At 46.7% G+C, this 143284-nt stretch overlaps 2 protein-coding genes across 3 annotated transcripts; one reads left to right on the forward strand and one right to left on the reverse strand.

Moving 5' to 3' along the window:
• Positions 1-28713: 28713 nt before the first annotated feature.
• Positions 28714-112706, forward strand: SPEN (spen family transcriptional repressor; the record flags this gene model as incomplete). 2 transcript variants are annotated; one of them, XM_080692274.1, is made up of 15 exons in its annotated part: positions 28714-28796; positions 47198-47518; positions 50814-51290; positions 75843-76039; positions 80292-80492; positions 85700-85851; positions 89865-89990; positions 90749-90862; positions 93119-93232; positions 94111-94211; positions 101123-109256; positions 109720-110187; positions 110766-110960; positions 112057-112215; positions 112575-112706. In XM_080692274.1, 15 exons carry the CDS (start codon positions 28714-28716, stop codon positions 112704-112706), a joined length of 10974 nt encoding a protein of 3657 aa, XP_080548400.1. The 2 variants fall into 2 exon arrangements, with proteins under 2 accessions (XP_080548400.1, XP_080548401.1); XM_080692275.1 differs by having other exon boundaries at positions 75879-76039.
• Positions 112707-114995: 2289 nt separating this feature from the next.
• Positions 114996-119961, reverse strand: ZBTB17 (zinc finger and BTB domain containing 17; the record flags this gene model as incomplete). Its single annotated transcript, XM_080691324.1, has 15 exons — positions 114996-115279; positions 115356-115445; positions 115534-115743; positions 116005-116135; positions 116287-116407; positions 116480-116596; positions 116672-116759; positions 116891-117191; positions 117274-117416; positions 117494-117732; positions 118130-118255; positions 118531-118668; positions 118764-118820; positions 119017-119205; positions 119757-119961. 15 exons carry the CDS (start codon positions 119959-119961, stop codon positions 114996-114998), a joined length of 2439 nt encoding a protein of 812 aa, XP_080547450.1.
• Positions 119962-143284: the final 23323 nt, after the last annotated feature.

Consider the following 143284-nt stretch of genomic DNA (forward strand, 5'->3'; position numbering starts at 1 on the left):
TTGATGAGCACCTCACTAAGTAGCTGAGGTTTTCTACGAACCACAATCTTCTGGTCTCAGCCTCCCGAATGCTGGGATTACAAGTGTGCACCACCGCGCCCAGCTTTATTGGTGCATTTTAATCTCACATAATTTTCTTTTCTTTTTGTGGTGCTGGGAATTGAGCCCATGGCTGTGTGTGTGTGTGTGTGTGTGTGTGTGTGTGTGTGTGTGACTTACTAGGGATGGAACCTTGGGGCCTTCTACCTCTAGGTACACCCCAGACCTATTTTGTTTTTTGTTTTGTTTTGTTTTGGTAGTACTGGAGGTGGAACCCAGAGGCTTTCTACCTCCGGGCTATAGTCCCAGACCTATTTTATATTTTATTTGGAAACAGGGTCTCACTTAAGTTGCTGAGAGCCTCACTAAGTAGCTGAGGCTGGCTTTGAACCTACGCGATCCTCCTGTCTCAGCCTCCCAAGCGCGGGGATTACAAGCGTGCGCCACCACGCCCGGCTTGTTTTTTATTTGGAAACAGTGTCTCACTAAGTTGCTGAGAGCCTCACTAAGTTGCTGAGGCTGGCTTCGAACCTGCGATCCTCCTGTCTCAGCCTCTGAAGCACCGGGGTTACAGGTGTGCGCCACCCCGCCCAGATGAACCCGTGCCTTTGTACATGCTAAGCAAACATTCTGCCGCTGACCTACTTACTCAGCTATATCCTCAGCTCACAACTTCCTTATTTGTTTTTTTTTTTTAGAAAAAAAATTTTCAAAGGTGGATTCAAACACACACCAAAAAATGCAGACTTTTAGCCGGTCACCATATAAGTGGCTAGAGCAGGCAAGCCAGGCGTTCCCAGGACACCCACACAGCTACTTTCATGTATTTTCTGAGTACTGGGGTTTGAAATCACTTCTCACTGAGCCCAGGGGACAGCGGTAAGGAGGTGGGCGGAGTTGTCCTCATGACCCAGACTTGTCCCTGTTCTGAGTAGGCTGGAGAGGTTCCATCTCTTTTATTTTGGGATGTCCAATCATAAAATGGGGCTAGTAGGGCTTGCAGCCTAGTATCAGTGAGGTATTTACAAAGTATAATTAGTGTTTGCAGAGGGATTTGACATCCTTGAGATGAAACAGTGCCCTGTGCATGATGGGAGAGGGACTGGGATCACCTGCAGGGCAGATGCATCTTGTGGGTGTCACCGCTGTTGACTGAGGACTGGGGGAAAGTAGGTTAAGATTATATGGCACAGTCTTTCAGTGTGACCCAGAACTGGGCCGCGGGAAACCTGCGCTGGCTGACTACCCTGTCAGATGGCAAAGAGAAAATTCACCAAGCATGCATAAATCCCCAGAGGCAAAAGAGTTAGCTTCCTGATGCACAAGCATGCCTAAGACAATCTGGTAGGGCTAATTAGAAAAAAAAAAAAAAAAAACCACACATCTGGTACTTCCGGCTGTACAAGGAAGGGGACTGAGTTGCATTACTCAGCAAATATCCTTCCCCGGCCTCATGTTGGCTTCTGAGATTTTCTGAGAACTGAGAGCTTTTTTTTTTTTTTTCCCTAATTAATCCTGAAAGACCTGGTGCTGGGTAACAGCCGGCATGAGGCTGTTAGCCTGATCAGGCATTCCCGTGCCGCAGTGCTTAAAGCACACATGGGTATCCCAGTGCGTTCCTAATGTCTAATTCCTAAATTTAATCCTACACTGCTCCACTGAATCCTCTTCTGCGACTTTAGCTAATTATGTAATATCTTAATCTCTAGTGATAATGCTAAAAACTGTGAAAAGGGTGCCCCGAGTTGATTCTCTTCTCCTCGGAGATATTCCTTCAGGACCAAAGGAAAGGGCTTCTCTGAGGGATACAGCCTCTGCGGGGAGGAGACTCCGAGCTGCGGGGAACCAAGCTATGGCTGGAGCTCCTGGGGTACGGAAGGAAATAGAAAGGTGCTCAATTTTTTTTCCTGCCTCTGAGCTACACCCCCAGCCGTGTGTGTGTGTGTGTGTGTGTGTGTGTGTGTGTGTGCGTGTGTTACTGGGGATGGAACCCAGGGGCGTTCTAGCTCTGAATTCACCCTCAGCCCTGTTTTTTGTTCGTTATTTTGTTTTGTTTTGCAGTACTAGGGATGGAACCCAGGGATATTGTACCTCCAATCTACACCCCCAAACCTATTTTTTAGTCTTTTTCTTCTTTTATTTTATTTTTTCTTTTTTTCTTTCTTTCTTTCTTTCTTTCTTTCTTTCTTTCTTTCTTTCTTTCTTTTTTTTGTGGGTCTGGGATGGAACCCGGGGGCATTCTACCTCCAAGCTACACCCCCAGGCGTATTTTTTTGTGGGTCTGGAGATGGAACCCAGGGGCATTTGACCTCCGAGCTACACCCCCTGCTCTATTTTAGTATTTTTTATTTTGAAACCGGGTCTCACTGAGTTTCAGAGGGCCTCACTAAGTAGCTGAGGCTCTCTGTGAACTGTGATATTCCTGTCTCAGCCTTCCAAAATGCTGGGATTACAAGCATGCGCCACCATGCCAGGTTATTTTTTTCATTTCTGAAACAGGGTCTCACTGAGTTGCAAAAGGCCTAAGTAGCTGAGGCTGTCCGGGAACCGTGATCCTCCTATCTCAGCCTCTCCTCCCAAATGCTGGGATTATAACAAGTGTATGCCACTGAGGAGATAGAAAGGAAATAGGCAGATAGGGAAAAGGCCTCAGTAGAAAAAGTTAATTTCCTGAGTTTCCTGAGGGGCGACAAATACCTGAAATTCCAAAGGCTCAGTGATAAGAAGGACCAGAGTTCACAAAGCCATCTTTTACTAATCAACAAACCCAGGAGCCCCTCACCAGCAAGTCTGAAAGGAGATTCTTCAAGGACTTGCAAATACCCTATGCAAATCCTGAGAGCTGCTTCCCAGAATTCCCAAAGTCACCCTAACCAAAAGAGGTCACAAACGGTCAGGCCTTCGCCTTAATCGGATGGCAAATTGGGGCTTTTCCCTCTTGGGACCTCCTCCCCTTTTGGGAAGCTGTTCTCTCTCTCGTAGATCATGTTAGCCCTGAGAGAAAGCAGAGTGCAACTGAGGCCACGTGGCTCAGGGGACTCTTGGGTAGTGACCTGAAGGCCTCTGTTGGACATCAAGGCTGACCAGGGCCCCTAGGGATGACCTGCTCCTCTTTTCTGGCAGATCACATGAACTCTGGGAGAAAGTAGTTTGCAACTGAGGGCACTTGGTTCGGGCAACACTCAGGTAGTGACCTAAAGGCAGCTACTGGACATCAGAGACCCGACAGCCCGAGTGGTGGTCTGCCTCTTTTCCTATTCCCTTCTGGCAGATCGCGTGGACTCTGGAAGAAAGCAGCCTGCACCTGAAGGCAATTCGGCTTGGACTACTCTCAAGTATTGTCCTGAAGGCAGCTGCTGGACCCAGAGTTCCAGCCCCTTTGGGGTGTTCAGCCACCTTTCCCCATTCCCTGCTGCTTCCAATAAGCCTTTTCCTCCCCTTCCTGAGGTCTGCAGGTGTCATTCTTCACTCACCGTGGACAAGAACCCTGTACGGAGATGCTGAATTTCTTCTCAAGAAACTCTGTTTCATCTATGATGAAACTCCAGGTTTCTTCTCAGAAACCCCTTTTCATCTTGGGGGGGGGCTCAGAAGAAACCCCCATTTCAGGACAGTACAGTACATCCAGAGTCCCCTAAAAATGAAAATGAATGGGTTATTTTTTATTTTGAAACCAGGTCTCACTGAGTTGCAGAGGGCCTCACTAAGTAGCTGAGGCTGTCCTCGAACCATGATCCTCTGGTCTCAGCCTCCCGAATGCTGGGATTACAAGCATGGGCCACCAGGCCGAGCTTTTTATTCTTCATTTTGTTTTGTTTTTGTTTTTGTTTTTTTGTTTTGTTTTTGGTGGTACTGGGGGTGGAACCCAGAGGCTTTCTACCTCCGGGCTATACTCCCAGACCTTTTGTATATTTTATTTGGAAACAGGGTCTTGCTAAGTTGCTGAGAGCCTCACTAAGTAGCTGAGGCTGGCTTCGAACCCGTGCGATCCACCTGTCTCAGCCTCCCAAGCACGGGGATTACAAGCGTGCGCCACCATGCCCGGCATATTCTTTATTTTGAAACAGGGTCTCAGTGAGTTGCAAAGAGCCTCACTAAGTAGCTGAGGCTGTTGGCAAACCAGATCCTCCTATCTCAGCCTCCCAAATGCCGGGATTGGGAGCATGCGCCACCATACCCAGTTGGGCTTTTCCAAAATTTAATGAGACCCTTTCAAAATAAAATAATAAAACCAGGCTGTGGGTGTAGCTCAGAGGTAGAATGTCCCTGGGTTTAATCCCCAGTGCAATAACAATAAAAACAAAGGCAGAGCCGGGCATGGTGGCGCACGCTTGTAATCCCAGTAATCCCAGCATTCGGGAGGCTGAGACCTGGAGGATCGCGGTTCGCAGACAGCCTCAGCTACTTAGTGAGGCCCTCTGCAACTCAGTGAGACCCGGTTTCAAAATAAAGAATAAAAAATAGGGCAGGGGGTGTAGCTCAGAGGTCAAATGCCCCTGGGTTCCATCCCCAGACCCGCAAAAAAATAAAATAAAATAAAATAAAATAAAATAAAATAAAATATAAAATAGGTCTGGGAGTATAGCCCGGAGGTAGAAAGCCTCTGAGTTCTACCCCCAGTACCACCAAAAAAAAAAAAAAAAAAAAAAAAATTTAAGCCAGGCATGGTGGCGCAGGCTTGTAATCCCCGCACTTGGGAGGTGGAGACAGGATGATTGCGCAGGTTCGAAGCCAGCCGTGCTGGTTTAGGAGAGACCCTGTTTCAAAAAAAAAAAAAAATTATATATATATATGTCTGGGAGTGTAGCCCAGAGGTAGAAGGGTTTCCAGGAACCCCAGTACCACCAAAAAATAAAAAAATAAAAATAAAAAATTAGCTGGGTGTGGTGGCTTGTAATCCCAGCATTTGGGAGGCTGAGACCTGAGAATCGCGGTTCACGGATAGCCTCAGCTACTTAGTGAGGTCCTCCGCAACTTAGTGAGACCATGTTTCAAAATAAAGACTAAAAACCAGGAGCCAGGCGTGGTGGCGCATACTTGTAATCCCAGCATTCAGGAGGCTGAGACCAGAGGATCAAGGTTTGGGGACAGCCTCAACTACTTAGTGAGGCCCTCTGCAACTCAGTGAGATCTGGTTTCAAAATAAAGAATAAAAAATAGGGCAGGGGTGTAGCTCGGAGGTTAAATGCCCCTGGGTTCCATCCCCTGACCCTCAAAATAATAATAATAATTAATAATAATAATAATAATAATAATAATAATATAAAATTGAGCCGGGCGTGGTGGCACACGCTTGTAATCCCAGTGCTTGGGAGGCTGAGACAGGAGGATCGCACAGGTTCGAAGCCAACCTCAGCTACTTAGTGAGGCTCTTGGCAACTTAGTGAGACCCTGTTTCCAAATAAAATATAAAAAAGGTCTGGGAGTATAGTCCGGAGGTAGAAAGCCTCTGGGTTCCATCCCCAGTACCACAAAAAAATTAAAAAATAGTAATAAAAAATAAAAAATTGGATGCCAGGAGTGGTGGTTCATGCTTGTAATCCCAGCATTTGGGAGGCTGAGACGGGAGGACTGCACTGTTCAGCCAGCCTCAGCTACTTAGTGAGGCCCTTTGTAACTCATTGCTACCTGGTTTCAGAATAAAGAATAAAAAATAGGTCTGGGGGTGTAGCTCAGAGGTAGAATGCCCCTGGGTACCATCCCCAGTACAAAAAAAAAAAAAAATTGGGCAAGGGCTTGGAGGTAGAATGTACCTGGGGGAAAATAAAAGAGACACAGAAAGAAAAGAGGGCCGGGCGTGGTGGCGCACGCTTGTAATCCCCGCGCTTGGGAGGCTGAGACAGGAGGATCGCACAGGTTTACAGGTTTGAAGCCAGCCTCAGCTACTTAGTGAGGCTCTCAGCAACTTAGTGAGACCCTGTTTCCAAATAAAATATAAAATGGGTCTGGGAGTATAGCCCGGAGGTAGAAAGCCCCTGGGTTCCACCCCCACTACCACCAAAAAAAAAGAAAAGAAAAGAAAAGAAAAGAGGGGTTGGGGATACAGTTCAATGTCCTGGGTTCAATCCCCAGTACTGGAAGAAAAACAAAAAGAAAGAAAAGAGCCAGGTGTGGTGACTCATCCTGAATCTATGTAGGAGGGCGTGGTGGTGTACCCCTGTAGCCCCGGTACCTGGGAGGCTGAGACAGGAGGACGGAGCGTTCTTGGAGGGTGCAGCAATGTAGTGATGCTCTCACTAATCTAGCAAGACCTTGTATGAAAGTAAAAATAAAATAGGGCTGGGGGTATAGTTCAGAGGTGGAATACACCTGGGTTCAATCCCCAGTCCCCCCCCACAGAGAGAGAGAGAGAGAGAGAGAGAGAGAGAGAGAGAGAGAGAGAGAGAGAGAGAAGAAAATAAAGTAGCTTTACAAGACAATTTTGCTTTTCACAAAAATGGTCTTGCTAGCAGGAAGGCAGGTATGCAAGCACAGCGAGCTGGAAGGCCACCCAGTTTTTCTCCCTAAGGCACATTTCTGCACCCTACCTATAGGTGGGGGCACGGTTTCACAGTTGGCTCATTATTGGAGAATGGAATGCCGGGGGAGGGGTTGGCATTTGCATTTCTCAGGTATGGACACTCACAAACAGGGCCTTCTACAAGGTTACCAAAAGATGCTTTTATATCATGGATTTACTTTAAATTAAGCTAATCCTTTGAGAGAAAAGATTAATATTCTCACAAACTGAAGGTGCTTCCCAGGATCACGGTCTCTGGCATCCTCCCCTCCAAGCTCACCGTTGGACTTTCCCAAAGATCAGATTCCGGAGGTAGAAAAGTCCCTGGGTTCCGCCCCAAGTACTATACAAAAAATAAATAAAACAAAATAAAGAAGCCAGGCATGGTGGCGCATGCTTGTAATCCCAGCATTCGGGAGGCTGAGATGGGAGGATGGGAGTTTGTGGACAGCCTCAGTTACTTATTGAGGCTCTTTGCAACTCAATGAGACCCGGTTTCAAAATAAAGAATTAAAAAAAAAAATAGGGCAGGGGGGTGTAGCCTGGGTTCCATCCCCAGACCCTCCCTAAATAAATAAATAAATAAATAAATAAAATAAAGAATAAAAAAACGCCCGGCGTGGTGGCAAACGCTTGCAATCCTCGTGCTTGGGAGGCGGAGATAGGAGGCTCTAGCAGGTTCGAAGCCAGCCTTGCTAGCTTGAGACCCTGTTCCCCCCCCAAAAAAAAAAATAGGTCTGGGAGTATAGCCCGGAGGTTTCCAGGAACCCCAATACCACCAAAAAGAATAAAAAAATAGGACTGGGTTGTAGCTTGGAGGTACAATGCCCCTGGGTTCCATCCCCAGTACCAAAAAAAATAAAAATAAAAAATAAAAAATTGGGCTTGGGAGTGTGGCTCAGAGGTCGATTGTCTTTGGGGTCAATCTCCAGTGCCTCCTCACAGGCACACACAGAGCAAAAATAAAAAAATAAAAATGATGCTAAGATGATAAATTTCATATAATCTACACAGTTGTCAGGTCGAACGGACAAGTGTTGGATGTCCCAGGAATACTTATATTTATTGATATGTTTCCAATGAGATGTGTGTGTGTGTGTGTGTGTGTGTTACTGGGGATGGAACCCAGGGGCCTCTACCTCCAAATTGCACCCCCAGCCCTATTTTTTATTCTTTATTTTGAGGCAGGGTCTCACTGAGTTGCAGAGGGCCTCACTCAGTAGCTGAGGCTGTCTGGAAACTGCGATCCTCCGGTCTCAGCCTCCCGAATGCTGGGATCACAAGCGTGTGCCACCGCACCCGGCTTTATTCTTTGAATTTTAATATTTCTGAAGTGTAGGGAAGCATTTTACAACTGTCTGAATGTTTTTTCCTGAAAGGGGCAAAAAAAAAAAAAAAAACTATTATCATATGTGGGAGTGGAGTGCTAACTGCTAACTGCTGCCAAAAACATTTTGAAGGACTTCCCATATTACTAAAATCTCTAATAGAGTTAATTTATCTTTACCAGGAAAAGGTTATTATTTGCTTTAAATTCCTTCCTATGGAGCCAGGTGTGGTAGTGCACACCCTTGTAATCCCAATACTTGGGAGGCTGAGGCAGGAGGATCACAGGTGCCAAGCCAGCCTGAATGAGGCTCTCAGCAACTTAGTGAAACCGAGTGTCCAAATTGAAATAAAACCAGGTCTGGTGGCGCACACTCATAATCCCAGCTTTAGGGAGGCTGAGACCGGAGGATCAGGGTTCGAGGCCAGCCTCAGCCATTTAGTGAGGCCCTTTGCAACTCAGTGAGGCCTTGTTTCAAAATAAAGAATAAAAAATAGGGCTGAGGGTGTAGCTCGGAGGTCGAATGCCCCTGGATTCTATCCCCGGTACTGTAAAAAAAGTAAATAACATAAAATAAAATAGTCCTGAGAGTATAGCCTGGAGTTAGAAGGCTCCTGGGTTCCATCCCCAGTGCCACACACACACACACACACACACACACACACACACACACTCCCACCTGTGTCATAATTTGGCATTGAAAGCCTGTATTTCTTCTGAACACTGGTTAGAACTTAGTATTTCTATCGATTGTTCAGAAAAGCAAACAAATTTCACCAAATGTCTTAAAATAAACCCAAAGGGAGTCTAGTATAAGTATATACCATTTCTAGTCTGCAGTGGCTGTGTCAAGGAACTGTGTATAATAAAGATTACCCACCTCCTTTTAGAAACACAATAGAGCACATGTTAATTCAGACACCTCAGTTTTAGAAAAAGAAAGAGAAACAAGGGAACAATGCTTTGGCTATTCTGGAATTCACTAGTCCTGTCTGGCTGGACAAGTCAAATGTGATTCAGCACTACACATAACAAAAGCCTTTTCACGCCTGGGACTGATCATGAGATTGGGGCAATTCAGAATCCTTTTATTTGCCGGGCGTGGTGGATCACGCAGGTTCGAAGCCAGCCGTGCTGGCTTAAAGAGACCCTGTTTCCAAATTTAAAAAGTATAAAAATAGGTCTGGGAGCATAGCCCAGAGGTAGAAGGGCTTCCAGGAACCCCAGTACCACCAAAAAAAAAAAAAAAAAAAATCCTTTTATTTGGACATGGCTCTCTGCAGAGTTCACCTCTTCAGGAATGTTTGAGCGTTTGGCTTAGGAAGCTGAAAAATGTTTTGAGGCCAATATTAGGATGAGGAGGAAAAAGGTTATCCTGAGACTTCTATTTTACTTTTTTTTTTTTTTTTTCAGTACTGGGGATGAAACCCAGGGGCATTATACCTCCTTACCTCCGAGCGACACCCCCAGCCCTATTTTTTTATTATTTTGAAACAGGTTCTCACTGAATTGCAGAGAGCCTCACTAAGTAGCTGAGGCTGTCAGAACCCTGATCCTCCTGTCTCAGACGCCCAAATGCTGGGATTGCAAAGGAGGGCCACTACACCCCAACTGTTTTACTATTTGTTTTGCAAACATATAATGGAGATGTGGACAGTGCAAATACCACCTACTATTTTGTGTGTGTGTGTGTGTGTGTGTGTGTGTGTGTGTGTGTGTGGTGTGTGCTGGGGATGGAACCCAGGGGCCTTCTACCTCCAAGCTACACCCCCAGCCCTTTTTTTAATTCATTTTGAAACAGGGTCTCACTGAGTTGCAAAAGGGCCTAAGTAATTGAGGCTGTCCAAGAACCGATCCTCCCATCTCAGCTTTCTGAATGCTGGTATTACAAGCATGCCCCACCACCTGGCTCCCCACCTACCCTTTTAATAAAACACCAAGCCGGGTGTGGTGGTGCATGCTTGTAATCTCAGCATTTGGGGGCTGAGACCGGAGGATTGAGGTTCGCAGACAGCCTCAGCTACTTAGTGAGGCCCTCCACAATTTAGTGAGACCCTGTTTCAAAATAAAGAGAAAAAAAATTGGGAAGAGGGTGTAGCTTGGAGGTTGAGTGCCACTGGGTTCCATCCCAGACCCGCAAAAAACAAAAACACCGATTGGTACCATTTTTTTGTACCAAAAAAGTGTTTTCTGTTAAAAGTTAATGGTGAAAGGTATGGCATGTGTGTGTTTTATAAATAACAAAACCCAAAATAACCCCATAGGAATTAGAACTTTTTTTGTGTGTGGTACTGGGGGTGGAACCAGAGGCTTTCTACCTCCCGGCTATACTCCCAGACCTTTTTATATATTTTATTTGGAAACAGGGTCTCACTAAGTTGCTGAGAGCCTCACTAAGTAGCTGAGGCTGGCTTCGAACCCGTGCGATCCTCCTGTTCCAGCCTCCCAAGCCCGGGGATTACAAGCGTGCGCCACGGCGCCCGGCGCATTAAAACTATTTAAACAGGTCTTTCTAGTCTGTACAAAGAATCATTGGGCAATCATTTGCTCAATTTCAACTCTCAGCTTATTAGGAGCATATTTTACCTGCCTTATTAGGATAACATGTTCTTATTTGCCAATAAAATGAACAATTTATTTTTTGCGGGTCGGTTTGGAACCCAGGGGCATTCGACCTCTGAGAGTTACACCCGCTGCCCTATTTTTTATTTTGAAACAGGTCTAAGTTGCTGAGGGCCTAAGTAGCTGAGGCTGTCTGCAAACCGTGATCCTCTGGTCTCAGCCTCCCAAATGCTGGTATTACAAGCATGTGCCACCACCCCGTCTTAAAAGGAACAATTTAATACCATTTATTTATTTATTTTGCTTGTCTGGGGATGGAACCCAGGGGCATTCGACCTCTGAGAGCTACACCCCCTGCCCTATTTTTTATTTTGAAACAGGTCTAAGTTGCTGAGGGCCTAAGTAGCTGAGGCTGTCAGCAAACCGTGATCCTCTGGTCTCAGCCTCCCAAATGCTGGTATTACAAGCATGCGCCTTAAAAGGAACAATTTAATACCATTTATTTATTTATTTAGCTTGTCTGGGGATGGAATTTAGGGCCTAAGTAGCTGAGGCTGTCCGCAAACCGTGATCCTCTGGTCTCAGCCTCCCAAATGCTGGTATTACAAGCATGCGCCTTAAAAGGAACAATTTAATACCATTTATTTATTTATTTTGCTTGTCTGGGGATGGAACTTAGGGACATTCAACCTCCGAGCTACACCCCCACCCCTAATTTATTATTTATTTTGAAACAGGGTCTCACTAAGTTGCGAGGGCCTAAGTAGCTGAGGTTGTCTGAGAACTGCGATGCTATGGTCTCAGCCTCCGGAATGCAGGGATTACAAGCGTGCGCCACCACGCCTGGCTTCGAAGCCACCAAATTCTGACCGGTTCCCTCAACAATGTTTTTGACCTTTTCATCATTTCATTAAAAATGTTACCCTCCTATTCACTGAAACGAATAAGCAATCCCCACAATTTATACACAGTAAGATAAAAGCTGAAAAGCCTATTCTTCAATGTGATGCCCGTAGACTTGAGCCTGGAAGGGTTGGTTCCTTAATAAACTCGGGCAGTTGTGAAGACATACGGTTAAACTATTAAACAACACATCTAGCACAAAAAGCAAGGGTGGAAGACAAATTTAGAAGCACTGCTTTTCAATTTCCTGGCTTTTTTGACTGGAGCCTCGATGTTCACATTAAAAACACCCAAGAATCACAATGAAATAGTTTCTCTGAAATCAGAAAGAAAAAAAAAAAAAAACAGCTTTCAGGATTTAAAATGACACAGCGAGGCACAAGATTTTTTATTATTGAGTCAGTTGGTTATTTACACACTCGTAAGGCAATTTCAAAAGAAGTCAAATGAAGATGCTCGCAACAGATAGAAATAGTTTCCAACCTATTGTTCCAGCCTACGGAGGAGATATAAAGGACCATGAAACCTCCTCTGAAAACAGTTGCGCAGCGCGAGCCGAGGCCAGCCAATGAGCGGCGCGCTCTCAGCCCTCCGCCCGCACGCCGGCGCCGGGTGTTTTTGGAAGGCCACCTCCCATTGGCACCGGGCTCGGCACCTTGGTCAGGTCTCGCGGCAGCTCGCGAGCGCGGCGCTCACGCTCCCTCTCCCAGCCCCGTTTGCGGGGCGCGTGCAAAGGCGCGTGCAAAGGCGGCTCCCGGCCCCGGGTTCACACGCCCGGCCCGGAACAAAGGGGCCCGCCCCGCCCGCGCGAAATGGCGGCCGCGCCACAAAATGGCAGCTGGCCGGCCGGCGTCCCCGCTGGCCCAGGAGGGGCCTCGGCCCGGTCGGCTCGCCGCCCCGCGCTGCCCTCTCCTCGCCCCGCGCCAGGGCCTCGGGGCCGGGTGCACAGGCGCGGCTGCCGCGGCCCCGCGCCCTCCCCCGGCGTCAGGGTCGGCTCGGGCCGTGGCTCCCGGCTGCGAGGGCGGGCACCAGGCGGTGTGCTTTGGATTTTTTCGCCGTCTTCTCGCAAACGCTCGCTCCCCATCCCCCAGCTTCCTGCTGGCTCCGTCTTTCCAGAAACTTCGCAGGGACACTCAGCAAAAAGCCGCAGGCGCTGCCCTCGCCGCCGCCGCGCCCTCCGCTCGTCCCCTCCCCTCCGCGCATGCGCGGCGGGCCGGGAGGCCAGCGCGGCGCGCGCGCGAGGGAGCGTGTGAGAGTGGTACGTGCGCGCGCACGCGCCGGCGGGGGCCGTTCCCTCTCACAAAGAAGGGAACAGGTTTCCCCCACCCCCAACATTCCGTCGTCGCGCACGCGCATTGGGGCAACTTCCCTGGCCCGTGGCGGGAGGGCGGGGCGGCCCGAGCGCTCCGTCTCGCGCATGCGCACCCGCCGCGGCGGCGGCGCCTCAGGTGGAGGGAACTTCCCAGCCGCGCGCTCGGCTCCTGCCCTTTGTTTCTTCAGCGCCCGCTCCGGGACGCGGAGGCCCCCCGCGAGGCGACGGGTGGCGTGCCCCGGCCGCGGCTGCCCTCCCGCTCCCGCCGGCGCCGTGCTGGGGAGGGCTCCCGCAGGGCTCGGGGGCCGGAGCGTGCGGAGCCTGCTCTGAACGTGGGAACGGCGCGGCGTCCGGGCGCTGGCGGCGGCTGGCCCGGCCGCTGCAAGGTGCCCTCGCTCCTCCTTTAGCCGTGCGTTGGGAATGTTACCCGTGTTGAAGGTTCTTAGAAGTACGAAAGACCCCCCTCTCCCCAAACCCCAGCCCTCCGGCCCGTGCTTGGACACGCAGCAGTGTCCAGCGGGGCGTGGGAGCCCGGCGCGCGGCGCACCTTCCCGGACCGTGGGCCTTCCCGGGGCAGCGAGAGCCCCGCGTTTCCTTTTTCTTCCATTTCAGGTTCTCGCGGATGCGAGGTTTGAGGAGGAGTGTTCTGAAGAGAGCCTGGTGGCAGCTGCAGCCTGGCCATTAAAGGTGGCCAGCCGCACTCCGGCCTTCAGCGGGGGGGCGGGCGCGAGCCACCGGGTGTGAGTCCGCCCCCGCCGCGGGGATCGGGGTCAGCCCGGGCCGGGCTCTGGGCGGAGTCGCGGGCATTGCCCGCCGGGCAGCCCAGTCTTCCCGGTGGGAACTGGGAGGTGGTGCTCCGTTCTCACAGGAGTTCTTAGCATGTAAAATCTGTCTAGCAGCCGGGCGCGGTGGCGCACCTGTGACCCCCGCGCTCGGGAGGCTGAGACCGGAGGATCGCACAGGTCCCCAGCCAGCCTCAGCTACTTGGGCTCTCAGCAACTTAGACCCTGTTTCCAAATAAAATATAAAGTAGGTCCGGGGGTGTAGCCCGGAGGTAGAAAGCCCCTGGGTTCCACCCCCAGTAACACACACAGACACACACACACAGTAAAATAAAATCTAGCTGAGCATGGTGGCACACATATATGATCTGCAGGTTCGAGGACCGCCTCAGCAAGTAGTGAGCGAGTCTATCAACCTAGGAAAACCCTGTTTCAAAAAGTAAGCTGAGCCGGGCGTGGTGACACACACTTGTAATCCCAGCATTTGGGAGTCTGAGACCTGAGGATCACGGTTCGCGGACAGCCTCAGCTACTTAGGCCCTCCATAACTTAGTGAGACTCTGTTTCAAAATACAGAATAAAAAATTGGGCAGGGGGTGTAGCTCGGAGGTCAAATGCCTCTGGGTTCCATATCCAGACCCGCAAAAAAAAAAAAAAAAAAAAAAAAGCTGGAACAAGGATTACACTTGTAATCCCAGCATTTGGGAGACTGACACAGGAGGATTGCGGTTCACAGACAGCCTCAGCTACAAGCTTGGGGATTACAAGCCTGCGCCACTACACCAGGCCTGGAAACCGGTTTTAAAGTAAATAAAAATTTTGAGTTGAGAACTGTGAAGGACAGAACTATTCTGGTTTAACCCCCCTCCTTTAAACCGGGCGTGGTGGCGCAGGCTTGTAATCCCAGCGTTTGGGAGGCTGAGATAGGAGGATCGCACGGGTTTGAAGCCAGCCTCAGGTACTTATTGGGCTCTCAGCAACTTAGTGAGACCCTGTTTCCAAATCAAATATAAAATAGGTCTGGGAGTATAGCACCGAGGTAGAAAGCCCCTGGGTTCCACCCCCAGTACCCCCCCCCCCACACACACACACACCCTTTTTTGGTGAAAAAATTTAAACACCCCTAGCCCAATTTTATTTATTTATTTATTTATTTTTTTGTGGTACTGGGAATTGAACCCAGGAGCATTCTACCCCTGAGCTACACCTTCAGCCCTATTTTTTAATTCTTTATTTTTTATTTTATTATTATTTTTTTGTGGGTCTGGGGGTGGAACCCAGGGACATTCTACCCCCAAGCTACACTCCCAGCCCTATTTTTTATTCTTTATTTTTGAAACAGGGTCTCAATAAGTTGCAGAAGGCCTCACTAAGTAGCTGAGGCTGTCCGTGAACCGCGATCCTCCGTTCTCAGACTCCGGTTGCTGAGATTACAAGTGTGCGCCACCACTGGGCCTGGCCTACTGTTTATTTTAAAACAGGGTCTCACCAAGTTGCAGAGGTCCTCACTAAGTAGCTGAGGCTGGCGGGGAACCGCCATCCTCTTGTCTCAGCCTCCCAAATACTGGCGTCATATGCATGCATGTACCACCACACCTTGTTCCATTTTTATTTTTCTTTTTTTTTTCTTTCTTTCTTTTTTTTTTTTTCTTTTTTCAGTACTGGGGATGGAACCCAGGGTCATTCGACCTCTGAGCTACACCCACTACCCTATTTTTTATTCTTTCTTTATTTATTTATTTTTAATTTTGGTGGTACTGGGGTTCCTGGAAGCCCTTCTACCTCCGGGCTACACTCCCAGACCTATTTTTACATTTTTATTTGGAAACAAGGTTTCCTAAGCCAGCGCATGCGGCTGGCTTCGAACCTGCCTCTGCCTCCCAAGCGCGGGGATTACAAGCGCCACCACGCCCGGCCTTATTCTTCATTTTTAAACAGGGTCTCACTAAGTTGCGGAGGGCCTTCCTAAGTAGCTGAGGCTGTCCGCGAACCAAGATCCTCAGGTCTCGGCCTCCTGAATGCTGGGATTACAAGTGTGCGCCACCACACCCGACTCATTATTTTTCATTTTGAAACAGTCTCTTGTCTTGACAAGTTGTCCAGGCTGAACCTGCCATCCTCCCTGTCTCACCACATCTGGTGAATATTTATTTATTTACCTATTTGTGTAAGAGGTGTGAGCCAGGGGTGGTGGCACACACCTGTAAATCTGTAAATCTAGTACTTGAAAGGCTTACACAAAAGGATGGCAGGTTTGCAGCCAGCCTCAGCTACTTAGCAAGGCATTCCACTCAGGGGTAGAATGCTCCTGGGTTCAATTACTACCATAAAAGAAAAGAAAACTATAGGTTTGGGCTTTGTTATGTTTAAATTGTTTTATGAGGAGCAGAGAAAACACAAATTCCCTTTGTTACTTCATTCTATGGCCCTCTCACCAGATAACAGTATGTACTGAAATCTTGATTTTTTTTTTTCTTTTGTGGTATTGGGGATTGAACCCAGGGATGCTCTACCTCTGAGCTACATATCAGCCCAGTTTTATTTTATTTCATTTTTTTGTGGTACTGGGGAGAGAACCCAGGAGCATTCTACCTTTGGGCTACAACCCCAGCCCTATTTTTTTATTCTTTATTTTGAAACTGGGTCTCACTGAGTTGTAAAAGGCCTTACTAAGTAGCTGAGGCTGTCCACAAACCGTGATTCTTTAGTCTCAGCCTCCCAAGTGCTGGGATTACAAGCATGCGCCACTGGTTTTTGCTAAATTGCCCAGGCTCAACCTCCCAGGTACTGTGATTACAGGCATGTGCCACCCTTTATGGTAGAATTTTTAAATTAATAATTTATTACAAGGGGCAGGGAATGGGATGGGAAATTGGGTGATGTGTGCATGTATGTCTCTACCATTCTTGCACACCATTAAGATGTATGATTACAATGCACCAATAAAAATATTTTTAAAAATTAAAAAAATTTTACTGCATAAGGCATTAGCCATGATTAACATTTGCTTATATTCTTCCAGTCTGTTTTCCATTTAGTTCTACAAATATTAGTAAATTGTATTTATATTTCTGAATGTTACTTTCACAGTATTTTCTCATAGTGGGAAAAAAGTTACTTGCAGCAACTTTCCTAGGACAGAGAATAGTAGAAACTTAAGAAGGAATTTTCTGAAAAATCAGCTATTAATTTCTGGAAAACTAAAACCAAAATGGAATAAATTATTTAGCTTTCTTAAGAGACCTCTATAATAAAGTAGATTATGAAGGGTTAGCTTACTGAAAGAGTAATCTAAACTGGGTGCGGTGGTGCACACTTGTGATCCCAGTACTTGGGAGGCTGAGACAGGAGGATCATAGGTTCAAGGCCAGCCGCAGCAATTTAGGCCCTCTACAATTGAGACCTTATTTCCAACTAAAAGAATAAAATAGGGCTAGGGGTGTGCCTTGGAGATACAACACCCCTGGCTTAAATCCCTAGCACCAAACAAAAACAAAACCCGGAGGAGGACTAGCTGGTCAAATTTATTCAACGTTTTGGTGTTCTCATCATTTATGTATAGATAATTTCCCCAGAGTGTACTTGCTGTATGGCAAATATTTTTGTCTTTTAATAGACTGGTCCTTCTTTCACTATTTGATATTTATTTGTTTATTTTTGTGGTGTGGTGCTGGGAATGGAACCCAGGGGCATTCTATCCCCAAGCTCTACCCCCAGCTCTATTTTTTATTCTTCATTTTGAAACCGGGTCTCACTGAGTTGTGAAGGACCTCAGTAAGCAGCTGAGGCTGGGCGAGGACCTGTGGTCCTCTTGTCTCAGCCTCCCAAATGCTGGGCTTACAATTGTGCTCCACCATGCCCAGCTCACTATTTGATTTTTAGAATTATAAAGTTATCAGGCACTCTTTGATAATAATGTAGTTATGTTGTTTTTAAATTTTTTATCATTTTTTGGGGAAAATATCCCAATTCTAATAATGGGAATTTTGTTATTTATTGTTACTTTCTCACTTGGTTGGGACTTTGGTCATTTTAGAGCTAGTTTATATATAACCTCCCGAATGCTGATTACAAGCATGCGCCACCATGCCCAGCTTAGAGTTAGTTAATATATATATATATATATATATATATATATATATATATATATATATTTTTTTTTTTTTTTTTTGGTGGTACTGGGGTTTCTGGAAGCCCTTCTACCTCCGGGCTACACTCCCAGACCTATTTTATATATTTTTTGAAACAGGGTCTCTTACGCCAGCACGGCTGGCTTCAAACCTGCGTGATCCTCCTGTCTCCGCCTCCCAAGCGCGGGGATTACAAGCGTGCGCCACCACGCCCGGTTAGTTAATATATTTTTATATAATACCTTTTAGAAGAAGTGCTTCTATTTTAAGTACACATTTTCTCATGAAACAGCTTAATTTTAGTAGCTTAGGGCCAAATTATTGCTAAATATCTGGTAACTATTCTGTCTTACCTTTTAAATGTCGGCATTAATTTATCTGCTCTGGTGGCTAGGTTAGCAAAGTGCGAGTTAGCGGCTCAGATGCTTCCCCCATTTGAGCCCCATTACGCATGACTGAACTCTTTGAGCATGTCTCGCGTGCTAAATACAGCAGTTCCTCACAGTGTGAAAACAAGACTTGATTAAAAACAAATCTATTTTAATTCTCCTTTGCAAATGGCTCCACTTTCATGTCACCTTTCTGAATCCTGTTTAATATTCAAGTGAGGAAATTCATTTCACTATCCATTACCACAGATAAATCACAACCTACTTTTTGATCTTTTTCAATGAGCAACATTATTACTAAGATAAAAATCAGAGAATAACAGAGCGGGTTGCCTTTCTATCTGGCCTCCCACTTTCCTCTTCCTATTGAAACATTCTTGACAAGGACAGAAATGGAGAAAAGCTTGCCCAGGGTTTCCGGATGCATTGCCAGCAAGAATGAGAAGCGCTGAGAAAATCAAACACCTTGTTTGTGGCTGTGCAAAGGGCAGTTTTGTTAAGAGCTTTTGCCTGTGCAATATAGACTCAGCAACCTAGCAAGGTCCTGTTTCAAAGCAAAAAAATAAAATAAAAAGTGCTGGGGGTGTAGCTCAGAGATAGAACACCCCTGTTTTCAATTTCTAGTACCACAGAGCAAAGAAAGTAGTATAAATAAATCTCAATTGGTTCTTTTATTCTCTTACTGCTGTATAGCTGCAAAATACTACATTTAATTGTGACGGTAACCATTCTTTTTTCTAATGGTTTTGTTTCTAAAAGGCTTTTACTTTTTTTTCAGCCTTTAAAATTTTCCTTAGGATTTTTTTTTTTTGGGGGGGTCTGTGTATGGAACCCAGGGGCATTCGACCTCTGAGCTACACCCCCTACTCTATTTTTTTTTTTTTTTACTGTACTGGGAATGGAACCCAAGGGCATTCTACCTCCGAGCTACATCCCCAGCCCTATTTTTTTGAAAAGGGTCTCACTAAGTGCCCCATTAAGTAGCTGAGCAGTCCATGAACCGCGATCCTCTGGTCTCAGCCTCCCAAATGCTGGGATTACAAGTGTGTGCCTTGTCCGGCTCCTTAGGATGATTTTAACCAAAGGCTGTGTGTGTGTGTGTGTGTGTGTGTGTGTGTGTGTGTGTGTGTGTGCGCGCGCGCCCAGGGGGCATTCTCCCTCTGAACTACATCCCCAGCCTTATTTTATTTTTTCTGTACTGGGGATTGAACTCAGGGACATTCTCCCTCTGAGCTACACCCCCAGCCTTTTTATTTTATTCTTAATTTTAAAGCAGCGTCTTGCTAACTTGCAGAGGGCTTCAGGGAGTAGCTGAGGCTGGCTATGAACCTGCTATCCTCCCATCTCAACCTTCCGAGCACTGAGATTAAAAGCACACAGTACAATACCCAGCTTTTATCAGGTCTTAAATAAGTAGAGTACAGTGTGTTTTTATTTACTTTTTTATGTTGCTGGAGATTGAACCCAAAGGCATTCCACCTCCAAGCTACCTCCCCAGATCATTTTATTTATTTGGAAACAAGGTCTTACTAGGTTACTGAGAGCCTTGCTAAATTGCCAAGGCTTGCTTTGAACCTGTAATCCTCCTGTCTCAACCTCCCTAGAACTGGGATCACAGGCGTGCACCACCACGCAGGGCTAACTGTATTCTAAAATGTGCCTCAAACTGTGGATGTTTGTATTGAAATACATGCTTTATGAAAAACTTGTATGTCAGTTCAAACTCGTCAACTGCAGCCACTTACAAAGTACCTATAGTCCATGATATTAGGCAGTAGTGTGCTGGCCTTTCTGTTTATTTGTTTATTTACTTACTTACTTTGGTACTGGGGATGGAAGCCAGGGCATTCTACCTCATAGCTATACCTCCAGCTCTTTTCATTAATTTAATTTTATTCTTTGTGGTACTGGGGATTGAACCCAGGGGTATTCTTATCTGAGCTATACCCCCAGCCCTAGTTTATTTTTATTTTTGTTTTTTGTGGTACTGGGGATGGAACGCAGGGGCATTCTACCTCCGAGTTATACCCCCAGTCCTATTTGTGTGTGTGTGTGTGTGTGTGTGTGTGTGTGTGTGTGTGTGGTACTGGGGTTGGAACCCAGAGGCTTTCTACCTCTGGTCTATACTCCCAGACCTATTCTATATTTTTATTTGGAAACAGGGTCTCACTAAGTAGCTGAGGCTGGCTTCGAACCTGTGTGATCCTCCTATCTCAGCCTCCCAAGCGCGGGGGATTACAAGCATGCGCCACCATTGCCCGCATTCCAGTCCTATTTTTTATTCGGAAACAGGGTATCACTGAGTTGTGAATGACCTCGCTAAGTAGCTGAGGCTGTCTGCAAACCATGATCTTCTGGTCTCAGCCTCCTGAATGCTGGGATTACAAGCATGCACTACCACACCCGGCTCTTTCTTTCTTTCTTTTTCTTTCTTTCTTTCTTTTCTTCTTTTTGTAGGTCTGAATATGGAACCCAGAGGCATTTGACCTCTGACCTACACCCCCTACCCTATTTTTTTATTCTTTATTTTGAAACAGGATCTCACTAAGTTGCAGAGGGCCTCACTAAGTATCTGAGGCTGTCTGTGAACCAGGATCTTCTAGTCTCAGCCTCCTGAATGCTGGGATTACAAGCATGGGCCACCAGGCTCCGGCTTCCCCTGCCCTATTTTTTATTCTTTATTTTTGAAACGGAGTATCACTAAGTTGCAGAGGGCCTCACTAAATAGCTGGCACTGTCCACTGACTGTGATCTTCCAGTCTCAGCCTCCTGAATGCTGGGATTACAAATGTGTGCCACCACGCCTGGCTATTTTTTTTTTAATTTTGGAACAGGGTCTCACTAAGTTGCAGAGGGCCTAAGTTGTGGAGGCTGGCTGCGAAGCTGTGATCCTCTTGTCTCAGCCTCCCAAGTACTGGGATTACAAGTGTAGGCTCCCTTTTTTTTTTTTTTTTTTGGTACTGGGTATTGAACCTAGAGGCATTCCACCTCCAAGCTATATCCCTAGCCTGATTTTATTTCTATATTTGGAAACAGGGTCTAACTAAGTTTCTGACAGCCTTGCTACTTTGCCAAGGCTGGATTTGAACCTGCGATCTTTTTGTCTCAGCCTCCCAAGTACTAGGATTAAAAGCATGTATCACTATGCCTGGCTTCCTTTTTTTTTTTTGCAGGTCTGGGAATGGAACCCAGGGGCATTCGACCTCCAAGCTACACTCCCTGCCCTATTTTTTTTTAAATAATTCTTTATTTTGAAACCAGATCTCATTGAGTTGCAGAGGGCCTCACTAAGTAGCTGAGGCTATCTGCAAACCACAATCTTCCAGTCTCAGCCTCCTGAATGCTGGGATTACAAGCATGCACCACCACTCCTGGCTCTGGCTTCCTTTTTTGTTTTATTTATTTTTGGTGGTACTGGGGGTGGAACCCAGAGGCTTTCTACCTCCGGGCTATCCTCCCAGACCTATTTTCTATTGGAAACAGGGTCTCACTAAGTTGCTGAGAGCCTCACTAAGTAGCTGAGGTTGACTTCGAACCTGTGCGATCCTCCTTTCTCAGCCTCCCAAGCGTGGGCATTACAAGTGTGCACTACCACGCCTGGCTCCTTTTTTATTTTTTTATTATTTTTATTTATTTTATTTATTTTTTTTTTTGCAGGTCTGGGGATGGAACCCAGGGGCATTTGACCTCCGAGCTACAGCCCCTGCCCTATTTTTTATTCTTTATTTTGAAACCGGGTCTCACTGAGTTGCAGAGGCCTCACTAAGTAGCTGAGGCTATCCGCCAACCGCGATCCTCCAGATCTCAGCCTCCCAAATGCTGGGATTACAAGCGTGCGCCACCACGCCCGGCTTCCTTTTTTATTTTTGAAACAGGGTTTTGCTAAATTGCTAAGGTTGGCTTTGAACCTGTGATCCTCCTATTTCAACTTTCCAAGTATGGGGATTATAGGTATGCACTATCATGCTTGGCTCTGACTTTCCTTATGTGATAATTGTTGGACTGATAAATGCCTAAACGTTAATAACCAACCCTACATCTTTTTTTTTTTTTTTGGTAATGGGGATTAAACCCAGGGGCATTCTACCTCTAAGCTACACCCCAGCCCTATTTTTTTATTCTTTTTTTTGTGTGTGTGTGGTACTGGGGGTGGAACCCAGGGGCTTTTCTACCTCCAGGCTATACTCCCAGACCTATTTTATACTTTATTTGGAAACAGGGTCTCACTAAGTTGCTGAGAGCCTCACTGAGTAGCTGAGGCTGGCTTTGACTTGTTCCAACCTCCTGTCTCAGCCTCCGGAGCCCAGCTTATTCTTTATTTTGAAACAGAGAGTCACTAAGTTGCAGAGGCCTGACTTACTAGCTGAGGCTAGCTGTGAACCTGCAATCCTCCTGTCTCAGCCTCCCAAGTACAGGGATTACAAGAGTGTGCCCCAACACCAGGGTCCAACCTTAAATCTTTTTTTTTTTCTCTCCTTTTTTTTTTTTTTTTTGGTGGTACTGGGGTTCCTGGAAGCCCTTCTACCTCCGGGCTACACTCCCAGACCTATTTTTACATTTTTATTTGGAAACAGGGTCTCCTAAGCCAGCACCCGCGGCTGGCTTCGAACCTGCGCTGTCTCCGCCTCCCAAGCGCGGGGATTACAAGCGTGCGCCACCACGCCCGGCGTTTTTCTCTTTTTTTTTGTTTGCAGTATTGGGGATGGAACCTAGGGTCATTCTACTTCTGAGCTCCACCATGGCCCTATTTTTTACTCTTTATTTGAAACAGGGTCTCACTGAGTTGCAAAGGGCCTCACTAAGTAGCTGAGGCTGTCTGCGAACCGCGATCCTCAGGTCTCAGCCTCCAGAATGCTGGGACGACAAGTGTGTGCCACCACGCCTGGCTTTGAGTGTTGTTTACAATGTCTAACACTATTTTTGTGTTTTCAACTTGTACGTATTTTCTTTTTTTTTTTTTGGTGGTACTGGGGGTGGAACCCAGAGGCTTTCTACCTCAGGGTCACACTCCCAGACCTATTTTCTATTTTATTTGGAAACAGAGTCTCACTAAGTTGCGGAGAGCCTCACTAAGTTGCTGAGAGCCTCACTAAGTAGCTGAGGCTGGCTTCGAACCCATGCGATCCTCCTGTCTCAGCCTCCCAAGTGCGGGGATTACAAGCATGTGCCACCACGCCCAGCTTCAACTTGTACGTATTTTCTTTCTGTATCTGTCTGTTACTGAAGTTCCCAAAACAGTCAAGAAAAAGAAGGAATGAAGGGAGCTGGGCATGGTGGCACACACTAGTACTTGGGAGGCTGAGACAGGAGGATCGCGGTTCTTGGACGTCCTCAGCTACTTAGGCCTTCTGCAACTTAGTGAGACCCTGTTTCAAAATAAAGAATAAGCCAGCCATGGTGGTGCACACTTGTAATCCCAGCATTTGGGAGGCTGAGACAGGAGGATCAGGGTTCGCAGACAGCCTCAGCTACTTAGTGAGGCCCTCTGCAACTCAGTGAGATCCTGTTTCAAAATATAAGATAAAAAATAGGGCTGGGGGTGTAGCTTGGAGGTAGAATGCCCCTGGTTTCCGTCCCTAGTACCACCAAAAAAAAAAAAAAAAAAAAAAAAAGAAGAAGAAGAAGAAGAAGAAGAAGAAGAAGGAAGAAAGGAAGCCGGGCGTGGTAGCACCCCCAGACCCACAAAAAAAAAAAAAAGGAAGAAAGGAAGAAAAGGTGTGTTTAAATAGAAAATGAAGCCAGGCATGGTGGCACATGCTTGTTTTCCCAGTACTGGGGAGGCTGAGATAGGAGGATCGCAGGTTTGCGGCCAGCCTCAGCTACTAAGGCCCTTCACAACTTAGTGAGATCTTGTTTCAAAATAAAGAATTAATTAAAACCAGTGTGGTGGTACAATCTTGTAATCCCAGCATTTGTGAGGCTGAGACAGGAGGATCCTGGTTCATAGACAGCTCAGCTAAAGTGAGGTCCTCTGCAATTCAGTGAGACCCTGTTTCAAAATAAATAAGAAATAGGGCTGGGGTTATAGCTTGGAGGTAGAATGTCCCTGAGTTCCATTCCCAGTACTAAAGTAAAATAAATAAATAAAGAATTAAAAATAATAGGAGTAGAGATGTCGCTCAGAAGTAGAATGCTCCTGGGTTCAATCCCAGAACTTCAAAAAATAAAAATAAGCCGGGTGTGGTGGCGTACACTTGTAATCCCAGCATTTGGGAGGCTGAGACCAGAGGACCGCAGTTCACGGACAGTCTCAGATACCTAGGCCCTCTGTAACTTAGTGAGTACCTGTTTTAAAAAAGAAAGAATAAAAATAGGGCAGGGGCTCTAGCTTGGAGGTCAAATGCCCCTGGGTTCCATCACTAGACCTGCAAAAATAAATAAATAAATAAATAAATAAATAATGTAAAATAATCTCACAAAAAAACAGAAATTAAACCAGTTACGTTACCTGGCTCAGAATCTGAATGTCATAGCAGTAACTTGATAAAATTTCAAAACTCACTGAGGTGTGGAAATACTCCTGTATTTCCAGTGACTGGGGAGGCTAAGATAGAAGGATTGTAGATTCAAAGCCAGCGTTGACAATTTAGTGAGCTCTGAGCCATGTAATGAGTCCATGTTTCCAAATAAGAAATAAGATCAGGCTGAGGGTGTATCTTGGAGGTAGAGCGTCTTGAGGTTCAGTCCCCAGGGCTCGGGATGTCTCTCAGTGGTGGGAGAGTGTTTTCCTATCATGCTTGAGGCCTTGAGTTTGGTTTCCAGTATGGAAAAGAAAAAAGTAAAAATAGGGAACCCCCTCCAAAATCAGTTCAATGGAAAAATGTCATGCAAGATGGGGAATGTTAGGCCGGTGTCCGCACATCTCACACTGAAACTGCTGCACTGTGTGATCTGGGCTTGCTTAGCCTCCGGATGTCCTGAGAAAGGAAGACAGGGTTTCATTTGATCAGACCCGCTCCGATCAAGTTAAGTCCAGCGTAGTCAAACCAGTTTAATATATAACTAAAGCGTAATCAAACAAGAAAGTTTAATATGACTCAAATAGTTTTATACTCTGACTTACTCATTAAGAAACTTAGAACCAGGCATCCTGGCACACCTGTAACCTTAGTACTTGAGCTACGGAGACAGGAGGATCTCAGGTTCAAGGACAGCCTCAGCAACTTAGACCTTTTTTTTTTTTTTTTTTTGTGGTACTGGGCTTGAAACCCAGAGATATTCTGCCTCTGAGCTCTACCCCCAACCCTTTTTTTATTCTTTATTTTGAAAGAATGTATCACTAAGTTGCAAAGGGCCTCAATAAGTAGTAGCTGAGGCCTTTCTTAAACCGGGATCCTCCTGTCTCAGCCTCCCAAATGCTGGGATTACAAGTGTACGCTACCACGCCCAGCTAGACCATTTCAAAATTAAGAATAAACTGGGCGTGGTGGTGCACGCTTGTAATCCCAGCATTTGGGAGGCCGAGACCAGAGGATGGCAGTTCGTGGACAGCCTCAGCTACTTAGTGAGGCCCTCTGCAACTCAGTGAGACCCGGTTTCAAAATAAAGAATAAAAAATAGGGCAGGGGATGTAGCTCAGAGGTCAAATGCCTCTGGGTTCCAATCCTAGACCCACCAAAAAAAAAAAAAAAATTAAGAATAAAAAGGCCTTGGGAACAGCCAGGTGTGGTGGCGCACACTTGTAATCCCCTAGCTTGGGAGGCTGAGACAGGAGGATCACACGGGTTCGAAGCCAGCCTCAGCTACTTAGTGAGGCTCTCAGCAACTTAGTGAGTTCCTGTTTCCAAATAAAAAATATAAAAAAGGTCTGGGAGTATAGCCCGGAGGTAGAAATCCTCTGGGTTCCATCTCCAGTACCACCAAAAAAAAAAAAAAAAAAAAAAAAGGCCTTGGGAGTACAGCTCTGAGATAGATTGCCTTTGAATTCAACCCCAACTAACCGCCCCACTTCACACACACACACACACACACACACACACACACACAGGAAATTTAGGCTATGTGGCAAACAAACAATAATAAAATTACAAGCTAGGCAGGGTGGTGCATGCCTTTGATCCCAGTACTTGGGAGGGGAGGCTGAGATAGGAGGATTGCAAGTTCGAAGACAGCCTCAGTAAGTAGTGAGAGTGTCACCAACCTAGTGACCCTGTTTCAAAATAAAAATGCAGCCAGGCATGGTGGTATACTCTTGTAAACTCAATACTTAGGAGGCTGAGACAGGAGAGTCACAGGTTCAGGGCAGCTGTTTCAAAATAAAGAATAAAAATAGGGCTAGGGTGTAGCTCAAAGATAGAATGCCTTTTATTTCAATCCCCAGTACCCCTTCTACACACATAAACAAATAAATAAATAAAATAGGGTTGGGGATGTAGCACGGAGGTAGAATGCCTCTGGGTTCAATCCCCAGGACCAACAAAACAAAATAAAGCACAAAATCCCCCCTTTTGTGCAACAACAACAACAAAAAAAAACCCCAATTATGCACAAGTGAGCCCAGATATTAGTACAATGGTTGTAGTGACAATATTTTCCAATTGAAAATAGTGTAGAAGCTGGGTGTGGTGGTTCATGCTTGTAATCCCAGCACTTGGGAAGCTGAGACTGGAGCGTGGCAGGTTCTGTAGCTAGCTTCAGCAACCTAGGGAGGCTCTCGACAATATATTGAGGCCTTGTTTCAAGGGGGAAAAAAAAATGGCCAGGGGTGTAGTTCAGAGGTAGAATGCCCCCCAAACCCTAAAACAAAACAAAACTTTACAATAAAGTTGGTTGGAATTTAAGGAGACAAATGACTGAGACCATATATTCAGTATTGGGTTAATATCTGAAGCACCACACGTCTGTTATTTCTGTGAATAAGAAAAATGAAATTGCTGCTTGTTATTAGCTTGATTTTTGGATTTAATACAGTTGCCCTAACTGTGGGTATTCCCTAAGTTTCTTTCTTTCTTTCTTTTTTTTTTTTTTTTTTTGGTGGTACTGGGGATGGAACCCAGGGGCATTCTGCCTCCGGGCTATACTCCCTATTTTCTATTTTATTTGGAAACAGGGTCTCACTAAGTTGCTGAGAGCCTCACTAAGTAGCCGAGGCTGGCTTCGAACCTGTGCTATCCTCCTGTCTCTGCCTCCCAAACGCGGGGAATTACAAGCCTGCGTTACCACACCTGGCTACTCTTTGTTTTGAAACTGGGTCTCCCTGAATTTCAAAGGGCCTCACTAAGTAGTTGAGGCTGACCTCGAACCGCCATCGTCCTGTTTTAGCCTCCCAAATGCTGGGATTACAAGCATGCGCCACCATGCTCGACTAGCCCTTTTTATTTTTTTCGGTGCTGGGGATGGAACCTAGGGAATTCTACCTTCGAGCTACACCCCTGCCTTATTTTGTATTCTTTATTTGGAAACAGGGTCTCACTAAGTTGTGGAGAGCCCAAGTAGCTGAGGCTGGCTGCGAACTCGGGATTCTCCTGTCTCAGCCTCCCAAATGCTGGGATTACAAGCGCGCGCCACTATGCCTGGCTAGCCCTTTTTTTTTTTTTTTTTATTTTGAAATAGGGTTTCACTAAATTGCGGAATCTGGCCTGGAACCGGCAAGCCTCCTGTCTCAGAGTCCCAAGTACCGAGATTACTTGTGTGCCGCACCGTGCCAGGCAAGCTGACCTTTTTATAAATGTCGAACTGCAGGTTTCAAAAGCTCTTGGCCCTCCTTGAAAAGGCAGGTGGCCTCATCCCTTCCTCTGCTTAAATAAGATATTAAATGATGGTAAAGTTTCTGTAAGGGGAACAAAACTAGCCCCATAGCTGTCGCATTTCAGCTCTATTGCTTGCATACCGCAACAACAGCCAGGATGAACTGCACGAGGTTTCGCAAGATCCTATATAACAGAGCGGCTTAAGGTTACGAGCCAATGATTCCCGGGAGGGATGGGTTTCCGAAGCCGTCACCGCTCGGCTGGGCGGTGAAGAGGGCGGCCTGGTTCCGACCACTTTCCCAAGCAGGCGGGGACGAGGGGCTAGGGCTGGTCGCAGACGGGGTTCTGGCTTTCCAGAGAGGGCCCGGGGCAGCCGCCTCGACTCGGAATCCTGGCCCCGCCACCCGGCTCCCTCTCGGCTCCGCGCGGGCCCGCTTCGCTCCAGGCCGCCGGGCGCCGGGTCGCGCCGGGGCGCCCGCGGGCTCCGCGCGGCTGCGCGCATGCGCGGGGGGCCCCGGCGCGCGGGCGTGCTTCCCGGCGCCGCGGGCCCCTCCCCCGCGCGGCCCCGCGCGCATGCGCGCCGGCTGGGAGGCGCTGGGCGTCGCGGCCGCGGCGGGCGGGGGGACGCGCGCGCGCTCGCGCCGAGGGGGCGGCGGCCAGGCGGCGGGAGGCGGGCCGCGCGTGCCGGTGGGAAGCGTCCGGCCGCCTGAGCGCCAGCTCCGTCGTCGTCGTCGTCGTCGTCGTCGTCGTCGTCGTCGTCGTCGTCGTCGCCGCGGCCCGGGTCCCGCTCGCCCCTCCTCCCGCTCCCCCCGCCCGCGGCCGCCCGCGCGCATGCGCCGCCGGAGCGCGAGGGTCGGCTCCGGGCGTGCGGCGGCGGCAGAGCGGAGCTGCGGGGCCCGAGGGTCGGAACCTGGGGGAGAGGGATGGTCTCTGCACCGGGGGGAGCCGCAGGAGCCGCCGCCGCTGCCGACGCCACCGCCGCAGCCGCCGCCGCCGCCGCCCCGGCGCCCGCCCGCCGGCGCTGACGGGCTCGCACGAAGCCGGCGACGGGGAGCCCGCGGCCGCCGGCGCGCCGCCCAGCATGGTGCGGGAAACCAGGCACCTCTGGGTGGGCAACTTGCCGGAGAACGTGCGGGAGGAGAAGATCATCGAGCACTTCAAACGGTGAGGGCCCGTTGCGGCGGCGCAGCCCGGCGCGCGGCTGGCGTTGGCCCGGCCCGCCATGGCTGACAGCGCCGCCGGCCCTCCGGGGCGCTCCAGGGCGGCGGGCCCGCCGGGTGCGGGAAGCCGGGCCGCGCCGCCCGCCGCCCGCCCGCCCCCTTTGTGAGGCGCCGGGGCCGGGGGCGCGGCGGCGGGGGGCGCGGCGGCGGGGCCGGCCCGGCTGCCCTGGCCGTGGAGCTTTCTGCGGCCCTGCGGTTTGCTCCCGAGCCCCCTACCAGAGCGAGCGAGGGAAGGACAGGGCGTTCTTACTAGTGAGTCACCCTGGGGAAAATGGGCTGCCCCGCTCGCGGAGGGAAGTGGGCGCAGCGGCCGGAGAGGTCGCCTTTCATGCTGCTGCTATTATTATTATTATTATTATTATTGTTATTATTGTTATTGTTATTGTTATTATATGGTGTAGGGGTGACCCCGGGGAGCTCTATCTCTGACCCACACCCCCGACACTGTATTTTTTTTTTTAATTTTTTATTTTGCAACCGGGCGTTCCTAAGTGGTCGCCACTGCCTCCAACCTGCGATCCTGCCCCCACCCCCGGCCGCCCGGGTCTCGGGATTGCGCCCCGCGCCTAGGCTGAGCCCCTCTGAGATGGAGACTCGTCGATTGTGCCGGCGGCGGCTGTTACCGAGGTATTAAATCCTCGCCGCCGGGGCGCGCGTGTGCGCGTGTCCGCGTGCGAAAAGGAGCGGCGCAGAGCGAGGCCATTCATAACCTGCCTGGCCGGCCGTCCTCGGCGGGCCCGGGGCAGGTGCGCGCTTCTCGGACGCCCGGTGTTCACCGCGGGCGCTGGAGAGACCGGCGGGGGCGAGGTCGGGAGTCCAGACCCGCCTCGGTGGCCCGGGACTAGGAGGACCCTGCGGGCTGCGGCGGGAAGCAGATGGGAACTTTCCCGGCGCTGCTCCACCCCTGGCCCGCCCCCCGCCCGGAATCGTCAGCGTTGGGGTGGAAAAGTCACTTAGGTGCAGAGGATCGGAGTGGAAACCCCACCGACAGGCGCTCGCTGGAGTCTCCTTGCCGACTTTGCGGGTCTCTGCAGGGAAAACTGGAATGCACCGACGTGCAAACACGTGCATTGCAGCATTCGCCCCGCTCCTGTGTGTTCTGTAGCCCGATGTGTCATTTCAAATTAATGCAGAGCCTAAAGACTTTACGTGCCTCCGGCGGGGAGTTTGACCCCGCATCTAGATGGGAGAGTAGGGAAAGGAGCAAGAAAGTAGTCCCAGGCAATTCTGCGAGGTTTTTAAGTGGGTACTGCTGCGGTCCGGCTCGTGAATGACTTTCTAAAATGGCGGCGAGGGCTCACTTTGTGTGGGAATCAGCCGAGCAGAGCGCAGAGCACAGAGGGAGGAGGCGGCGAGCTGCCTGGGAGAGCAGCAGTCTGAGGAACACTGCTGTGTTAAAAGAGGGCTTAGTTGGCACATTGCTCACGGCTGCATTTAAAGGAATATTTACCCATTTTCACCAAAAGCATGCTACTGATAAAAGCAGGTTTTATTTTAAAACTAACCAGATGGTGTGCCCCTGAACACTTTATTTTTTGTGGTACTGAGGGTGAAACTTAGGGGCTTTTCTACCCCCGGGCTATATACTCTCAGACCTATTTTATAGTTTATTTGGAAAAAGGGTCTCACCAAGTCGCTGAGAGCCTCACTAAGTATTTGAGGCTGGCTTCGAACCCGTGCGATCCTCCTGTCTCAGCCTCCCAAGCGCTGGGATTACTGGCGTGCGTCACCATGCCCGGCAGAACACCTTTATTTTTAAAGGCGACTTTTCATTTTTAAGTGAATTTATTTGAATGGGTAGTACGTTAAAAGAAATACACAGAAAAAAATCTCTCTTTTACCCCTGACCCTGGCATTCCTGGTTTCCATACTCTTCTCCCCAAAACAAGTAATTTCTCTTTCTGGTTTCATGTTTATGTTTTTGTGCACCTACAAGGAATGTTCTTGCTGATACAGCTATGGAGCTAAATGGGCCAGACTTTTACTCCTCTGTGGAATCGCTTTGTAGAATGTGTGATGGCTACTGGCATGGGAAATGAGATCTGAATAGTTTAAATGAAAGAGATAAAAAAGATAATTTTACCAGAATGATGAGCTTTGCAAGAAAATTTAATGGTCTTCATCTCTGGCGTGGTGTAGAAGTCAAAATGAGAAAAGCCGTGCAATACCTGTATTAAAGCTAAAGCCTGGGCTGGGCAGTAGGCAGTGGTAGAGAGCTTGCTGCATGTGCCGGGCCCTGGGTCTGATCTCATCACTGCAAGAGCCAGAGCAAACCAAAAAACAAGCTCAAGTGCCTCTTCTTTTCCCAGCTGATTACAGCATTAACTAATAACTGTTTTACAGGATTAAGAGGTGTACACTGGGAATACACCATATAAAATGTTTTCAAGGTGAATATTCTATTAACAGTGACTAGGCTTTTGCAGTATTTGGGTTAATCAAAGACTACAGGTGGAGCCGGGCGTGGTGGCGCACGCTTGTAATCCCAGCACTGGCTGAGACCGGAGGACGGAGGTTCGCGGACAGCCTCAGCTACTCAGTGAGGCCCTCTGCAACTTAGTGAGACCCTGCTTCGAAATAAAGAATAAAAAAATAGGGCAAGGGGTGTAGCTTGGAGGTCGAATGCCCCTGAGTTCCATCCCAGTACCGCCAAAAAAAAAGACTACAGATCTCTGTGGGGGCAGGGAAATTTATAGATATTTTAAGGTGGGGAAAATGTCAGTTTTTCCATTTATATTTGATCAGTGTTTTTGGTTGACAGTAGACTGAGGGAAGGATGCTGATTTGGCTTTTTTCCCTTCACTGCCTAAGAAAGACCAAACCCATAATAGAACATAATCAGTATTTTTAAAAATTGGCTTTACCTTCATGCATAATAAAGCTATTGTTTTCACTCTCTTACAGCTTTCTGTATACTGAATTAAAAAAAACTAAATGAGGACTCTTTCTGAATCAGGTTTTAGTTAACAAAGATTCATTACAAGGGCACAATAGAGAAAGTCCTTTCCTTTGTACGTTAGCTGGGCTGAAGGGGGAGGGAGGGATTCGACAACAATTGGTTGCTGTCTTTTAGTTGTGAGAGAGAGGTGTGTGCAAAGTCCATCCTTCAGTTAGAACCAGCAAAGGAATAGAATACTTTAAAGACTTGAAAATGCTTTTATTTTTGGATTTATGCCCTGAAGCCTTATTTTTGGATTTTAAGTCAGTCAGCTCTTAGGTTTTTCCCATCAACTTCCTATCCTTTAGTTTTCTATACTAAGTCTAACATACAGAGGTTGAATAAAGTAGACTTTCATGTCAAAATTTTGTCAAAGTATGAGAAACATTTAAAATGTATTTTGTTTTTGGTAATTAAATGTTTTATCACATGGTTCTCCTTGAGTGTAAGTAGCTGGAATAAATGTTATATGTCACATATATCCAAGTATCTTTACTTCTTGGATATAATGTAAAATTATATTGGAGATTTTTGTCCTTAGTTATTAGACTTACTTTTAGACTTAAAACCAATTTTACTTATTGTAGCCTACATCGTTGCTACATTGTTTCTTCATTTGAAGACCAGATAGTTTTTTTCTTTTTTCTTTTTTTGGGGGGGGCGTACTGGGTATGGAACCCAGAGGCATCCTACCTTTGAGTTACCCCCCACCCCTGTTTTTTATTCTTTTCCTGGAGCAGGGTTCCACTGAGTTGCAAAGGGCCTCATCAAGTAGCTGCGGCTGTCTGCAAATGGTGATCCTCTTGTCTCAGCCTCCCAAATGCTGGGAGTACAAGCCTGCGCCCCACGCCTGGCGAAAACCAGATAGTTTCTATAAGGACTCTGGTTTATTTAGAAAGCCTCCCAAATGCTGGGATTACAAGCTTGTGCCACCACGCCCGGTGAAACTATTTTCATGTTAGGCCTTTTCTTTTTCTTTTTTCTTTTTTTTAAAATTTTACTGGAGATTCAACCCAGAGGCTTTTTACCTCCAAGCTACACCATCAGACTTTTAAAAATATTTTTTTTGTTTTGAAAGGGTCTTGCTAGGCTGTGGAGGCTGATCTGGAATCTGTGTGAGCCAGCATGCCTGGATGATGATGATGATGATGATGATGATGATGATGATGATGATTATGATTATATTTTTTGGTTGAGGTACTGGAGATTGATCCAGGATCATTTTACCTCTGAGTTACACTCACTATTTTATTTTATTTTTTATTTTGATGGTACTGGGGATGGAACCCAGGGGCATTCTACCTCCGAGCTACATCCCCGGCCCTATTTTTTATTCTTTATTTTGAAACAGGGTCTCACCAAATTTGCGGAGGGCCGCGAATTGCGATCCTCTGGTCTCAGCCTCCCAAATGCTGGACTTAGAATTACAAGCGCGTGCCACCACGCCTGGCCATATTGTTATTATTTGTGTGTGCCTGTGTTACTAGGGATTGAACCCAGGGCATTCTACTTTTGAGTTACATTTTCAGCCCTATTTTATTTATTTTTTAATTTTGACTAAATTGCTGAGTTTGGCTTTGAACCTTCGATCCTATCTCATCCTCCCAAGTACTGGGATTATAGGCATGTGCCACCACGCTCAGTTTATTTATTTGTGGTACTCAAGATTGAACCCAGGAGCATTCTACCTCCCAGTTACACCCTCAGCCCTTTTTTTATTCTTTATTTTGGAACAGGGTCTCACTAAGTAGTTGAGACTGACCACGAATTTGTGATTTTCATGTCCCAGCTTGCCAAGTACTGGGATTACAAGTGTGTGCCACCACGCCCAGCTTTTTAGTTTTTTTTTTTTTTTTTTTTGCAGTACTAGGGATTGAACCCAGGCATTCCACCTCTGAGCTACAGCCTCAGTCCTATTTTTTATTCTTTAATTTTGAAACAGGGTCTCACTAAGTTGCAGAAGGCCTCACTGAGGTTGGTCTTGAACCCGGATCCTCCTGTTGCAGCTTCCCAAGTATTGGGATTACAAGTATGGGCCACCACCCCTGACTAATTTTTTTTTTTTTTTTTGGTGGTACTAGGGGTGGAACCCAGGTGCTTTTCTTCCGGGTTATACTTCCAGACCTATATTATACTTTATTTGGAAACAGGGTCTCACTAAGTTGCTGAGAGCCTCACTGAGTAGCTGAAGCTGGCTTCGAACCTGTATAATCCTCCTGTCTCAGCCTCCCAAGTGCTGGGATTACAAGCTGCGCCACCACATCTGGCTAAAATTTTTAAATTTAAATATTTGGCCATACTGGGACTCGAACCCAGGGACATTCTATCTCTGAGCTATACCCCCAACCCTATTTTATTTTTATGTTGAAATAGGGTCTCATGAAGTTGCTGAGGGCCATTCTCAGAAATTTAGTGAGACCCTATTTAAAAAAAAAAAGAAAGAGCCGGGCGTGGAGGCGCACGCTTGTAATCCCCGCGCTTGGGAGGCTGAGACAGGAGGATCGCACAGGTTCGAAGCCAGCCTCAGCTACTTAGTGAGGCTCTGGGTAACTTAGTGAGACCCTTTTTCAAAAAAGTATAAAAAAAAAATAGGTCTGGGAGTATAGCCTAGAGGAAGAAAGCCCACCACCAGTACCACCGGAGGGGGTGGGAGAAACAGACAAAAAACCGGGCACGGTGGTGCACGCCTATTATTCTGTTTTTTGGGAGGCTGAGGCAGGATTGCAGGTTTGAGGACAGCCTCAACAATGAAGGGAGACTTTCAGCAACCTACTGAGATGAGATTCTGTTTCAAAACAAAAAATAAAAAGGTCTGGGGTATAGCTCAAAGGCAGAATGCCCCTGGGTTCAATCCCCAGTACCACAAAAATAAATATTTAAATGGATGAATTAAAATATAAAGGTCTGAGGGTTTAGTTCAGAGGTAGATGTCCCTGGGTTCAATCCTCAGTACCAAAAATAAGAGCAGATGATGGGTATGGTTTTATTGGTTGGATTAAGTTTATCTAGCCTTCAAGTTTTCTTAAGCCCTCTTTAATTAAAACATTTTTTTCTTTCTTTTTTTTTTTTTTTGGCGGTACTGGGCATGGGACCCAGAGGCATTCTACCTCTGAGTGTCACCCCCAGACCTATTTTTTATTCTTTATTTTGAAACAGTGTCTCACTGAGTTGCAGAGGGCTGAGGCTACCCTTAAACCACATCCTCCTGTTTCGGCCTCCCAAATGCTGAGATTACAAGCGTGTGTCACCACGCCTGGCTTAAAACATGTATAGTTTTTCATAGAAAAAAGGAATGTAAAACCAGGCATGGTGGCGCACGCCTGTAATCCCAGTTCTTGGGAGGCTGAGACAGAGGCAGGATTGTGGGTTCGTGACCAGCCTCAGCTACTTAGTGAGGTCCTCTGCAACTTAGAGGCTATTTCAAAATAAAGAATAAAAAATAGGGTTGGGGTGTAGCTCGGAGGTAGAATGTCCCAGGGTTAAATCTCCAGTACCACAAACAAAACAAAAACAAAAACAAAAAACTGAAGGTAGCTCAGTGGTAGAGTACTTGCCTAGCATACTCCAGGCCTGGGAATATCCTCTGCCTCTGCGTAGATCTGGGAGAGCCTCAGGACAGGGATGGCGGGAGGATCATAGTATAGCCAAAGGCGGTGTAATCCATGATGCAGGAATAGGTTAATAGAATGTGCTTATCAGATGTAGGAGCAACAGAATACATAAGGTGGAATAAAAAGGTTTTCTGACACATGGGCCAACCTTGGAAAGACATTAATGTCTTACGTAACAATGTCTCACTGAGTTGCAAAGGGCCTCACTAAATAGTGGAGGCTGTCCTTGAACCACCATCCTCCTGTCTCAGCTTCCCAAATGAGATTACAAGTTTGTGCCATGCCTGGCACTTGAGCACCGTGTGTGTGTGTGTGTGTGTGTGTGTGTGTGTGTGTGTGTGTGTGTTACTGGGGGTGAAACCCAGGGGTTTTCTACCTCTGGGCTATCCTCCCAGACCTCTTTTATACTTTATTTGGAAACAGGGTCTCACTAAGTTGCTGAGCGCCTCACTCAGTAGCTGAGGCTGGCTTCGAACCTGTGCGATCCTCCTGTCTCAGCCTCCTAAGCGCGGGGATTACAAGCGTGCACTCTTGAGCAGCTTTTGTGAGTGGTTGTTTTTACTATTTTCATGCTGATGTATAGATTTAGGGATCTTCTTGAATTCAGGCACTTTGCCTGTGTGGTTTTGTTGAGGGGGCATCTGTCCTACTCTTTTTTTTTTTTTTTTTTGTGGTCCTGGGGATTTAACCAGAGGCGTTTTACCTGCCAGTTACACCTCAGCCCCCATTTTTTTTTTTTTTTTTTTTTTTTGTGGTACTGGGGCTGGAACCCAGGGGCATTCTACCTCCAAGCTGCACCCCCAGCCCTATTTTTTATTCTTTATTTTGAAACAGGGTCTTACTGAGTTGCAGAGGGCCTCACTAAGTAGTAGCTGAGGCTGTCTGCAAACCGTGATCCTCCTGTCTCAGCCTCCCGAATGCCCCTCTTTTTTGAAACAGTGTCTCCCTACATTGCTAAGGTGATCTTCCTGTCTCAGCCTCCAAAGTATTGGGATTACAGATGTGCACCAAATATGTTTGGCTTGTCTCTCTTGATTTATAAAAAAAGCTTTATATATTAGGAAATCATTTATTTCTCAAATGTTGCCAGTATTTTTCCCTATTTGTGTTTTGACTTAATTATTTTGCTATATAGGTCTAGTACATTTTGCTGTATTTTTGTGGTATTGGAGACTCACCCAGGGCCTTGTGAGTGCTAGGCACAAACTCTACCATTGAGCTATGCCCCTAGCCCATTAGTTTCGTGCATGTTGTATGTGGGGTTTTGGAGGAGTTGGGGATTGAACTCAGGTTCCATAGCGCTAAGTGATACCCTCAGCCCCTTAAAATTTTTTTTGTTTTGTTTTGGAGCAGGGTCTTGCTAAATTATAGCACGCTGGCCTAGCACCTTCCTTAGCCTCCTCAGTACTGGGATTAATTATTATAGGTGTGTGCCAGTGTGCCTGGCGGGTATTGTAATTTGTATATGGCTTGATGTTTGTGGTCTTTATTTGTGTGACAGGGATTTTATACCATGTCAAGTTTTTCCCATTCTCCAGATTTTACTATATAACACAACAGTAGTTTTTGGGCAGATAATACATATCAGCAAACTGTTGTAAATCAGAAAATTGGGCCCGGATTGTAGCTCAAGGTAGAATGCTTCTGGGTTCAACCCTACTACCAAAAAGGGGGGGGGGGGGTCAGAGAGGGAAACCAGTCATCTTTTTTTTGTTAAGATTGAATAATTTTAATTTTAGATGAAAAGGTACAAACCAGTTTCTTGGTTTAAATATAAAACCAGTGGGTTGACTTATAAATTAGTAACTCATTCATAGTTCTTTTTTTTCTATAAAAAGGTAGTGTGTTAATGTTACTGCATTATTCCAGATACTTTGATGTTGTAATGGATAAGACATGTGTAACCTGATCATCGCAATGGATACATTTATGACCTGAATTTACAGGAGGAATAATTTTGAATTTTATTTTTGGCCATGTGGAGATTGAATCCAAGGCCTCCTTCAGTACTAAGCAAGCACTCATCCCCAGCCTTTTAAAAGAATATACAGAAGCCGGGCGTGGTGGCGCACGCTTCTAATCCCTGTACTTGGGAGGCTGAGACAGGAGGATCCCACAGGTTCGAAGCCAGCCTCAGCTACTTAGTGAGGCTCTCAGCAACTTAGCGAGACCCTGTTTCCAAATAAAGTATAAAATCCAGAGGTAGAACCCAGAGGTAGAAAAGCCTCTGGGTTCCACCCCCAATACCACACACACGCACGCGCACACACACACATAAATAAATAAAAATATACATATATAAGTATATATTTTTTTTGTGGTGGGGATGGAATCCAGGGTCATTCTATCTTTGAGATATACCCTCAGCCCTATTTTTTATTTTTTATTCTGAAACAGGACCTCACTGAGTTTCAAAGGGCCTCACTATTTAGTAGCTAAGGCTGTCTGGGAACAGTGATCCTCTTGTCTCAGCCTCCCAAATGCTGAATTACAAGTGTGCGCCACCATGCCCAGCTATATATTTTTTTTCTAAGAGAGTTTCTTGCTAATTGTCCAGCCTGGCAATCCTTCTACCTCAGCCTCTGGAGTAGCTGGGATTACAGAGATGTGCCCCTGAGCCTCTCAAGTTCATTTGCTTTGAATATGAACAGTTTGGTGATGATTAGGTTAGAAGGGCAGAAAAGTGAGCAGTGCACAAAGACATTGGTATTTGTGTACGTATGTGTTGGGGGTGCTGGGGATTGAACACAGAGCCATTCTTCCTCTTGGGCTATTCCCCAACATTTTTTTCTTGGTGGTACTGGGGATGGAACCCTTCTACCTCTGGGCTACACTCCCAGACCTATTTTTATATTTTTATTTTTGGAAACAGGGTCTCTTAAGACAGCAAGGCTGGCTTTGACCTGTGTGATCCTCCTGTCTCCACCTCCCAAGTGCAGGGATTACAAGCATGTGCTACTAAGCCCAGCTTATTTTTTGTTTTTTGAAACAGGGTCCTGCTAGGTTGCTGAGGCCATCCTCAAATCTGTGATCCTCCTTTTTCTTGGGGAGTAGTGAACCCTAGGACATTCTACTCTGAGGTACACCCCAGCCTTATTTTATTTTGATTTTGAAACAGGGTATTGCTAAGTTGCTGAGGCTGGCCTTCAACCTGGAAGGACTGGGATAGCCTCTCAAGTACTGGGATTTCAGGAGTGTGCCACCACTTCTGGCTCTAATGTTTTTTGACCTGTGATTCTCCTGTCAGTATCACAACTTTTAAGACCAGACTGAGCAGTTTGTCTAGGCCCTGGGGGTGTGGCTCAAAGGGAAGAATGCTCTGGATGCAGTCCACAGTAATGTACACAATCCTGTAACTGTTGCATGCAGAGCAGTATTTTGAAATTTTGAAAGCAGTACCCTAAAGAGGGTTTTTTTTTATTTTTTATTTTTTTGCAGATCTGGTGATGGAACCCAGGGGCATTCTACTCCTGAATTACACCCACAGCCTTATTATTATTTATTTTTATTCTTTATTTTGAAACGGTCTTACCTAGGTCTCACTAAGTTGCAGGAGGGCCTCACTAAGTAGCTGAGGCTGTCCTTGAACTGTGATCCTCCTCAAAGGCTGGGATTACAAGAATGTGTACCACCACGCCCGGTGGGACTTTGTTTTTTTTTTAAACCTGGAAAAAGAAGTAATGTTAGTGATGATGAAAGACGCGGGTCTGACTCTTTTCTTTTGTGGCCCTGGGGATGGAACCTGGGGATGCTGGCAAGCACTCTATCACTGAGCTACCCTAGTCCCTCAAATGTGGTATTTAAAACCTAGGGCTTAACTGGCAAAGATGAATTAGCTATAAACTAGAATGTGTTATTTTCTCAGTAGGGTGTAGTTCTGTGGTCTTGTTTCAAAACTGATGCAGGAAGGATTGTTCTGTGTAATAGAAGTAGTGTAGTAGAAGGACTTTTGTGACAGGTGTGGCAGTTTATTACTGCTGTTTCGACTGCTTTTTTTTTTTTTTTTTTTTTTTGCCCCCTCTTGGTACTGGGGATTGAACCCAGGGCCATTCTATCTCTAAGCTACACTACACTCCCAGACCCATTTTTACATTTTTTAAATTTGGAAACAGGGTCTCCTAAGCCAGTGCGCGGCTGGCTTCGAACCTGCTCGATACTCCTGTCTCTGCCTCCCACGCCACCACGCCCGGCTGAACATTACTTTTTAAAAAAAATTTTTTTGTGGCACTGGGGATGGAACCCATGCTCATTCTACAACCAAGTTACCATCCCCAGCCCTATTTTTAAATTCTCTTTTCTCCCTTTCTTTCTTTCTTTCTTTCTTTTTTATTTTTTGTGGTACTTGGGATGGAACCCAGGGACATTCTACGTCTGAGCTACACCCCAGCCCTATTTTTTAGTCTGTATTTGGAAACAGAGTCTTACTGACTTGCAGAGGGCCTAAGTAGTAGCTGAGGCTGTCTGCGAACCGCAGTTCTCCTGTCTCAGCCTCCCGAATGCTGGGATTGCAAGCATGTGCCACCACGACTGGCTAGAATATTACACAAACACACACACACACACACACACACACACACACACACACATATTTTTTGTACTGAGGATGGAACCCAGGAGCAATCTACCTCCAAGCTACACCCCCATCCCTATTTTTTATTCTTTATTTTGAAACCGGGTCTCACTGAGTTGCAGAGGGACTCACTAAGTAGTAGAGGCTGTCCGTAAACCGTGGTCTTCCTGTTTCAGCCTCCTGAATGCTGGGATTACAAGCGTGCGCCGTTACGCCTGGCTCTTAGAACATTACCTATATTAAAAATTTTTTTTATTCTTTATTTTATCTCACTGAGTTGCAAAGGGCCTAAGTAGCTGAATATAACCTGCTTTTTTTTTTTTTTTTGGGCACTGGGGATCGAACCCAGGGGCATTCTACCTCTGAGCTAAATCCTCAGCCCTACTTTTTTATTCTTTGTTTTGTTTTGTTTTGTTGGTACTGGGGTTCCTGGAAGCCCTTCTACCTCCAGGCTACACTCCAAGACCTATTTTTACATTTTTATTTGGAAACAGGGTCTCTTAAGCCAGCGTGGCTGGCTTTGAACCTGTGCGATCCTCCTGTCTCTGCCTCCCAAGCGCGGGGATTACAAGCGTGCGCCACCACGCCCGGCTTTTATTCTTTATTTTGAAACAGGGTCTTACTAAGTTGCAGAGGTCCTAAGTAGCTGAGGCTGTTCACAAACTGTGTTCATCCTGTCTCAGCCTCCCAAATGCTGGGATTACAGGCATGCACCACCATGCCCAGCTGAATATTATCTATTAAAGCCATGTGATTTAATAACCAAGTTAAGATCAGAACCCTATTCTCCTTTCTCATAATTTCTTATTTTTCCTTCTCTATCTTTGCTCTTAAATGTAAAACCTCAGGCCATTACTATACTAAAATTAAGTTCTTTAGGAAATTTCTTTATTTATTGTTTTGGTGGTACTGGAGTTCCTGGAAACCCTTCTACCTCCGGGCTACACTCCCAGACCTATTTTATATTTTTTTATTTGGAAACAGGGTCTCTTAAGCCAGCAAGGCTGGCTCCAAACCAGCGCGATCCTCCTGTCTCCGCCTCCCAAGCACAGGGATTACAAGCGTGCGCCACCACGCCTGGCTCTTTAGGAAATTTCTAAGGACTGTTAGTAGTTATTATACCAGCATTGTCAAATGTTGAAAGGAGGGGAAATACGGAATTATTTTCGGTAGGTTATTTTTTTCCTTGGTGATGCTGGGATGTAATCCAGGTCCTTAGGCTTGTTAGGCAGTGCTCTACTTCTGAGCTGTGCCCCCAACCCCTCATTCTGTCTTGAAAACTTAGAAGAATACAGTTGCCTTCCCTTACCAACCACAGATTGAAAATATTTGGAAAAAGTTGTACCTCAACTGGACATGTACAAACTTTTTGTGTTGTCGTTATTCCCTAAATAATACAGTTTAGCCTTTTTTGAGTGGGAAGGGAGTGTGGTTTTTTTTTTGGTGGTATTGGGGGTGGAACCCAGAGACTTTCTACCTCCGGGCTACACTCCCAGACCCATTTTATAATTTTATTTGGAAACAGGGTCTCACTAGGTTTAGGTTGATGAGAGTCTGATTACTTGCTGAGGCTGTCCTCTAACCGGTGATTGTCCTGCCTCAGCCTCCGAGTACTGAGATTACAGATATGTGCCTGAGTTAGGAGATACTGTCTCTTTTCTTTTTGGCACTGGGGATCGAACCCAGAGACGTTCTTACCTCCAAGCTAATACCCCTAGCCGATTTGTTGTTTCTTATTTGGAGACAGGGTCTCATTAGGTTGCTAAGAGCCTCACTAAATTGCTGAGGCTGGCTTTGAACCTGTAATCCTCTTGTCTTGACCTCCGAAGTTCTGGGATTACAAGCATGTGCCACCACATTTATACTGTCTCTTAAAAAAAAAGTAACGGGTACATGCACACATAGAGCCAGGCGTGGTGGCGCATGCTTGAGACAGGACCACACGGGCTCGAAGCCAGCCTCAGCTACTTAGTGAGGTTCTTAGCAACTTAGTGAAGCCCTGTTTCAAATAAAATATAAAATAGGTCGGGGGTGTAGCCCGGAGAGGCCCCTGGGTTTCATTCCTAGAACCACCAAAAAAAAAAAAAGAAAAGAAAAAAAAAAAAAAGAAAAAATAAAAAGATATATACATAGTATTTGCAAATGACTTACCTTTTTGTTTCTTTTTTTTGTAAAAAGGGGATTTTTTTGTTGTTGTTGTTCAATTGGGGATTGAACCCAGGGGTATTCTAACTCTGAGCTATACCCCCAATCTATTTTTTTTTTTTTTTTTTTTGCAGTTCTGGGGATGGAATCCAGGGATGTTTGACCTCTGAGTTACATCCCCTGCATTATTTTTTATTATTATTATTATTATTATTATTATTATTATTATTATTATTATTATTTGGTGGTACTGGCGTTCCTGGAAACCCTTCTACCTCCGGCTACACTCCCAGACTTATTTTATACTTTTTTTTTTTTTTTTCTTTTTGGGGGTCTGGAGATGAAACCCAGGGGCATTCGACCTCCAAGCTACACCCCTTGCCCTATTTTTTTTTTTTAATTCTTTATTTTGGAACAGGGTCTCACTGAGTTGCAGAGGGCCTCACTAAGTAGCTGAGGCTATCCGTGAACCGTGATCCTCCAGTCTTAGCCTCCTGAATGCTGAGATTACAAGCATGAGCCACCATGCCTGGCTTACTTTTTTTTTTTTTTTTAATTTGGAAACAGGGTCTCTTAAGTCAGAGAGGCTGGCTTCGAACCTGCGCGATCCTCCTGTCTCAGCCTCCCAAGTGTGGGGATTACAAGGGTGCGCCACCACGCCTGGCTAGAAATTGACATTTTGTACTTAACTTCTGGGAGCATATTTCATTGGTTCTCTGGAAACCTTTAACAAAGGCTTGTCATTGTAAAAAAGGAAATCTGTCAAGTTGTGATTTGATTATTCCTGCACATTTTTAGTTAACAAATGTTGCTAGAGTCTGGAGTTATACTCAGTAGCACACATATGCAAAAAATTGAGTAAACATTTAATCTCAAATATTAAAGGAAACTTGTTTGCAAAGAGTAGTCAAAATCTGGGCATCAAGCTGGGTGTGGTGGTACAGGCTTGTACCTCCCAGCATTCAGGAGGCTGAGACTTGAGGATCATGGTTTGCGACAGCCTCAACTACTTAGTGAGACCCTCTGCAACTTACTGAGACCCTGTTTCAAAATAAAGAATTAAAAAAACAAAAAATAGGGCAGGAGGTGTAGCTCAGAGGTTGAACGTTCCTGGGTTCCATCCCCAGACCTGCCCCCCAAATAAGTCTGGGCATCATGTCAGGTGTGGTGGTGCACACTTGTAATCCTAGTACTTGAGAGGCTGAGACAGGAGGATATGGATTCCCAGACAGTCTCAACTACTTAGTGAGGTCCTCTGCAATTTAGTGAGATTCTCTTTCAAAATAAAGAATAAAAAATAGGTCTGAGGATGGAGCTTGGAGGTACAATCCTGGGTTCAATCCCCAGCAACACACACACACATACACACACACACACACACAAATCAGGGTATTATACTTACCCTATTTCCACAGATATGAAGCTTTAAGTAGTCTTTTTGTTTAAATAAAATTTTGGATCTACCAGGCATATCAGGTGGACAGGAATGTAGATTTGTAATATCTAACCAAATTACCTTTTTTTACCTTTTGTAAGTTTGTAGATAGATTTGTATTATTTCCAAGGTGCTTGCACGCTTTCTCTTTTTTTGTGATACTGGGGTTTGAACCCAGGTTTGTTTTACCTCTAAACTATACTACCAGCCTTTTTTTTTTTCTTTTTTCTTTTTTTTGTAGAACTGGGGATTGAACCTAGGGGCCTTCTACCTCTGGGCTACACTCCTAGACCAAGTTTTTATATTTTATTTGGATACAGCGTCTCACCAAGTTGCTGAGAGCCTCACTAAGTAGCTGAGGCTGGCTTCGAACCTGCACGATCCTCCTGTCACAGCCTCCCATATGCTGGGATTACAAGTGTGCACTGCCACACCTGGCTCCCCAGCTAATTTTTATTTAAAATTTTTATTTTATTTTGGATACTGGGGATTCAGTTTAGGGACATTCTATTTCCAGGCTACACCCCTAGCACTGTTTTATTTTTAATTATTGTTGTTGTTGGTGTGTGTGTGTGTGTGTGTGTGTGTGTGTGTGTGTGTATGTGTGTGTGTCTGGGGTGGAACCCAGGGGCATTCGACCTCCTAGCTACACCTCCTGCCTTATCTTTTATTCTTTATTTTGAAACCGGCTTATTGTGGAGGGCCTCACTAAGTTGCTGAGGCTGTCCTTGAACCTGTGATTGTCCTGTCTCAGCCTCCTAAGTACTGGGATTACAGGTGTGTGCCACTATACCTGGCTCCAAAGTGTGCTCTCTTTAAGTAAAAGTAATAAGAAAGTGAGCTCCCTTGTGGGAAGGTGTACTTTGAATTTGTCTCATGTGCATATATCTATATATAGAATTTTTTTTCCTGTGGAACTAAGGATTGAACCCAGAGGCAGCATAGCATACCCAGCTTGCCTGCTTGCTTGCTTGCACATATATATATATACTGGATATGGAACTCCAGGGCATTCTACCTCCGAGCTACACCCCATCCCTATTTTTTATTCTTGATTTTGAAACAGGTTTTCATGGAGTTGAAAAGGGCCTCACTAAGTAGCTGAGGCTGTCCTTGAACTATGCTCCTTCTGTCTCAGCCTCCCAAATTCTGGGATTACAAGTGTGTATCATCAAGCCTGGCTATTTATTTTTTAAGATGAAAGAATATCTGAATTCCAGCCCAGTGTAGTGGTGCATGCCTGTAATCTCAGTACTTGAGAGACTGAGACAGGAATATCGCAGGTTCCAGGCAAGCCTCAGCAATTTAGGGAGATTTCAGCGACCTAGTGAGACTCAGTTTAAAAACAAAAAAGCCAGGCATAGTGGTGCATGCTTTTAATTTCATTATTTGGGAGGCTGAAACAGGAGGGTCACAGATTCAAAGCATCTCAGCAATTTAGTGAGACTGTTTCCAAATAAAAAATAAATCTGGGGATGTACGAGGTAGAAGGCCTTTGGGTTCCATCCCAAGTATTGCATGTGGCCGTGTACGCGCATGCACACGTGCGCACACACACACAACCCCTACCAAAAGCCAGGTGTGTTGGCACACACCTGTAATCCCAGTACTTGGGAGGCTGAGCCAAGAGGATTGCAGGTTTGTAGCCAGCCCTAGCTACTTAGTGTGGCCTTCCACAACTTAATGAGACCCTGTTTCAAGATAAAGAATAAAAAATAGGGCTGGTGGTGTAGCTTGGAGGTAAATGCCCCTGGGATTCATCCCCAGTACAGAAAGCAAGCCCTCCAGCCAGCCTTTGTGGTGTGTAATTCTGAGACAGAATCCCCCTGGGTTCAAACCCCAGTAGCCCTTACCCCCAGAGTTAGACTATATCCTGGACTAGTGGTGCACACCTATAATCCTAATACTTAGGAGGCTGAGACAGAGAGGATAACAGGTTGGAGGCCTACCTCAACAGCGTAGTGAAGCCCTGTTTCAAAATAAATTAAGGTTGGGGTTGTAGCTTGGAGGTAGAATGCCTTTGAGTTGAAATCCCCAGTGGCCTCCCAGAATAGAAAAGAATGAGTAATATAATAACAGGTTGTAAATATCTGTTCTAAAAAGAAAAGTATAATTGCAAATGAGAGTTGTTTAAAAAGTTACTTTAAGCCAGGCGTGGTGGCAGATGCTTGTAATCCCAGCATTTGGGAGGTTGAGACAGGAGGATGACATAGGTTTGAAGCCAGCCTCAGCTACTTAGGCTTACAGCAACTTAGTGAGACCCTGTTTCCAAATAAAGGGTTAAATAGGTCTGAGGGTATAGCTCGAAGGTAGAAAAGCCCCTGGATTCCACCCCTAGTGCCACCAAAAAAAAAAAAAAAAAAACTTACTCTAAGCTGAGCATGGTGGTGCATGCTTGTAATACCAGTACTTGGGGGGCTGAGACAGGAGTATTGTGCAGGTTCGAAGCCAGCCTCAGCTACTTAGTGAGGCTCTCAGCAACTTGGTGAGACCCTGTTTTCAAATAAAATATAAAAACTAGGTCTGGGAGTGTAGCCCGGAGATAGAAGCCCCTAGGTTCCATCCCCAGTACCCCCCCCCACACACACACACACAAAGTTACTTTAGAGCCAGGTGTGGTGGCACACGTTTGTAATCCCAGCTTTTGGGAGGCTGAGACAGGAGGATCACAGTTCGAGGACAGCCTCAGCTACTTAGTGAGGCCCTTTGCAACTTAGTGTGAGACCCTGTTTCAGAATAAGGAATAAAATAATAAGGTTGGGGTATAGCTAGGAGGTAGAATGCCCCTGGGTTCCGCAGTACTGAAAAAAAAAAAAGGTCTGGGGCTATAGTTAGGAGGTAGAGCACCCCTGGGTTCTACCCCCAGTACTGCAAAAAAAAAAGTTACTTTAAGCCAGGTGTGGTGGCATACAACTGTAATCCCAGTACTTGGGAGGGTGAGACAGGTGAAATACAGGCTTGAAGATAGCCTCAGCAATTGGGCATGGTGGCTCACACTTGTAATCCCACATTCGGGTTGCTGAGACAGGAGGATCGTGGTTTGTGGCCTGCCTCAGCTATTTAATGAGGCCCTCTGCAACTTAGTAAGACCCTGTTTAAAAATAAAGAATAAACCGGGTGTGGTGGCGCACACTTATAATCCCCGCTCTTGGGAGGCTGAGACAGGAGGAGCACGTAGGTTCGAAGCCAGCCTCAGCTTGCTTAAGAGACCCTGTTTCCAAATAAAATAGGTCTGGGAATGTAGCCCAGAGGTAGATGGTCCCTTGGTTTCATTCCCAGTACCACCAAAAAAAAAAAAAAAAAGAATAAAAAATAGGGCACAGGGTATGGCTTGGAGGTTGAATTCCATCCCCAGATCCGCAAAAAAAAAAAAAAAAAAAAAAAAAAAAAAAAAAAAAGCCTCAGTAAATAATTAAGACTGTGTTTCCAGGGGGGGGAAAAGAATAGAATTGGGGTGGGGGCTTAGCTTAGAGGTGGACGCGTCTAGTTTCAATCTTCAGCAACATGGACACACACACGCACAGTTAACTCCACAGGCCCTCTCCCATATATACATAATGTGAATTGCCTAAATATAAGAAACAAAAACACTTGTCTTGGAAGCTTATTGATATGCAACAATAATATTGACTTTATTTTTTCCTAGATATGGCCGCGTGGAAAGTGTCAAAATTCTCCCCAAGAGGGGGTCTGAAGGAGGAGTGGCTGCCTTTGTGGATTTTGTGGACATCAAAAGTGCACAGAAAGCTCACAACTCCGTCAACAAAATGGGAGATAGAGACCTACGCACGGATTATAATGAACCAGGCACCATTCCGAGTGCTGCTCGGGGATTGGATGATACAGTTTCCATAGCATCTCGTAGTAGAGAGGTTTCTGGGTTCAGAGGAGGTGGTGGAGGGCCTGCTTATGGCCCCCCACCATCACTTCATGCACGAGAAGGACGTTATGAGCGGAGACTCGATGGGTAAGTTCCAAGGTTTCTGTAGGCAGGTATTTTGTATTTGATATGGTGAGAAACAGAAACTCATATTTAGGGGCCCCAGATGGATTTAAAGTTTTGGGCGTTCTCAATGTTTCCTGTTTGGGTTGGAAACGGAAGTGATTTCTGTCCCAGTGGCTGTTATCTTACGGAATCGTAGAGGATATTTCCTGCAGCGGATTGGATGTCTACTCCTGAGATACGAATGATGGAAGATTCCCTATGGCAGCATCATTTTTGGAGTTACCCGTCTTCTAGAATCAGTTATTCCTTTTGGATAATATTAAGGCCTTCCTTGGATATATCCATTCTACTTGATGGAGCTGTCTGGCTACAGGCTTTGTGGTCGTGTTATTTGGAATATTTCTGGAATATTTGAGCCTACAGATTCTTTTAGAAGTTCCTGTCTGCTGCTTGGTTTTTACAATGCAACGTGTACAAATTGGATTGTCACAAAAAGTCTAGCTGACCATGGTGATTCAACCATGTGGATTCTACAAACAATACCCTGACATGGAGACCTGTACGTGGATGAAGAAGAGTTGAAGGCAAGGCTTGATTTTCTCATTTTGGATCTACACAGTTTCTCTGTTGGAATTACACTCCTGATGGAATGGGGGGAAATTGAGGACATTCATAAATCCTGGAATATAGCCATTCTTTTCGAATTGCTGGAATGTATGGGATGTCATCATGCTCTCCAAGACTCCATTAGCCCCGGGGAAGAGGATTACTATGGCCTTTCTTAAGCAAGTTGCTATCCAATTAAAAGGACTTTAGCTCTGAACACAGGGTGACGATCAGTTGTGGATACCGCAATCAAAATTGACTGGGCTGGATGCTACAAAAGTGAACAGTTGGGGAAGCTATGCCTTCCTCGTTCGTTGGAATTGCAGAGGATCTTTCCCCTGCTGCCTGCTGCCTGATTCTTACTTAGGGCTGGAGATTTTATGAATGTGGATCAATTTACACTTGTCTCCTCTCTCAAGAAAGAAGTCTGGGGGTTTGAGAGTTACAGTCTGTCTGGGACTACTTGCTTCCCGTGGAATTATTTTGTCTGGTCACTATTTTTTTTCCTTGTGGTTCATCTAAATATCATTTGACACCCTTGCCCATTAAGAAGGTGGATTACCCCCATAAGAGGGGCCAAAATTGGGGAAGTTATGTTCACAATTCTCTCCCTAGATTTAATTGGGATTATGGGTCGTGTTTCCACAGTTGGAAAAGGTTGGTATGTCCTGACCTGTGTATATTAGCCCCTCTCCTAACCCAAGTCAAACTCTCTTTTTTTCCCACTAACTCTAGAAGTATTTAGTACTAATAGATGAATCAAAAAATAGCCATTAGATTTCAGCTCTGCTAGCTCTTGTGCCTGCCTTCTGTTATCTTCCTAATAGATAAGAACTTTGCATATTTTTAAAAAAATCAACCATAGCAGCAATTCTAGAACTTTTGCCTATTGCTTCTGTTACATGATTAATAATGGCTTTCAAAATTGCTTAACATTTGATAGGGTGCTAAATAAACTATTGGATTTTCTCCTTTCTCAAAGGAAACCTTGCTAGGAGGTTTGGAATATCCAAATTTTAGAATTGCAGCAAATAAAAAAGGAGAAAGTCATTTAATAATTTAAGAAGGAAATTATAGACACTTTTTGGCCATGTCAATTGCTTTTTGTAATAGCAGCAAAAATAGACTAGAAAAGGGCATTGCTGCTAAGTGAAGTTGGAGTGAAAGTGAATATTAGTGGAGAGATTTTGGAGTCTAGGAATGTACTTGGAAAATAGCATTATTTGCAACAAAAATTTGCCAAATATCCTTTATTGAGATTCTGATTATCTCTTGATTCCTTTAGTTCTTTTTGATAGTTGATCTAAAAATGAGGTTGAAGGAAATCTCAAATGAATTGGTCTTTGAGTTTCTAAAAGTTCTAGTTTTCAGAAAAATCGAGAACTTAAAATTGCTTGTGGGGCCGGGCGTGGTGGCGCACGCTTATAATCCCAGTACTTGGGAGGCTGAGACAGGAGGATCCAAGCTTGAAGCCAGCCTCAGCAGCTTAGTGAGGCTCTCAGCAACTTAGTGAGACCCTGTTTTCAAATAAAATATAAAATAGGCCTGGAGGTGTTGCTTGGAGGTAGAACGCCCCTGGGTGCCATTCCCAGTACCATTTAAAAAAAAAGAAAAAAAAAAAAAAGAAAATTTCTGTGGGAGTAGAATTAGTTCTTAATTCATAATTGCATGTATATAATTGTACACGCAATACTTTTTGTATTCCTTGGTTGACAAATATTCACATCCTACTAAAAGTTTCTTAAGAGAGCTGGGGACGCGGCTCAGTGTCAGAGCGTTTGCCTGTCGTGCAGGCCCGAGCTTGATCCTCAGCTCTCAGAACAAAGAAACATAGCCGTCAGTGCCTGAGTTCATCAGAGGAACCTGAGTATCTAAAGCTAAGAGAAGGTATTTCCTTTAGTCATTCAGTACATATATTAAATGGAATGATGACATAGACCTTTAAAAATGATGTGGAATTTGATAGTACAAGGAGATAAAATAACTTTTACTCATAAATTTGCATAGAATAGCATGTGATGACCCAGTGTTTTGATATTGTAAGATTGTTAAATACAATTGTTTGGGCAATTTATGTAGTCTAGTAATTTTTACTATTATCCAAGCAGTCACCAGTTTGTGAAGGGCTAGGAATGTAACTCAGTGACAGAGCACTTGCCTGTCACGTGCACGGGCCTGGGTTTAGTCCCCAGCAGTGCAGAAAAAGAACAAGAACAAGTTGTACTTAAGATTTTTCCTGAAAGCTCTTCTGACTGCATAATGTGCACTGCAGCAGGGCTTTCACGTTTGTGTTTGAATGCAGTGCGCAGATATGGCCTTAAATACATCTGCAAGTAACGACGGTATAGTATATATTTAATGAGATGAAAGTGTAAAAAACCTTATTATAAAAACAATGGTCTCTTCCCAGTATACTTAAATTTCAGTATACAAGTCAGAAAATCCCTAATAAATTTGAGCAACTGACCTGCAGAACACTAGTCATGAAAGCCCAATATATAATTATTATAATGATTGCTCAGCTGTGAAAATAATTTTTGAAGTCAAATAAAATGTTAAGCTTGGTAGTGTTTGCTTACTAAGTAGGTTAATGGTGTTTAAAAAATAAGCAGTTGCAAAGACAAAGAATTCTGAAGTGAATGTTTGCATGACTTGCTTTTAGTTTTGCTTGCTCCTTTCTGATTAAATTTTTTCCCCCTCCTAAATGCAGGGCTTCAGATAACAGGGAGCGTGCTTATGAACATAGTGCCTATGGACACCATGAACGGGGGACGGGAGCATTTGATCGGACAAGACATTATGATCAGGATTACTATAGAGATCCTCGAGAGCGAACTTTACAACACGGGCTCTATTACACTTCTCGGAGTCGAAGTCCAAACCGCTTTGATGCTCATGACCCCCGATACGAACCTAGGGCTCGGGAGCAGTTTACACTGCCCAGTGTGGTACACAGGGATATCTACAGGGATGATATTACCCGGGAGGTACGAGGCAGAAGGCCAGAGCGGAATTACCAGCACAGCAGGAGTCGCTCTCCACATTCGTCCCAGTCTAGGACCCAGTCTCCTCAGAGACTGGCTAGCCAAGCGTCTAGACCCACCAGATCCCCTAGCGGCAGCGGCTCTAGGAGCAGATCCTCCAGTAGTGATTCAATCAGCAGCAGCAGTAGTACCAGCAGTGACAGGTAGGTTAACAGCCTTTTGTTATAATAGACAAGCTGCTAAGTAAATTCTCAATGATCAATGGTGATGGTTTTTAGCATAGTAATTTTTTATAAAACAGAATCTTGGATCATGTATGTAATGAGTAAAGAAATTTTGATTAACGTATGGCCAGTGAATTAACCAGAAGGTACTGATAATTTGAAAATGTTTTATCTTCAAGATGCCTGGTGTGGTGGTGAACGCTTGTAATCCCAGTACTCGGGAGGCTGAGACAGGAGGATCACAGGTTCGCAGCCAGCCTCAGCTATTAAGTGAGGCCCTCTGCAATTTAGTGAGACGGTTTCAAAATAAAGAATAAAAAATAGGACTGAGGGTGTAGCTCCGAAGTAGAATGCCCCTGAGTTCGATCTCTGGTACAAAAAAAAAGAAAAAAGAAAAAGAAAGAAAAGAGAGAGAAATGATGACTTAATTTGTGTAAAGCAAGCCTTATAACACTAAGTATGTGGCATATCAGCAGGGCGTGGGTACAGGCTTGTAATCCCAGAACTTGGGCGGCTGAGACAGGAGGAGCACAGTTTACAGACAGCTTCAGCTTCTTAGTGAGGCCCTGTGCAACTTTGTGATAGCTTGTTTGAAAATAAAGAATAAAAAATAGGGCTGGGGTATAGCTCAGAGGTAGAATGCCCCTGGGTTCCATCCCCAATACCAAAACAAAAGAAAATAAAAAGGATAAAAAATAGGGCTAGGATGTATCTCTGAGGTAGAATGCCCCTGGGTTCTATCACCAGTATCGCAAAAAAAAAAAAAAAAAAAGTCCATTTTTGATGTTTTAATTTTGTAGGTGGTGCTCACTTCGGCAGCACACATACTAAAATTTTTTAGGTGTGTTGTGTTAACTTGTATATCATGATTTGGTTGAAGATTTATAAAAGTTGTCCGCATGCTTATAATCTCAGCATTTGGAAGGCTGAGACAGGAGGATTGCCTCAGCTACATAGTGAGCCCTTTGCAACTCAGAGAAACCCTGTTTCCAAATGAAGAAAAAATATGGCTGGGGTGTAGTTTGGAGGTAGAATGCCTCTGGGGTCCATTCTCAGTGCCGCAAAAACAAACAAACAAAAACTATAAGCTGGACGTGGTGGCGCACACTTGTAATCCCTGCGCTTAGGACATGGAGACAGGAGCATCGCGCAGGTTCGAAGTCAGCTGTGCTGGCTTAAGAGACCCTGTTTACAAATAAAAAGTATAAAATTGGTCTGGGTGTGTAGCCTGGAGGTAGAAGGGTTTCCAGGAACAACCCCAGTACCACCAAAAAAACAAAACAACAACAACAAAAAACTATGAGTTATCCTGTTAAATTTGTGTTGTAAAATATATTATCAGTGACTTAGTCAATTTATGAACACATTTTAGCTAATTTTTTTTGTTGTCGTGCCCAGGATTGAACGCAGGAACATTTTCACCTTACACACCCAGGCATTTTGTTTTTTTATTTTCAAACAGGGTCTTGAGTAAGGTGTGGTAGTGCACACTTGTAATCCTAGTACTTGGGAGGCTGAGACGGGGGATTGTGGTTTGTGGCCAGCCCGCCACAACTTAATGAGACCCTGTTTCAAAATAAAGAATAAAAAAATTAGACTGGGAGTGGAGCTCAGAGGCAGGATGCTCCTGGGTTCTATCCTCCGTACTACAAAAAAAGAAAAAAAAGAAAGAAACAGGGTCTTGCTGAATTGCTGAAGCTGGCCTTGAGACTGATCCTCTTGTCTCAGTTTCCCAGTACTATATTACAGGGGTGAGACATCAATCCAGCTGCTGGTTGTTCTTACTACTGCAGATGCTGGTAGGCTTTAGGCATATGCCCATTTCCCTTTATTTTCATTCAGGTTATTAATCATAAATACCCTACTTTAAAATTTAGTTTGTATAAACCTGGTGTGGTGGCACATGTTTGAAATCTCAGGACTTGGAAGGCTGAGATAGGATCACAGGTTCACAGCCATTCTCAGCAGTTGCAAGGCCCTCTACAACTTAGATCCTGTTTCACAATAAAAAATAAAGTAAAATAAAATAGGGCTGGGGGTGTAGCTTCGAGGTAGGATGCCCCTGGGTTTGATCGCCAGTGCCACACACACATACAAAGTAAAAATTTGGAGGAGGATGGTAGTTCAAGGACAGCCTCAGCAACTCAGTGAGACCCTGTTTCAAAATAAGGAATAAAATAATAGGGCTGGGGGTGCAGCTCGGAGGTAGAATGTCCCTGGGTTCCATCCTCAGTACCACAAAAAAAAAAAAAAAAAAAAAAAAAAAAATTAAGTGATGTAAATTTTATGTTTTTAGGGTACAACTAACTGCTTGGGCCTGATTAAAAGACCCAGATTATTTTTCTGTTAGTATTCCCTGTTTAGATTAAAGAAGAGGAAATGATAACGGTAATGGCTGTTTTTAAGGCTTCCTAAATTTCCTAATTGAAAATAATAAATGGAGCTGCTTGCAGTGTTGCATGCCTATACCTCCAGTATAGACATGAGAGGATGAGACAGAGGATTACAGGTTTGAAGCCAGCCTCAGCAATTTTGCAGCAACTTAGTGTGAGTGTGTGAGACTCTGTTTCAAAAATTAAAAAAAAAAAGTGCTGGGGGATATAGCTCAGAGGTGCAGTGCGCCTAGGTTCAATTTCTAGTACCAAAAAAGGAAACACTTTTTTTTTTTTTTAACTTCTATCTGCCTATCTAGCTATATAGTTCATATATTTGGGAAGATGTTGTATATTAAGACGAAACAAGCACTTAGTTTAGAAAGTCAAGAAAGTAGCTGGGAAGCTGGGTGTGCTGGCGCTCGCTTTAATCCCCCCGCGCTTGGGAGGCTGAGACAGGAGGATTGTGCAGGTTCAAAGCCAGCCTCAGCTACTTAGTAAGTAAGGCTCTCAGCAACTTAGTGAAGACCCTGTTTCCAAATAAGATATATATGTATTAAAAAAAAAAAAAAAGAAAGTAGCTGGGTGTGGTGGCACAAGCTTGTATTTCCCAGTACTTGGTAGGTTGAGACAGGAGGATTACAGGTTTGTGGCCAGCCTCAGCTGTTTAGTGAGGCCCTATGCAACTTAGATCCTGTTTCAAAATAAATAATAAAAATAGGGCTGGTGGTGTAGTTTGGAGGTAGAATGCCCCTGGGTTCAATTACTCAGTACCACACACACACACAAAAAAAAACCAAGAACAGCAACAACAACAAACCCCGGGAAGTTAGCTTCTGACTCTACTTTTGCAGCTCTAATATGGCTGAAACCCTGACTCTACTTCATTTGGTTTATTATTCTGATAAATGGCTGGTGAAATTCATTTTAACTCTAAACTGATGAGGAAATCCTGCGTTTTGTTTTCTCCTACATAGAATTACTACAACCATTCTAGTCATTTCCCCCAAACCTGTCTCATTAAAGGAATGCCACTACATTCCACTGGATCTAAACTTAATGAAAATACAATCTATGTTGGGATTGTTGACGTCAGAGGAGAATCAATAGTCCAAAACCTTCAGGGTGGCATTATGCTTTGGGGAATTAGGATGTTTTGGGGTCTGGCCCTCAGGATTTAGAGCTGACTTTAAAGCTTAAACCCAGAGGCAGTCTGATCAATTCACTGGAGCCAATCCCTGCTCATGTAATGGGGAGCGGAGCAGGAGGAAGGAGGTCTGTGTTTCTGAATATTTACAGTTAACTGCCACAAGGGCAGGAGCCACTTAGAAAATGTACGCAGAAGCCGGCGTGGTGGCGCACACTTGTAATCCCAGAAGCTGGGAGGCCGAGACAGCCTTAGCGGTTCGTGGCCAGCCTCAGCTACTTAGTGAGGCCTTTTGCAACTCAGTGAGACCCTGTTTCAAAATAGAGAATAAAAAATAGGGCTGGGGGGTGTAGCTTGGAGATAGAATGCCCCTGGGTTCCAGCCCCAGTACCACAAAAAAAAAAAAAAAAAGAGAAAAAGAAAAAAAGAAAAGAAAATGTATGCAGAAACTAAGTTACAGTAAAAAGTGGTGAGCAGGACTGTTGAATACTCCATCAAGGATGCAAGAACCATGAAGCTCGGAAGGCCGCATTTGACCAGCTGGCAAGTTCAGTTTGCCTTGCACAGGGCTTAAAATTTAAGTTATTGTCAGTATTTAAAAACCTAGAATTTTTCCTCCGGGCTCTAGCTTGAGCTCCTTGTGTGCTCCTTCCTTTTGGTTTTACTGTTGGATCCTATCTGACAAGGAGGTAAGATAACTAAATCTGGTTGATGAAAACTTCTTCAGGGTCTGGGAAAGAACCTAACAGATTCTCCCTTTCCTGTGTCTGTGTAGGCTTTTTCTTCTGTTAAAATATTATTTTTCCTAACAGTAATTATAGTACATTTATTTAGGTTATTGGCTTTCTTTTTCATGTCATATTTTCCAGAGCTAACATATTTCAATTATACACAAATGGCTTTCATTTTGTTACCTTAACTTCATTCATTAGTTTGCTGAATTCTTTCTAGTTTTACTAGAATTTGTATTAATACATATTTTTTTGATGTGACAAATTTGTATTAATACATGATGGCCTTTGTATTAATACATGAAACAGTGAGAGAACAGAAATAATTATTTAGACTACTAGGGAGACCTGAGAAGTAGCACTTGGTTGGTCAGTGAAGGATATGTTGGGCTAGATGGGCAATGTTGTGGGCAAAATTAACAATCTGAAGAGAGAGAAGTGAGCAGAAAAATATTTTGAGGCCAGGAGATATTTCGAATAGTTTAGCCATGTTAAATGTGGAGAGGAGGAGTCTGATTCTATATGCAGAGTTAAGCCTTGGATGAGAAAGAGCTTGTTTGAGATCTGTGCTTTAGGAGGCAACCAGAGACAGTAGAAAGGCAGAGATAATGGTTAGAAATCTATTTTGGTACTTTGGTGAAGGAAAACTTGGCTCGTGAGAGTGCCAGTTTGGGACAGGTGGGAGAGATTATGCTGATTTATGGAAAGCAGACTAGCTTTTTGGAGATTGACTGAACGATGGGCGTTTACTGTTTTATAAGAATAGGAAGCCAGGAATGGTGGCGCGTGCTTGTAATCCCAGCATTTGGGAGACTGGGACCAGAGAATCGCAGTTTGTAGGCCGTGTCACCTACTTAGGCCCTTTGCAACTCAGCAAGACCCTGTTTCAAAATAAAAAGAATAAAAAATAGGGCTGGGGTGTAGCTCGGAGGTAGACTGCCCCTGGGTTCCATCCCTAGTGTTGAAGAAAAAAAGGTAGGACCAAGTGGTCTTTGTGTATACTACAGAACCCAGTGTATTGCCTCTCTCAGAGCACTTGTCTAAAAACAGTTCAAAGACTTAGATACAATTTTTAGTTAACACAAAAATAAAGCAGAATTGATGTAGATAAGTGAAAAAAATTAGCCAATAAGTTTGTGTGTGTGGGGGGTACTGGGGGTGGAACCCAGAGGCTTTCTACCTCCGGGCTACATTCCCAGACCTATTTTATACTTTATTTGGAAACAGGGTCTCACTCAGTTGCTGATAGCCTCACCAAGTAGCTGAGGCTGGCTTCGAACCTTTGCGATCCTCCTGTCTCAGCCTCCCAAGCGCGGGGATTACAAGCGTGCGCCACCATGCCCGGATAGCCAGTAAGTTTTTATTGGAACATGCTCACAGAAATAAAGTCCTTTGGTACTCAGAACATATGTTATCCCTGGGATCAACTTCCCTTTTATCAGATGTCCTCTTTTCCTCTCTAAGCACAGAATGTAATATATTGAAATGTTACATAATTTATAATGTTTAAATAAGCTCTTTTTTTGTAATTCTTAAAAAACTGTGATGTTCCTAACTGTTCTTTAAAGTTGTTTAAAATCAACACTTATATACTGGATAAAATATAGCTTAGTTATACTCATAGGAACAAGTTTCTCTTCTGTTACCATGACTGGCTGGGAACTTAACCACCCTCCATCCTCCTTATCTGTTCGCTGGGAACAGATTCCCAGCAGTTCATTTCCAGTGAGTAAACATGGGATTAGTGGCAGCCTGGTTGTGAAGTCCTATAAATGACACACCTACTGTTTCTGTACAACTATTAATAGCATTTAACTGGTGAGAACTGGGGCTTCATGCTATAAACTTTCCCATGTGCTGCTCCCATGCTGCTGTAGGTCTCTTTCCTTGTCTTTCACGGCCATTTAATGAGTCACTTTTCCTTTCAACAGAACATTTTAAATGCATTGAATTCCACAAAGCACTTATTTAAAAAGTTTTTGGAGTTGAGTGAACATTAGTTTCCTATTATTGGATATTTTCCTCTCAGGTAGGAAGAATTTTCTTTTAATAGAGGCTAAAAAAATTGTAGTATTTGTTGCAACTGAGTAACTTCATACACATTTTTAATATCTTAAAGTAATTTTGGAGCCGGGCGTGGTGGCGCACGCTTGTAATCACAGCATTCCGGAGGCTGAGACTGAGGATCCTGGTTGGCAGTCAGCCTCAGCTACTTAGTGAGGCCCTCTGCAACTCAGTGAGACCCGGTTTCAAAATAAAGAATAAAAAATAGGGCTGGGTGTAGCTCGGAGGTGAATGCCTCTGAATTCCATCCCCAGACCCACCAAAAAAAAAAAAAAGTAATTTTGGCTAATCTCTGTTTCCCAGTTGTTTGATCATAGTTAAAGAGAATAGAAGTAGCTGCTGGTGGTGGTGTCCCCCTGAATTTAGATTTGAGAAAATCTTACATCTTTGACCTGTAACTAAAACTAAAACATTGTCTTCTATTCTAAAAGTAGCCAGACAAAACACTATAATATTAACAAATTATAGTAACCTCACAGGTTGTTTTTGTTTCCAGGGTTAATTTTAATGTACTTTAATGTTAAGTGTGTTATTACAGTTGTAGATATCTCAAATTTGAGCCAGGTTGTGGTCGTCCACACTTGTAATCCCAGTACCTGGGAGGCTGAGACAGGAGGATCACAGGTTTGAGGCCAACCACGGATACTTAGGCTCTTTGCAACTTAGTGAGACCCTCTGCAACTTAGTGAGACCTTGTTTCAAAATAAAGACTAAAAAATAGGGTTGGGGGGGTTCCCTCTCGGGACCCCCCTTCCCTTTTGGGGAGCTGTTCTCTCTCTCGCAGGTCGTGTTAGCCCTGAGAGAAGGCAGAGTGCAATTGAGGGCACGTGGCTCGGGCTGCTCTCGGGTCGTGACCTGAAGGCCTCTGCTGGACATCAAGGCTGACCAGGGTCCCTAGGGGTGACCTACTCCTCTTTTCTGGCAGATCATGTGGACTCTGGGAGAAAGTAGTTTGCAACTGAGGGCACTTAGCTCGGGCAACACTCGGGTAGTGACCTAAAGGCAACTACTGGACATCAGAGACCCGACAGCCCGAGTGGTGTTCTGCCTCTTTTCCTATTCCCTTGTGGCAGATCGTGTGGACTCTGGAAGAAGGCCGCCTGCAGTTGAAGGCATTAGGCTTGGGCTACTCCCAAGTAATGTCCTGAAGGCAGCGGCTGGACATCAGAGACCCGACAGCCCCTTTGGGGTGTTCAGCCATCTTCCTTATTCCCTGCTGCTTCCAATAAACCTTTTACTCCCCTTCAAAAAAGAAAATAGGGTTGGGGGTGTAGGCTGGGTTCAATTCCTAGTACCACAAAAACAAAGACAAACCAAACAACTCAAAATTGGGCTTATATTTATTGCTACTTTGAAAGTAAAGGAGCCGGGCGTGGTGAAGCACGCTTGTAATCCCAGTTTGTAATCCCAGCATTCCGGAGGCTGAGACCAGAGGATTGCGGTTCAAGGACAGCCTCAGCTACTTAGTGAAGCCCTCTGCAACTCAGTGAGACCTGGTTTCAATAAAGAATAAAAAATAGGGCAAGGTGTGTAGCTCAGAGGTCGAATGCCCCTGGGTTCCAGACACACACACACACACACACACAAAAAAAAAAAAAAAAAAAAGAAAGAAAGAAAGAAAAGAAAAAGAAAAGAAAGAAATTAGCCGGGTGTGGTGGCGCACGCTTGTAATCCCCGCGCTTGGGAGGCGGAGACAGGAGGATGGCGCAGGTTCGAAGCCAGCCGCTCTGGCTTAAGAGACCCTGTTTCCAAATTTAAAAAAATGTATAAAATAGGTCTGGGAGTGTAGCCCAGAGGTAGGAGGGCTTCCAGAAACCCCAGTATCCCCCCCCCCCCCCACACACAAAATGGTACTGAGAATTGAACTTGGTATGTTCTACCTTGGAGTTACATGGCAGCACCCCTCCCCTTCTTTATTGAAAGGGTGTTTATATTTTCTTTTTCTTTTTTTTCTTTTTTTTTTTTGTGGTACTGGAGATGGAACACAGGGGACTTCCTATCTCTGGGCTACACTCCCAAACCTATTTTATATATATATATATATATATATATATATATATATATATATATATATTTTTTTTTTTTTTTTTTTTTTTTTTTTTTTGCGGGTCTGAGGATGGAACCCAGAGGCATTTTACCTCCGTGCTAGACTCCCTGCCCTATTTTTGATTCTTTATTTTGAAACAGGGTCTCACTGAGTTGCAAAGGGCCTCACTAAGTAGCTGAGGCTGTCTGTGAACCGCAATCCTCCCGTCTCAGCCTCCCAAATGCTGGGATGACAAGTGTGCGCCACCATACCCGACTCTATTTTATATTTCAATTGGAAATAGGGTCTCACTAAGTTGCTGAGAGCCTCACTCAGTGGCTGAGGCTGGCTTCGAACCTGTGCGATCCTCCTGTTTCAGCCTCCCAAGTGCTGGGATTACAAGCGTACACCACCGCGCCCGGCTCCCTAGATTTCTGAGAGTCTTGCTAAATTGCTGAGGTGGGTTTCAAATCTGCAGTACTGCTGTATCAACCTTCTAAGTACTGAGATTATGGGCGTGTGCACTGTACTTGGCAAATACTAACTTTTTTGGTGTACCAAATTTATGAATTAAGACTGCTCAGTGGCAGGTTTTATGAAATCCTCCAAATAGAGCCAGTTTGGATTAAACAGTGACTATGAGCTGGGCGTGGTGGCACACACTTGTAATCCCAGCATTTGGGAGGCCGAGACAGGAGGATTCAGGTTCACAGATTGCCCTTTGCAAGTCACTGAGATCCTGTTTCAAAATAAAGGATAAAAAATAGGGCTGGGGTATAGCTCGGAGGTAGAGTGCCCCAGGGTTCCATCCCCAGTACCACACACACAAAAAAGTGACTATTACTAATCTACAACAGAAATTCTACATGTATAACTAGAGTTAACATGCAAATAAATTATCTTGGTGTCTCTGGCTAGGTGCATTTTTGTAGCTTTGCCAAAGTTACCCCCTTCCCTTTCTTGGGTCTTTGGTCAATCCTTTTCCCTGAACCTCTTGGTTCAAGTGAAGAATGTTAGATATAGACTTTATTTATTTTTTGGTGGTACTGGAGGTGGAACCCAGAGGCTTTCTACCTCCGGGCTATACTCCCAGACCCATTTTATATTTTATTTGGAAACAGGGTCTCACTAAGTTGCTGAGAGCCTCACTAAGTAGCTGAGGCTGGCTTTGAACCTGAATTCTCCTGTCTCAGCCTTCCAAATACTGGGATTGCAAGCATGTGCTACCATGCCTGGCTGACTTTTTTTTTTTGGTGGGTCTGGGGATGGGACCCAGGGGTATTTGGCCTCCGAGCTACACCCCTTGCCCTATATTTTTATTCTTTATTTTGAAACAGGGTCTCACAAAGTTTGGAGGGCCTCACTAAGTAGCTGAGGCTGTCCGCAAACCGAGTTTCCTCCAGTCCCAGCCTCCTGAATGCTGGGATTATAAGCGTGCGCCACCACGCCCAGGCCTGCTGACTTTTATTTTTTCTAAGTGACTAGAATTTTAATGCTTCTAATGAAAAACACATTTGAGATGGACTTTTTTTCCTTTTTAAAATTTGGTACTGGGAGCCAGGTGTGGTGGCGCACGCTTGTAATCCCAGCATTTGGGAGGCTGAGACAGGAGGATCACGGTTCGTTGACAGCCTCAGCTATTTAGTGAGGCTCTTTGCAACTCAGACCCTGTTTCAAAATAAAGAATAAAAAATAGGACTGGGGGTGTAGCTCAGAGGTACCATGCTCCCCGGGTTCCCTCCCCACCATCAACACACACACACACACACACACACACACACACACACACACACAATTTGGTACTGGAGATTGAACCCAGGGGTATTCTGTCTACCTTTGAGCTATACCTCCAGCCTCAATTAATTAATTAATTAATTAATTAATTTATTTATTTATGGTGGTACTGGGGTTCCTGGAAACCCTTCTACCTCCGGGCTACACTCCCAGACCTATTTTATACTTTTTTTATTTGGAAACAGGGTCTCTTAAGTGAGCACAGCTGGTTTAGAACCCACGTGATCCTCCTGTCTCTGCCTTCCAAGCGCGGGGATTACAAGGGTGCGCCACCACGCCTGGCTTTATTTTATTTTTTTATTTTGAAACAAGGTCTTGCTGAGCCTGGTCAGAAAACCTGTAATCCTCCTGTCTTGGCCTTCCAGGTACTGGGATTACAGGCTTGTGGCACGATGCCCAATTTAGAGCAATCCTCTTATTGAAAGGGGAAATAAAGAGCTGGACGTGGTGACGAATGTGCTTGGGAGGCTGAGACAGGAGGATCGCACAGGTTTGTAGTCAGCCTCAGCTACTTAGTGAGGCTTTCAACAACTTAGTGAGACAGTTTCCAAATAAAGTATATAATAGGTCTGGGAGTGTAGCCTGGAGGTAGAAAAACCCCTGGGTTCTACCCCCAGTACCACAAAAAAAGGCGGGGGGTAAACGTTTCTGATGGTATTATTTGCAGAAAATCTCTGCATATGTTTTTTCCTAATGGTACTGGGGATGCACATGGTCCCTGCACGTGCTAGGCAGATACTATACAAATGACCTGAACCCCCAGGTCAGGAAGAATTTCATTTATCTTGTGACCCTTATTTTCATTTAGAATTCAAATATTTGCATTCTTATATAAGTTTAAGCACATTAGTTATATTGCATTTCAAATAGCTAATTTGTAGCTGGGTGTGGCAAGCACAGGTTTATAATCCCAGCATTTGGGAGGTTGAGACCGGAGGATCCTGGTTCTCAGCCTTAGCTACTTAGGTACTTTGTAACTCAGTGAGACCCTGTTTCAAAATATAGAATAAAAAATAGGGCTAGGGGTATAGCTCAGAGGTAGAATGCCCCTGGGTTCCATCCCCAGTGTACACACACACACACACACACCAAAAAAAAAAAAAAAAAAAAAAGACACCTAATTATTTCCTCCTCCTCCTCTTCTTCTTTCTTCTTTTTTTTTTTGTGGGTCTGGAGATAGAACCCAGGGGCATTCAACCTCCAAGCTACACCCCCTGCCCTATTTTTTATTCTTTATTTTGAAACCAAGTCTCACTGAGTTGCAGAGGGCCTCACTTAAGTAGCTGAGGCTGTCTGCGAACTGCGATCCTCCAGTCTCAGCCTCCCAAATGCTGTGATTACAAGCGTGTGCCACCACGCCTGGCTTTTTTTTTTTTTTTTTTAATGTGGTACTGGGGAAGGAATTCAGGGATATTTTACCTCAGATCTATACCTTTAGGCCTATTTTTTTTTTTTCCATTTATTTCGAAACAGGGTAAGAAACCCAGTCCTATTTTTTTTTTCCGAGCTATACCCTTTGCCCGATTTTTTTCTTTATTTTTTATTTTTTATTTTATTTTATTTTTTTTGGTGGTACTGGGGTTCCTGGAAGCCCTTCTACCTCCGGGCTACACTCCCAGACCTATTTTTTACATTTTCATTTTGGAAACAGGGTCTCCTAAACCAGCGCGCGCGGCTGGCTTCGAACCTGCGCGATCCTCCTGTCTCTGCCTCCCAAGCGCGGGGATTACAAGCATGCGCCACCACGCCCAGCCTTTTTTCTTTATTTTGAAACAGGGTCTCACTGAGTTGCAGAGGGCCTCACTAAGTAGCTGAGGCTGGCCGTGAACCGCGATCCTCTGGTCTCAGTCTCCCAAATGTTGGGATTACAAGCGTGCACCACCATGCCTGGCTTAATATTTTTAAAAATTTAAAACAGGGTATCACTAAGTTGCCAGTGGGCTCATTAAGTTGCTGAGTCTGGCCTAGAATCTCCTTGTCTCAGCCTCCTAGGTATGGGGTTTCAAGATGCATCACCATGCCTGGCTCTTTTGCTTCTCCCTCCCTCCCTTCCTTCCTTTTTATTGCTGTACTGGGGCTGGAACCCAGGGGCATTCTATCTCTGAGCTACACCCCCAGCCCTATTTTTTATTCTTTAGTTTGAAACAGGATCTCACTGAGTTTCAAAGGGCCTCACTAAATAGCTGAGGCTTTCTGCGAACCACAATTCTCTGGTCTTAGCCTCCCAAATGCTGGAATTACAAGGTGTGCCACCATGCCCAGCCTTTTTTTTTTTTTCCTACATAGTTGAATTTATTCTCTCAAAAGAGAGAATGTAGAGCTGGGTGTGGGTGTGTGTGGGCACACCCTTGTAATCTCTGTCCTTGGGAGGTTGAGACAGGAGGACTGTACATGTTTGAACCCAGCCTTGGCTATAAGGCTCTCAGCAACTTAGCAACTTAGTGAGACTCTGTCCAAATAAAGTATAAAATAGGTCTGGGAGTATAGCCCTGAGGTAGAAAAGCCCCTGGGTTCTACCCCCAGTACCAAAAAAAAAGAGAGAGAGAGAGAGAATGTAGCCGGGAATGGTGGTTCCAATTTGTAATCCCAGTACTTTAGAAGCTGAGACAGGAAGATACCGGGTTCAAAGACAGCCGTTGCAAATTAGGGAGGCTCTTAGCAACCTAGTGAGACCATTTTTCCAAATAAGAAATAAAAAAAATCAGTCTGGGGTGTAGTGTGGAGTTAGAATGCCTCTGCGTTCAATCTCCAACACACACACACACACACACACGCACACACACGCACACACACACACAGAACAGAAAAGAATAAAAAGGGATAATGTCTTGATGAAAATCAGTGTTATGAATAAAATGTATTCATTTTCTGTTAAATGAAGTCCTTTTGCTGAAATTTGCATTTGTTGCTTGTGAATGTATCCAGTAAAATCCAATTCATATATATATTTTTACTGTATAATTATTTTCTCTCCTTTGAATTTTTTTTTTTTTTTTTTTTTTTTTTTTGGTGGTACTGGGGTTCCTGGAAGCCCTTCTACCTCTGGGCTACACTCCCAGACCTATTTTTACATTTTTATTTGGAAACAGGGTCTCTTAAGCCAGTGCGCGCAGCTCGCTTCGAACCTGCCCGATCCTCCTGTCTCTGCCTCCCAAGCGCTGGGATTACAAGCGTGCGCCACCACACCCGGCCTCCTTTAAAATTTTTAAAAAAGTTTCCCACACCGGGCGTGGTGGCGCACGCTTGTAATGCCAGCATTCTTGTAATGCCAGCATTCGGGAGGCTGAGACCTGGAGGATCACGGTTCGCAGACAGCCTCAGCTACTTACACTTCGCGGACAGCCTCAGCTACTTAGTGAGGCCCTGCAACTCAGTGAGACCTGGTTTCAAAATAAAGAATAAAAAATAGGGCAGGGGGTGTAGCTCGGAGGTCAAATGCCCCTGGGTTTCATCCCCAGTCCCGCAAAAAAAAAAAAAAAAAAAAAAAAAAAGTTTCCCTACTTAAAGGGAAAAGAGTTGCTGGGTAAAATAGAGCAGCAGGGAGAAACAGTCTTGTTTTTGTCTTACGTACCTATTTACTTTGAAAATAAGCACCATTTGCTCATTTCTTGCTTACTGCAAATTTTAGGACTGCTAAGCAGCATGGAATAAATGGTTTTTCCACACTGTTACTTAAGGGTGGCACTTAGGTGGCAAACTGCAGAGGTCACTGAAGAGCTGGTGTTTTTGAAACATTCTTTTTTTATTTGCTGTGGAGTTTGCTTTGCTATTGTGCAGTAATCTACAAACCTTCTGTCCTTTGGGGGTCATTTTAGCTCTCCCCACACCTTTGAGTGTGTGTAGTATGGAAAGTGGAAGTACTGCTTACTAATTGCTCTGGTGGACTTAGCTTTCATTATGGAGATCTATAAATAGGTTGACTTTCTTTTTAGTTTTTCAGTAGTGCTGTCAAGTACAGCATTTTAGTAAAAAAAATTTTTTAAGTAGTGAAAGGCCATGTGTGAGTAGGCCATCCACGTTGAAACTGCCCTGGGTTGGAGAAATGAGAACCTGGTAGACTCAAGTGCCTTGTATTGTTTATCATCCTGGTAGCAATGTCTGAGTATTGTGGGGGAAGCTTGGAACTGCTTGTTTGTGATTTGAACCAGCCTAAACTGGAATTTTCCAGTTTGAGCTGGCCAACTGCCGCTTCTGAAGGCTTCCTTGTTTTTGTCAGTGCTCGTGCCCATCCCTCTGCTTGGGGGCGGGTGCCCTGAGTGCCCGGGCAGACTGTGGGGCCTTTCCCCGATGTACGGCCCTCCAGTTGTGGCCAACGTGAGGCTGTCTGGGTAAGCACCCGGACTGAAAGCTGGTTTTCAGGACATCTTTCATCATTAACCCTTTAATAGGAACTTCTTGTCTTGTATGTGCTACAAGCCAAGTCTGTCATCTCCTTTTGCTGCCTCTGCTTGCCTACATACATCACAACAGGGTCAAGGAGTTGTCACTCAGGTCCCCAGGAACTTTGCTTTTAGTTAGGTTAGTCTCCCCCTTTTTATTTTTCTCTTTGAGTTGTATTGAGCCTGATTTTGGTTTGTTAGGTAGTAGAAATTTAAAATTAGTTTTTGGGATAGAGTGATAACTTGGTATCTTGTGGGTTTTATTTATTTATTTTTATTTATTTATTTTTTTGGTGGTACTGGGGGTGGAACCCAGAAGCTTTCTACCTCCGGGCTATACTCCCAGACCTATTTTATATTTTATTTGGAAACAGGGTCTCACTAAGTAGCTGAGGCTGGCTTCGAACCTGTGCGATCCTCCTGTCTCGGCCTCCCAAGCGCTGGGATTACAAGCGTGCGCCACCACGCCCGGCATCTTGTTGGTTTTAATTCTCTCTCTTTTTATTTTTGGTACTGGGAGCTGAACCCAGGGACATTCTACCTATGATGTACACCCTACTAACTTTTTATTTTGAAACAGGGTCTTCTAGGCTGAGGCCGGTCTCAGCCTTTCAAGTACTGGGATTACAGGTGTGTGCTGCCACCACATCCAACTTTAATTTAAATTTTTTTTTGAGCGTACTGGGGATGGAACCCCGGGGCATTCTACCTCTGAGCTCCACCCCCTATTTTTTATTTGTTTTTTTGAAACAGGGTCTCACTGAGTTGCAAAGGACCTTACTAAGTAGCTAAGGCTGTTTGAACCACAATCCTCCTGCCTCAGCCTCCCAAATGCTGGGATTACAAGCTTGCACTACCACGCCCAGCTTTAATTTAATCTTGATGTGAGAGATTTTGATATTGCTTCAAAAATCAATGCAAAATCACCTTAGAATCCTAAACATGAATTTTATAATTAAAAATGCCCAACCAAATTATATATCTATGACTTGGAAGCAAAAATAAGTTGCTTATTTTATTTTGGTGGTACTGGAGATTGAACCCAGGGGTGTTCTATCTCTAACCCCTTTTTTATTTTGAGAAATTGACAAAGGGTCTCAATAAGTTACCAAGGGTCTCCCTAAATTGCCGAGGTTGTCCTCGAATCTGCATTCCTCCTCTCAGCCTCCCAAGTTCTAAGATGATAGGTATGTGCTGCCACACCCATAAGGAAGCAAAAATTTGTAAGCCCCCCCTTTTTTTGGGGGGGGGTCTGGGAATAGAACCCATGAGCATTTGACCTGAGCTACACCCCCTGCCCTATTTTTTATTCTTTATTTTGAAACAGAGTCTCACTAAGTACCTCACTAAGTAGCTGATCTTCCCGTCTTAGCCTCCCGAATGCTGGGATTACAAGCGTGCGCCACCACGCCCAGTTTATTTATTTATTTTTTAAGCAGGGTCTCACTAAGTTTCAGAGGGCCTCACTAAGTAGCTGAGGCTGACCACGAACCTGCAATCCTCTTGTCTCATCCTCCCAAGTTCTTGGGATGACAGGTGTGGACTACCATGCCTGGCTCCATTCATATATCCTTTGTGTACTTTTCTTTCTTTTGCAGTACTGAGGATAGAATCCAGGGGCATTGTACCTCCAAGCTACACCCCCAGCCCTATTTCTTTTAGTCTTTTTATTTTTGAAACAGGGTTTCACTGAGTTGCAAAGGGTCTTGCTAAGTAGCTGAGGCTGTCTGTGAACTGTGATCCTCCCATCTCTGCCTCCCTAATGCTGGGATTACAAGCGTGCACCACCATGCCCAGCCTTTGTTCACTTTTTTTTTTCCTTTCGGCTACTGGGGATGGAATCCAGGGACTTTCTACCTCTGGGCTACATTCCCAGCCCTATTTTTTATTCTTTATTTTGAAACAGGGTCTCACTAAGTTGTGGAGGGCTTCACTAAGTAGCTGAGGCTGGCCGCGAACCCTGATCCTCCTGTCTCAGCCTCTGAATGCTGGGAGTACAAGCATGCGCCACCACGCCTGGCTCTTTGCTCTTTTTGAATCAAGTTGCTTTTTTGTTGTTGAATTATATATATTTTTAAATGGTACTGAGGATTGAACCCAAGGGTGTTCCACCATTGGGCCACATTCTCTGCCCTTTTTATGTATTTTATTATTTTTAATTTTTTGTGCTACTAGGGTTTAAACCCAGAGGCATTCTACCTCTGAGCTATGCCCTCCCCAGCCCTATTTTATTTTATTTGTGGTATTTGGATTGAATCCAGAGGCATTGTACCTCCGAGCTAAACCCCAGCCCTGTTTTATTATCTTCAAACAAAGTCTTGGTAGGTTGATGAGCATCTCACTACTTGCCAAGGCTGTCTTCCAACCAGCAATCATCCTATCTCAGCCTACCAATTTTTTTCTTATTTTTTTCTTTTTTCTTCTTGTTGTACTGGGGGTGGAACCCAGGGACTTTTCTACCTCCAGGCTATACTCCCAGACCTATTTTATACTTTATTTGGAAACAGGGTCTCACTAAGTTGGTAAGAGCCGAATTCAGTAGCTGAGGCTGGCTTCAAACCTATGTGATCTCCTGTCTCAGCCTCCCAAGCATTGGGATTACAAGCATGTGCCACCATGCCCGGCTTTAAGATACTAATTTTTTAAAATACTTGATTAAATATTTGGAGGTGTCTTTTTGGGGCTGAACCCAGGGCCTCATGCATACTAAGCACTGAGCTATATGACCCCAGCTCCAACTTTGTGTATGTGTATGTGTGCGGGATACTGAAGATTGAACCCTAGGTCATACACATGCTAGGCAAGCGGTCTGCTAATGGTCTGCACCCTCAGCTCCAAAGGAATACTTTGTAAGATGAAAATGTTAGTGAGAAGAGTGACATTGTTTTATCTTGTTGAAAGTATCTCTTTAATGTCTGGTTTAATAAGATAGATTCTCATAATTAACTCTGTATTCATACTGTGTTTAAGGTTTTTTGGGTAAAGTATGTAAAGAAAATCTGGCATCATACAGATATGTAGTTATATTTGAGCGGATCTTACAGATATCCTAAAATATACCAGTAATCCCAGTACTTGGGAGGCCGAGACAGGAGGATCATAGTTCAAAGCCACCCTCAGCAATTAACTGAGGCGTGCATTAACTTAGCAATAACCTGTTTCCAAATAAAAAATAAAATAGGGGTTGGAGTATAGCTTAGAGGCAGATCACCTCTGGATTCAATTCCCATCACCACACACACACAATAAAAGGTGGGGGGGATAGACACATTATATTACCTGGTGTGGTGATACATTCTAGTCAGTAAATCAGATGATCTCTGCCTCCATCTCCACCTGAGGAAAGCACCAAGGACCAAAGGGCACCTTTTGAATTGCTCAGCACTGATGGAAAATCCATTTTTTGAACACTTTCGACCTTAACCCAAGATTAATGTAATGACAATGCTACCTGATGGGCAGGAAGATTACTGGAAAACTCTCACCTGAGATTATATCTTTTTTATTCTCTTCTCTCTTTTTGGTACTAGTGATTGAGCCCAGGGAATTCTTCACTGCTAGTTACACCCTCAGCCCTATTTTTTAATTTATTTTGAGATAGGGTCTCGCGAGGCTGATGAAATTCTTACTACTTGCTGAGACCTTCCTCAAACCTGCAATCCTCCTGTCTCAGCATCCCAAGTACTGGGATTAAAGGTGTGTGCCACCATGTCTGGCTCCCCAGCTCTTTTTAAAAATTTTCATAGTCTCCACAGTCTCAGACCTTTGTTTATTTTTTATTTTTTTGGTACTGGGGATTGAACCCAGGGCCCAGGGACATTCTACTTCTGAGCTATACACTCAGTACTGTGTGTGTGTGTGTGTGTGTGTGTTACTTGGGATTGAACCCAGGGGCTTTCTACCTCTGGGCTATATTTTACTTGGAAACAGGGTCTCACTAAGTTGCTGAGAGCCTCACTAAGTAGCTGAGGCTGGCTTCAAACCTATGCGATCCTCCTGTCTCAGCCTCCCAAGTACTGGGATTACAAGCGTATGCCACAACACCCAGCTGGGATGATACTCTTGAGTAAAAAAATATAGCCAGAGTAATCTTAGTATACCCTGTTTCCTGTGTGTGAGTGTGTGCGCATGTGCCCTAGGGTGCACTGGGGATCAAACTTAGGGGTGTTTTACCTCTGAGCTATACCCTGGAGCCCTAACTTATTTTTATTTTGAAACAAGATTACCCAGGGTGTGTCACCATGTCTTGCTAAATTGCTGAGGTTGGCCTTACAGGTGTGTGTCACCATGCCTGGCTATACCAGTGTCTTGACATTTTCAAAGGTAAGAGCCAAATGTTCACATAGTGCCATGAACAAAATGGCTATAGGAAATAAATGGTTAATATTCTGACGTCCTGATTTGTTTTATGAGAATCCTACATTCCATTAACTTATTAATAATTGTTATATAGAAAACGAATGTAAAGCCGGGCGTGTTGGTGCACGCTTGTAATCCCAGCGCAGAGACAGGAGGATCACCCAGGTTCGAAGCCAGCCTCCGCTACTTAGTGAGGCTCTCAGCAACTTAGTGAAACCCTGTTTCCAAATAAAGTATAAAATAGGTCTGGGAGTATAGCCTGGAGGTAGAAAAGCCCCTGGGTTCTACCTCCAGTAACACACACACACACACACACACACACACACACACGAAAACAAATATAAAAAATATAGGGCCAGGCATGATGACACATGCCTATAATCCCAGTACTTGGGAGGCTGAACCAGGAGGATGGCAATCTTGAGGCATGTCTTATCAATTTACCAAGACTGTGTCTCAAAAAATAGGCGTGCTGATGTAGCTTGAAGGTAGGATGGCCCTCGGGTCAGCCCCCAGTACCCCACCAATAGGGCTGGGGTGTAGCCCAGAGGTAGAATGCCTCTTGGTTCAACCCCAGTCCTCAGCCCCCAAAGCACATCCTGGGGAAAAAAATAAAAATAAAAAGAATTGTTCTTTGTCCAGGCCTGTGTGGTGGCACAGAACTATAATCCTAGTCCTTGGGAGGCTGAAGCAGAGGTGTTAACTCAGTGAGCCAGCCAGCCTCCCTCCCGCCCGCCTGTCCTCCTTTTTTTGGTACTAGGGATTTAAACCAGGCATATTCTACTTCTGAGCTACATACTCAGCCCTATTATTTAAGTGTGTGTGTGCGCGCGCGCGTGTGTGTGTGTATTTTTTTTTTTTGAAACAAGGTCTCACTAAGTTGCTGAGGACCTCACTAAAATTGCTGAGGTTGGTCATTAATGTGAAATCCTCCTGTCCCTTTAAGATATTTTAAATTGTAATCTAAGTCCAATGTAGATTGGGATATTTTTGGCTTTTAGGAAAAAACTAAGATGAAAGCCAGATGTGGTGGTGCACACTTATAATCCCAGCGCTTGGGAGGCTGAGACAGGAGGATCACACAGGTTCGAAACCACCCTCAGCTACTTAGGCTCTCAGCAACTTAGTGAGACCCTGTTTTCAAATAAATTATAAAATAGGTAGCCTGGAGGTAGAAAGCCCCTGAATTCCACCCCAAGTACCACCAAAAAAAAAAAAAAAAAAAAAAAAAAAAAAGGCTGAATCTAGCTGGGAGTTGGTGGCACATGCTTGTAATCCCAGTACTGAGACAGGAGGATCACAGTCTAGTAGTGAGACTCCCAGCAACCTAGAGAGACCCTGTTTCAAAATAAAAATAAAGTAGGGCTGGGGGTGGAACTTGGGTGTAGAAGGCCATTGAATACTGTCCCCAGTAGCAAACAAAACAAAATAAAACAAAACAACAAAAAACTAAGATGAATGCATTGATGCATGCCGGTAATTCCAGTATTGGGGAGACCTAGAGAGGAGGCTTGCTGGTTTGAGGCCAGCCGCAGCAATTTAGCAAGACCCTCAGCAACTTACTGAGACCCTGTTTCAACATAAAAAATACAAAGGGCTGAGGATGTAGTTTGGAGATAGAATGCCCACTGTTCAATGCTTAGTACAGAAAAAGAAGAAGTAACAACTAAATACTGTATAATCTGTTTTTGATGAACTGTTGTGATTCTTTAGCATTAACATCATTTTTTTAAAATTAAAATTGACGTATTCTGGGCTTTGGGGATTTCTGCCAGTTTGGTAGGATTGAAAAGCATTTGAGAATCCAAATTTGTCGCCTTGTTTTCACTCGGGTCTTGGCGTCCTTAGTGTATTTAATATACTCCATTGTAGGGATGCATTGTAGTCTAGGTTAGCATTTCAAAGTTAAACTAAGAAGGTATCATTTTGCCATTTCATAATTTATTTTAAAACCTGTTTCCTGTTCTTGTTTCCATTTCAAATGAGTCAGCAGATGATTCAGACAGTTAAATTCTGCATTTTGTTTTAGAATTGGGGGAGTAGTAGGGAATTACCAAGAGTGTGGTGACATTTGTTCTTATTTTGCTTCATTATAAACCATTATTGCCATTCTTTGCTCATCATCCTCTTCACGTGTATATTAGAGACGATGTAGGACATATTTGCTGCCACACGTTTCAGTCGCCAGGATTCTGCTCTTGCCCACATTAACTACTTTACTCGCGGTTGCTAAGGAATTGAGTGTATGTAACATTGGTAGTTTGTGTGTGGGGGGGTGCTGGGACTTGAACCCTCATTCTGGTAAATTGAAAGCGTGTGGTCTGTCAATTTTAAGCATGCACTTGGTAACTGAGCTATACCCTGGGCCCACAATCTCAGGACTTATATCTGTACTAGTTTAATTTATGACTGAGCTTTCTCCTTTTGGCCCTTACTGACATAGCTTTATCTCCTTACATTTCAAACTGTAGAATAAAGAGAAATTTCTTTCTTTTTTCCTTTCTTTCTTTCCTCCTCCTTCTTTCTTTCTTTCTTTCTTTCTTTCTTTCTTTCTTTCTTTCTTTCTTTCTTTCTCTTTCTGTGTATCTTTGAATTGAATTCTGGCTTTCTACCTCAGATATATCCCTAGTCCTGTTTGTTTTGAAACGGGGTTTCATTAAGTTTCTGAGGGCCTCACCCAGTTGCCAAAGCTATGCTCAAACTTGTGATCCTGCTATCTCAGCCACCCAAGTACTGGGATTATGAGCACGTATCCCTATGCCTGACTAGAAAGTGAAACTTCTGTTAATAATAATTTCACTAAATTTTTAAGTTTTGCTGTAGTATGTGAGAGGTAAATAAAAATGCTGTATTGATTCTGAGTTTTTTCTTTTTTTTGGGAGGGGTGGTACTGAAGGTGGAACCCAGGGGCTTTTCTACCTCCGGGCTATGCTCCCAGACCTATTTTATTTTATATTTCATTTGTATAAATAGGGTCTCACTAAGTAGCTGAGGCTGGCTTTGAACCTGCATAATCCTCCTGTCTCAGCCTCCCAAGCGCTGGGATTACAAACGTGTGCCACCATACCCGGCTCTGATTCTTAGTTTTCTAGCTTATATATTTAGTTTTATTTTTAAAAGTATAATACATTTTTTGTTGTTGTTGAAAAAGACATTAACAATTTTTAGTGTGTGTGTGTGTGTGTCTGAAGATGGAGAACCCAGAGTATTCTACCTCTGAGCTACACCCCCAGCCCTATTTTTTATTCTTTATTTTGAAACAGGGTCTCACTGAGTTGCAAAGAGCCTCACTAAGAATCTGAGGCTGTCCATGTACCATGATCCTGCTGTTTCAGCCTCCCAAATGCTGAACAAATTTTTCTTAACCTAGGCTTGAACTTTCTTGTCTGGATGAATTAGTGATTGTCCTGAATATGAGATTTGTAGTCTTGGTGCAGATGACAAAAACTACCATTGGCCATTTACTTTAGTTAGTGTGCTTAAAGTATGAAGCAAATTTTAAAGACAGTAGCATCTGTAAATCGTTTTTTTTAAATCAATCTATTTGAGAATGCCATAAAAGAACTTAAAACTGTTAGTCTTGTGCGTCCATCCAGTCCTGAAAAGAGAATTTTGTGTTTCTCATAGTTCTTATGCATAGAAACTTAAGTATATTCCTCTTTTAGACTTTGTAGATACATTCTATTCTTGATTTTTTTTTTTTTCCGTACTGAGGATGGAACCCAGGGGCATTCTACCTCTGAGCTACACCCCAAGCCCTGTTTTTTAAAATTTATTTTGAAACAGGGCATCACTGAGTTGCAAAGGGCCTCTCTAAGTAGCTGAGTTTGGCCAAGAACCGTGATCCTCCTGTTTTAGCCTCCCGAATGCTGGGATTATAAGCGTGTGCCACCATGCCTGGCTTTATTCTTGATTTCTTTCTATTATTTATTTATTTCTATTATTTATTTATTTATTTATTTATTTTTGTGGTACTGGGGGTGGAACCCAGGGGCTTTTCTACCTCTAGGCTATGCTCCCGGACTTTATATTTTATTTGGAAACAGGGTCTCACTAAGTTGCTAAGGCTGGCTTCGAACCTGTGTGATCCTGCTGTTTTAGCCTCCCAAGCCCTGGGATTAGACCTGTTAGCCAGGCATGATGGCTCATGCTTGTAATCCTTGTTTTTGGGAGGCTGAGACAGGAGGATTGCAAGTTTGTGACCAGACTCAGCAATGTAGTGAGATCCCCTCTGTGACTTACTGAGACCTGTTTCAAAATAAAGAATAAAATGGGCTGGAGGTGCAACTCAGAGGTAGAATGCCCCTGGATCTCATCTCTAGTACCAAACATACAAAAAGTTTAGACATATTAAGCCCACAGTGGTGGCCTTGCCTGTAATCCCAGTGCTTAGGAGGCTGAGACAGGAGGATCACAGGCTCAAGGCCAATCAACCTCAGTAATTTAGTGAAACCCTGATTCAAAATAAAAAATAAAAAGGGTGGTTGAGGGTATAGATCTGAGGTAGAATGCCGCTAGTAACGATTTTGGGGGGGGGTGGTACTGGAGATGGAACCCAGGCACATTCTAACTTCGAGCTACACCCTCAGCCCTATTATTTTTTAATTTTTAATTTTTTGGTGGTACTGAGGTTCCTGGAAACCCTTCTACCTCTGGGCTACACTCCCAGACACCTATTTTTTATATTTTTATTTGGAAACAGGGTCTTTTAAGCCAGCGAGGCTGGCTTCGAACCTGCGCGACCCTCCTGTCTCCGCCTTCCAAGCGTGGGAATTATAAGTGTGTGCCACCACGCCCAGCCCCCAGCCCTATTTTTTATTCTTTATTTTGAAACCGGGTCTCACTGAGTTGCAAAGGGCTACACTAAGTAGTTGAGGCTGTCCGCGAACCGCAATCCTTCAGTCTCAGCCTCCCAAATTCTGGGATTACAAGCGTGTGTCACCACACCCAGCTAGGTCTAAACGTTTTTTAGAATTTCCATACTAGCTGGTTATGGTGGCATACGCTTGTAATCCCAGCATTAGAGAGAGTGAGATAGGAAGATTGAGGTTCGAGGACAGCCTCAGCTACTTAGTGAGGCTCCCTTGCAAATCAGTGAGACCCGAGCTGGGCGTGGTGGTGGCACATGCTTGTAATCCCAGCATTTGGGAGGCTGAGACTGGAGGATCGCCAGTTCGCAGACAGCCTCAGCTACTTAGTGAGGCCCTCTGCAACTTAGACACTGTTTCAGAATAAAGAATAAAAAATAGGGCAGGGGATGTAGCTCTGAGGTCGAATGCCCCTGGGTTCCATCCCCAGACCTGCAAAACAAAACAAAAAGAATAAAAAATAGGTCAGGGAGTGTAGCTTGGAGGTCAAATGTCCCTGGGTTCTATCCCCAGAATGGGGGGAGGGAGGGGAGTGTTATAAGTTGGGTGTAGTTACACACATTTGTAAGCCCAGTACTTGGGAGACTGAAACAGGAGGACCACAGGTTTGAAGCCAGCCTCAACAGCTTAGTGAAGCCCTCTGCAACTTAGTGAGATATGGTTTCCAAATAAGAAATAAAATTGGGCTGGGGTTTTAGCTCAAAGGCAGAATGCCTCTGGGTTCAATCTCTGGTGCCATTAAAAAAAAGTGTTATATGCTACTCATTTTCTGTTTATCTTTTCACTGAAAGTGTTTGTGGTTTGTTTTTGGTGTTTGCCCTGTGCAGCAGTGACTCCAGCAGCAGTTCAAGCGATGACTCTCCGGCCCGGTCAGTTCAGTCTGCAGCAGTGCCAGCACCCGCTTCCCAGTTGCTTTCATCCGTGGATAAAGATGAGCCTCGCAAAAGTTTTGGGATCAAGGTTCAGAATCTCCCAGTGCGCTCTACAGGTAAAGTTTCACATGACTATAAATTTCTCTTGGCTACTGTTGAGGAACAGCTTGAATTTTATACTTTGCAGTGAAAACAAGTTTCCTTAGTATTTAATGCCATGGGAGAAATAGCAAGTGATTATTTTATATACGGATTACATGGTGATGATATTTACATATAATCTATCTATCTATCTATCTACATATTTACATATGTATTACTAGCCCTTTTATGAGAGGGTGACTGGGGAGGGAACCCAGGACTATTCTGAGCTACATCCCTAGCCCATTTTATTTTATTTCAGGACAGGTTCTTACTAAGTTGCCAGGCTAGCCTTGAATTTCAGTCCTCTCACCTTAGCCTTCAGAGTATATGGAATTACAGGCATGGGCCACTTTGCCCGACTCATTACCTGCACATTATATGCATGCACATACGTGCACACATGCATATTATATTCATGCATGCTTGGCACATGCGCGCGCACACACATTCATGGTAGGACACACATGTGATTCTAGTGTGGGAGACTGAGACAAGAGAATCACAGGATTAAGGACAGCTTCAGCAATCTGCCAAGACTTTTTCAAAAAACAGGATTTAAAGAGCATTGGTGTAGTTCTGAGGTAGAATACCCTGGGTTCAGGCCGGGCGCGGTGGCGCACGCTTGTAATCCCCGCGCTTGGGAGGCTGAGACAGGAGGATCGCGCAGGTTCAAAGCCAGCCTCAGCTACTTAGTGAGGCTCTCAGCAACTTAGTGAGACCCTGTTTCCAAATAAAATATATAAAATAGGTCTGGGAGCATAGCCCAGAGGTAGAAGGCCTCTGGGTTCCATCCCCAGTACCACCACCACCACCAAAAAAAAGAATATCCTCAGTTCAGTCTTCACCACTACAAATGATAAAAATGAAAGCATGGGTTTTTAAGAATAAATATGCTTCTGGATTAAATATTTTGGTATTGAGACATTTGTTATGATAAAATTACAGAAATACTATTTTCAGGTTGATTTATTGTGTTGGCTTGAAGTCCTGTGTACATGAAATAACTTAGGGCATAAAATAGTGTAGAAAACCCATTTCAGAATATTAAGATTTTGAATGAGGAAAGCCATGAATAATGGAAGAGCCTCATTACAAGCTGTTCTGTAGTTTCCTCTGTACTCCTGATATTTTTAATTGCCACTTAAACATAATATACACTATTATTCTTACCTTATGTATACTGAATTATGGACAAGTTAAAACTGTTAGTACACAGCCAGACCAACAGAGACCAAATGAAGTATTTCTTAGCTAAGACTACTTAGCTATTTATTAAAATAGCCTATACAGCTTACGTGTGGTTTTGTGGATAGTGACATTGAGACACAAATGTTGATGAGTTGTTTTTTCCTTTGTGGTTCTGGGGATTGAGCCAGAGCACTCTACCACTGAACTATACCCTTAGCCTCTTTTGTCTTATTTTGAGTCAGGGTCTGGTTAAGTTGCCAAGGCTGGCCTCAAATTTGTGATACCTCTACCTCGGTCTACTGAATCACTGTGATTTTAGCATGTGTTACTGCACCTAGCTAGATGTGTGATTGTGTGATTGTGTGATTGTGTGTGTGTGTGTGTGTGTGTGTGTGTGTGTGTGTGTGTTTGAGAGAGGGGGGAGGGAGAGAGGGAGGGGGAGAAGGAGAGGGAGAGGGAGAGGGAGAGGGATGGATGTGTGTGTACTGGGGATTAAACCCCGGGGGTATTTACCTCTGAGCTATATATATACCCCAGCCCTTTTCTTTCTTTTTTTTTTTTTTTAAGGTACTGGAGATGGAACCCAGGGGCACTCTACCTCCGAGCTACACCCCCAGCCCTATTTTGTATTCTTTATTTTGAAACAGGGTCTGAGTTGCAAAGAGTCTCACTAAGTAGTAGCTGAGGCTGGTTGTGAACTGTGATCCTCCTGTTTTAGCCTCCCAAGTACTGGGATTACAAGTGTGTGTCATCACACCAGCTTAATTGTGTTTTATTTATTTATTTATTTATTTATTTATTTATTTATTTATTTATTTATTTATTTATTTTGTGGTACTAGGGTTCCTGGAAACCCTTCTACCTCCGGTCTACACTCCCAGACCTATTTTTTGGTTTTTTTATTTGGAAACAGGGTCTCTTAAGCCAGAGATGCTGGCTTCGAACCTGCGCCATCCTCCTGTCTCCGCCACCCAAGCGCAGGGATTAGAAGTGTGCGCCACCATGCCTGGTGTGTTTTAATTTTTATTACTTGGTAATTTAAAAATGAACAAGGGAGAGACAGGAGGTGTGGTGGCGCACACTTGTAATCCTAGCACTTGGGAGGCTGAGACAGGAGGATCACACTGGTTCAAAGCCAGCCTCAGCTACTTAGGCTCTCAACAACTTAGTGAGACCCTGTTTTCAAATAAAGTATAAAATAGGTCTGGAAGTATAGCCTGGAGGTAGAAAAGCCCCAATCACCTGGGTTCCACCCCCAGTATCACCCCCACACACTAATATATACATTTAGTTGGGGGGTGTAGCCCCTGGGTGCCATCCCCAGGACCACACACACACAAAATAAATAAATTTAAAAAAGACAAGGGAATAAAATTGGCTTGCTTTTTTATTTTTATTTATTTATTTATTTTTTTTTTTTTTGCGGGTCTGGGGATGGAACCCAGGGGCATTTGATCTCCGGGCTACACCCCCTGCCCTATTTTTTATTCTTTATTTTGAAACCGGGTCTCACTGAGTTGCAGAGGGCCTCACTAAGTAGCTGAGGCTGTCCGCGAACCGCGATCCTCCAGGTCTCAGCCTCCCGAATGCTGGGATTACAAGCGTGCGCCACCACGCCCGGCTCTGGCTTGCTTTTTAATGTACCTTTTATTTATTTTTATTTATTTTTTGAAGTACTGGGGATAGAACTCGGGGGCATTCTACCTCCGAGCCACAACCCCAGCCCCCCCCTTTTTTTTTTATTCTTTATTTTGAAATAGGGTCTCACTGAGTTGCAAAGGACCTCACTAAGTAGCTGAGGTTGTCCGTGAACCGCAATCCTTCTGTCTCAGCCTCCTGAATGCTGGGATTACAAAGGTGCACCCCTACGCCTGGCTATCTATGCCTTTTATTTTTATTTTTATTTTATTTATTTAGTTAGTTAGTTTTTGAGGCTCTGGGGATGGAACCCAAGGGCATTCAACTTCCGAGGCATACCCCCTGCCCTGTTTTTTATTCTTTATTTTTGAAACAGGGTCTCACTGAGTTGCGGAGGGCCTAAGTAGCTGAGGCTGTCGGCGAACTGTGATCCTCCGGTCTCAGCCTCCCGAATGCTGGGATTACAAGCGCGCGCCCCATGCCCAGCTGCCTTTTATTTTTAAAATGAGACAAATTAGCACAAGATCCCTGGTGTGTGATTCATTTTTAACAGATATTAAAGTTATCCCCACAGAGAGAGGAGGATCGAGTTCAGGGCACTTACATGCTAAGCACACACTCTTCCACCGAGCTACACCCCCGCAGCTGCAGAAACTAATAATATGGCTTTCCTCCCTATTATGTAAAACTTTTATTAACATTTTGCCATTTTTGTTTCATCAATCTCTTATCTTTTCCTTTCTTATTTTAATTTTGTATTTTAATTTTTTTGGTGATGTTGGAGATCTAACCCAAGGCCTTGAGAATGCTAGCAAGTACTGTAAAACTGAGTTAGTTTAAGTTTTTTTTTAATGAATTCCTGGTTTTATGCCATTTATTGTCAACTTATAAATACTTCTGGCGTTTTTTCTCAGATAACCAAATACCATTCTTACCAATAAATACCTACCACTGTCATCTAATACTAAATAAATACCTAGTAATATCATCTTATACTGAATTTATTTTGAGAATTTTACAGTAATCTTTTAAATATCTTCTTTAAGCCGGGCGTGGTGGCGCACGCTTGTAATCCCAGCACTTGGGAGGCTGAGACAGGAGGATTGCACAGGTTCGAAGCCAGCCTCAGCTACTTAGTGAGGCTCTCAGCAACTTAGTGAGACCCTGTTTCCAAATAAAGTATAAAATAGGTCTGGGAGTATAGTCCGGAGGTAGAAAAGTCCCTGGGTTCCACCCCCAGTACCACACACACACAAAAATCTTCTTTGAGTTACTTGAAGAGGTAATATTTTAATGCTAACAAAACTTAGGTAAAAATAATCAAGCTAAAGGTTTAGTGCTTTCTTATTGAGTTGTAATTAAATTAGAAAAATAACCTGTTTTTGTTTGGGAATTTAGATACAAGCCTTAAAGATGGCCTTTTCCATGAATTTAAGAAATTTGGAAAGGTGACCTCAGTGCAGATTCATGGAGCTTCTGAAGAGAGGTATGGCCTGGTTTTCTTTCGGCAACAAGAGGACCAAGAAAAAGCGTTGACTGCATCCAAAGGGAAGCTTTTCTTTGGCATGCAAATTGAAGTAACAGCATGGATAGGGCCAGGTAAGAGACAAGGAAGCTGCGTTTTAGTTGCAAATTACATGCATGATTTCAGTGTGTGAGAGGGCAATAAATTATTTGGAAGGTGGATACTATTCTAGCTTTATTCACTGACATATCTTCTCTCCCCCCCTCTTTATGGTGCTGAAGATTGAATCCAGGGACATTCTACCTCTGAGCTACATGCCCATCCCTTTTTTATCTTTTATTTTGAAACAGGGTCCGCCAAGTGTGGTGGTACATGCATATAATCCCAGTACCTGGAAGGCTGAGATAGGAGGGTTACAGGTTCTAGCCAGCCTCAGCTACTTAGTAAGGCCCTCGCAACTTAGTGAGATCTTGTTTCAAAATAGAATAAAATAGGGCTGGGAGATATAGCTCAGAGATAGAATGCCCTTGAGTTCAATCCTTGGTAAAACACACACGAAAGAAGGAAAGAAGGAAAGAAAGAAAGAAAGAAAGAAAGAAAGAGGGAAAGAGGGAAAGAGAGAAAGAAGAAAGAAACTAGGTCTTACTAAGTTGCTGAAGCTGTCTTTGAACCTGTGATCCTCCTGTCTCAGTCTCTCAGGTACTGGGATTACAAGCGTGTGTTGCCATGCCTGGCTTTATCTTCTCTTTTATTTATTTTTTCCAGTGGAGGGGATTGAACCCAGAGATACGCTATCACTGAGCCATATCCTCAGCCCTTTTTCTGTTTGAATCCAAGGTCGTTCTTTTTTTAGGCTACACCCTCAAGTCTCTCTCTCTCTCTCTTTTTTTTTTTTTTTTTTTTTTGTGGTGCTGAGGATTGAACCCAGGGACATTCAACCTTCAAGATACACCTGAGCTCTATTTTATACCATGCCTGCCTCAGTATGGCACATTTTATTTTTAAAATTTTTAATATTTATTATTTAGTTTTGCTGTACCAGGGATAGAACCCAGCTGTATTCTGTCTCCGAGCTACTCCATTCCTATTTTTTATTCTTTATTTTTATTTTTATTTTATTTATTTATTTGCGGGTCTCGGGATGGCACCCAGGGGCATTCGACCACCAAGCTACACCCCCTGCCCTATATTTTATTCTTTATTTTGAAATAGTCTCACTAAGTTGCAGAGGGCCTCACTAAGTAGCTGAGGCTGTCCGTGAACCATGATCCTGCAGTCTCAGCCTCCCAAATGCTGGGATTTGGGATTACAAGCATGCGCCACCACGCCCAGCAGACTTTCATCTGTGTGGAAATAGAGTCTCACTAAGTTGCTCCAGACTGGTTTTGAACCTGTGACCCTCCTGCCCAGCCTCTCAGTACTGGGATTACAGGTGTGTGTCACCATACCAAGCTTAATTTTTTTTATTTTAAGGCATAGTCTCACTGACTTTCCCATTCTGTCCTTGAACTTATGATGGTCCTGCTCAGCTTCCCAAGTGGCTGGGACTGTAGACGCATGCCAATTGCCTCTGGCCCAGTGTCTTTGAAAGGATGGTTATATTTATTTTTCAGTTGACTAAAAAGCATTGTGGGTGGGGCATGGTGGCACAGGCTTGTAATTCCAGTACTTGGGAGGTTGAGAGGGGAGGATCGCAGATTTGCAGCAGCCTCAGCTACTTAGTGAGGCCCTCTGCAACTTAGTGAGATCCTGTTTCAAAATAAAAAAATAGGGCTTGGAGTGTAGCTTGGAGGTAGATGTCCCTGGTTCAATCCCCAGTGCCACTAAATAAATACATACATACATTGTGTTGGTTAGGGAGGGTAATTTTTTTGTTTGTTTGTTTCTGTAATGGAGAAATGTTGAACTTTAAGAATCAGCTTTCTTGCTGGGTGTGGTGGTGCACGCTTGTAATCCCAGCGCTTGGGAGGCTGACACAGGAGGATCGCACAGGTTCTAAGTCAGCCTCAGCTACTTAGTGAAGCTCTCAGCAACTTAGTGAGACCCTGTTTCCAAATAAAGTATAAAAAATAGGTCTGGGAGTATAGTCTGGAGGTAGAAAAGCCCGAGTTCCACCCCCAGTACCACCCACACAAAGAATCAGCTTTCTTTAGTCAGCCTTTTCAAAAGGATTAAATTGATTGAGATTAGAAGATATAGTAGAATAACAATAGAATTACCCTGAATTAGAAATCAAACTTTAAGTTACGATTATTATTCGTCCCTGTCTCCCCCCACACTGAGGATGGAATCCAGGGGCATTCTGCCTCAGAGCTACACCCCCAGCCCTTTTTTTTGGTCCTTTTTATGTTTGAAACAGGGTCTCACTGAGTTGCAAAGGGCCTCGCTAAGTAGTAGCTGAGACTCTCCATGAACTATGATCCTTCTGTCTCTGTCTCCCAAATGCTGGGATTACAAGAATATGCCACCATGCCTGCCTGGCAAGTTACTATTATTTGAGGGACTGGGTAGACAAGTTTTTTTCTTTTCTTTTTTTTTTTTTTTTTTTTGGTGGTACTGGGGTTTCTGGAAGCCCTTCTACCTCCGGGCTACACTCCCAGACCTATTTTTTACATTTTCATTTTTGGAAACAGGGTCTCCTAAGCCAGCGCGCGCGGCTGGCTTCGAACCTGCGCGATCCTCCTGTCTCTGCCTCCCAAGCGCGGGGATTACAAGCGTGCGCCACCACGCCCGGCGACAAGTTTTTTTCTATATGCCTAGTACAAATTGGATCTGTTACTATAGGTTACATGACCTTGAAAGATAGTGACCAAGAAACTGAACTAAGTTAGTATGAGTGTGACCTACTGGAAATTTCAAGAGAACATTTTATTAGTTTGAACCTTCCTGCAAGACCTTTTATAAGTCCAGAGGTCTTAGGCATGGCTTGGGTCAGAGTTTCAGAATCACCCAGTGTTTGTTTAAAAAGGGACTCTTTGGCCAGGCGTGGTGGTCGCTTGTAATCCTAGTGCTTGGGAGGCTGAGACAGGAGGATCGCACAGGTTTGAAGTCAGCCTCAGCTACTTAGGCTCTCAGCAACTTAGTGAGACCCTGTTTCCAAATAAAGTATAAAATAGGTCTGGGAGTATAGCCCAGGGGGGAAAAACAAAGCCCTGGATTCCACCCCCAGTACTACCAAAAAAAAGGGAGGGGGGAACTCTTTGAACCCAGTGTGGCAGTCCACTTCTGTAATCCTAGTACTTGAGAGGGCGGTGACAGGAAGAGCATAGGTTTAAAGCCAGTTTCTGCAACTTAGCGAGACCCTTTTTCCAAGTAGAAAATAAATAGGACTAGAAGTTCAGTTCAGAGGTAGAATGCCTCTGGCTTTACCCTTCAACACCAAAAGTAAAAAAATGAAAAATAAAAAATGAAAAAAAATTCAAGAAACTTTGCTAACAGATTCCTGGTGGCCTCTGAGATGATACTTATTCTTAAACATCGCCTTGGAATCTCCCAAACGTGAAATTGCAGGACGAGCGTTTCTGTTGTTGTTGTTTTCCTGAAGACAGACTGGTCCTGGTGGTTAAGTAGAGGACGCTGGGAAAACACTTCTGTTTTTTTCTTTGCTAAACTCAAGTTCCAGTTTTGAAAGTTTACCAAGCTATTTGGTAAAACGAAGCCATTACAGTCGGGCGTTGTGGCGCACGCTTGTAATTCCCATTGCTTGGGAGGCATAGACTGGAGGATCACGCAGGTTTGAAGCCAACCTTGCTGGCTTTAAGAGACCCTGTTTCCAAATAAAAATATAAAATAGGTCTGAGAAGCTGGGCGTGGTGGCGCACGCTTGTAATCCCAGTACTTGGGAGGCTGAGACAGGATGATCACACAGGTTCGAAGCCAGCCTCAGCTACTTAGTGAGGCTCTCAGCAACTTAGTGAGACCCTGTTTCCAAATAAAATACAAAATAGGTCTGGGAGTATAGCCCAGAGGTAGAAAGCCTCTGGGTTCCACCCCCAGTACCACACACACAAAAAAATGAAGCCACTACATATTTTAATAATTTCAAATCATCTTTACCTCTGTGTGTGTGTGTGTGTGTGTGTGTGTGTGTCTGTCTGTCTGTCTGTCTGTCTGTCTGTGTGTCTGGGGATGGAACTCAGGGGCATTTGACCTCCGAGCTACACCCCTTGCCCTATTTTTTATTCTTTATTTTGAAGCAGGGTCTCACTAAGTTGTGGAAAGCCTCACTAAGTAGCTGAGGCTGTCCACGAACCGTGATGCTCCAGTCTCAGCCTCCCGAATGCTGGGATTACAAGTGTGCACCACCCCTCCTGGCTCGCTCACGCACTATCTGTCTGTCTGTCTCTCTCTCTCTCAAGCACTAAGCATTTGCTGTAAACACTTAGTTGCAGGTATATTCAGCACAGAGTTCCTATTGGCAACCTAATTTTTTTTTTTATCTTTACCTTTCTGATTCTTACTTTTGGAGCATAAGCCTCAAGATACGTCTGAAGCCGGGTGTGATGGCTATAGAGCTACACCTTCTTCCCTATTTTTTATTCTTTATTTTGAAAAAGGTCTCACTGAGTTGCAAAGTGCCTCACTAAGTAACTGAGGCTGTTGGTGAACCACGATCCTCCTATCTCAGCCTCCTGAATGCTGGGATCACAAGCGTGTGCCACAACACCCAGCTATTAGCCCGATTTTTTTTCTTTTCTTTATTTTGAAACAGGGTCTCACTAGAGTGGGCCTGTAATCCCCGTGCTTGGGAGGCTGAGACAGACTCACACAGGTTCGAAGCCAGCCGTAGCTACTTAAGTGAGGCTCCCAGCAACTTAGTGAGACCCTGTTTCCAAGTTAAAAAATATAAAATAGATCTGGGAGTATAGTCCAGAGGTAGAAAGCATCTGGGTTCCACCCTCAGTACCACTTTAAAAAAAAAAAAAAAAAAAAAAAAAACAGGGTCTCACTAAGTTGCAGAGGGCCTCACTAAGTAGCTGAGGTTGGCCTCGAACATGGATCCTCCTGTCTCAGTTCCCAAGTACTGGTATTAAAAGTGTTTGCTACTCTGCCCCTCTTGCTGGAAACATGTCTTGAAGGTCAAATGCCTCTGGATTAAATTCCCATTACCAACTATTACTTCATACTTTCTCTTGGCAAAGTTTCTTTAGCCTTTGTATTCCTGCTGTGCTTTGGAGTTAACAAGGGACAGCTATTCTGAAAGTGTTTATAATATTTCAGTTTGAATATCCAATTTCATTATTTCAGAAATTGAAGATTTTTAATGTAGATTTCCCCCTGATATATAAATATACTTTACACCTCTCTTCTCTTTTTCACTCTGCTCCCGTCCCACTTACAGAAACAGAAAGTGAGAATGAATTCCGCCCTTTGGATGAAAGGATAGATGAGTTCCACCCCAAAGCAACAAGGACCCTCTTTATTGGCAACCTTGAGAAAACCACTACTTACCATGACCTTCGCAACATCTTCCAGCGCTTTGGAGAAATTGTGGTATGTTGCTTTGATGATAACAATAATCTTATATCTTTCTCATAAAACACAAAGCACCTGGGTTTGTGGCACACCTGTAATTCCAGCTACTTGGGAGACTGAGGCTGCAGGATCACTCATTTAGGAGTTTGAGACCAACCCGGGGAAACCCTGTCTCAAGAAAACAGTTATATATGTATGTGGAAACCTATAATATATATTTGTCTGTCTTACTTTTTGTTTATATATGTAGCCCCCACGCCCCTTGGTACCAGGGATTGAACTCAGGGGTAATCTACCTTGGGGCTACATTCCCAGCCCTTTTTATTTTTTTCCTTTGAAAGAGGGTCTTGCTATATTGCTGAGAGTTTTGCTAGGTTGCTGAGGCTGTCCTCAAACCTGCAATCCTCCTGTCTCAGCCTCCCGGTACTGGGATTATGGGTGTGTGCCAACCACTGACCTATATCTCCAGGTCTTCTTTTTTACTTTAAGACAGGATCCTACTGAGCTGCCTTTAACTGGGGATCCTTCTGCCTGAGCCTCCTAACTTGCTGTGATTACAGTATGTGTTATTGCTTCTGGCTCTTGAGTTTTTATATTCTGCATTAACAGTAGAAATTAGCCTCTGTTCACCATTACTTTGAAGAATTTTGGATATAGATTATTGCTTTTTTTTATAAAAATAAAAACCCTATTGAGCAGCTTTTTGGGGGGTATAGTACTGAGAATCGAACTCAGTAGCATACTACCTCTGAGCTACACCACAGCCAAATTTATTTGTTTATTTATTTTTGGTACTGGGGATTGAACCCAAAGGCATTCTGCGTCCAACCTACACCCCAACCCAATTTTTTTCTTTTTTATTTGGAAACAGGGTCTCACTAGATTACTGAAAGCTTCACTAAATTGTAGGGGCTAGCTTTGAACCTGTGATCCTCCTATCTCAGTTTCCCAGGTACTGGGATTACAAGTGTGTGCCACCACGCCCCGTTTGAGCAACTATTTTTAAGTTTTGATTATTTGCCTTTTGATTATTGCTGTTTTTAAGGGTTTTGTTTTGTTTTTACTTTTTTCGTGGTACTGGAGATAGCTGTGTGTGTGTGGGGGTACTGGAGATGGAACCCAGGAGCATTCTAACTCTGAGCTACACCTCCTTATTTTATTATTTTATTTTGAAACAAAGTCTCACTAAGTTGTGGAGGGCCTCACTAAATTCCTGAGGCTGGCTGTGAACCTGTAATCCTCCTGTCTGAGATCCTTAAATACTGGGTTTACAAGTGTGCACCACCATACTTGGCTCTGTTTTTAAGATTTAATTAAGCCAATCCTCCTTAAACCTTTATAATCATAATACTCTACAGTTCATGGTCCAGGTTATTATTATTTAAGTTATGTCATCTGACTTGTTTTCTAGCTCATTTTCATGTGTAAGCCAGGGTTTTTCACCACCTCCTCTTCGTGTCAGGGACCACTATAGGTTTTGTGTATTTCAAGGAGAAAAGGGTGTTCCTTTGTAGAAGTGTCTTTAATCTAGGGATTATATTCTGGTACATTTTCATCAAGTAATATAGGCTTTATTTTTTATTTTATTTTATTTTTTGCAGTACTGGGGGTGGAACCCAGGGCCATCCTACCACTGAGTCACACACCCCAGCCCTATTTTTTTTATTTTTTATTTTTCTTTGTGAGTCTGGGATGAAACTCGGGCATTCGACCTCCGTGCTCTACCCCCTGCCCTATTTTTTATTCTTTATTTTGAAACAAGGTCTCACAGAGTCTCAGACAGCCTCGCTAGGTAGCTGAGGCTGTCCACGAACTGCTATCCTCCTGTCTCGGCTTCCTGAATGCTGGGATTACAAGCATGCGTCACCAAGCCCAGCCCACCCCTATTTTTCTATTCTTTATTTTGAAACTGGGTCTCACTGAGTTGCAAAGGGCCTAAGTAGTAGCTGAGGCTGTAAGCCTTGAACCACGATCCTCCTGTCTCAGCCTCCAAAATGCTGGGATTACAAGTGTGTGCCACCATGCCCAGCTTATCGGTATTTTTTCACAAAGTAGTCCCGGTATTTATATATCCATTCATTCTAAATATGAAAGATTATTACCATGTATATCGGTCTCCAGCCTTGGTTCAGTTAGGTAATGGTATATGTGACATATATGAGTCTTCTGGTTGAGGAGTCTCCCCCCCCCCTTTTTTTTTTTTTGGTGGTGGTTCTAAGGGTGGAACCAGAGGCTTTCTACCTCCGGGCTATATTCCCAGACCTTTTTTATATTTCATTTGGAAACAGGGTCTCACTAAGTTGCTGAGAGCCTCACTAAGTAGCTGAGGCTGGCTTTGAACCCGTGCAATCCTCCTGTCTCAGCCTCCCAAGCGCGGGGATCACAAGCGTGCGCTGCCACGCCCGCTGAGGATTCTGTTTTTTAAGTAATGGGGATTGGATCAGAACTTCACCCATGCTAGGTCAGCACTCTGTTGAGCCTCATCCCCAGCCTTTTATATTTTTTTATTTTTTGTGATACTTGGGTGTGGAACCCAGGGGTTTTCTACCTCTAGGTAACACCCTCAGCCCTATTTTATAATTTATTTGGAAACAGGGTCTCACTAAGTTGCTGAGTAACTGAGGCTGACTTGGAACCTGTGCGATCCTCCCTTCTAAGCCTCCCAAGCGCTGAGATTACAAGCATGCGCCACCACACCCGGCTCCAGGTAGTATATTTTAAATGGTCTGCCGGGCATGGTGGCGGACGCTTGTAATCCCCGCTTGGGAGTTGGAGACAGGAGGATCGTGCAGGTTCGAAGCCAGATGTGCTGGCTTAAGAGACCCTGTTTCCAAAAATAAACAAGTATAAAATAGGTCTGGGAGTGTAGCTCAGATGTAGAAGGGCTTCCAGGAACCCCAGATACCACCAAAATAAATAAATAAATAAATAAATAAATGGTTTTATTATAAAATTCCCTTAATATTGGTATTAGAAATTTATTTTTGCCGGGCGTGGTGGCGCATGCTTGTAATCCCTGTGCTTGGGAGGCTGAGACAGGAGGATCGTGCAGGTTTGAAGCCAGCCTTGGCTACTTAGTGAGATCCTGTTTCCAAATAAAATATAAAATAGGTCTGGGAGTATAGCCCGGAGGTAGAAAGCCTCTGGGTTCCACCCCTAGTACCACCAAAAAAACCAAAAAAACCAAAAAAACAAATAAAATACTCTAAAAAAAAAAAAGAAATTTATTTTATTTTTTTCCCTGTGTATGGGCACTGGAACTTGAACCCTGGGGCATTCTACATCTGAGCTGCACTTCCCACCCAATTTTTTTTTTGGGGGGGGTGACACTAGGGATGAAACCGAGAGGCATTCTATCTCCAAGCTACATCCCAGCCCAGTTTTTTATTTCTTATTTTGAAACAAGGTCTCACTAGGTTTCTGAGAGCCTCTCTCAGTTGCCGAGGCTGGCTTTGAACCTGTGATCCTCCTGTCTCGGTCTCCCAAGTACGTGGGATTACAAGCATGGGCCACCACACTGGGGAGGGTTTGAAGTTTTGATTTGCAGTATAATTGTTCTTTAAAGAGCTTCACATGGGATGAATTTCATGGTTGGTGACTACAAAAGCTATGATGTTCCTTTTCTTTTTTTCCTTTATTTTATTTTATTTTATTTTATTTTTTTTTTTTGAGGGTCTGTGGAGGGAACCCAGGGGCATTTGACTTTAAAGCTACACCCCCGCCCTACTTTTTTTTTTATTATTCTTTATTTTGAACCGGTCCCACTAAGTTGCGGAGGGCCTCACTCAGTAGCTGAGGCTGTCCACGGACCACAATCCTCCGAACCGCGATCCTCCGGTTTCAGCCTCCCGAATGCCGGGATGACTAGCGCCACTGCCCCCGGTTCATTTTCTTAAACTACAAATTACAGTTGTCGTAGGATGCACAATTTTAACTAAGAAAGTGCTTACTGGGAACGTGCCTTCTTGTACAGATCTGACTTATTAGCCCGCTTGTTTTTCCTTGTCTTCTTATTGGAAATGGCATTTCAGGATATTGATATTAAGAAGGTCAATGGAGTTCCTCAGTATGCGTTTCTACAGTACTGTGACATTGCCAGTGTTTGCAAAGCTATTAAGAAGATGGATGGGGAGTACCTTGGAAACAACCGCCTCAAGGTGAATTAACTGGCATAATGGGTCGTGCTGTTGGGGTTTGCTTTGTTTTTAGATAGGAGTTTCTGTGCATTTGTCTGTTACTTAACTGAATTCAGCAGGACAGTTAGATTGCCATACTGGTGACACACTTGTTTGTATCCTCATCCTGTTGTCAATATAATCTGAAAAGTAATCTGAACTAATACTCAGCTAGCTAGGCAGATTTCCTTTCTTGTAAATTTAATTTTTTTTTTTTTTTTTTTTTTTTTTTGCGGGTCTGGGGATGGAATCCAGGGGCATTTGACCCCCGAGCTACACCCCCTGCCCTATTTTTTATTCTTTATTTTGAAATAGGGTCTCACTGAGTTGCGGAGGGCCTCACTAAGTAGCTGAGGCTGTCCGCAAACCGCGATCCTCTGGTCTCAGCCTCCCGAATGCTGGGATTACAATCATGAGCCACCACGCCCGGCTTTTAATTATTTTTAATATGGAACACTTCACAAATGTGCATATCATCGTTGTGGAGGGACTATTCTAATCTTCTCTGTATCATCCAATTTGTGCTGAAGCAAGTACTCTTATTTGACTTTAACTGGGTGGTCCCCTTAAGATGTTAATTTGAGAGGTTGGAGTGTGCTTGAGCACTGGGTTTAGTTCCCAGGACTAAGAGAAAGAGATGTGGATGTGAAAAGAGCCCTATAGAAGACTCGTCTGAGAATTTTGTAGTTGAATAGTAATTGTGAGCTTTACTAATAGAAGTTTCCCCTTTTTATATTTAGCTGGGCTTTGGAAAAAGCATGCCGACAAACTGTGTGTGGTTGGATGGGCTTTCTGCAAACGTGTCGGATCAGTACTTAACAAGACATTTCTGCCGATATGGGCCTGTGGTAAAGGTAGGTTGGTTTTTTTTTTTAATTTTTTTTTTTTGCGGTACTGGGGATTGAACTCAGGAGCATTCTACCTCTGAGCTACACCACCAGCCCTATTTTATCTTTTACTTTAAAATAGGGCCTCACTAAGTTGCTGAGGCTGGCTGCAAACCTGTGATCCTCCCGTCTCAGCCTCCCAGGCTCTGTGATTATAGGCATCCACCACCACGGGCAGCCCGTGGGGGGTTTGAGTATGGCTCAAGCTCAGTTCTCCTTTTTCTCTGGCATTTTATTCTTTCAGTCCCAATTTCTGGTGCCACCTTTTCTTTCTCTTTTATAACTTGCATTTTAAAACCTTCTTTGCTAAAATGTAGTCTTTAAGTGCATATTTATTGATTAGCTTATGATACGAGTGATTATTTTTTGTTCTAGCTACAATTTTGTGAAAATTTGAAGGCAAAAATTTGAATAAAATAGAATGTTAGGAATCTTGAAACTGTATCTCACATTAAAACTAGGAAGTTTAATTCCGTAGTTATTCACAGTAAAAATATAATTAGTTTTGATTTTTTTTTAAACAATGATGATTTTAAAGAGAGGTTCATATAATAGTAGATTAGTCTAACCGTTGTTTACCATGTAAAATGTCTATAGATAGCAGAAGGGTCTCTGTACCCATTTCTGCTGTGTGAAGGTAAAGTTTTAATTAGTTCCTTTTTTTGGTGGTACTGGGTTTCCTGGAAGCCCTTCTACCTCCGGGCTACACTCCCAGACCTATTTTATATTTTTATTTGGAAACAGGGTCTCTTAAGCCAGGGAGGATGGCTTCGAACCAGCGCGATCCTCCTGTCTCCGCCTCCCAAGCACAGGGATTACAAGCGTGCGCCACCACGCCCGGCTTTTAACTTTGACTTTCATTTAAATGTAGCTTTTGGCCGGGCGTGGTGATGCACTCTTGTCATCCCAGCATTCGGTAGGCTGAAACAGGAGGCTCGAAGTTCATGGACATCCTCAGCTACTTAGTGAGGCCCTCTGCAACTCAGTGAGACCCTGTCTCAAAATAAAGAATAAAAAATAGGTCAGGTGGTATAGCTCGGAAGTCCAATGCCCCGGGTTCTATCTCCAGACCTGCAAAAAAAAGAAAAGTAGCTTTTGTTGTTTGGAAAAATATACATCCAAATGATTGCCTGTATAAATTCCAGCAGCTTTAAAAACAACAGTGCTACTGGGCGTGGTGGCGCACGCTTGTAATCCCCGCGCTTGGGAGGCAGAGACCGGAGGATCGCGCTGGTTCGAAGCCATCCTCCCTGGCTTAAGAGACCCTGTTTCCAAATAAAAATATAAAATAGGTCTGGGAGTGTAGCCCGGAGGTAGAAGGGCTTCCAGGAACCCCAGCACCACCAAAACAACAGCAACAAAAATACAGCAGTACTGCTCGGTGTGGTGATGGTGTAAATTTGTAATCTCAGTACCTGGGAGGCTAAGACAAGAGGATCGTGCAGGTTTGAAGCCAGCCTCAGCTACTTAGTGAAGCTCTCAGCAACTTAGTGAGACCCTGTTTCCAAATAAAATACAAAATAGGTGTGGGAGTGTAGCCCAGGGGTAGAAGACCCCTGGGTTTCATCCTCAGTACCACAAATACATACATACATACATACATACATACATACATACATACATACATACATACATCAGTGCTACTTATAATCAGAATTCACCAAAATTCTTTGTTGACTTAGTATTGTGAAATTTTCCCTCTCTTTTAAGGATTTTTTTTTCCTTTACTTTTTTGGAACCCAGAGGCATTCTACTTCCAAGCTAAGCCCCCCAGCCTGGTTTTATTTCTTGTTTGGAAACAGGGTCTCACTAGGTTGCTGAGAACCTCACTAAATCTGGCTGTTGGGATTCTCCTCTCAGCCTCCCAAGTACTGGGATAATACTCTGCCCGGCAATTTATTTTTTTTTTAAAGCCACAAATAGGAATGCTTTTCTTAAATACAACAGCACACAGTCAACATGGAGACCAAAGTAAAATACAGAAAAACAAAATAAAGGCATAATATACCTCAAGCCACACATCACAATCCTAGTCTCTGCCTATTTTGTGTGTACACTACAATATACCTCATCAGGGGAAGCCTGATATTTTTTCTAGAATAAAGTATATACATAATACTTTTTCATGGTATCCTTGTGACTTAGGATTTTGTTGGGACTGACACTAAGTCCAGTAGATGAGGCTCTTACCTGACCTTTATTTTGTTCTGTTTTGTTTCACAGGTGGTGTTTGACCGCTTAAAAGGCATGGCCCTGGTTCTCTACAATGAGATCGAATATGCACAAGCAGCTGTCAAGGAGACCAAGGGGAGGAAAATCGGTGGGAATAAAATTAAGGTGTGTAGATGACTTGAAACAGAAGCAGAGCAGAGTTGTGTTGAAATCTTACCCCTTAGTAACTGGCATTTGTAGGTTGCCAGCAAGGGGAGTGAGTTAAAGGACGTGGTTTAGGAATATCAGCATTCTTATGCTCAGCTGCTTGTGGGCACAAATCACTTAAATCCTTAGCCCACAGACCTTCCCTAGAAAGGCTCTCATTGCTGCGGACGCCTGGTGCCCGTGCGTATTCTCGGTGTAGGGCTGATACTGCCTGCAGTGCCTGTGACCGTCTGCACACCTAAGGGGCACGGAGCTCAGTCAGGTTCCTGAAGGATCCTGTCTTCTTCTTTTCTCCTTTACTAAAGAGAAGATAATCACTGCAATCATGATGTTTTTATCTGATTGAAGGAATTATATACTTAATAATTGATGATTAGATTGAAATAAAATGATAAAGACATTGTTGGCTTGTTAGCTACAGGTATTATATCTCTAGTGACTTTGGGTCCCACTATTGAGTTAAGTTTAAGTGTTCTATCGTTTTATGTTAACCTTTTGTTTCAATAAATTTATATCTAGAACAGATTGCTGGATTTAATTAATCTAATTTTTTAATTGTCACCCTAGAAATCTGATAAGGATTTGTTTTGATTTTCTATTTTTCTTTTTCCACTCTTTCCAAATTGGAACCTTAAATTCCATTTGTTAAGATTTGTGTAAAATTTGAGAAATTTTAGGTTAATAAAATGTAGCTTTAGTTATGAAAACTTTTATTCGAGACAGAGTAATGCTTTCGAAATTTGTCCAAAAGGTATACGTTGTAAAGAATTTTTAAGTTTGGTAAAAATTTTTTGTAAATAAAATCTGAAACATATCATACTTTTTTCTCTTTTAAGGTGGATTTTGCAAATCGGGAAAGTCAGTTGGCATTTTATCACTGCATGGAGAAATCTGGCCAAGATATCAGAGACTTTTATGAAATGTTATTAGAAAGAAGGTATATATTTTAAACCTATCATTATAGCTTGAATTTTAATACATAAGAAATTTAGATGGTATACATTTTATTTTCCACTCCTTATAACTCCCATTTTCTAGAAAACTTTTTTAGTATGTCATACAAAAACACAGTTTGTGTGTGGTGTGTGTGTGTGTGTGGTGGGATTGAATTTGGGGCTTTGCACATGTTAGCCAAGTGTCCTCACTCTGAACTACATTCCTGTCCAGTATTTAATTTAATTTAGATTTAAATATTTTTACTTACTTTTGTATTTATTTTGACAGGATCTCACTAAATTGCTCAGACTGGCCTCAAACAAATATTTTTATGAATCCCATTTTCTTTTTTGTGGTACTGGGATGGAAGCCAAGGGCATTCTACCTCTGAGCTACACCCCCAGCCCTATTTTTTATTCTTATTTTGAAACAGGTTCTCACTGAGTTGCAGAGGGCCTCATTAAGTTGGCTGAGGCTGACCGTGAACCCAGATCCTTCCGTCTCAGCCTCCCGAATGCTGGGATGACTAGCACACCCAGTTTATGAATCTCGTTTTCATGTGCCTCGTGGGGATTTGGAGTGCCTCACCCAAATTTCTCACTTAATGTTTATATGTTTTGAAAGACCTTGTATTCTGCCAGATTTGATTTCCCCCCTTTGCTACTAGTCATTGAACCTAGGAGCATTCTACCTCCAAGTTATACCTCAGACCTCCCCTCTCTCTCTCTCTCTCTCTCTCTCTCTCTCTCTCTCTCTTTTCTTTTCTTTCTTTTTTTTTTTTTTTTTTTTTTGTGGTCCTGGGGATGGAACCCAGAGGCTTTCTACCTCTGGGCTGTACTCCCAGACCAATTTTCTATTTTATTTGGAAACAGGGTCTCACTAAGTTGCTGAGAGCCTCACTCAGTAGCTGAGGCTGGCTTCGAACCTGTGCGATCCTCCTGTCTCAGCCTCCCAAGCGCAGGGATTACAAGTGTGCGCCACCATGCCCAGCTGACCTTTTTATTTTTTATTTTGAAAGAGAGTCTGGCTAAGTTGCTGAGACTAGCCTAGAACCTGCACTCCTCCTGTCTCAGCCTCCTAAGTATGGGTTTACAGGTGGGTGCCACTGTACCCACTACAGATAAAACTTTTTTTGTGTGTGGTACTGGGGGTGAAACCCGGGGCTTTCTACCTCCAGGCTACACTCCCAGACCTGTTTTTATATTTTATTTGGAAACAGGGTCTCACTAAGTTGTTGAAAGCCTCACTATGTAGCTGAGGCTGACTTCAAACCTGTGTGATCCTCCTGTCTCAGCCTCCCAAGTGCGGGGATTACAAGTGTGCGCCACCATGCCCAGCTAAAACTTTATATTTTATAAACTATAAATATTAATTATCCTGCCTGACAGTTTTAAATTACAAATATTAGAGAGAGCATTGAAATTGTTAAATGGGACGACATTCAGGGGTCCAGACTTTCATCATGTAAGACTTCAGAGAGGGAGGGAGGGAGGGAGAGGGAGAGAGAGAGGGAGGGAGAGGGAAGGAGGGAGAGAAAGACAGACAGACCATGTGTGTGTGTTTGTAAAATGCTGGAGAGCTGGAGATTGAATCCAGGGACATTCTACCTCCAAGTTATACCCCCAGTCCTATTTTATTTTTTTATTTGAAAACAGGATCTTGCTAAATTGCGGAGAGCCTTGTTAAGTTGCTGAGGCTGAGGCTGGCTTGCACCTGGAATCTTTCTGTCTCAGCCTCCCAAGTACAGAGATTATAGATTTGAGCCACCACACCTGGCTGTGACCTCATGCTTTTGTTTTCTTTGCGGGTCTGGGGATGGAACCCAGGGGCATTCGACCTCTGAGCTACACCCCGTGCCCTATTTTTTATTCTTTATTTTGAGACAGGGTCTCACTTAGTTACAGAGGACTTCACTAAGTAGCTGATGCTGTCCGCAAACCATGATTCTCCAGTCTCAGCCTTCTGAATGCTGGGATTACAAGCATATGTCACTACTCCCGGCTGGCTATGACCTCATACTTTTAACAAAGAAACAAAAATAAAGCTGTTTGAAAAATATCAAGGACTTTATTTTATTTGAATTGCTTAATACTTTGGGGAGCAGTACTGGGATTGAATTCAGGGCCTTGTGCATACAAGGCAGATAGATGCTCTACCACTGAGGCCCCCCCCACCCCCCCAGGTTTTAAATACTTTGTGAGAGCAGGGCGTGGTGGCGCATGCTTGTAATCCCCGTGCTTGGGAGTATTGATATGGAGAATCGCACAGGTTTGAAGCCAGCCTCGGCTTAGTGAGGCTCTACTTAGTGATGCTCTGTTTCCAAATAAAATAGGTCTGGGAGTATAGCTTCTAGGAAGAAAGCCTCTGGGTTCCACCCCCAGTACTACCCCCCAAAATAAAATCATTTGTGAATCAGCTGGGTGTGGTGGCACATGCTTGTAATCCCAGCATTTGGGAGACTGCCTCAGCTAATTAGTGAGGCCCTCTGCAATTTAGTGAGACCCTGTTTCAAAATAAAGAATAAATAATAGGGCAGGGGGTGTATCTTGACAGTAGAACACCCCTGGGTTCCATCCCCACACCCGCAATAAAAAAAGTACTTTGTGAATCAGTAAGCCAAAGCATGCTTGTAATCCCTCTGGGAAGCGGAGACAAGAGGATCAGGGTTTGTGGGCAGCCTCAGCTACTTGAGGCCCTTTGCAATTCGATGAGACCGTGTTTCAAAAATAAAGAATAAAAGTTAAAAAAAAAAAATGTAATGTTCTAGCCAGGTGTGGTGGTGCACATTTGTAATCCCAGCATTTGGGAGGCTGACAGGAGGATCATGGTTCGCAGACAGCCTCAGCTACTTGGGCTGGGGATGTAGCTCAGAGGTAGAATGCCCCTGGGTTCCAAAAAAAAAAAAGAAACAAAAAGCATATAATATGTTGCTGATGCTTTCAGTGTTTGTTTAGTATAGATGCTTTATTTGTTATTCAAAGTGCTTGAAAATCATTTAGACCAGGCATGAAGATGCATACCTATAATCCTAGTACTTGGGAGACTGAGACAGCGAAGGATCACAAATTTGAGGCCAGCCTCAGCAACATAGTAAAACACTGTCTTGCTGTGCATGGTGAAGCAGGCTTGTGATCCCAGCACTTGGGAGGCTGAGACAGGAGGATCGCACAGGTTCCAAGCCAGCCTCAGCTACTTAGTGAGGCTCTCAGCAACTTAGACCCCGTTTCCAAATAAAGGATAAAATAGATCTGGGAGTATAGCACCGAAGTAGAAAAGCCCCTGGGTTCTACCCCCAGTACCACCAAAAAGAAAAAAACAAACAAAAACTTTCAAAATAAAATAGACTAAAGGTATAGTTCAGAATTAGAATGGCCCTTAGTTCAATCTCTAGTAGCAAAACAACAACCAAAAAATATCATGTAGTAGCAGCTTTGACATAATTTTCTAAAGTTCATTCTTTCAGTAAATATTTGAGTGCCTGTGGTGAGCCAAGCACTGGTATTAAAAACTAGATCTGGGTGTGGTGGAGTACACTTGTAATCCAGTACTTGAGAGGCTGAGACAGGAGTACCACGGGTTCGGAGGTAGTCTCAGCAACCTCAACAAGGCCCTGTTTCAAAACGGAAAATAAAAGGGCCCAGGGGTGTAGCTTGGAGGTAGAATGCCCCCGAGTTTAATCCACAGTGCCAAAAAACAAAAGCTAGAGAAACTGGTTAAGGAGCCAAATTCTGTGCTTTTAGGGGCCTGAAATAAAAGTTTATGGGAATGCATGGAGAGTGAAAGACCTGCCTGACTTCTGATGTGGAACATTGTAAATTTTTATTTTATTTTTTTGTACAGGGAGTGGAATCCAAGGGCGCTTTTTTTTTTGTGTGTGTGTGTGTGTGTGTGTGTGTGTGTGTGTGTGTGTGTGTGTGTGTGTTACTTGAGTTCCTGGAAACCCTTCTACCTCTGGGCTACACTCCCAGACCTATTGTATATTTTATATTTTTATTTGGAAACAGGGTCTCTTAAGCCAGCACGGCTGGCTTCAAACCAGTGCGATCCTCCTGTCTCTGCCTCCCAAGCGCGGGGATTACAAGTGTGCGCCACCACGCCTGGCTAACCCAGGGGCTTTCTACCTCCAAACTATATCCCCAGACCTATTTTTATGTTTAATTTGAAAACAGGGTCTCACTAAGTTGTTGAGAGCCTCACTAAGCTGCTGAGGCTGGCTTCGAACCTGCGGTCCTCTTGTCTTAGCCTCCCAAGTACTGGGATTACAAGCGTGTGCCTCCTTGCCCAGCAAACACCAATTTTATATAACATGTATTTCTTGTGTGTGAATCTAATCTGTATTGAATGCACTGTTAGGTGACTGTGGGGAAAAGCCTGTGATGGGCTCCACTGTCATCAAGGGGTTTCCTCCAATGCTATAGTGGTCCCTGTTTTATTAGTTGGCAGTTTAACTTAGGTTGAGAAAATCTTTAGAGATGTGATCTTACCAAATTACCACTAGCCTCCAAGAATGTTTCAAAATTATGGTTTGGGATAGAGGTGTTGATGGTATCAGGTATCACACAGGTCACATATGTGGTTTTATTAAAAGTTTTGCTTTTCCAAATAGAGATTTCCCAAGTTGTAGTAAAATTGCTTTTTGCTAGGAAAGTAATTATTAAAAAACTTAGAAATGTGGGATGTGATAGTATTTAATAACTTATACTGAGCCAGGTGTGTTGGCGCACACTTGTAATCCCAGCATTTGAGAGGCTGAGACCAGAGGATTATGGTTCACGGGCAGCCTCAGCTACTTAGTGAGGACTTCCGCAACTTAGTGAGACCCTGTTTCAAAATAAAGGGAAAAAAAGGGCAGGAGGTGTAGCTTAGAGGTCGAATGCCTCTGGGTTTCCACCCCCCCACACACAAAATAAATAAATAAAACTTATGCCTATTATGTTGGTACCTCAGCTACTAAAAGAATAAAAAAGGGCTGAACCACTGCTGCCTAATGGAAGCCTAATATAAGTTTATATATGTGATTCTAAACTTTCTAGTAGCGAGTCAGGCATTGAGGCGCTTACTGGTAATCCCAGTACTTAAGAGGCTGAGACAGGAGGATTGCAGGCTCAAGACCAGAGCCTGAGCAATTTAACAAGACTCTCAGCAACTTAGTGAGACCCTATTTTAAAACAATCAAGAGGCCAGGCGTGGTGGCGCACACTTGTAATCCCTGTGCTTGGAAGGCGGAGACAGGAGGATCGCGCAGGTTCGGAGCCAGCCACGCTGGCTTAAGAAACCCTGTTTCCAAATAAAAATATAGAATAGGTCTGAGAGTATAGCCCGGAGGTAGAAGGGTTCCATCCCCAGTACCACGAGGGGAGGGGAGGAAGGAAAAGGGTGTTGGGGCTATAGCTTGGAGGTAGAATGCCCCTAAATTCAATCTTCAGTACCACACGAGAAAAAAAAGCAAAAAATTCTCATAGTTACATTAAAGTGAAAAGGAAATATAGGGTTAATTTTATTTAATTTTCTACATCTAGAATATTTTTCAGCATTATTTTCCATTTTTAAATTTTTTAATTGGTGCATTATATTCATATATCATTTTGAGGTAAAAAATTTGTGTGGACATACATGTGCACGTTACCCATTTAGCCCCTACCCAATTACCACCCTATTTTCAATTTAAATAAATTATTGAGGCTTAGAGAATTTGAATTTCCTTTTTTTTTTTTTTTTTTTTATATTTGTCTGTGTGTGGTACTTGGGATTGAACCCAGGAATATTTTTACCTCAGAGCTATACCCCAGACCTATTTTAGTTTTATTTTGAAACAGGGTCTCAACAAGTTGATGAGAGTCTCACTACTTGTTGAAGCTGTCCTCAAACCTATGATCCTCCTATGTCAGCCTTCCAAGTACTAAGAGCCACCACATCCGGCTGAGAATTTTAATTCTTTAAAAAACACACATGCCAGATATGGTGGCACACACCTAAAATCCCAGTACTTGGGAGGCTGAGACAGGAGGATCGTGTAGGTTCAAAACCAGCCTCAGCTACTTAGTGAGGCTCTCAGTAACTTAGTGAAACCCTGTTTCCAAATAAAATATAAAATAGGTGTGGGAGTGTAGCCCAGAGGTAGAACAGCCCTGGGTTTCATCCCTAGTAACACACACACACACACACACACACACACACACACACACACACAATTGCACGTATTTATTGGAGTGCATTATAATAATTTAACACATGAAATAATGTAATAAAATCCAGATAATGAGCATTTTGATCTTAAAATTTTATCTCTGCTGGGCGTGGTGGCGCACGCTTGTAATCCCCGCGCTTGGGAGGCAGAGACCGGAGGATCGCGCAGGTTCGAAGATAGCCTCGCTGGCGAGACTGTTTCCAAATTTTAAAAAATATATAAAATAGGTCTGGGAGTGTAGTCCAGAGGTAGAAGGGTTTCCAGGAACCCCAGTACCACCAAAAAAAAAAAAAAAAAAGATATGTATTTTATGCTCAGATCTCAAGAGTTCAAAGCTCTATGTGGCTAGTGTCTGATGTATTGCAGAGAAAGTGCAACTTAATTAAAAATGTTGACTAGCCGGGCGTGGTGACACACACTTGTAATCCCAGCTCTCGGGAGGTTGAGACAGGAGGATCGCTGTGTGTGGACAGCCTCAGCTACTTAGTGAGGCTCTTTACAACTCAATGAGACCCTGTTTCAAAGTAAATAAAAAATAGGGCTGGGGGTGTAGCCTGGAGGTAGAATGCCCCTGGGTTCAACCCTCAGCTCCACAAAAAAAAAAAAAAAAAAAAAAAAAAAAAAAATGTTGAATACTTTTAGAGCTAGGACTTCCTGATGTCATCTGTATGATCTAATGTGTACTGAGACACAAGAACTAATAACATATGTTTTGGTTTTGGCAGAGAGGAGCGAAGGGCATCCTATGACTATAACCAAGATCGGACATATTATGAGAGTGTTCGGACTCCAGGCACTTACCCTGAGGACTCTAGGCGGGACTATCCGACTCGAGGAAGGGAATTTTACTCGGAATGGGAGACTTACCAAGGAGACTACTATGAGTCGCGATACTATGATGATCCTCGAGAGTATAGGGACTACAGAAGTGACCCCTATGAACAAGATATTCGGGAATATAGTTACAGGCAAAGAGAGCGGGAGCGGGAGCGGGAGAGGTTTGAGTCTGAGCGGGACCGAGACCATGAGCGGAGGCCCATCGAGCGAAGTCAGAGTCCAGTCCACTTGCGACGTCCACAGAGCCCTGGCGCATCCCCCTCCCCGCCGGAGAGGCTGCCCAGTGATTCTGAGCGGAGGCTTTACAGCCGGTCCTCAGAGCGGAGTGGCAGTTGCAGCTCACTGTCCCCTCCGCGGTACGAGAAGCTGGATAAGTCTCGTTTGGAGCGATATGCAAAAAATGAAAAGGCAGATAAAGAACGGACTTTTGATCCAGAGAGAGTGGAGAGAGAGAGACGCTTAATACGGAAGGAAAAAGTGGAAAAGGACAAAATTGACAAGCAAAAGCGAAAAGGAAAAATGCATTCCCCTAGTTCTCAGTCTTCAGAAACAGACCAAGAAAATGAGCGAGAGCAGAGCCCTGAAAAACCAAGGAGTTCTAATAAACTAAGCAGAGAGAAAGCAGACAAAGAAGGGATGGCGAAAAATCGTCTGGAACTCATGCCCTGTGTGGTTTTGACACGAGTAAAAGAAAAAGAGGGAAAGGTCATTGACCACCCTCCGCTGGAAAAGCTGAAATCCAGGCTGGATAACGACACCCTCAAGTCATCGACCCTGGACCAGAAACTGCAGGGTTCTCAGACCGAGCCTGTAAAATCAGACCCGTCTAAACTGGAGTCTACTAGAGTGAAAGGGCCAAAGGAGAAGGCACTGTTGAGTCACACCGAAGCAGCAGAGCGGGAAGGCAGGCCCAAGCCCCGGAAGCACCTCAAGCCAGAGCAGGCCGCCGACGGCGTGAGTGCCGCGGACCTGGAGAGGCTGGAAGCCAGGAAGAGGCGCTTTGCAGATTCCAGTTTGAAAGTAGAAAGGCAGAAACCAGAAGTCAAGAAAAGCAGTCCCGAGGTGGAAGATGCTCGGGCACTTTTAAAAAAGCAGCCGGACACATCATCTAGAGATGTCAATCTGCTGAGGGAAGGAGAGTTGGAAAGAAAGCCTGTGAGGAAAGAAATTCTTAAAAGAGAGTCTAAAAAAATCAAGCTGGATAGGCTTAACACTGTCCCCAGCCCCAAAGACTGTCAGGAGCTGGCCAGTGTTTCTGTTGGATCTGGCTCAAGGCCGAGCTCAGACCTACAAGCACGACTAGGAGAACCAGCAGGTGAACCTGTGGAGAATCAAGAACCTCAGTCAAAAAAGCCCATCCCCTCCAAACCACAGCCCAAACAGCTGCAGCTCTTAGATGACCAAGGACCGGAGAGGGAGGATGTCAGGAAAAACTATTGCAGTCTTCGTGATGAAACACCTGAGCGTAAATCAGGCCAGGAGAAACCTCATGCAGTAAATCCTGAAGAAAAAATTGGCATCGACATTGATCACACACAAAGTTACAGAAAACAAATGGAGCAGAGTCGTAGGAAACAGCAGATGGAGATGGAAATAGCCAAGTCTGAGAAGTTTGGCAGCCCTAAGAAAGATGTAGATGAGTACGAAAGACGGAGCCTTGTTCACGAAGTAGGCAAACCTCCTCAAGACGTCACCGACGACTCACCCCCCACCAAAAAGAAAAGGATGGATCATGTTGATTTTGATATCGGCACCAAGAGAGAGAGGAATTACAGAAGCTCGCGCCAAATCAGTGAAGATTCTGAAAGGGCTGGCTCTTCTCCCAGTCTCCGCCATGGTTCTTTCCATGAAGATGATGGCCCCCGAGGTTCCCCTAGGCTAATGGCAGTAAAAGGGTCTCCTAAAGTAGATGAAAAAAGCCTATCCTATTCTAATATAGCAGTGAGGGAAGAGTCCTTAAAGTTTAATCCTTATGACTCTAGCAGAAGAGAACAGATGGCAGACATGGCCAAAATAAAGCTATCTGCCTTGAATTCTGAAGATGATTTAAGTCGTTGGGACTCTCAAATGAAGCAGGATGCCAACAGATTAGATGTGAGCTTCCCAAATAGCATAATTAAGAGAGACAGCCTGCGAAAGAGGTCTGTACGAGATCTGGAACCCGGGGAGGTGCCTTCTGATTCTGATGAAGATGGTGAGCACAAATCCCACTCACCCAGAGCCTCTGCATTATATGAAAATTCTCGATTGTCTTTTTTATTGAGGGACCGAGAAGACAAACTACGTGAGCGAGATGAAAGACTCTCTAGTTCTTTAGAAAGGAACAAATTCTATTCCTTTGCGCTGGATAAGACAATCACACCAGACACTAAAGCTTTGCTTGAAAGAGCTAAATCCCTTTCTTCATCACGAGAAGAAAATTGGTCCTTTCTTGACTGGGACTCTCGATTTGCTAATTTTCGAAACAACAAAGATAAAGAAAAGGTTGACTCTGCTCCAAGGCCTATTCCATCCTGGTACATGAAAAAGAAAAAAATCAGGACTGATGCAGAAGGGAAAATGGATGATAAAAAAGATGATCATAAAGAGGAGGAGCAGGAGCGGCAAGAATTATTTGCCTCTCGTTTTTTACACAGCTCCATCTTTGAACAAGATTCCAAGCGATTGCAGCATCTAGAGAGGAAAGATGAAGAGTCCGACTTCACTTCTGGAAGGTTATACGGGAGGCAGACATCTGATGGAGCCAACAGCACCAGTGACTCAGTTCAAGAGCCAGTGGTTCTGTTCCATAGCAAATTTATAGAGCTCACACGAATGCAACAGAGAGAAAAAGAAAAAGACCAAAAGCCCAAAGAGAGTGAGAAACAGGAGGACACAGAGAATCATCCCAAGACCCCAGAATCGGCCTCTGAAAACAGAGAGTCAGAACTGAAAACCCCACCTTCAGTCGGGCCTCCCAGTGTCACAGCTGTAACCCCAGAATCAGTGTCATCAGCACCAGAGAGGACAAGTGAAAAGGCAGTGGAAGCGCCTTCAGTGATGGAGGAGAAAGCCACGGAGCCAGCCTCTATCTCAGAAGAAGCAAAACCTGTGTCTGAACCAGCTCCTGTCCTGGGGGAGCAGCCAGAGTCAGTGGACTTGCCCCCAGAAGTGGACACTAGCCAGGGTGCAGGCGTGGTACCCTCCCCTGCTGAAGGCAGCCCGGCTACCGAGTCGCCCCTGCATCTGGATGCCAAGCCTCTGACTCCTGGGGCCTCATTTTCCCAGGTGGAGAGCAGTGCAGATCCAGAAACTGATATTACGCAGCCACTTTCAAAACCAGCTCAGAAGCCCGAGGAAGCAAACGAGCCCAAAGTGGAAAAGCCGGATGCAACTGCAAATGTGGAGCCGAGTGCAAATCAGAAAGCGGAAGTCCTTCCAGAGGTTCAGCCTCAAGCCTCTGAAGAAGTAGAGGTGGAACCTCCAGTTGCTGCAAAAGATAAAAAGCCAAACAAAAGCAAGCGGTCCAAGGCTCCGGCCCAGACTGCGGTGGCAAGTGTGGTAGCAAAGCCCGTCACGAGGAAGAGTGAGAGGATAGACCGGGAGAGACTCAAGCGGGCTAACTCTCCTCGGGGAGAAGCACAGAAACTTTTAGAACTGAAGATGGAGGCAGAGAAGATTACAAGGACTGCTTCTAAAAACGTCGCAGCAGATCACGAACACCCTGAGCCAAGCTTGCCTCTCAGCCGAACAAGGCGCCGGAATGTCAGGAGTGTGTATGCGACCATGACAGATCACGAAAGCCGCTCTCCAGCCAAAGAGCCAGTGGAGCAACCGAGAGTGACCAGAAAGAGATTGGAGCGAGAGCTTCAGGAGGCTGTGGTGGTTCCCACCACCCCTCGGCGGGGCCGGCCTCCAAAAACTCGGCGCCGAGCTGATGAGGAGGACGAGAATGAGACCAAAGAATCCACAGAAACATCCAGGCCAGCAGAGGGGTGGAGATCCCCACGGTCCCAAAAGTCAGCAGCTGCCGGCGGTCCCCAGGGGAAACGGGGGAAAAATGAAGCGAAAGTTGATGCTGAGCGAGCCGAGGCTGCTGCTGCAGCAAGTCCCCAGGTAAATGCGAAAGAAAATAACACCAGAGCCAAGGCTGATAAGGAAGAAGCAGGAAGTGAACAGAAACGTGACAGAAAAGACACCAGTTCAGACAGGAATGTGCCAGAAGCTCCCCTAGTCGAAATAGTGGAGAAAAAAACAGCCCCTGAAAAAAACTCCAAATCTAAAAGAGGAAGGTCTCGAAATCTGAGGTCAGCAGTAGACAGGTCTGCACATCTGAAAAACACAGACACGGCTGCAAGTCCTGGTGTGGCTGCTGCAGGACAGGCTCTGGACAAGGAAGCTGGGATTGTGGCAGTCTCCCCCGAGAAAAGTGAGAGCCCCCAAAAGGAAGACAGTTCCTCATCCCAGTTAAAAAATGATCAGGTTGATTCCAGCAAGGAACTGGAGAAGGAAGATGCGTCTGCCTCTAAGCTGTCCCCGGAAGTCTCTCAGTTAGCCAAGCAGATGGAGTTGGAGCAGGCTGTGGAGAATATCGAAAAGCTGGCCGAGACTTCCGGCGGTGCGTACAAGACTGCAGCCACAGGTGCGCCTGAGGGCCTGGCCACGGAGGACAGGGATAAGCCTGCACACCAGGCGAGTGAAACAGAACTGGCTGCAGCCATTGGCTCCATCATCAGTGACATTTCTGGAGAGCCAGAAAACTTCCCCACCACGTCCCCTTATCCTGCAGAATCTCAGACAGATCAGCCATCCCAGACACAGGCGCTGCAGCCCCCAGGGGAGGGAATGGAGCCCGAGACCCATGAGGCTGTGTCTGGCATCTTGGAGACAGAGGCTGCTACGGAGTCTTCTGGGCCACCTGTCAGCACCCCTGGTCCCTCAGCAGAGACCAAGGATGCCAGAGGGAATGGCAGTGAAACCCCCCACCCCGTGCAGGAAACCAAAGGGCCAAAAGAGGCGGAGGTTGCTCCAACTCGCAAAGACAAAGGGCGACAGAAGTCGACTCGGTCACGCCGCAAGCGGAACACAAACAAAAAGGCCAGCGTTGCCATGGAGACTCAGGCCTCTGATTCTGTCCAGGCTCAGAGCAAGAGCCCTTCTGCAAATGAGGGGACAACTGAACAACCCCCAGAACCTCCACAGGAGGAAAAGCAGAGTGAAAAAGCCCATTCCAGTCCTCCTCAGGCATGTGCTTCCAACCCAGGCAAGACTCTGTCTGTGGAGAGTGTGCCCCAAGAAAGCAGCCCTGAAGAAAAGACTCCAACCAAAGCCTCTGTGCCCCCAGACCTTCCCCCTCCTTCCCAGCCAGCACCAGTGGATGATGAGCCTCAAGCCCGGTTCAAAGTGCACTCAGTTATTGAAAGTGACCCTGTGACCCCACCCAGTGACTCCAGCATACCCCCACCCACAATTCCTTCTGTGAGTGCAGCAAAGCTCCCACCCCCTGAGGTCAGCTGTGGGGGAATCCCACACCAGAGCCCCCCTGCTAAGGTGACAGAGTGGATCACAAGACAGGAGGAGCCTCGGGCCCAGTCCACTCCGTCTCCAGCTCTTCCGCCAGACACCAAGGCCTCTGACGTGGACACTAGTTCCAGTACACTGAGGAAGATCCTTATGGACCCTAAATACATATCTGCCACAGGGGTCACTTCCACAAGTGTCACCACGGCCATTGCAGAGCCTGTGAGTGCCACCCCTTGCCTGCATGAGGCACCGCCCCCTCCGGTTGAATCTAAAAAGCCTTCCTTAGAAGAAAAGCCAGCAGCCCCAGTAACCAGTGTCTCTGATGCCCAAGCCCCAGAGGCGCCTGTAGCCACCGAAAAAGAGAAGGTGGCACCAGTCATTGCTCCTAAAATTACGTCTGTCATTAGTCGGATGCCTGTCAGCATTGATTTGGAGAATTCGCAGAAGATAACTCTGGCAAAACCAGCTCCTCCGACACTGACTGGCCTCGTCAGTGCTCTGACCGGCTTGGTGAATGTCTCCCTGGTCCCAGTGAATGCCCTGAAAGGCCCTGTGAAGGGCTCGGTGGCCACGTTGAAAGGTTTAGTGAGCACCCCTGCGGGGCCCGTGAACGTCCTGAAGGGGCCTGTGAACGTCCTCACAGGGCCCGTGAACGTCCTCACCACTCCAGTGAATGCCACGGTGGGAACAGTGAGCGCCGCCACAGGCACTGTGAACGCCGCCACCACCGGCCCCGTGAGTGCTCCCGCGGGCGCAGTGACCGTCGCGGCGGGTGCAGTGACCGCTGCCTCTGGCGGTGTGACTGCTGCAGCCGGTGCAGCGACCGTGACAGGTGCCGTGATCGCACCCTCAGCAAAGTGCAAGCCGAGGTCGAGCAGTAATGAAAACAGTCGGTTCCACCCTGGGTCTGTGTCCGTGATCGACGACCGCCCAGCAGACACGGGCTCCGGCGCAGGGCTGCGTGTGAACACTTCAGAGGGGGTTGTGCTTCTGAGCTACTCGGGGCAGAAGACTGAAGGCCCACAGCGGATCAGCGCCAAGATCAGCCAGATCCCCCCGGCTAGTGCAATGGACATAGAATTTCAGCAGTCGGTGTCCAAGTCCCAGGTCAAAGCTGACGCTGTCACGCCGTCGCAGCCTGCGCCCAAAGGTCCTCAGCCTCCCTCAGGCTTTGCGAACATGGCCACCCACTCCACTCTGGTTCTGACTGCCCAGACGTACAATGCCTCCCCTGTGATTTCATCCGTTAAGGCCGACCGGCCGGCCCTGGAGAAGCCCGAGCCCATTCACCTCTCTGTGTCCACACCCGTGACTCAAGGTGGCACAGTGAAAGTTCTCACCCAAGGAATAAACACGCCGCCGGTGCTGGTCCACAACCAGCTGGTCCTCACCCCGAGCATAGTTACCACTAACAAAAAGCTCGCTGACCCCGTCACCCTCAAAATCGAGACCAAGGTCCTTCAACCAGCTAACTTGGGGTCCACGCTCACTCCCCACCATCCTCCTGCTCTGCCCAGCAAACTACCTGCAGAAGTGAACCATGTCACCTCAGGGCCCAGCACCCCAACAGATCGAACCGTCTCCCACGCGGCGGCCACAAAGCCCGACGCACATTCTCCCCGACCCAGTGGGCCCGCGCCATCTTCGTTCCCGAGGACGTGCCACCCCAGCAGCACTGCGTCCCCGGCGCTCTCCACCAATGCCACGGTCATGCTGGCCGCAGGCATTCCAGTGCCTCAGTTCATCTCCAGCATCCACCCGGAGCAGTCCGTCATCATGCCTCCCCACGGCATCACGCAGACCGTGGCCCTGGGGCACTTGTCACAGGGCGAGGTGAGAATGAACACGCCCACACTGCCCAGCATCACCTACAGCATCCGGCCAGAGACGCTTCCCTCTCCCCGAGCCCCCTTGCAGCCCCAGCAGATAGAGGTCAGGGCCCCGCAGCGTGCGGGCACGCCACAGCCCGCCACAGCGGGTGTGCCTGCCCTGGCCCCCCAGCACCCTCCCGAGGAGGAAGTGCACTACCACCTCCCCGTCGCCCGAGCCGCAGCCCCCGTGCAGTCAGAGGTGTTGGTCATGCAGTCTGAGTACCGGCTGCACCCGTACACTGTGCCTCGGGATGTGAGGATTATGGTGCACCCGCACGTGACCGCCGTCAGTGAGCAGCCCAGGGCTGTAGAGGGCGTGGTGAAGGTCCCGCCCGTCAGCAAGACCCCTCAGCAGCCCGCGAAAGAAGCTGCCAAGACTCCAGACGCCAAAGCAGCACCAGCCCCCGCCTCTCACGGCGAAGCCCGCATCCTCACGGTCACCCCCAGCAACCAACTCCAAGGGCTGCCGCTGACCCCACCTGTGGTGGTGACCCACGGGGTGCAGATTGTGCACTCCAGCGGGGAGCTGTTCCAGGAGTACAGATACGGCGACATCCGCACCTACCACGCCCCAGCCCAGCTCACACACAACCAGTTTCCTGCTGCTTCCTCAATTGGGCTACCCTCCCGGACCAAGACTCCTGCCCAGGTGAGAAGCCAGGTCTTCCTTGCATGTGCTGGCCGTGGCGTGGGGGTGTGTGCTCTGCACCCTTAGAGCGGAGGTGGGTTAGGGATCGGCCTTTGGCTCCAGACTGGTTGAGGTGCAGGCGAGCTGGCCAGGTAGGCTGTAGTTCAATATCCCTGCGGTGTTAAAGAGGGGCTTCCTGAACTTGGGGCTGGAGGACCACATCACACCGTGAACATCCCCAGGTAGGGGAGCGCTGTGGGAATGGTTGGTGCAGTGGCTTCTGCCTGTGGTGGGGAGGGAGGTAGTAGGTGACATCCTCTCACCTGGGTCTCAGAGCTGCATCACTGGCACCAAGCAGTACCAGCCCGCCTCTCACGGTGAGGCTGCCCTGCAGGTGAACTCCCGCGGCCCGTGGGGTCACTTGCGGGCGCAGGGACTTGTGATGACAGACTGACTCCGTCCTTTGCCTTCTCTCCCACTCCAGGGCCCTCCTGAAGGGGAGCCTTTGCAGCCTGCCCAGTCTACGCAGCCCGCCCCTCCGGTGCCACCCGCCCCGCCCAGCCAGCCCAGCCAGTCACCAAATGGCAAGATGCCTCAGGTCTCTCAAGAGGCAAAAGGGACCCAGACGGGAGGGCTCGAGCAGCCCCGTCTTCCGGCTGCCCCTCCAAGCAGGCCGCCCGAGCCCCATGCCCAGGTTCAAAGGGCACAAGTGGAAGCCAGCCAGACGTCCTACCCTTCCCCCGTGTCCATCTCCACGAAGCCTGACCTCCCGGCCGCGCTTCCCGCTCAGGCTGCCCCGAAGCAGCCTTTGTTTGTTGCTACGACCTCAGGCCCCAGCACCCCACCAGGGCTGGCCCTGCCGCCACACACTGAAGCCCCACCAGCCCCCAAACAAGATTCCTCTCCACACTTGACTTCCCAGAGACCTGTGGATATGGTCCAGCTGCTGAAGGTAAGCATGGATGGGTCGCCCACAATCTCAACTGTGTGCGCGTGCATGTGTGTGTGTGTTGCCGGGCTTGAATCCACTTTTGTCCTGAGCTACATCTCCAGCCCTATTTTTTATTTGGAAATAGGGTCTCTGTCTAATTGCCAGGGTCCTCACTAAATTGCCGAGGGTGACTTCAAACCTGATCCTCCTATCTCCGCATCCCAAGTACTGGTATTACAAACATGTGCCACCACACCTAGCTCTGAGCTGTCCTGAGGTTTCTTTCTTTTTCTTTCTTCTTTTTTTTTTTTTTTTTTTTTTTGGTGGTACTGGGGTTCCTGGAAACCCTTCTACCTCTGGGCCATACTCCCAGACCTATTTGGAAACAGGGTCTCTTAAGCCAGAGAGGCTGGCTTCGAACCTGCACGATCCTCCTGTCTCTGCCTCCCAAGCACGGGGATGACAAGCGTGCGCCACCACGCCCGGCTGTCCTGAGACTTCTTAGCTGACATAGGCCAGTAAGCTGCTGCCTAGGGCTGTATCCAGCTTGGCCCAACTCCCCAGCCATGAGCTCACTTCTGTTTTGTCCCTATGAGCAGAAGTACCCCATCGTGTGGCAGGGCCTGCTGGCCCTCAAGAATGACACGGCTGCTGTGCAGCTCCACTTTGTCTCCGGCAACAACGTCCTGGCCCATCGGTCCCTCCCCCTCTCCGAAGGAGGCCCCCCACTGAGGATCGCCCAGAGGATGCGGCTGGAGGCCTCGCAGCTGGAAGGGGTCGCCCGAAGAATGACGGTAAGACCCAAGGCCCACAGGGAGGGGAGACAGTTGGCCCCACCAGGCTGCCGCTTGGCACGTAGCACAGTAATCAACACTTTTGTTTTGCCTTTTTGCTCTGCTGTGGGTGGGGAAAGGTACTGGAGATTGAACCCAGGGGTACTGTTACTTTTTTGAGACAGGATCTTGCTAAGTTGCTGAGAGTATAGCTACATTGCTGAGGCTGTCTTCAAACCTGCAATCTTATCTCAGCCTGCCAACCACTGGGATTACAGGTGTGTGCTACCACACCCAGCTACTTTCCAGTAGTGGTATTCTTGAAGTGGACAACCAAAGACACATTCTCTTTTCTTTCTCTTTTTTTTCTCTTTTGTGGTGCTGGGGATGGATGGAGCCCAGGGGCATTCTACCTCGGAGCTACACCTCCAGCCCTATTTTTTATCCTTCAATTTGAAACAGGGTCTCACTGAGTTGTAAAGTGTCCTAAGTAGCTGAGGCTGTCTCTGAACTACGATCTGTCTCAGCCTCCCAAATGCTGGGATTACAAGTGTGTGCCACCACGCCCAGCAACTTTTTTTTTTTTTTTTGGTACTGGAGGTAGAACCCAGGGGCTTTTCTACCTCCGGACTATCCTCTTTTTATATTTTATTTGGAAACAGGGTCTCACTAAATTGCTGAGAGCCTCACTAAGTAGCTGAGGCTGGCTTCGAACCAGCGCGATCCTCCTGTCTCAGCCTCTCAAACGCTGGGATTACAAGCTTGTGCCACCACACCCGGCTGCCAGCAACTTTTTTTATACTATATTTTGAAATGGTCTCACTAGTTGCAGAGGGCCTCAGTAATTAGTGTTGCTGAGGCTGGCCACGAACCCAGATCCTCCTGTCTCAGCCTCCCAAGTACTGGGATTACAAGCCTGCTTCTGGCTAACACATTCTCTTTCTACTTGTGGATATAAAATCCTCTAGGACCCAGAAGCAAGGCTTTTCATTCAGTAAATACTAGAGTGGACTTACAAGGTCATCTCAGAGGTTGGGCGTCTTAATGGACTTACCACCGGGGTTGGGTGTGGGCTTGTTTGGCTTGGAGGCCCTGACCACTGGCCCTTCTGCCCCAGGTGGAGACAGATTACTGTCTGCTGCTGGCTCTGCCCTGTGGTCGTGACCAAGAGGACGTGGTGAGCCAGACTGAGTCCCTCAAGGCTGCCTTCATCACTTACCTGCAGGCTAAGCAGGCGGCAGGGATCATCAACGTTCCCAACCCTGGCTCCAATCAGGTCAGTCCTGGGCACTGGTGGGCGGGCCTAGGGCAGGTAGGCTGGCCATCTGGTGGCATGGATTACCGTTGACACCCAGAGTGGCCCGGAGCTCAAAGAAGTGTTGAATTGAGGCAACAAGCAGTGTGTAGAAGGGCCGCAGCCACCTGTCCTGAAGCCCCCAGGGAGCAGCTGAGAGGCTGGGGGCACATGGCAGTCATTTCCTGACACTGGCCAGGTTTCGTCTGGTGGCTGCAGTTTTCCTGGGAAGCTGACCTGGCCTGGCTGCTTCGGGCCTCTCTCTCTAGGGCCTGTCAAAGTGTAGTGGGGAGAGGGGTGTGAAGACAGGGGATCCCACTTTCTCTCTCGCCCCTCCCCAGCCGGCCTATGTGCTGCAGATCTTCCCACCCTGCGAGTTCTCTGAGAGCCACTTGTCCCGCCTGGCTCCCGACCTCCTGGCCAGCATCTCCAGCATCTCTCCCCACCTCATGATCGTCATTGCCTCTGTGTGAGCACGCGATGCTCGTCGTCTCGGGGCATTCCCAAGGCCCTGCCACAGAAAAAGAACACAGGACAACCCAGCCCGGCGGCGGAGAGGCTGCAGAGGGACAGACTCCACTCCCAGACGCCGCCCTCCTGCGCCTGTGCGCCTGCCCGGCTCTGTGGGCCAGACCTCTGGGCGGTGGTGCTGCTACCTTGTATGTTTACAGGACGCTTTGCCCAGGACAGACCACCGGCTGACGGATTCGCGGACACCTGGGGGGCGGGGGGCTGGGTTTCTCTCTCCTCTTTTTGGAGAAAAGGAACAGGGCAGTGGAATTCTGTTTTTAAGAAACAAAACAGAACTGCCTTTGCACTAAATTAGTGACTTCTACTTTGCACAGTGAAGACAGGCTGTGACTAGACATCTTGGCGTACGTGCACACACACTGCGGACTCGCACACAGGACCTGGAGCTTCTGCTGCAGCCTCGGGGTCGAGGAGCATTTCACGGGTTTCTGCCCCTCCCTGGTCACTGGGGTCACCTTTCTCCTGCTGCCGCCACTTTGACTCCCTGGGATGTGCAGTTTACAATCGGACTAGAACAAACAAGGATTTTCTTTCTCGATGGGATATGCAGAACTCGGATGTGTGTATATATAAATATATAATATATATAAATATATATAATACTGACTTTAAAAAATCAAATTTCCCCGACATACATTTTTTTTAATCTGTGCCAAAAATGTGTTTTCAGAGAAAAATCTTATTTTCATACTCAGACTTTGTATCGTCACTCATTTGTACACGTGCGCTTCGTCACAGCACGGGCCGCTCCCGGTGCGGAAGTGTCACGCGGCACCTGCAGAAAGCCTGGCCGAGCCCTCTCCCTGTGACCCGGACAGCCCCGACTTCCTAACACTTATTAATTTATGAAACTGTTTTTCTCAGCGCAGTTTTGTTTTGTGTGTCCATTGGATTACAAACTTTATTAAAAAATACAAACCACCACAAGTGTGAATATGGTTTTCACTTGGGTGGGAGGGACGAAGGGTCTTTGCTTATGGGACCAGCTAGCCCGAGTCTGGACACAGGGCGTTTTCTGTCTTAGTCCCCCTCAGAGAACAGCTCATATGGTACAAGAGAGTTTTGTGATAAACACTGCACTTCAACATTTTCCCGCGCTGCTGTATTGATCACTGTGAAGCTGTACACAGGGTCCTGAGTGGTTTCTAGGTACCATGGAAGGCACTAAGGATTTGTATACAGAACGGGACCACCTCCCTTGCAAAGTCGAGCACCAGAACCCTCTCTGCCCTCCTCCCAGCGCGGTGCTGGAGGTTCATCCGACAGGGACCTGGCACTACAAACATGGTATCTTTGCGGTATCAATGAGGCCCTACACAAAGGCCTGCCTGTGCAGGATGTATCACCTGTGACGAGGCCAGCTGCAGGGGGAGCTGTGGAGAGGCGCAGGCCGGGATGGTGTCCTGGAGCTCCCTCCCTGCTGTCAGCCATGCTCCCTGTGCTCCCACCGCCCCTGCATGTCTCCCGGGTGGAGTAAGGGTCGGCCACTGGTGAAGTGGAGCCCAGGCGCTTCCTGTTCACAGAGCTGAACCTGAGCACCTTCAGCAATGGCACAGGCACCTGGGAGACTTCCAGGCCTCGACAGGTTCCTAGGAAACCTGGAAGGCACTGGAGATGCCAACACAGAATAAGGATGTGCTGGGGCCTGTGGAGGCGGAGCTGCAGTCAAGGTAGGAAGGGCCCTTGGTCCCAGGTTAGCTGCCCGCCTTCCTGGCTGAAAGACCCCTGAGCCAGGCTCAGCAGATTTGGTCAAAGTAGACAAAGCCCCTGAAGCCATGGGGCTGGACCCGGAGGCTGAGCCAGCCTCTCGGCTGCCTGGCTTTCACCAGGCAGTTGGGGGCCTCCTCACTGGCCCCTTCCCCAGTGGCCTAAACCCCTGGGCACAGCGGTGTCCCCAGAGCGCACAAGCCTGGGGCACGTGGAGCTGCTGTCTCTAGGCCCCAGTTTGCTGGCCACACCCCAACTGGTGAAAAGCAGTCAGCTTGAGTAGACAGGTCCTGAGGCTGCATGCCCATTCCATAGGAGGGACGACAGGGCTCTCCTGGGAGGGCTGGAACAGTGCCAACCTTTTGTGGCATCAGCCACGGCTGCCAGCTCCCCACCGCCCCCACAGGGACCCCTAAAGGCAGCATTAGAAAATAATCAAATTTATTTTCCCTAGGGAACAGAGTCACCCTTCTCAGTTCTAGGGTGCCATCCATCCTTAAATAAACAGGAGAAGGGCCGCCTGCTTACTCGGCAGGTGGTGGGCACTCAGAAGCCGTGGGTGGGGTCTCTGCCAGTGCAGGCTGGCCCTCAGCCCCGTCCCGAGGGCGGAAGACCAGCTCGCCGGCCTGTAGCACCTGCCCCGCGGGCCACGTGCTGCCGGGTCCGTACTGCTGGTAGAAGTCCGCATCAGTTTGGAACATGACCAGCGCCTGGGCCGTGTGGATCCGAACATGCTGGGCCAGGCTGTTGGCGTCCAGGAACTTGTCTCCGCAGGAGTCACAGGCATAGAGGATGTGGGTGTTGGGGTCTGTGGAGGCGGGGCTGCGGTCAGGTGGGAAGGGCCCCTGGCCGGCCAGCAGTCGCGCCCCGGAGGCCCCGCTCACCTTCCTCCTGAACTTGCTTCACAGCTTTGCTGATCTCGGCTTTGAGCACTTCCGTCTCGTCAGCGGTCACCGCAGCCCCCACCGGTACCACTGCGGGCAGAATCGGCAGGCAGGCTCTGAGGCACAGGCCTCGGCACCGGCCCACGCCGTCCCCGAGGCACGCAGCCGTAGCCCACACCTGTGAGCTGAGTGACAGCTGTTGCTGCCAGGGCCTCGGTGGCCAAGGTGACCATGTCATCCACAGTGACCACGCTGATCTCCCCGCCCTCCTCCGGCTCCAGGATTTTGATGCCCGCCTTGCCCTGGTGCACGGTCTTCACATGGGAGCGCAGGTTGTCCACCCGGTTGAAGCCGCGGCCGCACTTGTCACACAGGTAAGGCTTTTCTCCTGGGGGGGAGGGCAAGGTTTTCTCCTGCCTTGGGGAGGCAGCCAAGGCGGGTGGGTGCACTCCAGCTCCCGGCTTGCCCGGCAGCCCTGTCTTTTCCAGTAGGTGGCTTTCTGGGGCAACTGCAGAGCTCCTGGACGCCTCCAGTGGCGTCTCCCTCCAGAACCTCTAAGGGGCCCGCACTTGCCCTGAACTGCCTCCAAGGTCAGCTGGGGTCCCCTGGGCCTCCCTCGCCGGCAGGGGCGGACGGCGCACGGGCTCACCAGTGTGGATGATGATGTGTTTGGACAGGTCGCCCACGTTCACGAAGGCCTTGCTGCACACGCTGCACTTGTGCGGGCGGATGTTGTCATGGTGGCGAATATGATTGGCCAACTGGCTGGACTGAACGAATCTGCAGGGCCGAGAGCAGGAGCTCCGGTCGGGGTCTCATCTAGACAGGAGGACCCCGGGGCAAAGCCGGAGTTTGGACAGTGGTCTCCCCACTTCCGAACAGAGCCCCTCCCTGCGGCGCCCGGGGACCCGGATGCGGCGTGGGCGGGCACCTCTTCCCGCAGCGCTCGCAGACGTAGGGCTTCTCGCCCGTGTGCTGGCGCACGTGGGCGATGAGGGAGCTGGCCTGGGTGAAGGCCTTGCCGCACATCACACACTGGCACGGCTTCTCGCCTGGGAACAGAGGAGAAGGCGCTGCACCCTCCGCCCCGCGCTCTCCCCGCCCGGGCACGGCTGCTCACCCACCCGTGTGGATGCGGACGTGCCGCTGCAGCGCGCCGGGGTCGGCGAACTGGCGCTGGCAGTGGACGCACACGTAGGGCTTCTCCCCGCTGTGGATCCGCAGGTGCCGCTTGAGGTTCCCTGCGGGAGAGACCGCAGGCCGGGTGTGGGCACGGCCGGGGGCTGCGGGCCGCGAGGCCAGGGCGCCCCGCCTACCTGAGGTCGTGAACTGCTTCCCGCACTCCCGGCACTTGAGGGGCCCGTCGGCGATGTGGATCTTGAGGTGGGCCTTCAGGTTCCCCACCTGTCGAGGCCAGAGGTCAGGTCCCGGCAGTAAAAGGTAAAGCCTGATCCCTTCCAGTCCAAACCCCGCCCGGCTTGGCCTGCGGAGCAGAGCGTCCCCTCGGGGAGGGGCTGGCGGGGGCCCGGGCGCACCTGGCTGAACTTCTTGTCGCAGTGCGGGCACTTGTGCTCCTTGTCGGTGTCGTGCGTCTCCAGGTGGCGCATCTTGGAGGTGGGGTCGGAGAAGGAGCGGCCGCAGTGGCCGCACTGGTAGGGCTTCTCGCCGCTGTGCACCAGCTGGTGCCGCTTGAGGTTGCCCGAGGTGGTGAAGAGCTTGCCGCAGTCCTCGCAGCGGTAGCGCGCCTCCCCCGAGTGCCGCTTCTTGTGCAGGTTCAGCAGGCTGATGAGCCGGTAGCTCTTGCCGCACTCCTCGCAGCCGTAGGGCTTGAGCGGGCTGCGTGGTCAGAAGGCGACAGACGGGAGGGGCGCTCGCGGGGCCCCGGGGAGCGGGCCCGCGGGGGAGGCGGGGCAGGTACCTGTGCGTCTTCTCGTGGGCCTTGCAGGCGGCGGGATCCGAGAAGGCCTTGCTGCACTCGCGGCAGGAGAAGGGCTTCTCTCCGGTGTGGATGCGGATGTGCCGCTTGAAGTTCCCCGTGTGCGTGAACTCCTTCCCACAGTCCTGCGGGCGCAGCGTGGAGAGCGGTGAGGGGACCGCAGGCGCCGGGCAGGCCGAGCGCCGCCCCCCGCGGCCCGCACCTCGCACTTGTGGATGACGGAGCCGTAGGCCTTGGACTCGGTGCGGTCCCCGTAGGTGCCTGAGCGCAGGCTGCGGGCCTCCGAGCCGAGCTCCTGCCCAGAGTCGGTGCCGGCGGACTCCTCGCTCTCCTCCGGGGCCTCTCCATTCTCCAGCTGTGCCCCCTCTTCCCTGACCACGGCAGGCCCAGCACCCTCCTCCTCTGGATCTTCTCCTTTGCTGGCGGGTTCCACCTCCATTTCTGCAGAGAAAGGCGGGCTCTGAGTGACTGGGAGGTGACCCCCGTGGCCAGAAGGGCAGGCCCGGGGCTGCCTCGCTTTGCGCACCCCCAGTCTCTGGGCCCCTAGCAGGCCTCTGGGAGCATGTGGGCACAATGAGGAAATGGCCCAGCATGGCCAGGTAAGGCACTGGCTCTGGGGGTGCAGGTTCAGGGCCTCAGGCAGCTGGGGGTAGGCGCTTTCAGTAACATGCGTCTGGTGGGGGGCACTGTGGGAAGCAAGGCAGCCCTGTGTGGTACTTAGAGCCAGGCGGGGGCAGAGCGCTGGGGGATACAGAGGCTGACGTGAGGCGCTGAGAGGAACAGGCGAGGTCGGGCCGGGGCGGGCGCGGTGAGGCCCCGTCTGCTGGGCAGAGGGTACCTTGCTCCGAGCTCTCTGATAAAGCAGCCTCAGCTTCTGCAGCAGCCATGCCACTTGTGGGGTCCGGCTTGAGCTCCACGGGCAGGGGCTCCCGGGGGGCATCTGCCTTCTCGGTCTGCTCTGCACCTGGGGCAGGAGAGGTGAGCATCAGAGGTGACCAAGGGCTGGATGGCTCTCCTGGCCAGGCTGCTGGTGTCTGCCCTAGCTGGAAGAGACGCTGCAGAAGACATCATGGTCTGCCTGCACAATGCGAGCCAAGAAGTGAGGGGGCCTGTGTGCCTACCCCTGCCTCGTCCCACTCACCACCCAGGTCCCAGGCAGCTGGCAGGTGACAAGACAGGCCGTCTGACTTCCTGACACCCACCTCTCCCTCCAGCCAGTCGCCAAATCACACAACTCACCGCTGGCCGCACTCTCGGCCTGGCCACCCCGCTCCTCCTTGGGCTCCCGGCCCAGGCCTGTGGGTGAGCTGCTCCCTGCGTGGTCCGGCCTGCGTAGTGTGGTGGCAGCAGCTCTCTCTTTGGCTCTCTTGTCCCCTCCTGGAGATGGAACAGGGCAGACCTGCCATCTCCCATCGAGTGTCCACCACCTGGGACAGCGCGCCCAGAACTCGCTGGCTCTTCCCAGGGTCCACCTCCGTAGCGGTTCGTTGTTCTCATCGTCCCCAGGCCCCCTCCATGCCTGGCCGGCACTGGGGACACAGCAGGGGTCCACAGGGTCCTCTGGACGTGTCAAGAACCTGACCCACAGTGTCAGAGGAGAGGAGGGCCCCGGAGGAGACAGCGGCAGGAGGGCTCAGGACAGAGCAGGGCAAAGGAGGCTACCACCACCCAGGGAGGTGCCCCAGGTCAGGCAGGCCAATCAAAAGCGCTGGCCAGCCAGCTTACCTCCCACAGCTGAGGCCGCCACGTCTCCCCCAGGGCCAGTGGCCGGCTCAGCGAGCGACTTGAGGGCACGGCAGGCCGAGATGATGTCCTGCATCTGGAGGAAGCTGGCTACAGCCAGCACGTCGTCCACATTCTCAGGACTCAGGCTCAGCTTGGCTGTGTACATGAACTCCAGCACCTGCCCCAGGCCTGCCAGAGACAGGACAGCAGCCATGACAGGCCACCTCCAGGCCCCACACCAGCCTAGCCGGCCCTCCACTCAGCGGCATGACCGGACAGCTCTGAAAGGTGGAGCCATCTCCTGGGCTGGGCTGGGCTGGGCTGGGCAGCTGAGGCACAGGACAGCCAGGGCGGCACAGAGTTCGAATGCCACCCTCACTAAGGACAGGGAGCGTGAACAGCCGCCCTGCACCCTCGACCCAGCCATTATCGGTATCTTTTCTCTCCTCCCTCCCTCCCTCGCCCGCCCCCCTTGGGTCAGTGCTGCAGAGAGGGCTCAGGAGGTGTCTGAGTGGCCTGGGCTCTGCCCCTGCCAACAGGCTCGCCCCATGTATGTTGTAGCCAAAAGCTTACCATGAGCCCTTCCTGCCAGGCCTCCCCTTAACCTCACTCCAGGCTGGCAGGAGCTGGTACGCTCAGGGGCTGGTGTACCTTACAGGTGCTCTCCATGGAGGGCCTTGCATGGCACAGGGCCAGCCAGAGCTTCGGCCCTCCACAAGCTCGCCCTGGCCTGAGGGTACCTGCCGCGTTACTGATGTCCAGGTGCACCACGTCCTTCTGATCCACAAAGAGCATCTTGAAGTACTCGCTGCAGGCCGCCAGCACCACCTTGTGGGCCTTAAAGTTGACGCCGTCCACCACAAACGTGCAGTCACACAGAAGCCCCAGCTGCCGCTGCTGGTTCAGCTGCTCCAGGACATGCTGGCTGTGCTGGGGGAAATCCATGGCTGCAGAAAGCCGAGGCCTTTCGTTAGCACCAAGGAAGGATGCCAGCTGGTCCCACTCGTCCACCCCAGCTCCCAGATGACACACGTGCAGGAGACAGGGAGGTGCGCTTCTACTATAGGACAGATGCCAGCCACAAGCCAGGATGGTGCGGTGGTCCTGGACACCTGGGCTGACTCAGCAGCAGAAGTTCCCCAAACCCCAAAGCACTGAGGGCGAAACACAAAACCCTTTACTGCCAGGCAAGCAACATGCAAGTCACAAAGGCAAACAAAAACACCACCGCTGCCATCACCTCAACAAAGACACGGTCAGTTGAACATTTCATATAAGAACATTCAGCTGGGTGTGGAGAGACATGCCTGTGATCCCAGCACTTAGGAGGCTGAGACAGGAGGAGGGCGGGTTTGAGACTAGTCTCTGCAGTTTACTTAATGTATCTGTTGTGGTGCTGAGGATAGAACCCAAAGGCATCCTGCCTTTGAGCTACACTCCCAGCCCTATTTTATTATTTTACTTTAAAACGGTCTTACTAAGTTATAGAGGGCCTAACAAGTTGTTGAGGCTGGCTGCAAACTTGTGATCCTCCTGTCTCAAGCTCCCAAGTGCTGGGATTACAAGTGTGCACCAGTACACTTAGCTAGCCTCTGCAATTTAGAAAGACCCTGTTTCAGCCGGGCGTGGTGGCGCACGCTTGTAATCCCCGCGCGTGGGAGGCGGAGACAGGAGGATCGCGCAGGTTCGAAGCCAGCCTCGCTGGCTTAAGAGACCCTGTTTCCAAATAAAAAACATTAAAAAATTGGTCTGGGAGTGTGGCCCAGAGGTAGAAGGGTTTCCAGGAACCCCAGTACCACCAAAAAAAAAAAAAGACCTGTTTCAAAATAAAACAGAGTTGGGGGTGTAGCTCACAAGAACCCAGGGGCTTTCTACCTCCGGACTATACTCCCAGTCCTATTTTATACTTTATTTGGAAACAAGGTCTCACTAAATTGCTGAGAGCCTCACTAAGTAGCTGAGGCCGGCTTTGAACCTGCATGAGCCTCCTGTCTTGGCCTCCCAAGTACTGGGATTATAGGCATGCATCACCACGCTCAGCATAACAAATATTTTCAAAAGAACGTTTCCGAGCTGGGCGTTTGGTGGCTCATGCTTGTAATCTCAACATTTGGGAGGCTGAGACCTGAGGATTGCACTTCAAGGACAGCCTCAGCTACTTAAGCCCTTTGCAACCTAGTGAGACCTGGTTTCAAAATAAAGAATAAAAAATAGGGGTGGGATATAGATAGAATGCCCCTGCATTCTATCCCCAGTACTGCAACAACAAAAAAAAAAGTTTCAAGTCAGGTGTGGCGGTACATACTTGTAATCCTAGTAGTACTTTGGAAGCTGAGCTGAGACAGGAGGATCATAAATGTGTGGCCAGTCTCAACAACTTAGGACATCTGCCACTTAGCAAGACCCTGTTTTCAAAAAAAGAATAAAATAGGTCTGGGGGTGTAGGTTGGAAGCCAGATGCCCCGGGTTCCATCCTCAGTATTGCCACATCACACACACACACAAAGAACATTTCACATATTCAGCTGGACACATTTAGTTTAAGAAGCCAAGAAGCTACTCCCCCTTGGTGGGGTGGACCCGGGGCGTTCTACCTCTCAGCTAAACTCCAGCCCTATTTTTTTTTTTTTTTTTTTTTTTTTTTTTTTGGTGGTACTAGGGATGGAACCCTTCTAACTCCGGGCTACACTCCCAGACCTACTTTTATATTTTTATTTGGAAACAGGGTCTCTTAAGCCAGCGAGGCTGGCTTTGAATCTGCACAATCCTCCTGTCTCTGTCTCCCAAGTGCAGGGATTACAAGCGTGCGTCACCACGCCCGGCTTTTATTTATTTTGAAACTGTCTAAGTGGCAGAGGCTGGCCGTGAACCTACGATCCTCCTGTTTCGGCCTCCCAAGTACTGGGATTACAAGTGTGTGCCACCATGCCCAGCTTAAAGAAGACCTTTCTATTTTGCTTGTGTTTTTCTTATCCTGCAAGTGAAATGACTGTTCAGGAAATGACAGGGTGACTCTTGATCACAGGGTGTTCCAGAACTAGGTGCCTCTCCCACTACACCCATGGGCTCTGGCAAGTTCCCTGACCCCTGTAAAGCCGGACCCTTGGGAGCAGGGTGTGAGCGTGCACGCTCTAGAATTCTCGGATTCACGGGTTCAGGGAGTTACATAAAGTTGGGTAGTCACCTGCTATCAAAATCCTCTGCCCTCATGCCTGTCCCAGGAAAAATAGGAAGGTTCTTCCTGAACACAAGAGCTGCTGACCTGGCCAGTTTCTTTGTCAAGGGCCTAATGCTTTGACTTAATGCCTGGAAACCCCACAATCATGTCAAGCAAACATGCTCAGAAAAATCCCCTGGCCTGGTGCCGAGCTGTGAGCTGCACAAACCATGACTAAATAAGTCTCTGCACCAGCTCTCCTGACCGCCCAGCACTGCTGCAAAGTCCATATCAAGATCCGCAATTTGGAGAACAAGCAGGACTTCCTTTTTTGAAAGAACCAATTTTGGAATGTTTCAAAATAAAAACCAGCAGGCACTGAGACCACGCTGCATGGACTAGCAGTCAGGCTGTGGCGCCCAGCCCGGGTTCCCACGAGTGGCAGTGGTCTCCTTTAGCCATTCCAGACCTGGGTTTGCACTGCCACCCTGAGGTCAGGTCACCAGAGCTGCCCCGGCTGCTCCTGGGCAGGTAAGAGGGAGACTTCGGACTCCTCGTCCCCAGACTACCCTGTTACATCAGCCTCTGGCATGAGTCAGCAGCGCTGCACCCTGGAGCTCAGTGCCATGTATGGCTGGCCAGGATGAGCCAGAGAAGGCCCCCTCCCGCCAGCACAGCCAGCGCCATGGGACAGCAGGTCCACCCACCGGCCGTGTCTGGACACTTTTCAGAAGCAGGACATTTGCTGAGCTCAGAGAAACCACCCAACAAATCAGGCAAGACATGGCCGTGGTCATTGGCCAGGAGCCCTAGTGTGCCGGCCCGGAGCCAGATCTCCAGGTGTCCTTCTCTGGAGACCAGTAACATCCATCCTTCCTCCCTCTCTCCACACACGCCCCTCCCGGCAGGGACCCTGCTTCTGGCCCTACAGTTCTATCCATCCAGGCCTCTGGCTGGAGCTCTGCAGTGTCTGCAGAGCAGAGCCCGAGGCCGCCTGAAGGCAAGAGGGGACAGGTGGCCTGTGTGTCTGCCGAGACCTGCTCCAGAGCAAGCCAGCGGCAACAACACACACCACCCAGCACAAGCTTCTGCAGACGCCAGACATGGACAGACACCTCCCAGGGCACCTTCCTGAGCATCGGGCTGGAGAACCGATGCCCAGGCCCAGTAGCCTGGCAGGCCTGTGGGCCAGGGCCTGAAGAGGGTACACATGAGGCAAGGTGTTCATGGAGCTGAAGGCAGGGGCACAGGACAGCACTGGGCTCTGGGATGAGAGCAGCTTCCTTGGACCTCCCAGCCAGCTGCCATCTGAAGAGTGTCACGTGGATGGCCCCCAGGCAACCCGGAGTTATGAACAATGCAATCCCTGAAGGCTCCAGCCACTAAGTTGGGGTTTGCTGTGCACCAAGGGACAGCAAACAGATGGTGAACTAACAAAAGAAACGATTAACCAGCAACCGCAGGAGCCGAAGCCCCTCTGGGGTGTGGGAGAGATGCTGGGCAGTGTGCTCCAGTGCCTCTTGGACACACTGGGTTAACAATTGCAAGTGATCTGAAGCCGGGCGTGGTGGCGCACGCTTGTAATCCCAGCATTCGGGAGGCGAGATCGCGGTTTGTGGACAGTCCTGCGCAACTTAGTGAGACCCTCTTTCAAAAATAAATAATAAAATATAGGGCAGGGGGTGTGGCTTGGAAGTCGAATGCTCCTGGGTTCCATCCCCAGATCTGCAAAATGAAAGAAAGAAAAAAAGAAAGAAAGAAAGAAAGAAAAGGGAAGAGGGTATAGCTCATAGGTTGAATGTCCCTGGGTTCCATCCCCAGACCCACAAAAAAAAATTAAAATTAAAATTAAAAAAATAAAGTAATCTGTAGCCAGGCATAGTGGTGCATGCTTGTAATCCCAGTACTTGGGAGGCTAAGACAGGAGGATCGCAGGTTTGAGGCCAGCCTTAGCAATTTGTGAGGCCCTCTGCAACTTAGCAAGTCCCTATTTTCAAAATACCACCAAAAAAGAAGCCGGCTGTGGTGGCTCACACTTGTAATTCCAGCATTTAGGCTGAGACTGGAGGATTGTGGTTCGCAGACAGCCTCAGCTACTTAGTGAGGCCTCTGTAACTTAGTGAGACCCTGTTTCAAAATAAAGAATAAAAAAATAGGGCAGAGGGTGTAGCTCAGAGGTCAGTGCCTCTGGGTTCCACCCCCAGACCCGCAAAATAAATACATACATACACACATACATACCACCAAAAAAGAGTACCACCACAAAAAAGTAAACATGATATATGTCATATACTTTTATATGGAGACATTTCAAAACACAATACCTGTTTTTGGTACTAGGGGTTTGAAATCAGGCATTCTACCTCTATACTACATCCCCAGCCCTTTTTTTTTTTTAATTTAACAGAGTCTTACTAAGTTGCTGAGACTGGCCTCAAACATACGATATTCCTGTCTCTGCCTCCCCAATACTGGGATTATTCGTGCACACCACCATACCCGATTCAATGTGTGTGTGTGTGTGTGTGTGTGTGTGTGTGTGTGTTTTACTGGGAATTGAACTCGTCATTCTACCTCTGAGCTACACCCCCAGCTGTTTATTATTTGGAAATAAGGTCTCACTAAGTTACTGACAGCCTCACTAAATTGCTGAAACTGGCTTCAAACCTGCAATCCTCCTGTCTCAACCTCCCAAGTACTGAGATTACAAGTGTGCACTACCATGCCCAGCTCATCACAATTTTTTTTTTCCTGTCCTGGAAATGGAACACAGGGGCATTCTACCTCTGAGCTACATTCCCAGCCCTATTTTGTAGTCTTTATTTATTTATTTATTTATTTTGGTGGTACTAGGGATGGAACCCAGGGGCATTCTACCTTCGAGCTGTACCCCCAGCTCTATTTTTTGTCTTTATTTTGAAAGCACTGATTTGCAGAGGGCCTCACTAAGTAGGTGAGGCTGTCCGCGAATGGCGATTCTCCTGTCTCAACTTCCCAAATGCTGGGCCCGGCTCATCACAATTTTTTTTTTTTTTTTTTTTTTTGTGGTACTGGGGTTCCTGGAAACCCTTTTACCTCTGGGCTACACTCCCAGACCTATTTTTATACATTTTATTTGGAAACAGGGTCTCCTAATCCAGCGCGGCTGGCTTCGAACCTGCGCGATCCTGTCTCCGCCTCCCAAGCATGAGGATTACAAGCATGCGCCACCACACCCAGCTCACCACAATTTTTAATAAGAAAAAAAGTGAAGTGTAAGTGCCAGCCTTAATCCAGCCACAGTTACATGGCCACGTGCAAAATCAGCGCTCTTGTCGGCGGCCCTGAAGCCTGGGCCCTGGCTGGCAGCAGGATGGCAAGACGCAGGAGAGCTGCAAGAGCCACGAGGGAGAAACCCGCCTCACCGTCCTTCAGGTCAGGCCGTCCAGACTGCCCGGCCGCGGGCACGAAGACCATGCTGCTTGACTCCAGGCCCCTCCAATAGCAAATGGCACGCAGGGAGTCTCTTCACCGTGCCCGGCAGCACAGGGCCTGGCAGGGCACACTCTGGGCACCAAGCCCCCCACTCCCTCTGGAACGCAGGGATGGAGGGGAGCTGGCCCCGAGCACCAGCCCTGAGCCCCGGTGGCCGCTCACCTCCAGTTCCTCGCTGGAGAGGGCTCCGGCAGAACTCCACAGGTATGTCACAGGAGTAACCCACTATGTCCCGTGGGCCCATATGTAGGGACACTTAAAGGAGCTTAAAGCAAGCCACAAACGCACAATCAGTGGTAACTTGGAAATAAGTATTTGCGTTTGTAGAGTTGTGTTCTTTTGGGAATACAGGTGAACGGTGACAGTGTTCATTAATATTGATGAGCTGCGCTGCACTCAGTAACTCCTTGGTGACTCGGCCCTGTTATGTCATCATCACCCATCACTGCTTCTGAGCGCCACCTAGGAGCGTCCGGAGCACAGTCAGCTGGGAGGCTAAGCGCGAGCCACGCAGCGACGCACTCTACATGGGACGGCCTCTGGAGCGCCTGCCGCGCCCACAGGCCCTGGGCGCTGTCAAACACAAGGCGCCACGCAGGGCGTTAGTAAGCACTAACCTGAGGGAGGGCTTCCAAACTGGCACACGACGGGACACAGGAAACAACTGGCCTACTACAAAATATTGAGCTTCAATCAAATCCTTGCCTCCCAGGACGGCCCGTCCTGCCCCAGGGCCTGGAGGAACCTGAGAGCAGGCGGAGAGGTCACCTCTGGGCTCCCAGGGACGCGGCCGTCCTGACCACACAAATGCAGGTGGTCCAGCAGACACTCAGCCCAAGGAAACGGAAGTTCACACCAGCCAGCCTAGCACCCTGTCACCCCGGGCCGCCACTCACCCAGTGACAACCTGTCCCTTGAGTGTAACTGACAGAGGAGCACAGGAAGCAAGCCCGGCCTCCTGCAGTTTCCTGGCCCAGGAGCTGCTCTTCCTGGGTTAAGATGCTATGCGGGACGTGGGCACATCTCCGCTTCCCTCACCGCTTCCCAGCCACAGAGCTTGGAATCACAGAGCGTCAGGTGTCCTCCTGCTGCGCAGCTGTCCGGGGGCGGTGCTCATTTATCCCTTACATACGTGGTGGTGCGCACCTGGAATTCCAGAATTTGGGAGGCTGAGGCAGGAGGAACACAGGTTCACGGCCAGCCTCAGCAACTCAGTGAGGCCCTCTGCAACTTAGTGAGATGCTGTTTCAAAAAATAAAAATACAGCCGGGCATGGTGGCACACGCTTGTAATCCCCACGCTTGGGAGGCGGAGACAGGAGGATCGCGCAGGTTCGAAGCCAGCCGCGCTGGCGTAAGAGACCCTGCTTCAAAAATATAAAATAGGTCTGGGAGTGTAGCCCGGAGGTAGAAGGGCTTCCAGGAACCCCAGTACCACCAAAAAAATTAAAAAATAAAAAATAGAAGCGTGGTGGCACACACTTGTAATCCCTGCACTTGGGAGGCAGAGACAGGAGGATCGCGCAGGTTCGAAGCCAGCCTCACTGGCTTAAGAGACCCTGTTTCCAAATAAAATATAAAATAGGTCTGGGAGTGTAGCCTGGAGGTAGAAGGGTAGAAGGGTTCCATCCCCAGTGCCACAAAAATAATTAATTAATTAATTAAAAAATAAAAATACATTTGGGAGGCTGAGACAGGAGGATCGCGATTCGCAGACAGCCTCAGCTACTTAGGCCCTCTGTAATTTAGTGAGACCCTGTTTCAAGATAATGAATAAAAAATAGGGCAGAGGATGTAGCTTGGAAGTCAAATGCCCCTGGGTTTAATCCCAAAACCTGGGAAAAAAATAGCAAGCTGGGTGTGGTGGCACATACTTGTAATCCCAGTGCTTGGGAGGCTGAGGCAGAAGGTTCACAGGTTCACGGCCAGCTGAGGCTGCCCTCCACAACTTAGTGAGAACCTGTTTCAAAATAACGAATAAGAAATCGGGCTGAGCCGGGCGTGGTGGCGCACGCTTGTAATCCCAGCATTCGGGAGGCTGAGACCTGGAGGATCGCGGTTCGCGGACAGCCTCAGCTACTTAGTGAGGCCCTCCGCAACTCAGTGAGACCCGGTTTCAAAATAAAGAATAAAAAATAGGGCAGGGGGTGTAGCTCGGAGGTCGAATGCCCCTGGGTTCCATCCCCAGACCCACAAAAAAAAAAAAAAAAAAAAAAAAAAGAAAGAGGGCTGGTGGTGTAGCTTGAAGGTCAAATGGCCCTGGGTTCAATCCCCAGTACCACCAAAAAGAAAAAGAAGAATAAGAAGGAGGAAGGGCAGGCGGGCCTCTTGAGGAGACAGCACTCAGGCCAACTCATGCGTCACCAAGGCACCCCATCGCCGCTGTACGCCCAGGACAGTTACTGCTCATTCTTCACAGAGATCAGAAAGCAGAGGTGCGGATGAGAAGCAGAGGCTGGGAAGCCTCACAGCACTGGACCCTTGGACATGAAATGGACCACTGCCTCACACTGCCCTGCTGGCATGGGAGGGGCTAGCCGCTGCCCAGAGCCCACAGCTCCACAGGCACGGGAGAAAGCAAGGGATGCCCCGGGAAGCACGGGGACACTGGTCACCAAGTGCCTTTCTGTATTTTCCAGTCACTTGTGTTATCTATTTAAGAAGCATGCCAGGCGCCAGGTGAGGGGCACATGGCCGTAATCCTGTTACTTGCGAAGCTGAGACCAGAGAATCGCAGGTTCACAGCCAGCCTCAGCAACTTAACGAGGCCCTAAGAAATTCAGTGAGACCCTGTTTCAAAATAAAAAATAAAACGGCTGCAGATGAAGCTCAGAGGTAGAATGCCCCTGGGCTCAATCTCCAGATCTCCAGTATAAACACACACACACACACACACACACACACACACACACACACACACACACACAGGCATGGTAGCATAGTACTTAAGAGGGTAAGACAGGTTTGAGGCCAGCTTTAGTAACTCAGTGAAACCCTGTTTCAAAATTTAAAAAAGGAAACCAGGCGTGGTGGCGCACGCTTGTAATCCCAGCATTCAGGAGGCTGAGACAGGAAGATCACAGTTCGCGGACAGTCTCAGCTACTTAGTGAGGCCCTTTGCAACTCAGTGAGACCCGGTTTCAAAATAAAGAATAAAAAATAGGGCATGGGTGTAGCTCGGAGGTCGAATGCCCCTGGGTTCAATCCCCAGTACCACAAGAAAAATAAAATAAAATAAAATAAATAAAGCTTGAGTTGTTAACTAGGTGGTAGAATGCTCCTGAGCTCAAGAAAGAAAAAAAAAATTCCCAGCACCAAGAAGAAAAAATGAAATCAGAACTGAGGAAAAGAGGGAGGGAGAGGCGGGGCAAGGGGGGGGGAATGCCCGCTGAGTCAAAGATCTAAGACCTTCTTTTCTGTCTACCATAAACTCTTTGAGACATTTTCTACCAGACCTGGTGACTGAAAACTTCTCAACAGGAAAAAATTTCTCATAAGGGAAATGGAAAATTGTGGTCTGCACAGAGAATGTGTCACTCAGGAAATTCTGCGGGCAGAAACCCCTTAAGGGGACTCCCCCAGAACAGAGTCGGCGCCCTTGTTCATGGCACCGACGAAGCCCCGTGACTGAGTGAAGCGCTGAAGTCCTCCAGGGAGGCCGCTGCCCGCGCCGCGGCCTCGCCACAGCCTCCTGCCTCGCAGCTGTGCGGAGCAGAGCAGTCTGGTGGCAGAGCCAGCGCACTTCCTGAAAAATGGGAATGGCAGCGACATTTCTGCTTCAAAGAGCAGCTCCTGGCCACTGCCATTATTACACATGAACCTATGGCAATATTGATAAGGTACGGACCAAAGAGCTGCTGCTTGAAGCCTTGTCCTATCTCCTTGGGCTGTGTGTGTGTGTGTGTGTACGTGTGTTTGTGTGTGTGTGTGTGTGTGTTACTGAGAATTGAATCCAAGGGTATTTTACCTCTAAGATACAACTCCAGCCCTATTTTTTATTTTGAAAAGAGGTCTCATTAAGTTACCGAGGCTAGCCTCGACCCTGAGATCCTTCTGCCTCAGCCTCCCAAGTACTGAGATTACAGGTGTGCACCACCACAAACACGGCCTGTTCTATCTTCATGTGTGTGGGGGTGGGGGGGTTGAACCCAAGAGAGCTCTACCATTGAGCTATACTCCTAGCCTTTTTATTTTGAAACAGGTTCTTGCTAAATTACCTCCACTAGCCTGGAGTCTGCAATCCTCCTGCTTTAGCCTCCCAAGCACTGGGGTTCCAGGCATGCACCGCCGCACTGGGGCCCCTGTCCTATCTTTTATCCCATCAGTGACGCAGGCGCCCACCACAGGAAGCAGGGCCCTCGACCAGCGTGCTAATGAAGTACAGGCCTGGCCGCGATACCTGCCAGCAGATGCCGCCTCTTTCCTACAAAGGACACACTGACTTGGAGGAGCAAAGAGGCTTCACTGAGAGAGCTCGGAGTGTGGGAATCACAGAGAGAAAGGAGACAGGGCAGGGCCGCTGGCTGCTCCAAAGGGAGAAATGGCTGTCTTACAGGACTGCTCAAGACTGAGAAATCCGGCTGAAAAAGGAAGGTGACAGGTTTGATGTCAGCATCAGCAACTTGTAGAAACCCTCAGCAACTTGAGACCCACTTAAAAATAAAAATGCCCAGACGTACAGCTCGCCGCGCCGCCACGTAGCACTGAGTTTAGAAAAACTGACGTTTTAAAACTGGGGGTGGAAGGGTCGGTTTGTTTTCAGTTTCTGTTGGGGCTTTTTCTTTCTTTTTTTCCCCCTTGTTTTGAGTTTAAGATGTCTGTTACTCTGAGATTAAAAAACAAGTTTGTGGCTCTCAGTGTTTTCCTCACAGAACGCGACTGTTGAACAACATGCACCGAACGCTGCTTTCAAAGCACAACGCTTTCCTGAATCTTAATAAATTGCAGGGTTTTTTTTTCTTGGCTGTTCAAAAAGAAATAAATAAATTAAAATTAAAATTAAAAATAAGCCGGGCGTGGTGGCGCACACTTGTGATCCCAACATTCGGGAGGCTGAGACCTGAGGATCGTGGTTCGAGGACAGCATCAGCTACTTAGTGAGGCCCTCCGCAACTGAGACCCTGTTTCAAAATAAAGAATAAAAAATAGGGCAGGGGGTGTAGCTCGGAGGTCGAATGCCCCTGGGTTCCATCCCCAGACCCACAAAAAAAAAAATCCACAAAACAAAATAAAAATTAAAAAAAAAAACAGGGCCAGGGGTATAGCTTGGAGGCAGAATGCCCCTAGGTTCGATCCCCAGTAGCTGAGGCTGGCCACGAACCACAATCCTCCTGCCTCAGCCTCCCAAATGCTACCACACCTGCCTACCCCCATCACTTTTTTTTTTTTTTTTTTTTTTTTTGCGGTACTGGGGATGGAACCCAGGGGCATTCTACCTCCGAGCGACACCTCCAGCCCTATTTTTTATTCTTTATTTTGAAACAGGGTCTCACTGAGTTGCAAAGAACCTCACTAAGTAGCTGAGGCTGTGTGCAAACTGCAATCCTCCATTTAAGCCTCCCCAATGCTGGGATTACAAGCGTGCACCACCAAGCCCAGCATCCCGGCACTTTTTAAGCATCATCATCATCATCATCATCATCATCATCATCATCATTATTATTATTATTATTTTAAATAGGATCTTGCTTAGTTGCTGAAGGTCTCAAACCTGTGATCCTCTTGTCCCAGCCTCCCAAGTACTGGAACTACAGGCATGCGCCACCGTGCCACCCGCTGACGTCCACCCTTTCAAGTCCGCACGGAATCAGCAGAGCTGCTGGAAGCTGAAGGATAACCTGCGACCCGGCGGGTGTCAGCCAGCCACCTTCAAGTGGAAGCTCTTGAGAAAAACCTGGAAACCACCGAGTGCTCCTGGTTCCTGGTCCTAAAATGGGCAGCAGGAGTGAGAGTGAGAGAGGCAGAGCCCGCCGTGGCGGCGCGCGCTTGTCATCCCAGCATCTGGGAGGCTGAGACCAGGGGATCGCGGTTCGCGGACAGCCTCAGCTACTTAGTGAGGCCCTCTGCAACTTAGTGAGACCCTGTTTCAAAATAAAGTATAAAAAATAGGGCAGGGGGTGTAGCTCAGAGGTCAAATGCCCCTGGGTTCCATCCCTAGACCCGCCAAAAAAAAAAAAAAAAAAGTGACAGAGACCAAAGGAGACAGAGCGGAGAGAACGGCTGACACGCGCTGCCCTGTGCGGCTGGCCGGCCTCTCCCCAGGGCCTCCCTGGGGAGCAGGGAGCACAACACTGAGGGGCGCCAAGGGCAGAAACTCCAACGCCCTGCTCCATTCGCGTTTCCACCTGCACTTTTGCCTTTTCTTGCTACCAGGGGCTGACCCCAGGGGCATTCTACCACTGAGCTACAACACCAGCCCTCTTTAGTTTTTATTTTGAAACGGTCTCACCAAGTTACTGGCAGGCATGGAACCAGCAATCCTCCTGTCTTGACCTCCAAGTGCAGGCATGAGCCACCACACCCAGCTTCTGCTCTTTTCTGCTCAACTTCCCAAATGCAAATGGAAACCTGGGGAGAATGCTTATCGCCTGCAGGGAAAGTAAGGGGCAATGGCCCAGAAGTGCAAAAGGCTCCAAAGTGCATGTCCACACAGACGCTGCACACAAACGTCATGGCAGAATTATTCACAGTAGTGGAAAAACCCAAATGCCCAACAACTGATAACAGGATAAACCCTGGGACATCCAGCCAGGCGGGGTGGCACAGGCTTGTAATCCCCACGCCTGGGAGGCGGAGACAGGAGGATCGCGCAGGTTCAAAGCTGGCCTCTGCTGGCTTACGAGACCGTTTCCAAATAAAACATAAAATAGGTCTGGGAGTGTAGCCTGGAGGTAGAAGGCCCCTGGGTCCCATCCCCAGTACCACCAAAAATAAAAAATAAAAAAAAAGGGACATCCACACAATGGAGCATGACTCAGTAACAAACATGGAATGATACAAGCCACAACATGGATGACCCTTGAAAATACGCTAGATGAAAAAAGCTATTCACAAAAGACTAAGCCGCATGATTCTATTTATAAAAAATGTCCACAACAGGCAAATCCATAAAGACTGAACGCAGATTGGTGGTTGCCTAAAAATGTGGAGCAGAGCGTGAGACCGAGGTACTTGGGGAATGACTAAGTTTATAGGTGTGAGGTTTCTTCTGGGGATAACGAAACTGTTTTGAAGTTAGACAGTGATGATGACTACAAAACTCTGGATATACCAAAAGCTTTAAAGGGGTGAACTGTACCTCAATAAAGTTGTTCAAAAGATTATTAAGAAAAAGATTTATGCCGGGCATGGTGGCACATGCTTGTAATCCCAGCATTCGGGAGGCTGAGACTGGAGGATCGCGGTTCATAGACAGCCTCAGCTACTTAGTGAGGCCCTCTGCAACTCAGTCAGAACCGGTTTCAAAATAAAGAATAAAGAATAGGGCAGGGGGTGTAGCTCGGAGGTTAAATGCCCCTGGGTTCCATCCCCAGACCCGCAAAAAAAAAAAAAAAAAAAAAAAAAAGATTTATCTCCTAACAGAAAAATGAGCCAAAGAAACATACAGGCAATTCACAACAAAATACAAGTGGTCACTGGGTATGCTGTCACACACCCACAATCCCAGCTGAACAGAAGCTGAGGACTGCAATTCAATGCTAGCCTGGGCAAATAAGACCCTGTCTCAAAATTAAAGCAAAAAGTACATGTGGTCATTATACACCAAGCAGAAAAAGGATGTTTAACCTCAGTAAAACACACACACACACACACACACACACACACACACACACACACACACACGTCGCCACTTTGAGTATCAGACTGACAACTATTTACAAGGCTCACAGAAGTGGGGCATGGTGGTGCACACCTAGAATTCCAGTACATGGGAGGCTGACATAGATAGATCGCAGGCTTCTGGCCAGCCTCAGCAACTCTGTGAGGCCCTCAGCAACTTAGTGAGATCCTGTTTCAAAAAGAAAAAAAATAAGGGCCAGGCATGGTGGCACACGCTTGTAATCCCAGCATTAGGGAGGCTGAAACTGGAGGATCGTGGTTCACGGACAGCCTCAGCTACTTAGTGAGGCCCTCTGCAACTCAGTGAGACCTGGTTTCAAAATAAAAGAATAAAAATTAGGGCAGGGGGTGTAACTGGGAGGTCAAATGTCCCTGGGTTCCATCTCCAGACCTCCCCCGCCCAAAAAAAAAAAAAAAAAAAAAAAAGCCGGGCGTGGTGGCGCGCGCTTGTAATCCCCACTCTTGGGAGGCGGAGACAGGAGGATCACACAGGTTCAAAGCCAGACGCACTGGCTTAAGAGACCCTGTTTCCATATAAAAAGTATAAAATAAATCTGGGAGTGTAGCCCGGAGGTAGAAGGGTTTTCAGGAACCCCAGTACCACAAAAAAAAAAAAAAAAAAAAAAAAAAAAACAATAAGGCTGGGGGTGTAGCTGAGAGGCAGAACAGCCCTAGGTCCAATCGCCATCACCACAGTAAACAACTGACTGACTATCAGACTGACAGCCCCTCTGTGGGCCAGGTGTTCCCAGTGGGCAAAGGCATGAAGAGTACTCTGTCTGGAAGGCAGCCGGCCAGTGCAAATACAAACTTAAATGATTTTTTATGTGCTGGGAACTGAACCCAGGGCCTTGCCCATGCTAGCCAAATGCTGTATCATTAAGGCACACTAGCTCCTCTGATGCAAATTCTACATGCAGTTACTGGCTGGGTAAAATGAATGTTGCGGGGGAGTCACTGAGGGGCGAGCACACAGATCAGAAGCTTTGGCTTCCCCGACTGATGAGGTATCTCAGCCAGCTGGAAAGAAACAGAGTCCTGGTAAAGCAGCGTGGGTGAACGGTGTGACTATGCCCAAGGAAAGCACAACCTTGCTAACAATTAGCGTGCTCACTCAGGGCAGCAGCGGGTGAAGGCCTCGTGCCTCCAGTGTCCGCGCGGCCACCGACCCGCAACGTGCACCGCACGCACCTGCCACTCATGAGGACTCACGATGACCCCATGAAGAAGGTATTCACGGGGCTGCCCCGCCTGTCCACAGGAGCAGTGGTGGCTCAGAGCTGTCACCCCAGGTCTGCGGCGGGCCCAGACTCAAGGTCAAGTCTGTTATGCTCTAAAAACTGTTCTTTCCATTAGACAGAACAGAACTCCCACAGAGACACCAGGCTCCACAGGTCCTTAGTCAGCCCCAAAGGGGAAATTCTGCCATCAACAGGCACTTGCAACTCCTTTTTCTTATACTATTGGGTGTTATGAAACATATTATAAAAGCCAGAAACAAACATTACTAAGTTTAGAGTTTGCTACTGCCAAACTAAATACAAACTTAAAACCATGAAGCGTCTCAATTTCTGGAAACACCGCACACCAGGTCCCCCGGCCAACTCGCCCCTCAAACAGCTACAAATGTGGAAGAACAATAAGAAGACAGATTTTATCTTTTATTTTTTAGGTTTTTTTGCGGGTCTGGGGATGGAACCCAGGGGCATTCGACCTCCGAGCTACACCCCCTGCCCTATTTTTTATTCTTTATTTTGAAACCGGGTCTCACTGAGTTGCAAAGGGCCTCACTAAGTAGCTGAACCGTGATCCTCCGATCTCAGCCTCTGGTAAACTGGGATTACAAGCGTGCGCCACCATGCCCGGCAGAACAAGACATGTTTTAAAATGCATCAAAAAAGCCGGGTGTGATGGTGCACGCTTGTAATCCCGGCATTTGGGAGTCTGAGACAGAAGGATCGCGGTTTGAGGACAGCCTCAGCTACTTAGGAGGCCCTTTGCAACTCAGTGAGACCCTATTTCAAAGTAAAGAATAAAAAGAGTAGGGCTGGGTGTGTAGCTTGGAGGTAGAATGCCCCTAGGTTCTATCCCCAATACGGCAAAAAATAATAATAATAATCAAAATAAAGAATAGAGCCAAGCATGGTGCCGCACGCTTGTAATCCCAGTACTTGGGAGGATCCAGGTTCACGGCCAGCCTCAGCTACTTAGTGAAGCCCTTCACAATTTAGTGAGACTCTGTTTCAAAATAAAGAATAAAATATCGGTCTGGGGGTATAGCTCAGAGGTAGAATGCCCCTGGGTTCCATCCCCAGCACCACAAAAAATGAAAAATAAATAACATAAAGAATAAAATATAGGGAGCCAGGCATGGTGGCACATGCTTGTAATCCCAGCATTTGGGAGGCTGAGATAGGAGATTGCAGTTCACGGATAGCCTCAAGTACTACTTAGTGAGGTCCTTTGCAACTCAGTGAGACCCTGTTTCAAAATAAAGGCTAAAAAATAGGACTGGGTGTGTAGCTTAGAGGTAGAATGCCCCTGGGTTCCATCCCCAGTACCACAAAAAATAAATAAATAAATAAATAAAAATATATGTCCATATAATAGTGAAAGAGGGAGTGATAAGAATAAAAGTGTTCTAAGGCCTTTCACTGAGTGTAAGATGTAAAGACATTGACTAAAATTAGACTTTGGTAAGTTATAGAAATTCAAAGATATAGCCGGGCGTGGTGGCACACGCTTGTAATCCTAGCATTTGGGAGGCTGAGACAGGAGGATGGCGGTTCAGGGCCAGCCTCAGCTACTTAGTGAGGTCCTCTGCAACTCAGTGAGACCCAGTTTCAAAATAAAGAATAAAAAATAGAGCAGGGGGTATAGCTCGGAGGTCGAATGCCCCTGGGTTCCACAACCAGTACTGCAAAAAAACCAGATGCTCAATTCAATAATAATCAGGAAAAGGCCAATCAGACCTCCGGTTATCACTTTACTCTCATCAGAGTAGTAAAAATATTTAAGGCTTGTTATGAGGGTGTGAAGCAAACAGGATTGTTGGCTTAAGTATAAATGTGAGGAACTCCACTTTGGAAACAATGTGGCAATATTGGGTTAAAAGGAAGATCACACACCCAGGGCTGTTCCACTCCCAAGGTGGAGTGGAGAGGCCAGGTGTGGGCGTCCAGCACAGCCGCACTGTTGTCTCAGCAAAATCCTGCCAACAACCCAAGTGCCCACCAAGAGAAAGGACAATAAGCGGGCCTGGTGGCGCACACTTGCGATCCCAGCATTTGGAGGCTGAGACAGGAGGATCACGGTTTGTGGACAGCTTCAGCTACTTAATGAGGCCCTTTGCAACTCAGTGAGACCTGGTTTCAAAATAAAGAATAAAAAATAGGGCTGGGGGTGTAGCTCGGAGGTAGAGTGCCCTGGGTTCCATCCCCAGCACCACACACACAAAAAAGGACAATCAATTCTCATGCAACAAGACATGACTCATCAGCAAAAGCCAAACACAAACACACGCAACACGTTAATCTCAAGGACACGTATTAAACAAAGTATCTAGCCAGGCAGTTGGTACCTTCCTGTAATCCCAATACTGTGAAACTAAGACAGGACTGCAGGTCTGCAGACACCTCAGCAATATAAGACTCTGCAACCTAGTGAGGCCCTATTTTAAAACAAAACCCAAAAATGTCTGAGAGTCTAGCTCCTAGATAGAATGCCCCTGAATCCAATCCCTAGTGCTAACAAATCAACAAGCAAATAAGTGGCTGGGAGGCCAAACACAGTTGCATATGCCTGTAATACTGGTGCTTGGGAGGCTGAGACAGGAGGATCCTAGGTTCAAGGCCAGCCTCATCAGCTTAGCGAGACCCTGATTCATGTCTGGTGTGGTGGCACATGCTTGTAATTCTTGGGAAGCCCAAAGAGGAGGATCACAGGTTTGAGGACAGCATCAACAATTGAGTGGGGCTCTCAGAAACCTAGTAAGACCCTGTTTCCAAATAAGAAGCCTGGGGGGTGTAGCTCAGAGGTAGAAAGCCTCTGGGTTCAATTCCCAGTAAAACACACACACACACACACACACACACACACACACACACACACACACACACACACACGGCTAGGGGTATAGCTTGGAGGTAGAACATTGTGTTCAATCCTCAGTTCAAAAAAAAGAAAAAGACCCAGATTCAAAGTTTAAAAGGGGAGAGTTTGGGGGTATAGCTTAAAAGTATAGAGCCCCTGGGTTCAAGCCCCAGTACCCCCGAGAGGGGGGAGCGTCTGAGAGTAAAACGTAATCCCAAGTACCAAAAACAAAACAAAAAATATATGAATCCCTGAAGAAAACATATTCTTATTAAGTTTGTAAATAGACAAAATTAAACAATGCATTGTTTACCAGTACAAATATATGTGATAAAGCATGTATAAAGAAAAGAAAAAAAAAAGGCTATCACAGTGGCACACACCTGTAATCCCACTTACTTGGGAGACTGAGGCAGGAGAACTGCAAGTCTAAGGCCAGCCTCTGCAGCTGAGCAAGAGCCCATCTGAAGTGGGGCGTGGTGGCGCACGCTTGTAATCCCCGCGCTTGGGAGGCGGAGACAGGAGGGTTCAAAGCCAGCCGCACTGGCTTAAGAGACCCTGTTTCCAAATAAAAAATATAAAATAGGTCTGGGAGTGTAGTCCGGAGGTAGAAGGGTTTCCAGGAACCCCAGTACCCACCAAAAAAAAAAAAAAAAAAAAAAAAGAACCCATCTGAAAATAAAAATAAAAGGGCTGAGGATGAGCCAGGTGCGACAGCACAGGGCTATAATTCCAGTCTTAGGAGGCTGAGACCGGAGGATCACAGGTTCGAGGACAGCCTCAGCAATGTAGCAAGATTCTCAACAATCTAGTGAGATCCTGTTTCAAAACAGAAAATACAAAAGGGCTGAGGTTGTAGCTCAAAGGTACAATGCCCCTGGGTTCACTCCCCAGTAATACACACACACACACACACATACACACACACACACACACACACACACACACACACACACACACACACACACACACACATACACGGGCAAAAAAGAAAGGGTTAGCCCAGCATGGTGGCGCATGCTTGTAATCCCAGCATTCGGGAGGCAGAGACTGGATGATCGTGGTTCTAGACAGCCTCAGCTACGCAGTGAGGCCCTTCGCAGCTCAGTAAGACCCTGTTTCAAAAAATAAAAAGACTAAAAAATAGGACCGGGAGTGTAGCTCGGAGGTAGAATGTCCCAGGACTGCACCCCCCAAAAAAAGAAAAGCTTGAGGACATAGCTAGATAGCTCAGTGGTAGAGCCCACTGATTTAAATCCCCAGCCTTAGGGAAAAGAAAAGCAAGAGAATAAAAGCAAAATTCAGGAGCGAGGCAGCGCAGGGGCTGCAAAGGTAATGGCAACGCTCCCCTTTAAACTGGGTGATGAGAAGTCCTTTGTGTCCTTGTTTTTTATACAGAACATATTTGTATCTATTCAACATTTAACAAAACAACTGACAAATCAGACAATGTGTTAAATAATGTTTTGATGCCTGAAGGGCAGATACCGAGTCACAGAGAACCTGGGACATCTGTGCCAGGAGCCCAAGCCCGGGGGCATTCACCGTGGACTCTGTCTGGGGACACAGCTTGCCACCGGCAGGACCGCCAAAATGTGGCCTTCCACTGGGGCCAGGAAGGTGACTCCGAGGGCAACAGCTCCAGGACAGGGGTGGTGCAGGCGGGTGGGGCAACAGACTCCACTGCCCGGCAGGGCCAAAGCTGAGCTCGGTTCTGAGCTAACGATGAACCCACCGGCCTGCTCCCCACTCTGGGCAGGGGCTCTAAGCCCCTATCCTGCTGCTGTTTAGACCTGAGCGAGCAGCTCTCAATTTTAACTGAGCCTGTGGCTTCCTTCCATGTTAGTCCAGGCTCTAAGAACCGTGTGTCTCCAAAGCACAGGAGCCCAAGTCCCGGATTTCCACACGCTCTCTGTACTGGCTACACTACGGGCTCAGCCCTGCTCACCCTGGAACTGTTAAGCTCCAGATCCCCACAGGAGCTCCAAGGGCCAGGCACCCAGGCCGACACGCAAGACACACCCCTGCAGCACGCACCGATCACGCGTGCCGCGATGTGCACTCCCTCACCTCCACGACTTCAGCCTCCACACTGCCAGCGGGAGACACAAGTAAGAGCTCAGGACAAGTACTTGGTGTAAAAAGAGTTATCTGGAAAGACGGAGTGGTGGCGCACTTGTAATCCCAGAGTTTGGAAGGCTGAGACCGGAGGATCGCGGTTCGCGGCCAGCCCCAGCTACTTAGTGAGGCCCTCCACAAATTAGTGAGACACTGTTTCAAAATAAAGAATAAAAAATAGGGCAGGGGGTGTAGCTCGGAGGTAAATGCCCTGGGTTCCATCCCCAGACCAGCAAAAAATAAAGAAATAAAGAAATTACTGGAGCTGCCTGAACCTGGGACCCTCCCATCTGTCTGTCAGTGCTGGCATTACAGGCGTGTGCTGCCACGCCCGGCTCCATGAGGTCTTTACAGGTACCTATTAGAACTCTGGAACTCTCCCACAGACGCGGCCCTTTTAGTATTCTTCTTCATTTATTTATTTGTTCTTTTTTATGGCTGAGTAGAATTCCACTGTGTGTATATCCCATAATTTAATTCACTTATCTTAATTGATGGACACTTGGCTAGTTCCACTTTGGCTATCATGAACGGAGCTGCTATAAACATGTATCCCTACAGTGATCTGATTTCAGTTCCTCTGGGAAGACCCCCCAACATGGTATGGCCGGGTCATATGGTAGCTCCATTCCCAGTCTTTTTTTTTTTTTTTTTTTCAGTACTGGGAATTGAACCCAGGGGCATTCTACCTCCGAGCTACACCCCAGCCTATTTTTTATTCTTTATTTTGAAACAGGGTCTCACTGAGTTGCAAAGGGCCTCACTAAGTAGCTGAGGCTGTCCTCGAACTGTGATCCTCCTGCTCAGCCTCCCGATTGCTGGGATTATAAGCCTGTGCCACCACGCCCCAGCTAGTACTGAGTACTTTAAGTTCTTTATATATTCTACATATTAAGCTGGGCGTGGTGGGGCATGCTTGTAATCCCTGCGCTTGGGAGGCTGAGACAGGAGGATTGCGCAGGTTCGAAGCCAGCCTCAGCTACTTAGTGAGACTGTTTCCAAATAAAATATAAAATAGGTCTGGGAGTATAGCCCGGAAGTAGAAAGCCTCTGGGTTCCACCCCAAGTACCACCAAAAAAAAAGGTATATATTCTAGATATTAATCCTTATCAGAGGAATAGCTGGCAAAGATTTTCTCTCATTCTGTAGGTTCTCTCTAGGTTCTTTTTTTTTTTTTTGCAGATCTGGGGATGGAACCCAGGGACATTCAACCTCCAAACTATACCCCTAGCCCTATTTTTTATTCTGTGTGTGTGTGTGTGTGTGTGTGTGTGTGTGTGTTACTGGGGATGGAACCCAAGGGCTTTCTACCTCTGGGCTACATCCCCAGACCTATTTCGTATTTTATTTTGAAACAGGGTCTCACTAAGTTGCTGAGAGCCTCACTAAGTAGCTGAGGCTGGCTTTGAACCTGCACAATCCTCTTATCTCAGCCTCCCAAGTACTGGGATTACAGCATGCACCACCATGCCCAGCCTTTTTTATTCTCTATTTTGAAGCAGGGTCTCACTAAGTAGCTGAGGCTGGCCACCAACTGCGATCCTCTGGTCTCAGCCTCATGAATGCTGGGATTATAGGTGTGCGCCACCACGCCAGGCTTTCTCTAGGTTCTTGATAGTTTCCTTTGGTGCACAGAAGCTTTTTAATCGGGTACCATCCTATTTATTGATTTTTTATTTCCTTTTAGGATGTTATTGGGAAAGTCTCTACCGACACCTGTGTGTTGGAGAGTTGGTCCCCGGCCCTATTCAAGTAGTTGCAACATCTCTGGTCTAATGTGCAGGTCTTTTCTTCATCTTGAGTCGACCCTTGTGAGGGAGAGAGGCTGGGGTTTAGTTTCACTTTCCTACGTATGTTAACCAGTTTCCCCAGCGCCATTTGCTGGGAGGCTGTCTTTCCTCCAGCATCTATTTGGACTCCTTTGTTGAAGATCAAGTTTCTATAAAAATCTGGAATGCTTCACGAATTTGTGTGTCATCCCTGTGCAGGGCCGTGCTAATCTTCTCTGTGCCGTTCCAATTTTAGTATCTGTGCTGCCAACATGAAAGAGCGCCTCTTTGTTGTGTGTGTGGTGCTGGGGATGGAACCCAGAGGCACTCCACTTCCAAGCTACACCTCAGCCCTTCTTTTTTTTTTTTGGCAGTACCAGGGATTGAACCCAGGAACATTCTACCTTTTAACTACACCCCCAGTCCTATTTTTTATTCTTTATTTTGAAACACAGTCTCACTAAGTTGTAGAGGGCTTCACTAAGTAGCTGAGGCTGGCTGTGAACCTGCGATCCTCCAGTGTCAGCCTCCCAAATACTGGGATTACAAGTGTGCACCATCACACCCAGCTTCCCTATTTTATTTTTTATTTTGAAACAGGATCTCACTAAGTTGCTGAAAGAGCCTCACTAAGTTTCTGAGGCTAGCTTTGAACTTGTGATCCTCCTGTCTCAGCCTCCTGAATACTGGGAACACAGGTTTGAACCACCATGCCCGGATGTTGGAACACTTTAGATTGTACCTAATAAAAACAAGGTGTGAAGCCAGGCATAATGGCACACTCGTAATCCCAGCATTCAGGAGGCTGAGACAGGAGGATCATAGTTCTCGGACTGCCTCAGCTACTTAGTGAGGCCTTTTGCAACTCACTGAGACCCTGTTTCAAAATAACGAATCCAATGCCAGGCGTGGTGGTTCATGCTTGTAATCCCCGAGCTTGGGAGTCTGAGACAGGAGGATCGCATAGGTTCAAAGCCAGCCTCAGCTACTTAGTGAGGCTCTTAGCAACTTAGTGAGACCCCATTTCCAAATTTAAAAAATATAAAATAGGTCTGGGAGTATAGCCCAGAGGTAGAAGGCCTCTGGGTTCCACCCCCAGTACCACAAAAAAAAAAAAAAAAAAAAAAGAATACAAAATAGGATTGGAGGTGGCCGGGCATGGTAGTGCACGCTTGTAATCCCCGCACTTGGGAGGCAGAGACAGGAGGATCGCGCTGGTTCGAAGCCAGTCCCACTGGCTTAAGAAACCCTGTTTCCAAAAATAAAAAAAGTATAAAATAGGTCTGGGAGAGTAGCCCGGAGGTAGAAGGGTTTCCAGGAACCCCAGTACCACCAAAAAAAAAAAAAAAAAAAAAAATAGGATTGGAGGTATAGCTTGGAGGTAGAATGCCCTTGAGTTCCATCCCCATCACACACACACACACACATGGTGTGAGCTTGGCACAGTGGTACATGTAAAGCCAGTACTTGGGAGGCTGACATTGGAGGATCAAAGGTTTGTGGTCAGCTTCAGCTACTTAGTAAGGCCATCTGCAACTTCCTGAGACCCTGCTTCAAAATAAAAAAATAAATAAAATAGGGCTGGGGGTGTAGCTTAAAAGTAAAATGCCCCTGCGTTCCATCCCCAGTAACACAAAATAAGTAATTAAGTAAGTAGGTAAAACAAGGTGTGAACACTGCCCAGCAATAATCAACTCTGGCCTTCAGTGGTAAAAATAAACAGTAATGTCAACCTTTCCCAACCAAACTGTAGTAAGGATTTCTGTCATTACTAATTTGAAAGGAAGATGTGAATCAGTCATATTGTTCTAGAGAAGAG

The sequence above is a fragment of the Muscardinus avellanarius genome (genome assembly GCF_963383645.1).
Source record: "Muscardinus avellanarius genome assembly, chromosome: 3".
Lineage (NCBI taxonomy): Eukaryota > Metazoa > Chordata > Mammalia > Rodentia > Gliridae > Muscardinus > Muscardinus avellanarius.